This window comes from Sparus aurata, chromosome 21 (assembly GCF_900880675.1).
Source record: "Sparus aurata chromosome 21, fSpaAur1.1, whole genome shotgun sequence".
In the NCBI taxonomy this organism is placed as follows: Eukaryota; Metazoa; Chordata; class Actinopteri; order Spariformes; family Sparidae; genus Sparus; species Sparus aurata.
In genome coordinates this window covers 5,705,016-5,849,194 of record NC_044207.1, presented here as the reverse complement: position 1 = coordinate 5,849,194, position 144,179 = coordinate 5,705,016, and the positions used below count along the sequence as shown (strand labels likewise).

At 40.0% G+C, this 144,179-nt stretch overlaps 1 protein-coding gene and 2 long non-coding RNA genes across 8 annotated transcripts; 1 reads left to right on the top strand and 2 right to left on the bottom strand.

Annotated features, from left to right (window-relative positions):
- The first annotated feature begins 25,194 nt into the window (after positions 1-25,194).
- map4l (microtubule associated protein 4 like) lies at positions 25,195-129,102 on the top strand. 6 transcript variants are annotated; one of them, XM_030404182.1, is made up of 18 exons: positions 25,195-25,342; positions 36,808-37,036; positions 48,689-48,888; positions 63,926-64,012; positions 65,209-65,286; positions 66,563-66,802; positions 72,040-73,356; positions 101,558-101,928; positions 103,164-103,355; positions 104,873-104,984; positions 106,756-106,815; positions 107,396-107,652; positions 112,072-112,131; positions 116,456-116,548; positions 119,180-119,261; positions 119,343-119,452; positions 119,672-119,831; positions 122,400-129,102. In XM_030404182.1, the coding sequence occupies exons 3-18, from the start codon at positions 48,699-48,701 to the stop codon at positions 122,402-122,404; spliced, it is 3,414 nt and encodes a 1,137-aa protein (XP_030260042.1). In that variant the 5' UTR covers positions 25,195-25,342; positions 36,808-37,036; positions 48,689-48,698; the 3' UTR covers positions 122,405-129,102. The 6 variants fall into 6 exon arrangements, with proteins under 6 accessions (XP_030260042.1, XP_030260043.1, XP_030260041.1 ...); XM_030404183.1 differs by having other exon boundaries at positions 36,808-37,049; XM_030404181.1 differs by lacking the exon at positions 36,808-37,036 and having other exon boundaries at positions 25,196-25,342.
- LOC115573405 (uncharacterized) lies at positions 96,994-98,086 on the bottom strand. The gene is made up of 2 exons (XR_003982268.1): positions 97,340-98,086; positions 96,994-97,247 (listed from the first exon to the last, which is right to left on the bottom strand). It is a non-coding gene; the product is annotated as an uncharacterized LOC115573405 (long non-coding RNA).
- LOC115573404 (uncharacterized) lies at positions 113,081-139,335 on the bottom strand. The gene is made up of 3 exons (XR_003982267.1): positions 139,159-139,335; positions 137,943-138,050; positions 113,081-113,464 (listed from the first exon to the last, which is right to left on the bottom strand). It is a non-coding gene; the product is annotated as an uncharacterized LOC115573404 (long non-coding RNA).
- Positions 139,336-144,179: the final 4,844 nt, after the last annotated feature.

The following is a 144,179-nucleotide window of genomic DNA, read 5'->3' as shown; positions in this document are numbered from 1 at the left end:
AGATTCAGGTTGCGAGAATCTAGCCTTAAAGTAAAACTCTCGCCAAAATGCAACCTAGGGTTTTTTTGTGAATGTATATGAGTCAAACCTTCGTGTAAAAGCATAATTACCACGAGACAGGCACTTTTAACATTACCGTAAACTCATTTTCAATGGGAGTGCTACGGGCATTTTAGCGATAGCATCAAAATCTCTATTTTTAAAACGCTAAGAAGGCTCGACACAACATAAAACTTTGCTAGTAGTATCACCAGGGTCTCTACACATGAACATGAGCATTGAGAACATTGTTTGCGCACACAGAGTTTACTAAAAAGAACGTTTTTGAACAACTCACCTTAGCAGTAGCTTGTTCCGCTCCCCGCCGCCCTGCAAGTTGAGAAGTGTGCGACTTAACATGGAGGAGAGTTAAGTTGACAGACTGATTTCTGGGTTCTAGGACTCATTACTACAACACACTATATCCAGGGCACAGCAGAGGATATTATATTAGGTATTAGTATGAATGGAAGCTAATGGCACGACAAAAAGGAGACTGATCCAAGAAATAAATAAAGAGTCAGACTTCTTGCCTTGGAAATAAATCATACCTTGTTTATCGATCACAGATGGCAAAATAAAAGTTACATCAACCCCCCTGATTCAAAGAACATTACAGAATCACCCACTTTTAATATGATTGCTAGGGAGACTTGAAGGTTAATGTGAATTTTCATTACTGTGCACAATTAATGCACAAATCCAATGGATATTCGAAGGAAAGGCATTGTTTTATCTGGTCAATTGACGATACAAATGTTTTTTTCCAGATTTGCATTATTTAAACTGTCAAAAAACACAGACACAAATATAGGGTAAAAATAGATGCCTTCAGTCAGTCCCCTTCAAAAATTAAACTGACTAGGCGTGCAAGTAGTTGAGTGGTTAGAGCGCATGCCATAAACGCAGCCGACCCCGGTTTGATTCCTGCCAGAGGTCCTTTGCTGCATGTCACCTCCCCCTCTCGCTCCCATATTTCCTATCTGTCTACTGCTTAATAAAGGTGTCTATGCTGGAAAAAATCTTTAAAAAAAAATAAATGAAACTGACTGAATTAATATCCTCTCTCTGTGTGGAGGTGTTAGGCCAACTGGGACACACACTCACAAACAGAGAGAGAGGGAGAGGAAGTGTGTGAGGCCCTGCCTGTCTGGCAGAGTGGAAAACTATTCTCTGGATGGAATGAGACCTCTCAGTAAATTTATTGTAATTTATTCACTTTGTTGGCCAATACAAACCAACTCCTAAAATTACACTGTCTGATATATAGACATACATCAAGTCTGCTAGATCCCCATACACACACACCACACACACACTTGTTGATTTTTGAATATATTCAACCCCAAATCTGTGAATGATCATGAGTTATAAAGTGTTTGCAGAAAAAGAACATATTTATTTCAGTAATGTTGCTACAGTTTAGACCGAAAGTATGACCGACCCTGGTAAGTACAAGAAATAACGTTGAAGGCCACTTTACTCACAGCATGTAAAAATACCACGTCATACAGGAGAGTAACATTACGTTTGTGGTGAGGAAGCTTAAATAAGTTCTATTTGTACTGGTTACAGGACATTAAAGTTAAAACAACTTGTGCTGTTGTCAGACTGCTGCTGTCATGTTTTAAACCAAACCTAACCTTGGTCCAGAGTGTAAAGGAGACAAGGGGAGACTGAACCAAGGAGAACATGATACTGGGAAGAAGGAAGTAAGGAGAGACCCCTGCACCCTCTGTGAGTGTTTATATTATGATGGTAGGATATCCTGCTACATGATGAAATTATAACAGACCTGCAGAGTCTTGTTTGTCAGTTTGTGTGTGTCTGTGTGTGTGTGTGTGTGTGTGTGTGTGCGTGTGTGTGTGTGTGTGTGTGTGTGTGTGTGTGTGTGTGTGTGTGTGTGTGTGTGTGTGTGTTGAGTGATCATGCCAAGGGTCAGAACCCTTTGTTGTATCAATAGACTGAGACTGTGCTGGGTTAAGATGTGTGTTCTGATGTGAACAAAATATCCACTTGATCGGATTTTACACAATGTTTTTTTGGCTGCAAAAAATGAAAAAACATTTTATATGATATATGAAGCAAGCTAAAGACATGCACATATGTGTGGTAAAGCAGTGAACAGTTACAGGGTCAAATAATTGTGACCCTGTGACTGTGAGCCATTCACATTTTGATTTATCTTACTAAAAATGGATTTTTGAAAGAGGTTCTGTGCCCCAACAATGTGACTGGATGTGTTGGCAGAGACAGCTTTTGACAAAGGAGTCGTCACGTTTTTGTCGCAACTTAATACTTATAAAAATATTTGTTTAAAAAAGTTAATATAGACCCAAAGCACAGATCCTGTGGTGTCCTGGGGTGCAGGCATCGAAGTGAAGGACTCAAACCGACTGAACAAACTAATTTAGAATGCAGGGTCTGTTGTTGGCTCTGGGCTTGTCACCCTGGAGGAGGTGGTGGAGGACAGGTTGCTGGCGAAACTGCTGGAGATCATCGCCCCCTCCACAAAACTCTGGACAAGCTTAAGAGCAGCTTCAGCAACAGGCTAATTCAACCTGCTGCCTAAAGGAACGGCACAGGAAGTCATTCCTTCATGGTGCCATCAGACTGTACAACGCTCACATAACAAAACACACACATCATTTATTGTGCTTTGATTTATTATCCCTGTAAATAAAACTACACCTTAATCTCTTGCACCTTAAGTTCCACTTTGCTCAGCATTTTACTTTATTTACCTCAGCATTTTATCTTATTTTATAACTGCTCAAGCATTTTATTGTATATAGTACTTTATTGTCTCTTATTGTTTAACCTTATTTATTGATTGTACTTGCACTTCAGTGTACCTGCTGCTATGACAACCTAATTTCCTCTCTCAGATTAATAAAGCTATCTATCTATCTATCTATCTATCTATCTATCTATCTATCTAGATAGTGCAAATAGAAAAAAGGAGGTAATACAGTTTTTTAGGTAAGTTAAGCTTTTCAGCAGTTCAGAATATTGTACTACTCACTCTATTCTATATTAACTGGTTTGGGCTTGTATGCAAGTACAGTTAGTTAAATATTAAAGTTGTTGTGTAACCTCTAATCAGTTGGTAAAAAAAACTTACAAATACTTAACATAGTATTTTCTTAACTGTTAATTGTCCAGCACTGTAGGATACACACTTATAGTTTTAATCATCTGCTGCTGACACATGGAGAGTGTTGTTGTTTCTCAACACTTTCAGTAAAACCAGCAGCAAAATCTAAAAATCTTCAAATCCTGTAATAAGTGAATCAAAACAGATGTTAAACACAGGAAATGGCATTAGTTCCTATGGCTGCACTAATAGATTTGACACATATAAATGTGTGGACTATGTGTGCATTCATGTATGTCTGCCTGTCTGTGTGGTGAAACGAAACCCTGTGTGTGTGTGTGTGTGTGTGTGTGTGTGTGTGTGTGTGTGTGTGTGTGTGTGTGTGTGTGTATTTGAGTATTAGATATGATGCTGTAGAACATATGGGAGCCTATAATCCCTGATCTAGATTCAGATGATCATGAGGGAAAGTCAGCTATGGAGAATCAGGATGTGTAAGATGAGTGACAAAGATATATAATTATCGTCTTCATTCTATTAGTATCATAGGTTGGATGTTGCAGTCTAAAACCGACTACAGATGAAAACATTTTACCACTGTTGAAAGAAATTCGAAAAAATGTTTTAAAAAATTCAGTGGAAAGTGGTCAAGTGGGGTAAAGCTTTGCTTGGACCAGAGACTTTTTAAAAGTATGTTTGGGGGAATAACTTAACATTCAGCCCTGTCACCAAGAAATTTTAACATGTTAATATACAGCTAATTGTAAAAACATTTTGAGGGAAACAACATTCTGACGTCTTGTTTTCTATTAGCACATTGAGGAAATGCTGTCAATTAAATTACCTGGAAAGTTACACATGTATTGATATTGAGCGTATTAATGAACTGGAGCTCTGGTGAAAGTAGTTTATTCCTCGTGCCATTCTGTCTGTCACTCCCCTCACATATGTTTACAATTTTCTGCCTTTACATCTGGAGCTGGCAGTAGTTAGCTTAGCATAGCATTAACAGCCAACCTGGCTCTGTCCAAAGCAAACAATAGACCATTCCCATTGTTTCCAGTCCTTCTATAAGGCTAGGCTGATTAACTGCTACCATATTTACTGTACAGAGACCAAAATGATATCAATCTTATTATGTAACTCTTGACAATTACATTTTAACAATACTATGGTTAATAATACTGATGATTTTTTCTGTTTTTCTGCTTGTAATTTTTTTTTTTTTTTTTATTAGTAGCTCAGCGATTTATAACAACCTACACTGTTTTGCAGGAAACAAACTTTTCTGTGAAAATAGTTCCTTAGATTATTACTTCAACTGATGAATCCAGTAAATTAAGATTTAGCCAATTGTGGTGCTTTGGCGATTAAACCTAAGTTTTAGATTTTTTATAAAAGTTAAAGCTTAAATGAATACATTATGAATCAAAATTGAATATTTATATAGAGAATGATAAAGGAAAAGTGGAATATTACACAGCCTTCTGTATAATGTATTGATGAGTTTGTGGCAAGGCAGCGCAATTTACGAAGATACACTTAACACATGCTTCTGACGTGTACCTCCAGGTGAGCTTGCTGCCATCACATCATCTTGTCCACCCTCAGCAGCACTCTCTTTAAATCTTCAAATTCAAAAAAGGACAGATGGTTAAAAACATGTGATGGATTCATCAGTTGAAGTATTAATCCAAGCAACCATTTTCACAGAAAAGTTTGTTTCCTGCAAAACAGTGTAGGTTGTTATAAATCGCTAAGCTACTAATTTAAAACTGACAGGTTATTATTGCAGACATATAGGAGTCTGGTGTAATAACTCATTTCATCTACGAGCATTGTGCTTAAAGATTCATGTTATGTCTCATGAACGTTCAGCATGGTGTGCCTTTATACACAGGACCAGATGTTCACACACACAACTTAGAAGGGTTACAGTTTGTGTAATAGGCTGAATGTGTCTTCCTTATCAACCTTCACATACAGAAAAACAAAAGCATGATTTCCTGCGTCATTGTTTTTCTTTCATTTAGCCAGTGAGACCCTTTGAAGCTAGTCACGTTTGTTCGTCACATAATGACACACACTCATCAGCTTCCTTCTCCCAGAGGAAATCTGACATTTGTCAAACTTATGTCCACTTATGTACTTGTGTGTGTGTGTGTTGGCTTTATCTACTAAGTTACATTTCTAAAGAAACTGGTAGAAAGGTGCTGAAAAGCAGAGAGCAACATTCAACAATGTAACATGCTTCACCCGTAGACTTGCTCATACAAACATGGAGGTGAAAGAGGAAACCAGAATGAATGGAGCGATGAGAGAAAGAGAAAGTACCAGGCTGTGAAGGAAGGAATGTGTGAGTAACACTGTCCGGTGTGTCCCAGAGCCTCTGAAGGCATGACAGTGAAGAAAAAGGATTGTTTTCCATTCATAAATTATTTTCGAGTTGTAAAGTCAGTAACAAATACAGCCTGTAAGACGTTGGTGTATTGTTGTATCTGGTTCTGCATAGGTACTGGATATTGTCATCAATATCAATCTGTGATAAACAAGCAGCAGCTAGAGTCCTCCCTGATCTGCCAGTCTTTGGACTCCCATCTGAACAGAACATGTTTTAGTGCATGATGTTTTTATTTGAACTACTTTGATTATTGTCTTTAAAATATGGAACTTATTCTAAATGTGTCTTGTTCATGTCAACATTGAGAGAGCATTTTCTTGGTTGCTCATATTTGAGTGAATGCATTTTCAAACATTAGGCAGGGCAGAGATGATGTGTTATTGTGCAGCCATGCTTGCATGACTCAGCAGCATCAAGATGAATTATTGAGAGAAACCTTTTGACCCTGGTGGGATGTAACTGCAAAGTACATTTACTCAAGCACTGTGTTGATAACTGTAGGTCTAGTGTTGAGGTGTCAGACTTTACTCGAATATATCAATTTTCTGCTACGTTATACCTTATTAAGAGGAAAGTATTGTGCCTTTACTCCACTCAACTTAATACTTACTTTGCAGATGCAGATTTTATAAACAACATGAGACACTTTGGTAAAGACATTAAAACAGTGGTCCCCAGCTTTTTTGAGTTGTGGCCCCTTACAAAAAACTTTTAGATGTCTATGAGAGACACTTCCCTTTTAAACTTCTCGGATGGTGTCATGTCTGCAACTGATAATAAACTAAACAATAAATAAGTCATGTGTTATAGAGTATGATTATGACACCAATCTTGATTTCAAAATGTAATGTAATGACTGTAGAATAATGACACAATTGGATTTAGCTTTGTTTCCCATTAAATTCATCTCCACTGCAGTCCGGTGCAGGGGTCTGTTCACTGAATAGTTCAAACTAGCTATACCTCGACCAGCTACAAGAGTAAAAGGCTGCTAATGCAGAGATGCACCAGTGTTAATCATCTAATAATATTAGATATAATAATATTAGTCATCAGTCAACATCTTTTTACTGTTCCAGACTGTTTATGTTATGTCCTCTGTACTCAAAGTAGTATTTTTAAAATGCTGTAGTTGTAATGGTACTTTTACCTAACTAGAGGGTCTGAGTACTATACCTTATTTATGAAGTGCTCTGTTCCAGTGACAGAGAACTGTAATAATCACAGCAAAATAGGACATATTTTGATGAGTTGATCAGTGTTGTAAATCAACAGTGGTCAGCTAAAACAAACAGGCTAAACGCGTGTAGCAGTTCAATCAAGGGTTTTACCATTTGCAACGTGTCCTCAGTTTGCCCTAAGTCGTTTTATGAACATTTCTTTAATTGGTTTTGATTGTCAAATAGAAAATACAACTCAAAGCATTGATATTGTTGGTCCAGGGAATATACAGCATTTAGCTAATCCTCAGAGCACACATATATTGATCAGGGAGATACAGTATTTCCTCCCACTTTCTCACAAACAGATGCGTTCTCCCATGAATGCAGTGTCTCAGCTATTCTAAAGTAAGTATCAGATGGCAGAGATTTCCACAACTGAACAGGGGCGGTATCACTCTCAATCCACCAAATCATGATAGGGAGGCAAAGTCGCACCTTCTTTTCAACACGTTTTTTTGCAGTTTGTCATAGTACTAATAGGCGGAATAGAAGGACTAGGCTGCACACCCAACAGTCGCTATGTGACGTTGTCTTGTTTAATGCTCACTAGACCTCATAACTTTCATGTACATTAGCAAGCTCACAGAACAAACTAACTTTTTTTTTTAAAACGCCTTTCTTGTAACAGTTGTTTGATTTATTTATTTTTTTTTAGATTTTCATCTTTTTTTATAATATTTCTGTGCCAAGGTGACAGCCATGTTGGTGTTGGTGGCATGTATTGGATAAGGCTATGTAGTTCACAGTGTTACACAAAACTAAATGGTATTTTACTTTCTTTAGACCAAATTGAGACTTTCTATGGCTTCTATATAGCCTTTGTAGCCAACATTAAAAGAATTTGAAATAGGCATAAAGTGGGTTAAGGAGCAGCTGAATCACCGTACTTATTTGTTGACATATCACCTTCCAAATTAATTTAATTTCTTTACAGACAACGCAATCTGGTACTGATGTAACTTTTTCTCAAACTTTGTATCAGTGATCACATTCACAACTTAATCACTTTACGTTATGTGGAGTGACTGTGCAGCATTCTAAATGTCAGTTGCAATCTCAGCATGATGTACCATTTAAAAAGCAGAGGTGATCACAAGATTTAAATCATACTAAAGTTGCAGAAAAGCCTTTAGTCCACTAGGAGGTGCTGTGCACCTATACTATATCTGCACTATAAGGATCCATACTGCTGTCCCACACACTTGCTGTGTCTCAATTCAGGGTCTGCATCCTTCAGAGGCCGCATTTGAAGGCCAATTACATCACAACACTGTGCGAAGGTTGTCGCAATCCAAAGGCTCCTCCAAATGCGGCCTTCTTTTCCCTGTTTTTGGAGGATGCACCGCTACCATCCTTTCATGGCCTCACATATCCCAAGATTCTTTGCGTGCACGAAAAGAAGAAAGAAAGAGAGAAATGGCGACATCGCGTGGTGTAGATCGTCACTTTCGTGGGCCTGGGCGGCAGAAATCGTGACGTAAGGGTAAAACATGACGTGACGCAACCAGGAAATGCTCCAAAAGCCAGACCGTCCCATTTAACAATGGCTGATGCGGTTAACAACGTCTCTCCGAAGGACTCGCGCTCAAAGACCACAAAGACTGAGTCCTTCGAAGGATGCAGACCCTGAATTGAGACACAGCAACAGTCTTTGGTTTTCACAGGAGCAGCATGAAGCACACTTTCCTGTTTTTATCTGTGCTCACTCACAAATTGAGGAAATTAGATTTAAAATCAATACACTAATCTTCTGCCTAAAGATTTAAATTGAGGTTTGAAATTGATCGTGTTGAAAGCAGTGATTTGTATCAAGTGTGTAAGGCATCAGTTGAAAATGAAAAAATTGATAACTCAATATTTTAAAAAAGTTGATACCACCAGGTTGTACAGTGCCTTGCAAAAGTATTCACCCCCCTTGAACTTTTCCACATTTTGTCCCGTTTTAACCACAAATGTAAATGTATTTTATTGGGATTTTATGTGATAGTCCAACACAAAGTGATGCATAATTGTGAAGTGGAAGGAAATTGATACATGGTTTTAATTTTTTTTTACAAATAAAAAACAGAAAAGTGTGGTGTGCAAAAGTATTCACCCCCCTGAGTCAATACTTTGTAGAACCACCTTTTGCTGCAATGACAGCTGCAAGTCTTTTGGGGTAAGTCTCTACCAGCAATGCACATATGAGCAAACGGAAAATGTTAATTTAAGAAGGGTAGGCAAAATAAGCTGATGCTTCAGCCTACACCTTTTCGGTCAAAGTGTATTGTATTGCTTTTTGTGTTTTTGTTTTGATTTGTTTTTGTTTTTGATTTATTTTGTTTTTGTTTTGTTATGTTTTGTTTTGTTTTGTATTTATACTTTTATATTTGTCTATTGTATTTGTTTTTTTCTTACAAGACCGAAATAAACACACTAAACTAAACTAAACATATAGAGACTGAAATATTTGCCCATTCTTCCTTGAAAAATAGCTTAAGCTTAGTCTGATTGGATGGAGAGTGTCTGTGAACAGTAATTTTCAAGTCTTGCCAGAGATTCTCAATTGGATTTAGGTCTGGACTTTGACTGGGCCATTCTAATACATGAATATGCTTTGATCTAAACCATTCCATTGTAACTCTAACTGTATGTTTAGGCTCGTTGTCCTGCTGGAAGGTGAACCTCCGCCCCAGTCTCAAGTCTTTTGCAGACTCTAACAGGTTTCCTTCCAAGATTGTCCTGTATTTGGCTCCATTCATCTTCCCATCAACTCAGACCAGCTTCCCTGTCCCTGCTGAAGAAAAGCATCTCCACAGCATGATGCTGCCACCACCATGTTTCACAGTGGGGATGGTGTGTTCAGGGTGATGTGCAGTGTTAGTTTTCTGCCACACATAGTGTTTTGCTTTTAGGCCAAAAACTTCAATTTTGGTCTCATCTGACCAGAGCACCTTCCACATGTTTGTTGTACCCCCCACATGGCTTGTGGCAAACTGCATGGCTTTGTTTTAACAATGGCTCTCTTCTTGCCACTCTTCCATAAATGCCTGATTTGTGGAGTGCATGACTAATAGTTGTCCTGTGGACAGATTCTCCCACCTGAGCTGTGGATCTCAGCAGCTCCTCCAGATTTACCACGGGCCACTTGGTTGCTTCTCTGATCAATGCTCTCCTTGCCCGGCCTGTCAGTTAAGATGGATGGCCATGTCTTGGTAGTTTTGCAGTTGTGCCATACTCTTTCTGTTTTCAAGTGATGGATTGAACAGTGCTCTGTGAGATGTTCAAAGCTTGGGATATTTTTTCATATCCTAATCATGCTTTAAACTTCTCCACAACTTTATCCCTGACCTGTCTGGGTTGTTCCTTGGGCTTCATGATGCAGTTTGTTCACTAATGTTCTCTAACAAACCTCTGAGGCCTTCAAAGAACAGCTGTATTTACACTGAGAATAGATTACACACAGGTGGACTCCATTTACTAATTAGGTGACTTCTGAAGGCACTGGATTTTATTTAAGAATATCAGAGTGAAGGGGGGTGAATACTTTTGCACACCACACTTTCCTGTTTTTTATTTGTAAAAAAAAATTAAAACCATGTATAATTTTCCTTCCACTTCACAATTATGCACCACTTTGTGTTGGTCTATCACATAAAATCCCAATGAAATACATTTACATTTGTGGTTAAAATGTGACAAAATGTGGAAAAGTTCAAAGGGGTGAATACTTTTGCAAGGCACTGTATTTACTACTCGTGACTGGTTGCCTGCATAAACAGGTATAATCATGCTGTCTTTTCATCCTCCAGCTCCCTTCTGTTTCATTCTTCCTTTCTCATCTCGTCATGCTTTCTTATCCTTTACATGCTTTATTAAGATGGTAATGCCGACGGTCCAGGTTAATTCCAAATCAACTGCCACAATAGATATTAGCAAATTACCTTTTGGCAAAACCACAGATATGTTCAAACATTCAGTTTCTTTTTGTCGCAACTTTACAAAAAAATAATGTATAAAAAGATAATGCAGATTTATCGCGCTTTATGACACCCCTTGACCTTATCACTGAACCAGTTCCACAGCAGCTTTGTAAACATGATGGAGGCAGATAACTCAACGCTGCTGAGCTGACTGATTGGAAAAGTCCCACTCCAGCCAGCCACTGTCTCGACCTGTCAAACCTAACAGCAGTCTGCTCAGAGCTCAGACACTGACTGTTCTCCACTCAATTACCACAAACTGCACAAACTGTTCTTTAAAGGAGCTTCGTCACTCTGAAGACACCAGAAGCCAAGCTTGGTGGATGACATAAAAGTCCCATTTCTACTGTATTTTAGAGACAGTTTTTTAAGTATAAGCACAAAATTAGGTTATAAGTTGAACAATTATAAAACATTGTCAGGAGAGATCATAAAAATACCAAAATACACTGGAGGGGGTTAAAATATTCTCTCCTTTTAAAGTTTAGAATCTTCATTTCATTCATTCACTCATCTAGCAAAATCAATTTGCACTGAAATATTTTTGAATGCTTACAGCAAATACTCACATATGTGATCAATTTCAATTAATCACAAAGCTTATAATTAATCAGATGTTTAATTACTTCACAGCTCTAGTACAATGTCATCCTGGGACATATCTGTGGTGTGCAGAAACATTAACTGCTAACATTATATCCTGCTGACTAGGATGTTTGTACTGAGACATGCAGCAAAGGGCCACAGGCCAGAATGTAACCCTGGTTACAGTCAGACTTCGAAGAGCTGGTAGAGCATGCATCCCATACACTCTACCAGCTCAGCTATACAGGCACCCTAATGCATCATATTTCATGTTTAAGATCGACCGCATGTTCTGCTTTAGTCTAACTCTACTCTCCATCACCAGAGTGAAATTCCCACCGCCTGCCTCATCCCTTCCCCACCCATGCCCTGTTATCTTCATCTCCTCTCTCCCCACTTCCTACCCGTCTAACCCAGAAACCCCCTGTGCAGCCTCGGCCCAAATCCCCCTACAGCCTTAAAACTCTCTCTTCCAAATCTCCTCTCTCCAGCCCAGCCCTCTTTCTCCCCACCCCCAAACCCTTTCATGCTGCACCTCAAAAACCAAACTAGATACTTTGACTCATACTATAGCTGTTGGCACTGGCTCAGAAAGACAGCATCATTAATATTCTAATATGATTTTCATTAGTGCTCAGCAGAGGTGAGGGTGAATAACTGTGTGTGTTTGCCACTGCTTGCTCACATATTTCTAGTCTGAGTGAGTGTAAGGATGTGTGTTAATGTGTCTGTATGTGTGACGGAGAGTTGTTGACCAGCGTTAACATGCTATATCCAGTGTATCAGTGTGTCAATCCCTCAGTTAAGCCCCGGCTCTGCAGGGGTTCTCTCCTTATGTAGGTCATCAGATGGTTGAAGAGTTAACCCTTGTATTATGTTCGTTTCTCCCCCCTTACTTTGGTGTTCGCGGTCAAATTTGACCAGTCAGGTTTAACTGCTCTTATGTTACCACAAAAAAACATAATTAGAACATAATCATTTACCAAATGTTATTTAACACCCTTTAATGCTGTAAACAATGTTTCCAACTAGTTGTAAACATGCATAACTGCAGTGAATATACAAAGAATAGACACTGAAAATTATAATAATAATCAAAACGGAGACCAAATTCTCAGAACATCAGAAAAAATCATCATGAATAGTCATCTGTGTGTGTGTGTGTGGTGGTGTGTGTGTGTGTGTGTGTGCCACACAGGAGTGGCATTGTACAATCAGGTTGGAGTGTGCCTTGCAAACATAGGCATCACATTTGTAGCTAACTTGTTTTATTTATATTCTCTTGGAGGTCTACCTGGTCCAACTCTCTCCATGTGTCCCCAAACACACACTTCCCCCCCAGGTTTGTCATGTCCAGTATAATTTCCTCCATGGACTCTGGTAAAAAGAGTTGGAAGCTGGACTTGATGTCATCCAAATGAGATATTACGTATCGTGTTGGCCCTGGCATCATCCTTACAATGTTTTCCACTCTTGCTCTGCCTCCTCTGTCCTGGGAGGAAGAATACCAGAGCAAGTTGTTGCCCTTGGACTGGAATGTCACCTCAGGTGCCTCTTCTTCTCGTGCCTCTTCTGCATGTGCCTCTTCCTCTGGAATCTGTTGCATCCATCCATCTGTTGACTGGTCAGTCTCATAAAGGTCTGGATCAAAATCAGGATGGATGTCGTCTTCCATTACTGACACATCTTCCTCTATCTCCAGTTAAACTTGGATCTCGTCTTCATCTGATTCAAAAAATCGGTCCAGAGCCTCTTTGACAGTAAATTTCCTACTCATTGTGGTCACAGAGTCAAATGACAGAAAGGCACAAATAAAGTTTTATATAGGTTGTCTGGGAGAAGATAATCTATTTTGTAAAGTGTGGTTCACGTGTAGGGATGGGCACATAAGCATGGGAAAGAGATCAGTTCCTATAACAAACACCTAATTGTTGAGTTTGAAATGTGTAAGTCTGTATATATTGGACCTTTGAACAGGTTTGATACATTGTTAGGTCTGGAGAGTGTGTGTGGCTCCCAGGTGGGCATATAAGCGAGAGAAAGAGACAGTTTCCCATAAATGACATCTAATTCTTCAGTCAGGAATGTGTGGTACACGTGGGGGAATATATACTGTATATGTGCGTGTGTGGGTGTGTATGTGAGGGTGGGACGATGTTTGTGGTTGTGGATGTAGAAGTGTGTGTGTACATGGGGATGTTTTCCATCTAAGGAATTAACATAATCTAGTATTACCCATTCATTTCATATGCCGGTCAATTTTGACCGGGAACACCACAGGTGTTACAAAATTGATTAGATGACTCAAAATTCATTGAAAGTGCTGATCAGAAATTTTATATGTTCAAATGCCTAGTGTGGAGGATATCATAAAGCCTCGAGACAATCAGAAGAAAAATAAAATGTTTAGGATCTTATGAAGTTGTAAATCGGTCAGATTTGACCCGAACATCATAGGAGGGTTAAACTCCTCTCGGTTGGTGTGTATGGAAAAAGAATAGTTTCAACACCAACAACTGCTCTGTGTGGCCTAAATCCTGACACTTGCATACAGAGGTGGTGAACATCACAGACACTGTGTCTTTGTAAGGGGGGGTTAGGACAGCACAGCATAAATAATTATGTAATTATTTCATTTAGAGCGTGTCGCTAAAAATGACTCAAATACAACACAATTTTGGCTTACTTTATGCGTCTACACTAAAACATTTCAGAAGAAAACATTGTACTTTTTACTCAACATAATGTAACAGCTGTAGTTACTTGTTACCTTTCAGATTACATTTTCTGTGAAATTACACTGATCCAGTGGTTCACACACAGTATCCAGTTTAGCTTTTGGTCATGTTTCAGGTCTCTTTTACCAAAGAGTGAATGCCTCTATAAACTTCTCAGTTGGCTTGACCCCTCAGATTTATCTTCTGACGATTTGGAGGGGCCCAACTCGCAAGCTGGTAATGAGTGGGCTGAACTATTCAACTGTATTTAAAGAAATTCAAACTAGCTCCACCACAAGCAGCTACAACAGTAAATAATGTTCCTCAAAGGTATGTTGTACTGTGCAGAATTATCCTAAAATCCCAACAAACAAGTAAACAATTCCTCTCAATCAATACGTTTGGCCCACAAGACATGTGTGGCATGGCTTTCTCTAAAATACCCCGCTCCCTGCTGCTATTTTCTTAGTATGTTATGTTTTCTGTGTTCTGGACATTTCTGGGTGTCAGCCTGTGGTCTGTGCTGTGTAGGCCCCAGCCAATGACAGCAGAGGCTGACATGTGAGATCAGGACCCTGTAAAAGCACTGCTGTCTCTCTCTGTCTTGCCTGTTGAACCAGGGAGGAACTTCCAACTTTGAATGATGTGAGGACCAACAGAATATGCCGAATCTTGCATAGTATGCCTTTAACAGCTTATACTGTAATAATATTATTAATAATAATATTAGCAATAATAATCATAATAACAATAATAATGACGCATCAGTCACCTGGGCCTATGCATAATGAGTATTAGTGCAGGATATTAACTTTTAATGAATTATTTTCACTGGGTATGAATACTTCTTCCAGCACTATCCATAACTGCCAGATGTGCTTATGAGCAACTGTTTTGCTGACAGGTTTGCTGGGTCTATTTAAAAGGCTGTCACATATTGAAAATGGACAACAAGATCATGTCAACATAGGTTATGTCAAAACACACTTAAGCAGGCAGTAGCAACACATTGAGGCAACTAAAACAACTGTTAAACATCATAAACTACTGGACTTAACAAAACAATATCATACAGCTGATTTATGAAATAATATTCATTCTGATATGAGCCATCAAAATACAGCAACCTGCAACTATCTCTTTAAAATAAGTTTGATTGGATTAATTTTTCTAAAGTTGTATAGCAGTCTGTCTATTTAAATCTAAAACCGACTTTCACTTTCTTTAGGGTCAATTTCTTTTTCTTTTGTCATAACACTGCACTAATGGACTGGTGGCTTACAATACCTGTTTTGTCGCCACAAACACGGTTGGAAGTATCTCCATACAAAATACAGCCAGATAAAGCCTTCGTCTTCAGTGCTGCAGTCATTGTTTGCAGCTCGAATAGCCACATGAAAGATAGTTTTTAGGTCCAGATGACATTGTTGCTAATCTCTATGATCAGTTATACTCACACGAATGCAGATATTATTTTAAGCTTATAAAAACATAAGTCATAGTCATATGATTGCTGATGGGTTCTAAGATTACATTTTGGTCGATGCATTTGGCCTCTTTAGCACTCACCATGGACTGTTTACCTTGATGCAACCAGAGCATGTTACTAACGTGCACATTCACACTTTCATGAAAGAGGGAGGATCTCTGGCTGCAATGGCAAGAGGAAAAGAGAAGAGTGATACAGCAGAAAGGGAGTGAGAAAGAGGAGAGTTAGTGGATGGTGTAACAGATTGAGCTGAGACAGGTCAAAGATGCTGATGATAGAGAAAGTGAGAGAGAGATCATGCAGACAGGCAGGCAGGCACAATATTACATAACCTGAAGAGAAGAGGGGAGGAACAGGAAGTGACACAGTCTGTGAATGAAGAGAAGCCACCCCTGACTCCTCCTCTGCATGAACCTATGAAGATGACTAACAGCCACGCCCTCCATTTTTAGTCATTGCGAGCTGCTGCTGCTGCAGAAGATGTTGAAAAGGAAATCAGACACAACTCAGTTTATACTGTTCCCCAGTCCAGAGACTAGATTAAAATTTTTATTGACTTTTTAATTACCTGAAAGTTTCCTAAATTAAATTAGAACTTTAAAGGAGAAATGATGAGGTCTATTCAAAATTGAAAAATCGTTCAATACTTAATTACAAGAAACATTCTTCATTAATTTCAACTCTAGGAATGAAACTTAGCAGATCAAAAGTCTAAATCAATCATTCGCATTTAACATGAATCATGTTAATGTGACAGGTAGCGGGCTGCAGCACCCATACACAGCAGTATACAGTATGTCCTACAATACAGTATGTCCTGAAAAACAAGAGAGGAAGAATGACACAGGGAGACATGGCTTTCTTTGTCTGAGACTTCTGTAGTCATATCAATTCACATTATATTTTCAGTTTACTGTCAACATTGTCCATTTTTTTTACTTAACCAGCATTTACTGTTTATGTACATCCTACATACTACTCCAGACAGTTGTTGCAATCTTTGAAAGAGCCTTGGTTGTGATATAGTTTTGATGGATATCCAAATCGGGGTATGAAGTCACTGAAAATGAGCTCCGCAGCTGTTTTTCCACTCTTATTCTTTGTGGGACATGCCTGAGCAAATCTAGAGAAACGATCAACCACCACCAGGATATATTCATAACCTTGACAACAGTCTTCCAGATGCAAATAGTCAATGCAAACAAGCTCTAAAGGGGAGCTGGATATGATGCTACCCATGGGAGCAGGGAAATGTGATGCAGGCTTCTTGGATTTAATGCACGGACATTTTCGTGTGACATAGTCCTCAATTTCTTTTGCCATAAAAGGCCAGTTGAATAATTCCCTAGCCAAGTAGAGTACTCTTTCTGTGCCTACCTGGCCCTTCTCATTGTGTAGGTATTTTAGGGCTGGTGCCCTGTATTTAACAGGGAGAACTACGTGCTTGTGTTTGTGGGTAAAGGACATCATCTTCAGGAGATAACATACTCCACTCATGAAGATGTTTTTGGGTGGCTCCATTTACAGTTTTGCATATTTCATCTGTCACTTTGGTGTGTTTACTTCTTAAACTCAATATTGGGCTTATGGCTTGATCCTCTCTCTGTGCCCTCATAAGATCATCATGACTGATAATTGGCAGGTGAGAACGTGGTTCTGGTTGAGGGTCTGAGGAAGAGTTGTTGGGTGCTGCAACCCAGGCCACATCTTTCCGTTCCGCTGCCTGACTTCCATCCCAAGTCGCACACACTTGCCTCACCTAAGAGCCCCTCCGTACAAGCCATCTCATAAGTCTCCATGACCAAGGGGAGGCGGGAAAATGTGTCTGTGTCAATGTTTGACTTTTTCTCAAACCCACTGATGACCTAGAGTATTTAACTTTGCTGTACTCATGACATAAGCCACCGGGTTGTTATCTTTGTAAACGGTTAAGTGTGGTGAGTAGTATAGTCCAAAAGGGTCCTTGATCCATATCCACAACTCTCATTCTTCCATTCTAGCGCTGATATAGGACAGCTCCTAGGCCTTGGTCTGATGTGTCAGTATGTAGTGTGAAATTAAAGTCAGGAAACGCCAAGATAGCTGGATTTGTCAGTAGGGTGACCAGTCGTTCAAGGGCTTCCTGATGCTCGGTAGTCCAGTCAACAGGCTCTACGGGAGACAACTGTGGGCATTTGGCATTACTGACTCGTGCTGAAATCCGGGCTATCCCTGGCTTCGATTGGAGCAACTCGTAGATGGGTTTTTGCAATCCAGGAAAAATCCTGAATGTATGAGCAGTCATAGCCCAGAAACACAGTCAGTTTCCTCACTTCACCAACTGTTTGTGTCTATTTTAACTCCTTCAGTTGACACAAGGCAACTCACATACCTGACTTTTACTCTGAAAATTTAGCATTTCTCAGGCCTCAGTTTCACTCCATGGTGCTTCAGACCCTGGAGGACTTTGCGGAGGACCTCAATAGGTTAAAATTGGATGCAAACCCATTCATAGAGAGCCCATGGAGAAATGAAGGCGGTGAAGTGTCTCAAACCCTCGGTGACAAAGCCCTGATGGTAGGCTTTCCCTTGATCCAGGATACTAAACCAGGCATAACCACCAAAACTGTCTGTCAGGTCCTGTATCCTGGGCTGCCATCTTTCTTCCTGATGCACACAATTGGAACTGCAAATAGAGACTTGGATTTAACTATCCATCCTCTTGTGGCAGCACGAGGAGCGTTCTCTGGGCAGCACTTGAAGAAAGAATTTCACGCCAAACAACACCATCCTGGGTGTTTCACCCAGGGACCCTTTATCTTTTAAAGGACTGCTTCTCAATTAAAGAAGGCACTCAGGTCCATTTTACAATGGAGGCAGAGACAGCATTTCTGGGTACCAAAATATCATTTATTAAGTTTCAATTTTAAGATCTTTTAAAACTCTAACATTCAGTCACTCACTGGGGGCAAAAAGGGGAGCCAATCAGGGCTGAGATTTACTGGCGGATGGTTGGGTCCAAAACAAAGTGGATCCCAGGAACGACACACGTGAAGTAGATAAAAGTGAAACAAAATCAACCCAAAATTGCAAACACAAGAGAAACATCGCCACCGGGACACCAATCCGCCACCCTTGGCTCAGCACCTGAATTGGGGGAGTCAGAGGACAGCAGGTGAGAAAACAAACAAAATTACACGCAACTAATCACAAAAACACAAGAAATCAATAGCTACGAGGCAAAACAGCTAGCAGTGAGGCAAAGCAGTAGTGATTTCGTGCAGATGGGTTAGCAGTTGCTATGCCGCTACACAGGTGTCTTTACCCGGTCGGGCAATCAAAGTCGGCACGGCATGGAGCGAAGCAATCGGCTACACGGTGACCATCAGCGGACAGCGAGTGGCACACAGCGAGCAGTGTGCAGCCATCAGCAACACCCAAGTGAGCCTCTGCCATCAAGCAGAAGTGGAAGTGGAGGGCACCAGGAAGTTACGTGACCCAGGCTCGAACAGGCAAGAGGACAACCAGGTGCCTTCTGCCTGCCTTTATTAGGTGCTTCCCCACAGCGATTGGCTGGTTAGAGCCACACAGTTGAAAGCCATCATACACTACTTCATATTGCTACACTCTCAGCAACAGTTCTTGTACGTACCCTTTCACCTCCTTCAACAGTGGGTTTGGGACTGCAGAGTAAGTTCTCTGCACAGGGATCTTGTCCTGGAGGGTGAACAACATTTGCAGGCTTGGTATGTTTTGAGGTGAGTCTGTGAGGATCACTTTTTCAACACAGCGGATGCTGCCAAAAGCTGTGCTTCATGGTAGGGTCTGCTTTGACTCTTTGTGGGTGACTGACCTGTCCAACATTGTGTGTATGTGTTGACTGCAGCATGAGCTCAATAAGATTTGGAAGATTTTCAACTTTCTCTGTTACCTGCTGGATCATATTGGCTTTCGGTTTCTTATAGGGTTAGGGTTAGGTTAATAAGTTTTCCTCCTTGACACTGGGGGATTGAGCTGCACACATTTCGAGCTGAGCACTGTGCACATTTGTAAGTCTTTGGCGGCTTGCTGGACCTAGATACTAGTGTCTTTCACTTTCATCAGTCATTATTCTCTTTATCTGTTTTAGGATTGCCTCATCAGTTACACTAGTGTTCACTAGCAATGGCTTGAGCTGTCTGTGAACATCATCATGCTTGTGCCCTAGGCCCCGATACACAGTGTGGAGAAAAAACATCCTGAACTGTGCTCACACTGTACTTAACATCTGCGTTGGCATGTTTTGAGGCCAGCACGATCTTTTGTTAAAGCCCTATGACTCCATTCAGGAATTGTTGAGGTGTCTCATTGTCATTGTCTGCACATAAGCTCTTGGAAAAGCTCTGTGTGACTTTGCACACCCAAGTGTGAGTGGAGAAAGCCTTTAAGTTCTTCTACACTCAGATCGTCCTTATTCATTAACATGTCTTTGAAATTTCCAGGTTTGATAGCTCTGAGAACTGCTCTTACAATCTTTGCATCGCTGAATTTAAAGCCTGAAACACACCGGCCCAACCGTTGGCCATCTGAAGCATTTGGGGAGACTCGGACTAGTTCGGGAACAAATCTGCTCGGTATGTTCAGCTGCGTTGGAAGCTTTTGGGACCACGTGGACAGTGTCTGCTCCAATTCAACTTGCGAAGTCTGAGAACGTTTGCTGTTGGCCGTCTAAGCCATTGGATTCTGTGATTGGTTGTGTGCTAGCTGTATGACCATTCTGATTGGTGGTGTGCTAGCGAATCAGCGGTGTGTGTGTGAGGGGCGGAATTCTGTGTGCGCTGCTGAACTCTATGGTGTGCACTTTGTTTTTCTATGCACTCTGTTCCATCATTTCTTGTTTTCATGTTTTGGATTAATGGCACGAGACTAGCACCACCCGATCTTGTGCAAGCGCAGAACGTACATGCTACTGTGTAATTGGCAGCCATTGAGGCGGTATGTTTCAATGCAACTTTTCTGCCTAACAGGGCAGACAAGAGGCAATGGAGTGGTCGGATAAAGGCAGTTGGCTGTTGGTTTGAATCTGGGTGGTGTGTGGGGGCCTTAAACTTTCTTCAATTGAGCGGTAAACATTGTCGTAGCTAATGTCTGACCCCTGCTCTCCGATCTAAGCCCCTTGAATCTTGAACTCTCTGCGATGGAGGTTAGAAAGCTCTCCTTACAAGACCACTTTATCATTAGTCACCAGTGTAGAGTGTTCATTTAAATATCTGGTACCTGCTACCTTCCTACTCTGTGACATTGGGCTGCATTTTTGCAGGTGACTGAGGTGTAGACTGCAGAATGGATGTTGGTATGTTCAGCATGAAGTTTCTCATAACTTAAAAGTATTTTTTGTATTTCTGTGTCATTTGTTGTCATAGCTGTAGCTGCTAGAAGGTGGTTTGCATTAGCAGTACAGACTTCTGTAGCTTCAATATCAATAGTCATAACTGGGTTAAAATCAACATTAGTGTGATTTTCCTCAACACTTGCAACATCAGCTTGAGGGTTTAGAAATGAGCCATGTGAAACATCATCACCTATTACATGCATTTTTGAATCAGAAACATAACCTTGAATGGCTAAATCAGCTACATCTTTCATCTCTAACAGGTGTGCCATATCTGAATCCTCTGATTCTAGTAAGGGTTTACTGTACATGAAACTGCTGATGTACTCAAAACAAGCCTCGTCATCACTTGGCTTGAGACAAGATTGGTCCATTCCTAGCATTGGACCCAGCAACTTGGCAATCTGGAACAGTTCATCTGCAGAGAGAGTGAGCAAGTCTCTCTTGGTGGCCCACACCAACTTTTTCCTCTCACTGTCCGCCATTCCTTGCACTTAGTTAGACAGTCCAGGGAACCTATTCAGTCTCAATACTTGATGGGTGGTGGTTTCTGTGCAGCACAGTCTTTACCTTTCATCCATTACAAGTAAAACCGAGACATCTTACTGTCAATTAAAACAAGAAAGCTCTGTCTGTCTGTGTGTGTGTGTGTGTGTGTGTGTGTGGCTAAAATATCTCTGCAGATCAGGATCACTGACCTGAGATTTTCAACATGGCTGCTGCGTGATTGAAGGGTGTGCAACCTCAAATTTGTTTGGACTACAAAGATACCATTAATAAATGATTTGATAAATGATTTACGAATTCCACCAACCATAGCCACCATAGCCACGCCCCCTGAATTTGTGCGCACCAGAGCCAATCACTGCAGAGCCAACCCCCATGCCCCACCTCCTGTGTGCCGAGTCTCAAATGACACGCTTGTCCACAGGACACACTATCATTTGAGATATGTGAGAAACACATTAAGAAACAAGCTACTTTGGGTGGAGATATATGCGAGAAACACAACAAACGTGAATTTGAATAGGATACTTGCACACTCTTGATGTAGGCTATCCATAAAATCTTCACTCCCTTAGCCCTACACATTCTGGATGTCTGGATTCTCTGTACTCATCTGTAAGTTACACTCTTCTGTCTCAAAGTGTTTCTCTAGGCTTAACTTCACGCTGGTACGTTTACTATTTGCTTACATTATTAATCCATTGCCAATGGAAAACATGGCCATATGTTTCAAGTTCCTATCTTGCTAGCATGTTAGGCTTATATTTGTTTATTTTGGTGTTTTTAACGTGCGTTTTTTCATATTAGTTGCACGATTGTATTTTGCTTGGTTTATCTTCTTGCTAGCATAAAATACATGTTAGCATTGATCCAATTTGAGCCAAATGATTCTGAATTTGGTACTACTAAACGTAAAGCTGTAACCAGGTTTAGCCTTCAAAACACTTTCAAACATCATGCTGTTGCATTAATGTTTTTGCTTTTTCCCAATGGCTTAAAAAGCAAAAGGCATCGGTAGTGGTTTCACATTAGTGGAATGGGGTGCAAGTCCCAACAGTGACCTTGTTAAAAGCGAAAATATATAAAAACACAATAGTTATCAATCAATCTACACATTTCACAAGAAACCTAAATATCCCTGACGTCCCACCTTCAAACACAGCCTCATTTGGCCATCCATGAAAAAGCTACTTAACCTCCGACTTTTCTATAGGAATACATACTTCTTATGGGCAATGTGCTAGTAATATCAAATTATGAAACACAATATAAATAAAAATTCAGATTCACAAATGTGAGCACACATTAGTGTCCAACAATGGATAAAGTAACCGATAGAAATAGGATGTCCCAAATGGTCCCTAGCTGGTCAAATTAGTGGAGAAATGCTGTATAAACAAGGAAATACATAAATGTGATGTCATTCAGTGATTTGCGCTGGAGCCTATTTCAAGTCTAGATCTACAGTTTACAATCTGTGCCATGTTTTCTGCAGGGGACTAGGACCTTTCAAATAAAGAGTGTAGGGTATTACCTTTCACACACTAGGAACAGGCCCACTACCTCATACTGGCTCCAAGGCTTACTTACTAAATACACAACAGTGCATATTTATGGAAACTGTTTTTGTTGGAGACCCACCCTACCATAGGAGACTAGAAAAGTGGTGAAGTTCAATTCAAAAGCTCCTTTTGCCTATCAAAATAAATACCACAACGGGCTACTGGTGCAGGGTTTGCCCCGCCACTCAGTCTGGCAGTGAAGAACTGTTCTGCAGAATGAAAGGCAGCAGACCAGGCAGAGAAAGAGGTTGGTGTGTTTACCAGGCAAACTACAACTCATTAACCAACATCACGGCAAAAAGCAGACACGGGCGAAGCTTCACACATGACAGCCTCTACACTTGGCTTGACTCAGCATTTGACTTACAGTTATAACAATGAAACCAATGAAGCAACCAATTAGATTTGAAGTTTGGTGGGTCCTGCAAGAAAAATGGTGGGATCCTTAACAACACGTCAATAGGATGACTGCTGGCTCCCTGAGCTTCTCTCCATAAAAGTTGAGATGTGATAAACTGTGTTAACAGTTAACATCTTATTTTATAATTTGAATTGACAACCACAGAACACACCAGTAATACATTATGTAATCTACATCCAGAGGTCTGGGGTTTAGGTGACTGCTACATCTAGCTTTGAGCAGCGGACACCAAAACCCAACCTCAGGAAAAGAGCATCCATTAGCACAGACAGGTTAAACTTGTTGGTCGCTTTTACAATACTAAGTTAATGAAAAATGTAACACACAGTCTAACCATCTAGTCAACTGCCTTGGAGTCCTGCTCTTGTCTGTGCAACTGAGCTCTGTAAGCACTGAGAACTGATCAGTTTAACTGATATGAAGAATCAAATTCAGATGAGGCTTGAAGATGGGGGAGACTACAGATAAGGTAGAGAGGAGAACTGTCAGATTTAGGGTGTACACTGTGATGAACCTATTCATAGAGAACAGAGACATCAACGGGTGCTAACAAATCCTGGCAAGAGGATCAGAGCTGTTGTTAATGTGAGTGTTGAAATCACGACTGATCAAATAAGATTGGAGTCAGTTAATACTGTAAGGACTGATTTAATAGTATAATAATTAAAAATAATATCAGCTGCTGCATGTGTGGAGATGAAGCATTTTCTGGATGTGTGAACAAATTTGTCATTTTGATGTGTGTTTTGTTGACACTCATTTCGTGCTTGTGTACTATGGACAGTTGTATGTGATATTTGGGGGATTACAAACAAACTCACCAAATCAAATGGGAGCCATAATCCCAGATAATCCTATAGAAACCTCTGCATCTCCAAAAACCAGTCAGTCATCTGGCTAGCTAGCTTCATCAGCCTGCAGCTCTGACAGCCTTACAGTCAGTCAGTCAACCAGCCAGCCGGGCTGTCCTTCACTTTGTGCCCTTAATACACTATAGAGCAACAAACCGACTATTAAGAGAGGTATAACTATCAGATTAGTAAGTAAAGAAAAAGTATCCATAGAATGTCCAATATTGAGCTCCTTTTACCATTTAGCCATTTAGCTCAGGTCATACATTCTGTGGAATGAGGTATTTGTGAATGCTTTATATTATCTATTTCTGACTACTGTATATGCACCTTGCTACTAATATGCACTATACTGTACTATATCCCATTCCATGTACTGATTCCTACTGTGCTTAATGACAATAAAGTTTAACCTAAACTAAGTAGGCTGAGATCACGAGATGTTAATATAGTTGCGTGGAAATTGGAGACAATTTATCCAAACGCTAAATCTTTATGCTGAAGAATAATAAGGTTCACAGGTAACTGAATAAAAAAAATAAAACTAAAAACAGGGCCAAAGTGAATTTATGTAAAATGCCAGTGAAAAATGCAGCTGTTGATGTGACTCTTTACTGCTGTCTGACAAAGGGGGGTCAGGTCATGGCTTATTCATGGTGCAGGGTGTCAAGTTGAGGATGATTGTTTAATTTATATATCAATTACATCTTTCACTTTTTAATTTGAAAGGGATATCCATTTATGTGTTAGATTGTGCTGACCGGACATGGATGGATGGATGGATGGATGGAGGGATGGATGGATACCTGTTCTCATTTTAACATGACGTTCCGTGGATTTACTGTAATATGCTTTACAAATCCGATCAATAAATCAAGAGAACGTTTCATATTTCCGACAGCACGTGAAGGCAGCTGCAGCCCTGCTGCCTGCAGATTCAGGGAGAAAAGGCTCTTTTTTGTGCTCTTGGCTCCTGATTGGCTAAGCGTGCTGGAGAAGGGGGCGGGGCTTGTGTGTGAGTCCTGGCACCAGTCTGCTCTGTAAGCAGTGAAAGGTGGAGAGATTTTCACCATCACACACTGTGACTGTCACACGCGCACACACGCACGCAGCTTCAGACCCGGGACACATCGAGACGGTGAGTAGACTAACCTATCTGAACATTTACATCCGAGAGACGAGGTGTCATCGCGTGATTAGCGTTGTTTACTGTGTCCTCGCGCTACGCCATCCTCTCGTGCCTCACTGAATGAATGATGAAATTCATGTCATATTTATAGCGTTATTTAGGTCTCGCGCTGCAGTGGCATGGATATGGGCCTATAATTAGCTTTTTATATGGCGGACCTGCAGACTGTCATTGTGGTGCGCGGTGCTCCCCATCACAATGGCAGAAGGGAGTGGGCGTGTGAAGGGGATCACTGTGTCTCATGCGGAGCTCTGTGGATTCGTGTCTCTTTGTTATGGTGGTGCCGCAGTCGGGATGGTACACCCCTCCTGCTGAAAAACCACCAGGCTGTAGTACTACTCCAAAGATACTCCCGTTATCATCCTGCATGAGCTCAGTGCTCCTCAATATTCATTAATAAGTGTGCAGTTTGCTCATTCCATATCATGTACTTTAGACTTTATCTCTTTTACTTAATATTCCAATAAGGGACTGCTGTTTGTCTCTGTGATATTTAGGACAGGAGCATATTTCCCCCACAGCAGTCAGGTGCAGCTCCACAGGCCTTGTTATATAAAGGCTTTTTTCTGATGTTACTGAGCCCATACGCCAGTTTTGGTAAGAGTCTGCGATGTTCTATAGGGACTAAGCCTGTCGTTATACAATAAACCCCCCACCCCCCGCAACACACATATCCACACATGCTGTATCCTGTGTCTCTATGTGGATTAGTACACATTGTTCCATCTCTGCTCATGTATTTCTCTCTCTGGCTGCTTCTTCGCTTTGATCTTCGGTCCGTTTGTCGTTGGAAATGGAACATGTGTCGTTTGAGGATGATAATTGCATTGTAAACTCATTAATACACGTGCACAGACGGACTGCAGGATTACTCTCAGAGTGGTAACATCTTCATTGTCCGTTTGAAGAAGAAGTGGCTCTGAAGTTGGAGTGAACATCACAGTGTCTGTTCTGCATCTGCTTATAAAATCCAACACACATGGGTGCAGGGCGTCAAGTTAAGGATGACTGTTTAATTTATAGTTTGCGCTGACGTGACATGGGTTTTCAGATTGTATTTTTCTTTTTATTACTATGTCATGTGATTTGGTCATGACCCTCCAAAGAGGATGGATGGATGGATGGATGGATAGATATCTGTTGTCATTTTGCTTCCATTGAAGGGTAACACCATCAGTTTTACAAATTATAGTGTGTTTACGGTTCTGAGTGAGGCTTTATATGACTTTTTTTTTGTTTTCATAAGCAATTTACTCCATAAGACCTGGAAACACACTTTAATGTGGAAAATTGGTGGAGTTACCCTTTTATGGATAAGTTGTTAACTATTAAATTAATCAACTATTTTGAAAATCAATGAATTTTTTTTTTTGACAAAATGTCTAAATTCTCTTGTTCCAGCTTCTTACATATGAAAATGACCTGGTTTGTCCTTTGAATTTCTGAATATCTTTGGTTTGTGGACCAAAAACATTTTGGGATGTCATCTTGGGCTCTGGGAATCACTGATCTGTATTTCATAGACCAGACGATTAGTCGAGAAAGTAATCAACAGATTTATCAACATTGAAAGTTATTGCTAGTTGCAACCCTATTCTGGAGTCTTCATCTTATGCAATAATGCAATCTGACATATTATCTTTGGACGATTTAGGGTCTAGTCAAGAATTTAAAATCATTTCTGTGGGTCAGGGGACAATGCTTTGTGCTGATGGACTTGCTGCTGGCTCCTGCAGGGGTGAAGAGATCATTTTTCTGACACTGTGTTTGAGTAGGATTGTTTGTCTGTCCAGCTCTGCCTACTTGTTGCCTTGTTACAGCCTGACCCTGTCTCTGTCACTCATCTGTCACTCTGTATTTAATTTAAACATCCTCTTGAGTTTGCATTATTCATTTTTGTGGCATAACTGCTAGGCATAACTAAAATGTCTCAATATGTGATGATAGACCAAAACATTATTTTCATATGTGTATGAATAGATAAACATTATGGTAGAGAGCAATTCATATTTTGATATTATGTTATGTTTTATTATTATGTATGTGGACATTTTCTGTAGAGCTGTGATGATCAGTTGATTGATTGATTGATTAGTTGAATGAAAGAAAATGATTTGCCAAATATGATTATAATTCAATCCTTTCAGTCCTTTACGAAAAATAATGACTGTAATGTTTGGACAAATTGAAAGTGGAAGCTGTGACCATTAGGCGATTTGAGGGGGATACCATCCCTGCTGAAAAATGGCCAAAATGCATCTCCCTTGTTAACCCTCTCCATTAGCAGTTGAAAGAGTGCAGGGACGGAGGGGTTGTTTAATTGAATATATTTGTTTAGTGTGCCTGATTTACTGATCCTCCTCACACCTCCTCCTTACAAAGGTTAGAATCTATTGTACCGATCATGGTTCTGAAACCGAAAGAACCACATTTAATTCGCTATTCGCGCGTGAATGACAGAAATAAAACGAACAACAAATTACTTCAGGCCATGACTATTATTTTCATTATCAAATCAATGAAAATCAGAAAATAGAAAAAAAAATGCTATTTTTTATTTTATTTTTTATAACCAAAGAAGTACAAACTTACTATAATGTGAATGCATGAAACGCAGCAACTCCCACATTTTTCCCATCTCGGTACCACAGCCCAATGATTCTGTACATGTCTTTGGCCACCTCCAGTTTTCTTGTCTTTTCTTTTTGTGCCAGTGCCTGAGCGTCTCTCCCGTCCATCTGACTGGTGACCTAATGTCAAAAATATAACATAATCCAGCTGCAAAATTTGTTTTTGAATTATTTTATTTTGCTTTTTTTCACACTAATTTAAACTATGCTTTCATATGCAAGTGGAATAAAAACACAATTCTGTAGAAAAACAACACAAGTTGACTTTTATTTTGAAGTAGACTAGTCACAGGAAATACAATTTCTTCAGTTTGCAACACTGATACTGCATCTACAGAGCAAAACATTAGTCATTTTCAGAATTTGAGGACAGCATATCGATTTTATATGTCTGGGAGTAGTTTTATTCAGTTTGTGGGAGTCATGGACAAGAAGGAGCTGTTTGATGAAGCGCTACAGGAATTCATTATCAAGTTACCTGTTATGAGCTGAAATCCAACATATTGCCAAACAGGCGCATTTGCTTTTCGCTTAGAAAACGAATCCTCTGCCATCATCTTATCAGTTAGCGGTCTCCAAGCTAAAAATTTAAACGTGACGCCTGTTGTGCTGCAGCTCTGTTTCTGAGTAGACATCTCTGGTCAGATGTGTCTGTCATTCGACGGTAATTAATAAATTAATAGTCCTTTTTAATAAAAAAGCAAAATGCAGTTGGAGCGGTGGCCAAGTAATGTAATCGGTTTAAGTCCAACAACAGTGTAACACCGGGTTAACTACCACGCCAAGCCTAGTGCAAGGTTTAGATAAGTTAATTATTAAAAAAGAAGAAGATTTGCACTGTTAAAAACTACTGTGCATAAAGATTCTGTTGGCATTTTTATTGTATAATATGTAGAAAATATGCTGCTATGTGCTGGCAAGAAGTACAGAAGTACTGTACAAATACAAACAAATACTATAAAAGTACGTCATTTGTTAGTTCAGTGCAAGGTTTCAAACAGTCATTTAAGATTAAGAACTAGCTCTGCTAGTAGTTGCCAGGGGCAGCAAAGCCCACTTCCTGTGATGGCTTTTAGAGAAGCGAAGAATAATTGAATTCCAGTGTGTATTGTTAAGCAGAGCTAACAGAGCTAACTGGGAAGTAGCAGGGTCCCGTTTCTAAATTACTTGGTATCTGATCAGTGCATAGACTCATGTACTCGCCGATTTCGATACCTGCATTTTTGGCAGTCTCATTGCCATTTCTGCTACTGGTATTGGAATTTGAACAACTCTACAAACAAGTGACTGTTTTTTTTGCTTGTTTTGAAAAGTTCACAGAACCACCGTTTGAATTGTGCCTCTGCAAAATCTCCATTTGGTTGGCTGTGTAGCCCTAACACTTCGCACTTGATGTGTATTAGGATTCGTCTCTCTTCCAATGTCCAAGGCCTTGAACCCAAGCTTTTAAAACCACTGCTCCAACCCTGCCTAAGACTACAAGCAGGAAGTCAGATGGATTATCAGAGATGTTCTAATGCATGGCTGTTGTGATGCTGATGCCATAATTTCACTTTTGGGGATTGGTGGGATTACAAGCAATCCCTCCCAGATTAACAGTCAGGCAAGCAAGAAGTCCGGCAAGCAGATCTATCCAGGTATACCCCACATTTTCACTCGATTCTTTATGCGGTCAGGCCTTCAGTGTCACATAGGTTCCGATGAAACAGAAAGTAAAGTAGTCATCCAGCTGGTCAACAATTAACTGTTTAAGTAATTTTGCATCATAACACTTTACGTCACAATTAACTACTTTAAGAGGAAATGTGCCGGCTCTTCGGTCAACAAGTCAGCCAGGCAGAGGCAGTACAGTAGATATATGATCTAATAGTGGTGAAGCCCCCTCAGGCAATCTACGTCCTGATAGTAGTTTGTAAGATTATGTAACACTGGGGTCAAAACATGAAGTTATCTCTTCAGGTTTCTGCTTTATATCCACCAAGGGCTGTATGAATGAGCTACATGCCTCTGATAGAATCCTCCTACTGTATGGAAGTCTTCCTGAGATAGTGAAAAGGAGGAATGGAATGAAAAGATGATGAATGTGTAGATTGACTGGCAGTTTGAACTGAGGCAGTGAATTAAGATGTCACGGCCCAATGGTAACGGAGAACATTAAACCCTTACGTGCAGTATTTGAACATTCATTCAGACTGCTTTGCTTTGGATTAATGATTGCCTTATGACTGCACTAAAATACATTGTTCGATTTAGTGGGTTAAATTATTAGGTTTAATGTGGTTGTTGTCTCAAGGGACACTCAAAATTGTCAAACACTTACCATAAATCAGGCTTTACTCAAACATTAAAGACAAGTATCTTCACTTGACAGCCCTTTATTGTTCAATTATTGGGTCCATTACCCTTAAACCATTTTTATTACTAATAGATAATCACATCATGACCTTGATGCATTGGAAAGGATAGCATAAGATTTTTAGCTAGTGTTGTGACATATATTCAATATGTTAGTGAGTGCTGGATAGTAGCAATGTTACTGCCAAGGACAGAGAAGATAAACTGAGGCAAACTGCAGATAACCAGTGCCAAGGTAACAGTCTCACCCATACATGCTAGTGAAGACACAGTGAAGTTGGCCTAATGCTGTGCTGATGAGAATATGAGTGCAATCTGGTGCATCAGTTACTGTTGACAATGTGTCGGAAGACTTTCAGTACACTTAATTTGCAATAGTAATTTTGATTTATTATTGATGACCTCAGAAAATTACGTTCTGTTGGGAGCCATTTCTATTGCCACAGTGGAAACCCCTGCAAACATTGATTTGTCAGAGCATCATTGTGCAAACAGATCCTTCCTTTCATCAACTCTAGAGATGGTGATGAGGTTGCTATGTTTCTCATGCAGTTTGAACCTACTTTAGTTGTGGTTTCCATGGTAATCTTGCCTAGTTAACATTAAATCACCTTTGAAAATGAAAGGCTTGAAAGTTGATGAAAGTTCACTCCCTACACACTAATGTTGCTTTGTGACAGAGGCCCTGGCATTAACAGGAACCTCAGTGACTTAAGCCAAACGACAAAGCAGTGTGCCAATTAGGGCTGTGGACTTTAAATAGGCACATTAACCAGACACACACTTGGGATTTCAGAGGTTGGTGTTGGATGGGCCAGATACAACAGAAATCATTTAGTGCAACCATAACCGGCTAAAACTAGGTTAGAAATTAGTCTTTAGTCTTTAGTGTTTTATCATGTTATTTAGATTTTACATTTCAACCATCAGGTTTTGGTGTAAACTGGAACAAAATAGGGAAAGAATAAACCTGACTAGGGACCACAGGATTTCCTCAGACATTCTGAATGATTAAACTGCAGTTTTTCCATGTGCATGGCAAAAAACAAGGTCCTGTCTCACAGTCCATCTTGCGATGCAGCGACCCGGTTGGGAAACACCTTGAATCAGGATGCATCAGCAGACTTGTTATAAAAATGTGAACCTTTTGTGGTTTTGCTAAAGTTAAACAACAGTTTATTTGAACAATTTATAAAGTTTCCTCTAAACCTCGGGAGCGGTCTGAAAAAACAGTCGTGGCTCCAAGAGCCGCATACTATGCACTGTTTTGTTTCTTATAATCACGTCACGCAAGCAAAAGTCATTCACTGATCAAGGCCGTAAGAAGCGGTTGAGAGTTCATGAAGCTATAACTATTTTGTCAAAACAAATTGTTTGCTCCCAAATTTCTACAGCTCTCGTGACGCTTTACTAACACATCAGTGGGCATACTATACATGTTATACAAATTCTTGTTTATTCAGCTTTTTATGCATCTTGCTATATTGGAATGAGAAGCATCTAACTGTAAGTTAATAATGGCATCTATTACTGATATGCTTGCTCTATTGAGAAGCAGTTTCAGCAATAAATACCAAACAATTAAAGTGCACTACTATAATGACTGTCCCCCTGACTGACCTGAATGTATGTTAGAGATGCAGTAAACAGATCAGAGAGTTCAGAGGAAACAACAAAGGTCGTTCTCTCCTGCTGAGGGAAGAGGCAGAGATTCAGATCAGACCTGACATCATACGGTACAGTAGAGCCATAGAGGATGGGATGAGCGTGTGTCTTTTTCATTCTCATCATCCTCTCCCAGCGACCTTCCATCAGTGTGTGTTTGTGATTTGAATCAAGCAAAGGTCTTTTCTGTCCTGCTGATCACAGAGGCTGACATTCAGATCAGACCTGACATTGGATGATAAAACAGAGTAAAGGACAAAATGTACAAAATGTCCCCTACTATCAATTGTCTAAGAAACACTAAATGATAGCCCGTTTGCACAGGACAATAGCAGAAGCTCATGATTTAAGCTCAGAATTCAGAACAAGAAGTAACAAATCAGAGTTCACCTTATTTCTTTAAAAAGCCACATGGTCATCAAAAAATAAATAAAGGATGTGAATGGTAAATGCTATTTCTGACATTTACATATCAAATAAGTCCTGTATAATTTCCTGTGTTATTAGTACACTAACGTTGTTTTCGTTGATACTTCCATAACTTATGTTTATTTCGATCGATTTTTATTGTTCTAGGATTTTTAAGGAAATGATTTAATGCAAAATAAATAGAATAAAAATAGTTTTATCAGGGCTCAGGAGCAATGATGTCCCATTGACCCAGGAGCAAAAGACTTTGTATTTGGGGCGAACCGAGATCGTCCACAGGACCCCTCTTGGACAAATGGATTGTATATGTACAACTATCTCCAAGCAAATGACAACTGAACTCAGCACTGACTACAACTGTCTTCTTCAAGAAGTTACTGTGGTTATAATATCGCATAGGCACATATGTTCACACTGCTTTGTCGATGCTTAGCACTGACATGCTAATCAGCACAAGAGCTATGAAAGATATGACCCGCTCAAATTGGCAAGGAAGCAGTAGAACTCTTTCAAAAGTGCTACATTGTGAAACAACAAATCTGTGTTGAAAATCAGCAGGAAGGCTGGTTAGCTGTCAGCAGCAGGTGGGCAGCAGATGAGTCCTGCGTTGTGTTTGGCTACTGAAGCTGACAACTACAAAACCTTATAGCCTACAGATAATAGAGCTAAAAGTGACAACAGAGGGAACAGCTAACAGAGCTAAATGAGCTAACAGTAGTAGTAACTACAAAAAATAACACAGGTCTGCAAATGTTGATGTGTTTGCTCTCGTCCAGTCACATTATTCAGGGTTTCTTGGGCTACATTATGTCAGGACGAGTGTGTACGATGGTCGCTGAATGTGCAGCAGAGGCAGAACCACATATGACTGTGTTAGCAAAGTCAGAAATAAAAACTGTGTTGCCTTCCTCCCACACTCCAATGAAGAGATCACAGTGGGACTCTTGGAGCTGTAGTATAACCAGTCAGAGGAAGTAGAGAAATGAAATATGAGAAGATGCAATCTCATTCATTGTACTAAACTGTTCTCATTTCTCTTGCATCCCCTCATTCACTGACTCTCCTCCTCTGCGCTCTCTTAATTACCTTTATTATTATTGCTCACTTTGAAAAATAAACACGCCGAATATTTTTTGTTGTGAGTCAGCGGGCCGGTGGAATAAGCTGACTATCTGTACCTTCCTGTCATATACTGATGCTATGTGTATGTATGTATGTGTGTATGTGTGTGAGCTGTGCGTGTGTGCATCCGGAGAGGTTGGCACAGTGTGTCATCAGCAGTAATCTAAACTGCTGCTCATCGCAGACGCACTACGTGTGTGTGTGTGTGTGTGTTTGCGTGAGATTGTATTTGTGTGTCAGAGCTTGTGCCTGTCAAGAAGGAGACAGAGAGGAGCTGCTGAGTCACCATGGCGACTGGCTGGGCAGCCATGACAGGATTTTTTTAACTTGTTGCATGCTGTGAGTCTGAAAAAAAATGCTCTTAATGTCTAAATTACAGCCTTAGTGATGCATTTCTGTTTATTTTCACTTTGTCCTTAATATTTAATCACAGAAAAGGACTGATTCTCTAGTCACCATCCATGTTGTTGTTGCAGGTTTTATTAGCAGCATAAAAAAAGCCCAGAGGGAAGCCTTCCAGCATGCCTGACATGTCCATAAGTTTCAAAGTTGACATTTCTGAGCTAGCTAATAGAGTCCCAGACACATTGCAGCTGTCTAGATTGTAAACTCGCAACTAAATTAGGATACCCATTTATCCCCTGCGTTTGCTGTGCCTGTCATCTTAGACATCAGCTAACACAGGAGCAGTCCCACATCTTGGTATTCCTCTTGATTGTCATCTAACCATAGGCCTACAGATGAAATGAATATCCATCCTGACATATGAATGTAGCTGGTTTTAGACTGACGCAGTTTACATTTTCACAACCAGTGCCCACGTTGTGTAAATAGCAAATGTTCTTGTGCACCCCTGGGCGTGTTGGTCTTAAAGTCAGGTGTGGTCAGGTGCACTTCCTGCTATTTATAGGATGCATTATTCAGATAGTAAGATGCCCCGACAGGGGGACGTTCACACCACTCGTACAAGCGTTTCCACGAGCAGTCGTGTCACTGTTACAAATATTGTGACACATTTAAGTGGCAAAACTGAAAGCTGAAGCTCAACTTACAATTCAAAATAGATATCCCAGGATTTATTACAGAGACAGCTGCTTCATGACAAACCATTTTACTGTGAATCTGGACTGTGTGTGACCTTTTAATGCGTAGAAAAACACAGAACGTAGATTAAAGTTAAATACTAACTGATCCTGTCAGGAGTTTCAGACAGTCAAAATTATTTATCAGCTGTTCCTCATGCGCAAATGTACATATTCTATACCTGTAGGGATAAACATAATGGTTTCTGCTGCTGGGGGATCACTGCAGGCAGTGTCACTCATATTCTCCTCATTTAAGATGTACTTCACCCACCTGATCAATGGACTGAGAGCCACGCACACACAGAGGGATGCTCAGCAGCGCTCCTCCTCCTCCCCATTTAAATATCAGCTTATTTTCATACATTCAGTCAAATTGAGTTGTTGTTGATTGTAAGACAGCAGACGCAGAGGGTCCAGCAGGAGAGGACCACATACTCGTCCCTCAGTGATGAAGAGTGCCACAGTTTAATCGTAATTGAGAATGAGAGAGAGAGATTTGAGAGATTTAACTTTTTCCCATGGTTCCCTTACCATTGGGTACCTTTCTCAACTTTCAGGCACTGGTGTTGGGGGTATCAGGTGTGAACAGTACCCAACCCTATTAGAGTCAAGATTGACATGTTTTTTATGTTTTAATTCTAGTTTAGTTATATTATGTCAGTGCGGTGACTTAACACAGTTATTAGAACCCAAAGTATCTTTTTCTAAACCGAACCAAACTGCGACCAGTGGAAGCTGAAGGCCAGTGACCCAGCTGCTGAATCGGTAGTTTCCCTCATATTGACTGATTTGTGGCAGTGCGCCACAGAATCAACATTTTTGCGTTCCGTTTATACATTTTTTTAACGCTACTTAAAAGGGCAGCATTATCTTAAGCTGCTTAATACTCCACTTTGTTCACCAGCTCATCTTTACATTTGTTGGTCTTATTTCTTGTACCGTACAGGAAGTGTACATTGAGTTTACCATAGCTATTCTCACTCACAAGTTTGATTAGAGCAAAAAAACTGCAAAGTTGCAGGATACAGATACAATGTGCTGAAAGACGATCAAACACTCTTTAGAAAGCTGAGGGGAACAGGTGATATTTCTCTGTGAGTTCATCACTGTATGTGATATCTCAAGCCAAAATTATACTTTTTACATCCCCCAGTGATCAAGGAACCCAAGAAATGTAGCTTTCATCATGTAATATTTGTAATAAGGACAATTCAAATAAAGTTATCACAACTCTTGGTAGTTTTCCTTGTGTTTTCAATCCAACAATTGGATTGTTTGACAACAATTTTGACCAGGATAGTCCAGAATAAGTTTCACATGAAATAACTCATGCTCTTTAAATGTGAAGATCAGCTAGTTATAGCGGTGAATGGGTAGTTTTCTATCTTATAATGTGTCTTACAGCTGAAAACCCACTAGGTTATTGTTCCAGGTCACATACACTGAGGTCCAGCATTTGTTGTTACGACAAACGTCTTCGTTCTCCAGTGGTACACAATGTCAGGAAGTTTTGAGACAGAACCATGCATGTGCATTGTGCAGCATTTTTCCTACATTGAGGTAGCCATCCCTTCAACTGTTGCTGCTTAATGTCCCGATTCATTTTTGGATGACAAAAGCACAAACAGCCCCTGTTATTCTCTCGCACCCTCGCTCTCTCTCTCTCTCACACACACAGACACACACACACACACAGACACACACACACACGCTCTGTTCTCTTGTCTCGGTGTGTCTCTGTCTCTTAACCTGTGTGTGAACCCTGCAGCAGGCTGGACAACAAAATTGAAAATGCTGAGAGACTGGGTGCTCTTGTCTGCACTGTTTTCACATTTACTTATCGTGTACGCTGAGCTGAAAAAGGTCAGAGACACTTTACATAATGCAATCCTCGTGAAATGTATCGATAAACAACTGACACCAGCATATGTAGAGCGAAAGATATCGTTGATATAAACACGAATTGACGATAAAAATCACATGTTGTGGGTACATGTTTTTTACGGTTCAGAGCGATGGAGATGATTCTTTATTGTGCTTTCAATGGGCAACAAGCTCTTGAATGCAGGAAGAAACAGCTCCCCGGGGTAATTCACTTTTTCATTCACTGTTGTTACATCATTTGCAGATTGTACTGTGACGTATCACTGAGCTGGACTGACCTGCGCCAAGGCTGTAAAGCTAAGTCGTCTCACACTGTTGTGTAAAAAGAGCTGTGCTCTGCTGTGGGGCTGAATGATAATGACTTGTGCCATATTTTAGTGTGTATGTGTTTTTGGCTTAATTTAATCACTGATGTCTATCTTCAAACAGATCAGTCGGGCTATCGACAAGTTGAGATTGCTGTTGTTTTGAGAGTAATTGATAGTGGTAAGGAAGACTTGTCTCAAGCCCATTCCTCTAAACTGTGAGCATCCACTTCTTTGATTATCCAGAAGGCAGCGTTGAGCAGACAATAATCCCATCATCATATTGGACCTCATGCAAGAAGCACCCATACTAACAGATTAATTTTTATATATATCTAATGTCTTCAGTGTTTCCCCTAGAATTTTTTTCAGGCCCGGTGGTACCCAACGAAAAAACCCTAAACAGACGAGACACGAAATACAGCAATTACAAACATTTACATAAAAAATCATTGTAGGCCTATATTGCTGAATGATATCACTTAAATGAAATCATTAGGCTTAATCTAACCTTTAATCAAAGTTGCATGGGCCTGAAAGGCTGCAGCGTGGTGGTCTGAACCCATATGGGCATCAAGCACATCTTTTCTGTACATTGCAGAAGGGATCTCAATGAAAACCCTCTGGGATGGTCCTCTTTTAACGGGCTGCTTATGCTGACGGCATAAGTGACAAAACTTCCCTGCACATAATTTAGATTCTATCAGTTATAAATATATTTTTTAACAAACACGTACGTTTTTTATTCATTTTATTATAACAGAGTTACATACTTTTGACAATGCCTGGGAAAACTAGCCTATTGTCTGGGTTAGTTTCATCATTATTGCTTACCAAAAAAAAAAAAGAGAGAGGGAGAAGCTCCTCAATCAGAACAAAAATATAAGCTAAACAACAAATTGTAAACTCACCATGGGGAGTGTGGTACAACCAAGGGCTGTAGTTATGGTCATTAAGCCATTCGGGATCCCAGCCAGATGTTCTGTGTTTAGCTGTATTTTTTTTTTTGCTGGGTCAACGTTACCAGTTGGTCCGGGCCCGCGGTCACCCTTCGGACAGGGGTCGGCAGTCGGACCGGTGTCAGGGGCAGTAATGCTCCTCGAGCAGCCCCCCTCTCCACTGCAATCTGCCCCCCTTTCTTCCATCTCACCTGCACCTGTCATTTTTTCTGGAGTTGCCTCTGTTACTCTCCCTTCATCTATTTTCCTTGGCTCCGGAGTCCGGCAGAAGAATTTCTTTATATTAAGTTGTCTGTCACCCGCGATATTTTTTTCTTTTCTTCGGCAGCGCCATAGTTGGTTAGCTAACAAACCTTAAACATCCCAGAATATATGCCCGCACTCTCAGCAGTGGTACTCGCATCGTTACTAGGCAACGAAGCAGGTTGACTCACCTTGCGCTGCAGAGAGGCGCTCCTAATGTAAATGATTATTGATTTATGAATGAATTGATAGGTGGCTTATTTTTGGCGTATTGATTTTTTTTTGGCCTGGCGGCAGGTCTTCCTACTGTACAATGGTAGGGGAAACACTGGTCTTCCTCGTTCAACTTTATTAATTACAAGTTGGAACAGGGGAAAGTTGGGACAGGGGAAACCGAAGACTGGGAAAGTTGTGGAATGTTTCAAAAACGCCTGTTTGGAACATTCCACAGATCAACAGGTTTATTGGTAACAGGTGATAGAATCATAACTGAGTTTCATAGGAGCATCCTCGAAAAGCTCGGTTGTTCACAAGCAGGGATGGCCCGATGGTAGCCTACCACTTTGTTAAACACATGATTGTATGAAGTATATTACTGATTGGGCTCAGACACACTTAGGACACTGTAGGACTGTTGTTGAAAAACACAGTTTACAAACAACTGTATTCTCATCCATATACAGAAAATATTTATGCACAGAATCCCAATTTTTTTTGACTAAAAATTCAACAGAACGTGTCATCATGCCAATTTACAGAAAGTTTGTTTTGCATGTTGATTGCACATATTTTTTGCAAAATGCATTTGAATGCTTTTTCAATCACAATAATGTAGGATCACATTAAGTGGGAAAAGTTGGAAGTTTGGAAAAAGCACTTAATGACAACCAGTATGATTGATTAATACGTTCAATGATATTTCTTGCCTCAGCTGCCTGGGTGTTTCATTCGTCCGTTTTTTAAAATAAGCAAATATGATTAATGCCTTTGATGCATGAAGCATACATTTTTACATCTTGTATCTGTTGTTTTAGAATATTTTGAAATACTAAAGAAAACATGTACAGTTGTAAATTCCTGCTACATTATTTTGCTTTGTCCAACTATGTTTACTACTTTTTAGCAGCTACACTGTTGGCTAGTAACAGGTTAGGAAGTTGTTGTAGTTTTCTGCGAAGACGAGCTCTTTGTCACTGTGCTGGGTATGTAAGTGGCAGAACCAACTCAACAGCAATTTTTCTGCATAATCAGACTTAGTTGCACATGTTATGTTTGTATCAGTCACCACTAGGGACGTAATGATATACAGTCTTACCGTCATGGGACACTGACAACGTCTACCTACATTTCATGCACTCATTCATTCATGGTTTTGTTTTGTTTGAAAAGCAGAGGGTGCAAATATACTGTTTAAGAAGACTTGTGTTAGTATGGGTCCCACCATCCCACTTCTCATAAGACCCTCGAGGCTTGTTAGGTGAAGAAAACTGGCCTTCTCTTTTTATCATTATTATTCAAGGCCACTGTTTAAGTCATCTTTTTTCTGCGTAATATCATGATAGACATGGTATTTATCACATGTGCCCTGTATAAAAGTGCTTTAAAAGTGCTTTACTTTGTATATTTTATTTTTCGGCTGTGTATATTTCTTTATTACACTGTTGGCATTCTGTGGACAGCAAAGGAAGAATTTCATTGCATAATTGAACATGTTTCTTTACTGTGCATATGACGATAAACACTTTGAATCTTGAATCTTGAGTCGTATTGAGGACTATTCATGATGATATTGTACCCTGAGTTTTTGGTATCTTTGCATCCCTAGTTTTTATGGTACAGTCATATGTTTGATTTCCTGCCAATCTGTAGCATTTGCGTGTTTTTATATGTGTGTGCAATTTGTGTGTGTGTATATGTGCATGTGTGTATGTGTGTATGCTTGCATGAGAGATGTCAGTGTTCTGGAGGATCAGATGATTATGTAGCAGACGGTTGGGTTCAGTGAGGGAGAGGTGCAGGATGCTGCAGCGGGGGATTGTGGGTACAGGGATAGTTTTTAATCTCTCAGAGTGCAACAGCTGTTTCGCCCAACCCCTCATCATCATCATCGTCATCATCATCATCATCTCTCTCTCTCTCACACTCTCTCTTCTCTCTCTCTCTCTCTCTCTCTCTGTCACTCACTCACTCACTCACTCAGACACTCACACACACACACACACACATACATACATACATACATACACACACACACACACAGAGCTTTGTACTGACTACCAGTTACATCATAAGACCTGTGTTATCTTGATATAATACATTTCTCCTGTCAAGGTTGACCAAACATGTGTGAACGTACTGTACCAATGCTTAATAGCATATGCTTGGCTGTGTTGGTCAGACCAATTTTATTGGATGATTATCATGACCTAAAGAAGTAGTTCGACATATATAGACATTTTTAAAATAAAAATGCTCTTAATCAAATTCATCTCAACTTTGTTTATAGTGTGTTATATCAGTTTTTTTGACAAAACATCCGTTATATAAGTGGAGGGAGGTGAGTAAGTGTCTTTGTAAACATAAATATCTGTCGTTTCAATATGATTACTGCAACCTACTATGAGAAAGCGAGAACAGAAAGAAACACAATTATTTGTGCACACACGTTATTTATATGATATTATCATGTCAATATTTAATTTTTTAAAATATCATGACCATCTTTATAATACCAGTTATCGATGACACCCCTAACTGAAATTGACTTGTAAATGGCCTTGCATTTATATAGCGCTTTTCCATTCTACTGACCAGCCAAAGCACTTTACAATATTTGCCATTCATCCATTCACACACACACATTCATACACTGATGACAGAGGCCGCCATGCAAGGTGCTAACTGCACATCAGGAGTAGAGTTCTCAACGGGCCTGAAAATTATGACCTGAGCCGACCCGACCCGGCCCGCAGGTTTTTAAGCCCGAACGCAACGCAGCCCGACACACCAGCATGAATTGTCTGCCCGAACCGGGCCCGAACCCGACCCCCCGCACGCCTGCATTGTTTTCCTCATACACTTGTTATCGTGTCAGGTCTGCGTCTGCCCCTCCCCATGAAACAGGCAGCCAGACTTACTCTTCATCACACGTGAACAGCGATGATTCACAGAACAAACAATATATAATTTACAACCTGCAAGAATGTGTTTTATGAAATGTGTTTTATAAAAAAGGAAGCCCGAGGCCCTACCTGACCCGGCTCATTTGCGTATTTTTTCGGCCCGACCCGTTGAGAGCTCTAATCAGGAGCAATTTGGGGTTCAGTATCTTGCTCAAGGACACTTAGACATGCAGCTCAGGATTGACCTTCCGATCACTTGACAACCCGCTCTACCCGAGCTACAGCTGCCCCGCCCCCTGAAACACCAACTAAAGCAACAGCAACCAGTTTGTATTGCAAATATTCTTGTACAAATATATCTTTTACAAATTTCATTCTGGTGCACATATGAAGTATGTTGGTTGTACTGACAGATTATTAAGGTTTCAGCTAACTTTGTCATGGTGTGGATATTACTAATTTATGTTGTAATGTAGTCTCATATGTAACTCTTACCCCTCGATTCCACCAGATATGTGTCCAGTCCAGCTCCGGTAAGTCATGGCTCCACCACGGCAGTGGAGGTGATAGGATTTGCTCTAGACTATGTGTTAACTTCCACCGGGTCTGCAGTGCTGCGTATCTGCTTCATCCCAGCTGAACGGAGCACGATGCAGCAATTCAGCACAGAGCAGAAAAGTCATGCACTAAAACAACAACATGACATCCGGTTAATTTTCATAATAAAACACTCCATGTTAACGCCAGTTCAAATATCACAAAAAAGAGACAAATATAAGCACTCATTCAAATCCTTCGGTTAGGAACGCTTCATGTTGTTGTGTTTATTACACATACCTATAACTGCAGTGGTGTGTGATTATGTGACTATATGATTATCGTGGAAACTCCTTGGTCTTGCAACTCCAGCTGTCCGCAGTGCTGCACTGTGCCGGACTCAAAACGCAGCTGGTGGAGGCTGCTGGATGAAGGAGGACGGAGCTGGAATGCAGCGGACATGTATTCAGTGGAATCTTTAGGTTAGTCATATCTGCTCTGCTTTCATTGATGTTTTTGGTTTTTTTGGCAACTTGAGGACAGCGATCAGACTGAAAAAAACACGACACTTGCATATTATCACCCTATCAAGTTGTTAAACAGGTAAATAAGTCACATTTACCTTTTAACGTATATACACCATTAGCCACAACATTTAACCCACTGGTGGACAGGTGATATGAGTAACATCTCTTTACAATGCAATGTTCCCCTGGGTCCTTGCATACGCGCGACTGCCTTGATACACATCAAACCCTCAGTGCAACAGTTCTCCTTGATGGCAGTGGTCCCCCCAGCCCGACAGTGCGCCCTGACTTACCACAAAAACTGCTCAGGAAGGGAAATACATGAGGAGCCTCTAGATTCCCAAGATCCCAATCAGATCGAACATCTTTGGGACCCGCTAGAACATGTCCTATCCATGGAGGCCCTGCCCACCAACATACATCGACAAACGTCCCGGTGCCAGACACCACAGGACACCTGCACAAGTCTTATGTGTTGACAGGTTAGAGCTGTTAAGTTGCACAAGGGGAACATGCACAATATTAGGTATGTGTTGTTAGTGTTGTGGCTAAGCAGTCTATGAACCTCCATAGTCACATACATGTTACATTTTGTCTAGGGGAAGAACACTGCATGTTATATTGTTGTTGGTAAGTCAGAAAGTAATTGTAGATCCACTGTTTAGTTATCTGTGTGTAGGATTAGTTGAAATACTTAATATTGTCTAGATACCTTTTGTGTAAACTATTGTGGAACTGTTAGTGCTGAGTGGCCATTAGCCAGTTTCGGCCAACTCAGTTGTGGTGAATAGGCTTGATTGTAAGGAGGAGCTAAACCTGCATGAGGTAAATCTAGCACTTTAGTCACTACAGCATCAGCTGCAGCATCAGGACAGCTGAATGAAGACGAACAAAGACTTAGGGAGTCTCCCTGCGGAAGTCCAAATAACTGTCCACCACCCAATCGCAGCCATAAGTCCTACCCAGTCCAAGCCAGGACATCAAACCGGAGAATATTTCACTGGAGACCCATTGCTTGAGGCTTTAACCCAGCCAATCTCTGTTACCCAACATTCTCCATCAACGCTGAACTTGAAGTACTAGGGAGGCTATGGAACTGCAAGTCTGCAGTCAAGTAGGCAGACACCATTTCAGCCTATGCCTTCCTGCAGACTGTCTTCTTCCTGGCCCTTACGGAGACCTGGATCACCCCAGAAAACACTGCCACTCCAGTTGCCCTCTCAACTGCCTACTCATTTTCACACTCCCCAAGACAAACAGGTCGAGGAGGAGGAACTGGACCCCTCATCTCACCCATGTGTGCCTGCCAGCTCCTTCCCCTGGACCACCTACCAATATCTACTTTTGAATTCCACCCTGTCTATGTCACCCTTCCTTTCAAGCTCAACATTGTGGTGATCTATTGCCCTCCTGGTCGCCTCTGTGACTTCTTTGATGAGACAGACGCCCTACAAGGCTGCTCCCCTGATGATGGCACACCACTTGTTGTCCTGGGTGACTTCAACATCCACCCAGAGAAGCTACACTCGTCTGAATTCATTGACTTCTTCTCCACATTTGACCTCACACTCTCCCCCTCCTCACCCTCCATCCCACTTTGTCCCTTTCTCTCTCCCCTTGAAGTCCACCACCTCCTTCGCCCCTGCACCTCACATAGTCACCACCTGCCGCAACCTGAAATCCCTCTCTCCCTACACTCTCTACTCAACTGTTCTTTCCTCACTGCCATCCACAGAACAGTTCTCTCTAATGTCTACCTAGGAATCCTCCTCCACTCTGTTATCTTTCCTCCCCTCCTCTTTAGATACTTTCTGTGCCCTCACCTCCCGACCAGCGCAATCATCCTGTCCCCTGAAGATGTTATCACCCTAGTTACATCTAGATATGCCACCGCCCTTGACTCGATTCCCTCCTCCCTTCTCGATGACTTCTCACAAGACACCTTGCCATTCCTCACCACCCTGATCAACTCCTCCCTCACTTCAGGCCTTATTACAGCTGCCTTCAAGACAGCTACAGTAAAGCCACTCCTGAAGAAACCAACCCTAGACTCAGCTGACATCTGAAACTACAGACCTGTATCTCCTATTTTATTCCTCTCTAAAACCCTGGAACCAGATGTCCTCCTATATCTTTCACAAAACAAAACTCCTTGACCCCAATCAGTCAGGCTTCAGGACACAGTCAAACACCACATCCTCCTCTCCACTTCGGCTGAACTAGCATCACTGACTCTGCTTAAACCTGGTTTATATCATACCTGACAAATCACATCTTTCAGGTCATATGGAGTGACTCCTTGTCCAAACCCTGCTTTCTGGAAACTGGTGTCCCTCAAGGCTCCGTATTATGACCACTTCTATTTTCACTATACACTAGATCACTAGGCACATCCATGCTGCAGCATGCATCTCGGAATGTCTGGCGGACCTCTCCACTTGGAGAACTGCGCATCACCTCTAGCTCAACCTTTATAAAACTGAACGCCTTCACAGTATCGCCATCATTGACTGTGAGGAACCTTGGCGTAATCCTTGATGACAGACTGGAATAACATGATTTAAAAAAAAAAACCCTTCCTCACTGTCATCGAACCGACAAGTCAGATGTTGCTAATGGGTAGCCTTATGGAAGACTGTTTCCCACACATTGACTCATTTGTGGCGGTGTGCCACAGAATCAAGACCGACCATATTGCATTTCCTTGTTTTATTTACGCTACTTAAAAACGCATCGTATCCGTTCAGCAGCATTTCCTTTCCCTGCTCTCCCTCCGTCTCTCTGTCACTCACACATCTCACATACATCCCCTCCCCTCTGTGCACACCGCGTGTTTCTCCATGAAAACGACATCATCCATTGAATTAATAACGTGGAAGCTTGATATTTGGTGTAGGCGGCTGGCGGCTTTCATATCTCCACGCGCACAGAATCCGTAAAGATATTGATTGGTGCAGCTTTAGGATAATACAAAGCTATAGCCTATGTATGGAATACAATTCCAGTTTCCCAGAGAAGGGAAATGATCCTTGTAAATGTCTTCTGCATACAAAGCTCCTCCTGATCTTTTCTGTACACTGTAGTGAGGGCCTTGCTGAATGCTTCTTTATTCCTTTTTTGTAGGACTGAAGATTATCACGCTGTCTGAAAGGACTGAAAGTACAAGTAAAAATATCTGATTAATTACGTTTTAAACAAGTTTCTTCACTTAAATTGCCTTGATAAGTAAAAAATATACATTCATATTTAGAACAAAATAATCAGCTGTTGTGAGGAATGAGGGGCAGAATGAGTGAGAGAAAACAGAAGAGCAGCTCCAGTCCACTGAAAGTTCTAGCTTATGAAATCACTCCAATGGAGCGATAAAAATGGCAGAACAATAAGCTAAGAGGGGAATAGAGGTTAGAAAACCTCTATTTGGGATTGGTTAATTTTTGTATTGAAGTGATGGTATTATCAAGTGCATCGTGAGTGTGTGTGTGTGTGTGTGAGAGAGAGTGCTGTGTGGTTATGAGCCAAAATATGTGTGTTAAAGCACTTCAGTAACACAACTTCATAGGGAAATGTGTGTTTTAAGAGAAACATGAGACAAACTCAGGGGCAATAATAGAAAAATAAATTAATTCATTTGTGCAATTGAGTTGAAGCGAGAAATGAAGAGTGAAAACAGAGAACAAGACTGTTAAAGAGGTAAATAAGTGAAAGTGTGTGTGTTGTGTGTGAGGTATCTGCTGTTCTGTGTCCTTCTGAAACAATGGCCTACAGTTCCACTCACGGCCTGCTAACACTCTACTGTATGTCCTCATACTGGCTACTAGCCATATAGTGTGTGTGTGTTTGTGTGTGTATGTGTGTGTGTGTGTGTGTGTGTGTGTGCGTGTGTGTTTGTTCGGCTACAGTTGCAAGACAATGACAGCTTGTTTACTGGGGGGCTGGACTGAGGGATAAACAGAAACAGAGGGCAAAAAGAAAGAAGAGTTTGTTCAGTGGCTATGCTGTCACCATTTATGATTTATGTTTGTGGCGTTTAGCAGGTGGAGTGAAGAGTACATCCAACCCAAACTCAGTCTACAAGGTTGAGTTTAAGTTTTATTTTGAAATACTTGAACTCAAATTATTTGAGTTCAGTATAGAAGTTTGTTTTTAAAGTTTGTATTCTGTGTCAGTCTTTATTGTAATTTTCACAAATGTGGGACTGATACTGTGATCTCTTTCTTTTTTTCAGTTGTTGTAGATGGTATTAAGTTGATGTTGATATGGCTATCCAGCTCTTCCTATGTTTATTTCCATCTAGGAAACACAAAGTAAAACACCTCTTACAGATACTGTGTCTTTAGAACAACAAATGTCATACACTGTGTAACTTTGAGAAGTTTTTTTTTTCACTGTTGTGTTGCAGTCAGTGACAAAGAGGGAAATGATTGACATTCTCACAGCAGATGTTCCATATAAACATTTGCAACTCATCCAGTCTGCATCAGCATCAGCACTCCAGAAATGCAGCAATTCAATATAATTGACTACCTTGATCAACACATACTGGCAAGAGTCAGACTATCATGTTTTGGTGGATTATTTTGAAATCAGAATTCACTTATTTCCATGACAGGTTATGAATATTGACGTAGGGAAATGTTTTTAGATCCTGAGGGGATTTATGTTTGCTTCATTTCATTACTTATTTAGAGGTCACTGTTTATTCAACCCTGTATTTACTGCTGCATCAGGAGAAGTACCTGATTCATGATAAAGAGCTGCTTTAACATCAGGTGGAGTGCAAAGACAGTAGAGAAAGAAAAAGTCAGTCTTTTCATTTTTTTTTGTTTTTTCAGCCGTGATGCTATATACTATACAAAAAAGCATATATGTGACTGAGTTGTGTTTATCCAAAAAATAATGTAACCTCCACAGATTTCTACACATTCACACACTTTGACTTTTTGTTGAATTTTAAAGGAGTCATATTATGCAAATTTTCAAGTTCATTAATTTATTCTCGGTCACTACTTGAATAGGTTTACATGCCCTAACGTTCAAATAACATATGTATTTTCTCATATTGTCCAGTGCAGCAGCATTGTATTCCCCCTCTGTCTGAGTTGCTCTGCTTTAGCTCCTGTGGCTGAAAGGCCCCATTCCTGAATACTTGGTTTGGATACCTGACTAGGTACTTTCAGGGTGACGGCTGAATTGCGTCTGTACTACCGGTACCACTACATATTAAATCAACCATACCAAATTTCGGTACCTGAGAGCACATCTTTAGAGTAACATTATAGAGGGAAAGAGAGAGAGAAAGCAAAACATAGCCATTGATTATGTCTGAAATTCTTCACTAACTTTCTGTTTAGTTCACAAAAACAGTATGTTTTTATCATGTCTGAAACCTTTAGATTCTGCATTCTTTGATTCCCAAATCAATTTTATATAAGTTTATAAACTTAAACTTAGCCTGCTAGCTTGATGCTAACATATGATAAGAATTCCCCTTAACACGGTAACGGAGGTTAGCATTGCATCTGCAAAAAAAGAGAAATTTACAAAATGATCTGTTTTACCTCGCATACTCAACATACAATAAAACAATATATGTACTTATATTAACAGTCATATACAGTATTTAATATGCTGTGGAAACGAACCTCTACCAGCTGACTTGACACTATTAACTCAATCTGCTTCTATGGAACTTCAACACTGACCAGCTATAGCAAGCTGAAGGGCTAAAACTCAACTTTCTCAATCAGTGTTAATACAGGTGGAGACTTTACGAACCAGGAGAGGGCAGCATATACAGTACACATATATGTTTTATATCATATTTATTTTCATTCCACTAGTTTAGTGAGCAGGAACAGCTACATGTAGCATCTTATTTCATGAATTATACATTGTATTAGTTCTATTATTTATTTTATTTTCCAACTTAGAAAGACTGACTGACATGTGATTCGCATTACTTGAAATATGACTCATTAATGTTGTATAAATACAAGTAAATGATTTACCTGGTTAGAACTGAAATTACATTTTTGGTTTTGCAGAGAGACTATAGTATGGAAAATAAGGTACCGCTGGGTGCCAGTAACGAATTCCAGGTATAGGTACTGGAACAAGTATCAGTTCGAATGTGAATGGTACCCAATCCTACCGAATACAAACATATCATACAGTGCAACATGTGCCAGTGACTTTATCCATCTTTGTGATTTTTATTATAATCTGTGATCACACCTCTGCTCACCTGATTTGATGGGCTTGTAAAAGTTTTGAGATGGTAAGTCGCGTACAAATAATAAGTGTGATGGTCACTGGAAGGAAGAAGTGATGTGAAGTTTTATTCATGACACACAGGAAACTGTCAGAGTGGGTAAAGGAGAAAAACAACAAAAAGCAAAGGATAATAAAATAAACCTTTGCTTTTCTCTCCAGTAACAGGACTATGGACCTGAGCCTACGCGATGCACTGGGTGGGGGTGGAGGTGGGGTTCCAGGTGGGGCCCCTGCTGAAGCCCTGCTCAAAAGAGACTTTGTAGCCACGCTGGAGAAAGAAAGCTATGATGACAAAGTGGGAGAATCTGTCTCCAAGAGCGACTACCGACCTTTACTGGATGGAAAGGACACCAAGAGTGGTGAGTGTTTATGCGAAAATGTGAGGGGGGAGTTTGTTTTTCCAATGTTATGTTGATCCCTATAAGGAAGTTCTCTTTACTGGAGGATGCCAGAGGTCAGTTGGCTGATAGGCATTTAGAGAAATCAGCTGTTTGGATAATATGAATAATCACTTGGCTTAAATCGGAGTAGTAACTGACTTCTAGTTTCAGGTATTTGACTGCAGCATTTGTGTTCACTGCACTCTATAAGGACCATACCAGTGTTTTTCTATGTTTAAGCCAAATAAGTACACTTCGCTGAAACCTACTATCAGTGCTGGTCATTTCCCAAAGCATTCAGCCATATTTTTAGCTTTTGCAATATTTTAGCTTAATTTAAAAAGAAAAATCAGAAATGTTAGCAGATACCCCCACCTTAAAATTTAAAGCAATAACACACATGTTATGTGGCAGCAGCAGAATGGAGAAGCTCTGTTGTTGGATCTTTGGTTCATCACGTGAGTGCACCATCAGAAAAGATTCGCAGATCACTCCATCATTCTAACCCTATGCAACTTCTAAAATTAAGTAACTTATTAAGTAACAAAAAACAATATGGACATGTTTATCTATTGTTTTGAGCAAGTTCAAGTTAGTGTACTTAAATGACGTGAAACAAATATGGCTCATGGAAGGAAGCTAAAATACATTTAAAAAATTCAAGCACCACTTTTTATACACACACAGTGTTTACTGTGCAAAAACGCAGGTCCTTAAATGGAATATTCCATTTACACTAGTCTGCATGTTCACAATACTGATTTGTTATGAATATTCAACCTATTATAAATTCTAAAGTTAAACTTTGCTATAACAGGTATGAATACAATGCTGATGACATACTCTATTGGTTGTGAAAGATATTAAGGTCACTGTAAAGTCACAAAACCTACAACTAATCCCAAGTCCAAATAGAGTGCTGCATCCCTGAGAGTGATGAATTCTTGTATTCTCGCTCTGATTCCCTCAACTAAAAGCCTGAGGGACTTTTCCATTGGATTTTGGATCATTGTAGAAAATAATCTCTGTGACTAACAGAATGTTTATGATACTTTTACGTTTCGTTCACCAGATAATCTTCACAAATTAATGAAGATTGATGATTTAATGATTTAGTAATTTTGATAGCATTTGCCACCTGCTTATGTTGTATAAGTCTTGCTGAATTATATAACACAACTCCTGCAGCTTTCATCAGAAATATAATAGAATGAATACATAATAAATGTCACATTTTGGGTAGATGTTTGTATGCACACATATATGGCATTGGTTGGGTAATACACTTAAAGAGGTACACCATAGATTAGTGGTTTATCAACATATAAATGTGGCACACCTGCAAGACACAAGATTAAGAGAGATGTAATATAGATATAGAGCAAACTGGAGAGTCTGAAGAAGAGAGTGAAGGAAGTAGAAGTCCTGACAGAAGAGTTAAATAGAGCACACACAAAAGCCCTGTGACCCACTGAGACATAGATTATTATATGGAAGGGGTTTGTTCAATACTCAAGGGGAGAGGAATAGTTTTTGTGAGCAAGAGACTGTAGTAGTTTCTATTCTGATTAGACAATGTCCACGTGTTGGTGCTTTATTCCTCTGTTGACCATTACAATTGAGGAAAGACCATCGGTATGTTGATGTCCATGATGCAGCCAATGTCAGTGACCACAACTGACTTAATATAAATAGCATTTGAAAATGTCGCAGAGCAAATTTTTTTTAAGTGGTTTTGAACTTTGTAAAATTACTGTCTCAAGTGCAAACATTGTGTATATGAGGGCTTCTATCTGTAGCGTCTACCTGTGGTATTGTTGGAACTGGTGATAATTTCAGTAAATCCAGTCATGTTGGATTGCTAAAATGGCTTTCACCACTTTATGTCTACTTTTCTGATCAATGCTGAAATTGTTGATTTAAATTAAATTGTTGTTGCTGTTTTGGTGATATACACAGTTTTCAAGGAGATCATTACAGATGTCTTTTTTCTACCATTTTATTTAGAAGAAATTATTATTTGCTGCTGAATGGATTTTACATACATTGACATTTTTGTTCATTTACTTTTACTTTTCTTTCTTTGGTTAGTCACATCTAAAAATGTAAGTAGTTTCTGATATGTGACTGTCAACTGTAGCTGATTTAGCTAACTCAACTTTGCATACTGACAGGACAAAAGCAGGTCCTAATGTCAGACTTTAAATTCTATAAGATTAAAAGATGATATAACATGCTTTGAAGTTAAACTTTAGGATTCCAACAATTTTTCACTGTCTACCAGTTTAACTTATGAACACGTAAACTGGACTAACTGCTAGCTCCTTCTGAAAATGATATAGCCTAGTGCAATCAGTTTATCTAGAGAGCTAGAGAGAAAGCACTACTGAGTGGAGTTTCATTTTGGAGCTCATTGTATCAACTTGTATCAATTAGCTGCAGCTGGCTAAAATAGCTGGGGCTGTTGTCTCTACAACTGCAGTAAAAATATTCTGCTTTGTCAGCTTAAACTTAAATGTTGCTGTTTCAAATCATAATTTGATATAAGGTAAAATATTCAGCTCAACTATCCAGGAATGCCAATTTCTCACTGAAGCTATTTATATCATCACTACATTATAAACAATTACAACGCAGTGATAATTTATTCCTGGTGAATTTAACATGCACTGCTTTAATGAGGCTCTTTCTCTGCTTGTTACAGTGACATGATGTGTTAATATTTAATGTTGTTTTCAACAATATGGGGAGCAGCATACTGAAAGATGTTTTGCATTCTTGTAGGTCCTTTGGCTAAGAATGAAAATGGTTGAAATTAAAGAGGTCATGTGATTTACATTTCTCCAGCAGTCCAAAGATGATCCTGGATGTCTTCTTTTGTTAGTATCATTGCACAAAATACGCACACTAGCTCCTCAGATTCCATTCTGTGTTTCAGGGCCATCAGGGATCCCCTAGGAGTGTGTGTATGTGTGTAAGCTTTGAACATTAAGTGTAATTGCTTTGACACTTTGGCCAGCCCTGTCTAGACTTAAATTAGCTGTAAAACTGCCTTTATCTTTCAGGCTTGCTGTTTATATTATTCTAATCATCTTTGTTCATTCTAGCCATTTTTCTATCCCACATTACATTCTATATATTACATCTGATTTACTTTCAGTGTCTGGTACACCCATCCTCTCGGTCCTTCTCTCTTCCTGTCATTGTTCTGCTGTGTCAGCCTGGAGACAGTGCTGTATTAGCGTCATTACCATCACCATACACACACACTCACACGCACACACACAGAATTAGCTGCCAGCCAGTGGCACAGTCTGGTCCAATGAATTGAATGTTAACCTGTCTAGCTGTCAGTTTGTGACACGTAACCGTGGCTGTTGGGAACCAGAGTTTGTCAGCCCACCATGTTTGGCTCATGGGACTCACAAGAGACAGAATAAAAAAGAAATCAAATCAACCAAGGCTGAGATATCCTGACTTTTAGTGCCTAAGGTCAAAATCCAAGCTGTATCCTACATTTCCCATAATGCAGCTTGATAGCAAGACAGAAACAGCATCAGTTTTTCAGAAATATTTTTTAAAAATGTACACATTGAGTAACAGACCCTTTTCAGGGCAGTCATTTTGACCTGTCAAAGCAGGACAAGCACTGGTGTGACCTTTTTGGTTAACAATGACTCCATTCTCATAAGAGTTCAAGCCATGTCAGTGAGTGACCATGCACAATATCAGAAAGCTGCATCTAGCGCACCTAAATGGAACGCAGCCATCATTAATGTTTTAACTCCAACTGAGCAAAAAATCCTACCACACCCAATATTTTATGAATTATGTTTATATACGTTCTGTAATACAGCCTCATAACCAACTCCACATTCTTCATTCCAGTGGGATGGCAAAAAGGTTATGCACTGAGAACAGATAACGACATAGATCCTGAGGTAGATAAGATCTTGTTGATTGGTTTGATATTCATGATGCTAAACACGGATGGCATATTTAAACATAACTGCCTGTATGTGTGTTTAATCCTTTATGATAAACCGTCAGTCTGTCGTGTCATCTCACTGAGTCTTTGACATGCCCATGCAAATCTGGTGTGATCATGATGCCAAAAGGAGACACACGTCCTCCGGCTGTGAGTGAGTGTGTGTGTGTGTGTGTGTGGTAGACTATTTAAAACACTGGTGACTTTATAGGCCTGTAGGCTACATTCTGTATGTTCCATATGGGTGTTCGTGCATAATATAGAGGAGGATGTTTTCCTAGTTCTACAATCAAACTGCATACTATACTCACGACTCCCATTTGATATGATTTTTAATTCAGGAATCAATGTGGGACTCCACAAGGATCAGTTCTTGCCCACTTTCTTTTTTTTCTACGCAGATTGCTTTATTTGTTGCTCACTTACCACAAAGCAAGTTAAATTTTCACTAAACTTTATAATTTAACGAGAAATAGAAAATGTTTTATTGTTTGACACAATAATCCAAGGTTCACTTAGCTTCTACCAGTACCAGCTTTTCAGGGCCTTTAATGGCATCCCACAGTCAGCTTTGGCGACATGATAACAGGTAACCTTTTTACTAGATGGTAACCTTTGTCTCGCTTTATAGATGGTCCCTGATGTCCTTGATCTTTCTCTTGCAGTCTTATGAGTCCCGGATGATGACTTCGAACCTGTCTGGTTTGATGCAATTTGGACTTTTCTTCTAGTGTCCATGGACAACTGTTTCTGGAGCTTATGTTCAGTATACACAACTACATTTTTTGTCTTAAAATGAAGTCACTTGAGTCTGACTCAGTTAGGGCAGAAGATGACAAGTTTGAAAAAAAAAATAAAAATCCTTTAGAGTTACAAGGACGTGAGCTGACCAGACCTCCGTAGCCCGCTACTAATCTCTGATTTAAGCTAGCAGCTGTAGGCTACATTTGTTGCATTGTGGGTGATGAATATGCCCATTTTTGACAAGACAAGAAAGACCAATGCATTGGGAGAATAAAGTCAATATCTCAGTAAACAGTTTGGATCATTTTTGAAAATTGTCCGTCATAAGTTTGACAGTATTAAGGGAGTGCAATGCTAAATCTGTTGAGCACTCTAATAAGTCACCGCAGGATTCTTATCAACCATTCCTTGTAGTTGTTGGTCCTGAGTGCCAGAGTTTTTCCTGCCAAATGAAGGTAAATTTAATTCAAAGCCCTTAAGTGGGTGGTCTGTTAGCAGTTAAGATTCACTGAGTAGACCCAGCTGTTTATTCTGACTCTGTAAGGGTCAGATAAAATCTTATTCATCTTATTGGCAAACTCAAGAATGTGTTAACCACAGCCTATTGTCACACTTCTATTCTATATTGATATTTCTGAGATAGTAGCTTGGCAGACTGGCATATTTGCAAATCTAGTTGGATGTTCAGAGTACATGTCTGAATCACTACTGATCAATGAGATCTATAGTCAGAGACAAGGGGGTGTCTCACCATCTCTCAGTGTCTTTTATTTTATATCTGTCCCTGATTCTCTTTCATTTTCTTCATTCTCTGCACTTCCTCTTGTGTTTGCTGTCTTCTACTCATTCCTTCTCTCTCCTTCTGTCTTATTTCGTATATTCATTCCTCTCTTGTCATCCACCTTGTTTATCTTCGTCTCTTCAATTTCTGTAGTTGGCAGTGTTGTGCCTTCCCTTTTGATTTCAGTGTTAATAATTTGGAAGCTATGAAGTCATTTGAGGACTCAGCTGTAATGAACTTGGCTCCTGCTGTGTGAACTGAATGGAAAACCAAATGCTCATCTGAGCTTATTGTTGGTAAAAGCAAACCTTTAGTTCTGCTTATTTTTTCTTCCATGACATGAGTTTTTAAAGCACCTACAGTGTTTCTTGAAACAATACTTTTTTTGTTGTGGGTTAACTTCTAAAGTGCATAAGTTCTTTTTCATCTGGTGTCTTTGATAGTTCCTAAAGAGCTTCAATAGCAATAACACCTCCTTCTGGAATAGAACGTGACCTATACATCTATCCCAGAAAAGAGGAACACAGTCAGATTTATGCTATGGCTCTGATTGATTCAATTAAAGTTTTTTGAATTGCATCTTGATTTTATCCAGACACAGACCTGCCAACCTTAAAGAAAGTTTTGAGTACCACCTTCTGCCGAAAAATATTTCTTTTAGCTCATGTATATGTGCAAGCAGCTAGAAACCACATCTAATCGGGTTGTTAAAAAAGTAATATCTTAACTTTGCCAACCTTTTAATTTTAGTTTGGAAAAACTACATTTCTACAAAAATTCAGGGTTCCTGATAGTAGTACTCAGGCCAGACACTTACCAGATGCCCGATGCTTGTCAGCACGATAGCATTATAACTGCAAGATACAGTCGTGAAACACTGACATGGTATAGTTGAGATGAAAATGAAGGCCGAGTTTGAAGTGAAGAGAGAGCGAGAGAGCGAGAGAGAGAGAGAGAGAGAGAGAGAGAGAGAGAGAGAGAGAGAGAGAGAGAGCGAGAGAGAGAAGGGAGGGACGTCTGCATTATCAAGTGCTGTATTGCGGCGTGTGTTACAGTACACGCAGTACACTGCACATGACATGTGACTGCAGTATGCTGGAGCATCAATGCCAGCGGCTTCACACAGATGCAGTTCTGGTGAGGTCATCACACACACACCTATTGGCTGTCACTGCCAATAATAAGGACGTGTGAGTGAGTGTGCAGAGTTCAGCAGATATGTTGTGAGTGAGACATAAATGAAGCTTTTCAGCACTTCTCGAGTCCAACACTGACTGACTGACTGACTGAAGGACGGACAGACAGACAGACAGACAGACAGATGATCTGAGCTGTGTAACATTTAAGCCTCCATCGTGTAAGCTTTGAACTTCTCACTTGTAGTATCAGTTATAATGTGACAGTTTGAGGGTAATAAATAAGACTGAAAAGATTAAGAAAGGGAAATGCTATTCATTTAACACTTATCATTTTATCAGAGTAAAATTGTAGTTTTGGTAGGGAATATCTCTACAGCAAAGTCTGACTGAGCTAAAAACACAAGTCATCTGTAATCTGTAATGATTCTCTACACAGCAAACTGAGTTTGCAAAGTTGTTTTAATGAACCTGTCTCGTTGACAGATTGCTTGTGTTTCTTGCCCTGTTGGCCTTCCTGGTGATCTCGCCAAATTCCTAGGTGGCAGCAAGTAACTTGGTAGGAACAATGTAATCATTACTGATGACCGAGGAATGATGAGCAAATCTTAAAAAATGATACAAATCTGTAAGTGTGCTTAAAGACAAACATATTTACATGAACGGCATTTGACAGTTTTTTGGTCGAAAGCGACTTCGAGTTATTCATACATACAAACACTGATGGTGGTGGCTGCCATGCAAGAAGTCAACCAGCACATCAGGAGCAGTTTTGGGCTCAGTATCTTGCCTTAGGACACTTCGACATGCAGACCAGGGGAATTGAACCAGTGACCTTCCCATAACAAGACGTTGGCTCTACCCGTGAGCCACAGCCACCCATACAGTTCAGCTTTTCATCTGATTTCAGTGTTTACATAATGTTGCTTTAAGGTCTGAATGCCATTATTTTTTTTTAGACTTCTGCTGTAATGATACAGTCTTACATCTGCTTTCAGCCTTTTGAGAGCTGCCATAAAGCTGATGTGGAACAGGATGAAATTGAGTTTGACAACCCTGACACCCTAAATTGGTTGATTTGCACTGCACACATAATCCTTTAGGTCCCTCTTGCTTAATGTTAATGTTAATAAAATGAATAAAATGTGATTCTCTCTGCTTGGCCTTGAAAGTTTGGATCAGCTAAATTCAGTCTGTCCCTTTGAGGTGTTCTTGAAAGTGCTGGGGAAGAGAGTGGTGAAAACACAAAATGTTGTAGTAATATGAATCACAAACCGAGCCTGTATGTCTAGTTGAGAAGCAATTCCACCAGAGGTACCACCAGTTCCTCAGTCTGTCAGTCACAGTAACAAGATTTACATCATGTGTTCGATAGTCATGGGATTGGACTCCAGAGCATCTGGAGTGTGTTGTAATGCTGTTAATGGTTGTCAGGAGCACAGCACCATCCAAAACACCCAGGGGACGGAGTGATTTACCTGAACATCTTCTGGTTTCTTTGTCTCACTTGTGTACCATGTGTTTACTTACCTTTTATTTACTTATGATCTGATTCATTTGTTTCTCTCTTTTGTTCTCTGCTGTAGATGATCGTTAGTCTGCTCTGTGTTTAAGTAAAAGGTTCTCACCTTCAGGGAAATCCCACCATCCATCATCGAAACAAAAATGAAATGTATCTTCTACCTTTGTATCTTCATCATCCCTTACGCCCATGTGTATTATGACTGATATCACTGTCACAGTATGTATAAGTACTATTTAGGCTGAAAAACGTTTTATTGTTACACTGGTGGAGACAAAGACCAGTATTAATTTCTGGCTTTGACTGAGCACCTTATAACACAGTATATCTGTGTACCTGCAAAATGGCCAATGCCCAAAGTCTGGTGATGGACTGACTCGCAGGGCTAGTTGAATTCGGGATAGACTGATTATCAGCCTGGCCATTCTCAAAGTAACTAAATTCATCAAATAAATGCAGAGGAATGGAGGTATAAAGTAGCAGAACATGGAAATACTTCAGTTAAGTACGTCAAAATTGCATTGAAGTAGAGTACCTGAGTAAGTTATACCAACGTACATTCCATCACTGGCTATCCTAAATTTTGAAACTAAGATCTTTATTTTTACTGCAAATGCATAACGTTTCTAAATATGTATTAGTTGAAGGCCTCCTTTATTATTAGGAATTGGCGCAAGCTACAGTTATTGTAACTACGTGGAAGTGGTGGGGTTCGTCTGTCAACATTATGGTCACAAGAGCTTACTAACTTACAACAATTGATTTGCCGTGAAATGTTGCCATTTTCAATGTTGGCATGACTGAACAAAACTGCTGATATTCTTAGTTTTTCTTTCAGTGTCATCCGAGCACATTAGAAGACCAAACAAAGATTTGATTCTGTGTATCAGTGCCTCATATGTAGTATATTATTTCCCCTTTCCTGTCTAAATCTATGAAACACACATCAGTGAGCAACACTGTTTCCCTGATTGACTTGTCCCGATCGCCAGCATGCCCTAACACAATGGAGTTTATTTTGACTAATACATGACTTCCACGTACACCATCCTGCTGCCCCAAATACTAAAAATGTCTTCCTGTTTAAGTGACATTTGTTGAATCTACAGTGATCAACTATTCCGCATTTAAAATAATGAACCTGTAATAAAACTGAAACTGTGTTTGTGACCCATTTTTTGAAGATGTGCATCTTCAGTATAATGAGGCTAACAGTCGTCTCCACTCTAATTGTAATTATTTACACCAGATTCCAGTCTACCAGAATCAAACGCTAAATATGAAAATAATTATGTTTAAAAATTGTTGCATAAAGAAGGTCCTTTAATTGAAAAAATATCGCTTATATTTCTGTCTTTTCTCCCCCTCCTCCATCCAAATCCACTGTCTCCTTATCTGTCCCTCACTTCTCACCCTTCCCCTGTTTCCTTCTCTCTAAGTGCTTGTCTCTCTCCAGAGATGGTGACAGCTGTGACTAAGGATAGAATGCTGTAGTTTGACACTAACCTCCCCTGTCCTTGACTTAGAGAGAAGACAGAGAGAAACCTTAGCGTTTGCAATATACACACGGAAATATTAGCCGGATGAAAGTGGGAGGAGGGGACATGGACAGGTCAAGGAGAAATATAGGATCATATACTATTTTTTAATAGTTTTAAAAAAAATATTTTTTCACATTACACACAGGTAGTGTAGAGGAGATGAGCGAAGGGGCAGCCACACATGCCACGACGCCCAATGAGCAGTGTTAGGGGTTGGTGCCTTGCTCAAGGGCACCTCGGCAATGCCCAGGATGTGAACCAGCACTCTCCAACTGCCAGTCCACATCATTTTTTTTTTTTTGGTCCGGGTGGGACTTGAACCGGCCCCCCCATCATCATGTCTTTTTAACGTATGTTAAAGGAAAATGTCTAAACATCCATTAAACAGAAAGAAGAGGTAAAAAAACAGGCATTCACAGATGATGACAAACTTCTAATTATGGTAGTCATGAATAAAAAGCTAAAAAAATGATGTGCTTTATTGCAAAACATAAAGCATGAACCTCAAATCGGACAGGGGCACAACATTGAAATTAAAGTATTTCATATTGACCTTGTTGCCCAACTGTAACTGACCCATAAGATGTTTCTCTAAATATAGAGTCAGCAGGTTTGCCCAGAGGCTGACTTCCTTCAACTGGCATCTGTACTCTTGCTGTGAGCTTAAGTGCAGCTGGGTTCAGTCAGGGTACCCCTATAGTGTATGGGCCATCATCGCCAAGTGCACATCAGCCTCCAATCCCTTTAGAGGCCCTGCACAGCAGACAGTCCTGCATTCTGACCTCTGTGAAGAAATAGATGAGCTGTAGGCCATGTAAGCATCCTTAAAGGTATATTGCAACAATTAAGTGTTTCCATTTCATTCGGAGCACGTTTTAGAGACAGATATGACAAATTGAGGAAGCGAAAGACCACATATAAGGACTTAGTTTAATGCTGCCTCCCCCTTAGCCTCTGATAACAGGTACATTATCACACCCTCCTCCACTGTCACCATGTTTGTTGTCCTTTACCATAAACCCTGAGATGCCCTCTACTGGATGTATTGCTTAACATCCATAGCAATGTAAAGAACACATGGAAGTGGTTGGGCAGTCATGGTCACATCGTTTGATATTGGCGCCTTTATCGGTTCCCTTGTAAACTTGCTTACATTTACTTCTCAAGTTCCCGTATTGAAAATCTGTCTTCTTTACTCATTCCCAATGGTTGCCATTTTAATAAGGTTGGGCAAGAATATTCTATATTCTTGTTATTATCAATGAATCCCATAAAACCAAAACCTACAATGTTAGTCTGTCTTTCAATACTTGGCTCACAAATATATGGCTCTGAAAAAAGCTCATTAATTTCCTCTAACAGGAAGAACTGATGTATCTGTTAGGGACTGTTTTTTTTTAGAGATTAATCCACATTTCGTGCTCTAATGAATATTTAGGCTAGGACAATGAATGTGAGATTGAGGAAAACTAAATGACTAATGAGTGTGTGTGTGTAGGTGTGTGTGTGTGTGTGTGTGTGTGTGTGTGTGTGTGTGTGTGTGTGTTTTCATGATAATGAATTAACCTGTCACCTAGTGCAACAGTGTGATGTGATGTTTAAATATGTACAATCAAGTTAATACTTGTCAGTAGGATGGTACAAGCAGTCCGTCTCCAGCACAGGGATGAGCCTGTCAAAGTGTATTTGTTCAAACTACGCAATGAAAGCTATTTTTGTGGTGGTTCCCCACTTGTATCCCTTAGCTGTGTTTCTAAGAGCTTCCAGTCAAGTGATGCAGAAACTCCATAAAAAGCACCTTTGAAAAAAAGGTGTTTGACCTTGAGGCTTGATACTGGCTGCTGTCCTCAATGTACTGTCTGGATTCAGACTGTTCTTGCACGCACATGCTGTATGTGTCTGTGAGTGTGTGTCTGTAATGTTGATGTCTGAGAGAAAAAAACTATAGCTATAATTATATATATATTTAATGTGTATGTTTGTATGTAGTTTCTATGAAACATTAGTACCAGTGTCTTTTAAGTTTAACACTACATTTTCCATAAACTACAGCTAAATGATTAAGTAAAATATGTGATTGAAGGTTACAGTCTAAAATTGTGATTTTGACTAAAATGTTGATAAGTTTTGAGTAGATTTTTAAGGAAATTTAAGGCCTTTTTTCCTGATTACAAAGTATCCAACAAGAAAGTTTGAACCCATCATGGTCAACATATTTCTAAGTAAGAAGTAAGAGAAGGAAGCAAGCAACCACGCAGCTTTTTAGAGAAAAGACAAGTATCAGAGTGAGCAAAGTAGATACTTCCATACTATTAGTGATAGTCATAGCTTTCAGAAATAGTTGTGACATTCAGATTGCGCTTACATGTATTGTTAAGAGCCCCTTTTTGCAGCTCGTTAGCTCGTCATAAGGATAGGACAGGATGCTACAGTATCAATATCAGATGTCTGACTTTCACTCATCAAGACAGTTAGCCTAACAGCTAGCCCTGACTCAACAGTGAAAGACTCTCCACTCTCACCAAGAACCAGACTGTCACTTTTTAAAGAGGACACAGCAGACAGACACAGCAGTGTGTGTCTAAAGTCTGTCTAACGCAAACTTTGTTGTTACACTGTTTTAGCACAAGATGCAGGAGTTTCAGCACAAACATGATTTATTCACAGATATTATATGAAAACAAAGTTTATTCAACGAAGAACAAGCACCTTCAAGGGAAAATGTCATCGTCCTACAAAAAAAGGAAAGATAAGCAATGTCACCAGAGGCTTTTTCAAGAACACTAGGCAACTCTGCTGTTAACGGTTGAATCACTAACACCTTGTTAGCACCTTACCAATCGTACACTAGCTCATACGAAACATCACAGCCTCTCTGGCCCACTGGCACCTGTTGCAAGCCACACAGAGCATTTAAAACAAAATGAAAGTGAATGGAATCAGGTGTGCACCTTCCAAGGAGGAAGAAGGGAAGAGGGAGGCACCTGAAGGAAAACAAACACAACACACACAGCAGCAACTCTAGGGTCATAACTGTAACCTTAAACAGTCTGTTAAGACACTTAAGGGGCACTGTGGAACTTCTGTGTTGTGCTAGAAGCCTGTCATTACTTTATGTTATGTTCAGTTTATGTTTCTAAACTAACATCAGCTACTGTAGCTCTCTGTTAGCAGAGCGGGGACAGGCACAGAGAAGAGGCACTAGACTTTGTACACAAAGTCACTATACTTTGAACAAGGAAAATCTGACCCCTGTCCCTCAAAAAGGAATCCCCTAACCCTAACCCAAACAAAGAAAAGACAGATAACAGCTAACGATCAAACTCTGCAAAAGTGTAAAGCCGCTTACGGAAAACTTTGAGATTATGTTATTTTAAGGCTCTTTTAGATACTGTATCATTTTGCAGGCTTAAGTAGAGAAAGCAAAACAAGGTATCCAAAGTGATTTATGTGAAGAGTGGCACTGTTTTGGGAAAACAGACATGACACAGAAAGAGATCCACAAGACAGAAAAAAGAATCCTGTGGCATTTGTCTACAATGACTCTGCAGTTATTTGTGTGTGTATGTGTGTGTGTGTGTGTGTGGGTGTGTGTGTTTGTGTGTGTCAGCTGAATGTAAACTCAGCGATACATGGATGTCTCACCTTTACAGACCAAAAATAGATACGTCCATGAAGAAACACTTGCGCTCACAGACTCTCTCTACACTCTCCATCCAGTGAGTGTAGACTCTATTATTCATGATCACCATCATTATACTGATATTGGCCTTCTGCCAAAAATATGATTCCTTGTATCCCCTGAATGCTCATTGACGTATTTTTAGGAGTCACGTGATATATCTTAATCTGTAGCTGCTCCGTGTTGTTGGCCATGCGGTCTGTGTTTCAGATACAGAAACAGACTTTATTAAAGGTGCCATGCCGCAGCAGGCTAATGCATGCGAAAGAAACAGGGATCACATTGGGCGGCTGTAGCTCCGGAGGTAGAGCATGTCAAAGTGTCCTTGAGCAAGATACTGGATCCTGAATTGCTTCTAATGAACAATTGGCACCTTGCATGGCAACTGCTTTGTGCAGGCAGTAGACTGGAAAAGCGCTATAGAAATGCAGGTCTATTTGAACTCGCTCCAGCTGTTTTTATACAACATGAATTACACAGATCAAGATAATACTCATTTATAAGAATTCCAACTGGAAATATCTGAGAATTGTCAACAAATATTTGTGTCTAGTGGAAAGGGAAGGTTAATGCTGGAAAAAAGGGGCATTTATACAGTACTTAGAAGAATTTGTACTTGATTATTTTTATTTTAGATATATTTTTTGAATGCAGTGTTACTTATGTTTTTTAACGTTGATCAATGATACTAATAACCTAACAGCACCTATAATAAAAAACTGAGATATTAACAACAGTAAAAGTATACTCAGATTAGATTTTCCATCACAGGAGGTGCACACTATAACACCACTTGCAATTAACAGCACATTTGTGAAGGTCATACTGTTTAGCTTTTTTACCTTTGTTGACAGGTGTTCATTGAATTCTATGATGTTTTTTGCATAAAAAGATGTATTCGTACAACTTATCTATGTAGTTTTATTTAAATGGAATCAGCAGTGTAAATCTTCTCTTTGTGTGTCCTTTTGATTTCTGTTGTACAGTAGTACTTAACTTCACTCCTACTGATTTGCCCTACCACTAATAGTGATGTTGAATAGCATTTTATTCACAGTATGTATCAATAGTGTACGTGAGTTTGTGAGTGTTGTTATGCTTGTCTTGGTATGTGTGCCTCAGCTGGTGGTGCATCGATCCTTTAAGACACATCTGACAACACCAAGCGTTGCCTTGGGTACCGCACATGCTGTCATCATTTTCTTGCATAACCATGGTGATAGTCACTTCAGCAATGTGTGGCTGACATGCCCCTTCACTGTCAAAAGATGCACACAGCATGACACGCACACACACACACACACACACACACACACACACACACACACACACAAACACACACACAGTCTGGAGAGGCTGGTTTTGGGAAGCATGACCTGTTTGGTGGTTAAACAGCTGACTGAGCAGAGTGACACACAGCTTTGGGTCTGTCTCACTACTTGGAGAGTTTTAAAAGGAAACCTGCCGAATGCATGTGACGATCTTAAATAGTTAATATTATAAATATTTGAATATATAATATATGTCACAACTGTAAATGTGTTATTATGAGTAATCTTGGAAAGTGATGTTTCTGTTTGTTGATCGGCGATAATGGTGATAATGCCCTTAAAATTCTTTAGGTCCAGGGATGATGTCATCAATGATGTCATCAGGGGGACGCCAAGACCCACCAGGACAGCCTGCCTTCAGCTCCGACTACATGTCTGGTGAGGATGGAGGGAGAGCCAGTCACTCACATCAGACGGTTTTCCCCTCTAGTATAGTTTGCACAGAAGTTTGAGTCATCTTTTCTTTCTCTTTGCTATTTTGAGGGGGCTGTGGGGCCCCTGTAGATCAATCCTGAAATGATACTCATGGTAATGCTTTATAATAACCATTGTTAATAAATGGTAGGTATAGAGTTAATTAAACTGGTAACATTATGCAATAAAGGTACATGAATTAATATAAGTCAATGTAGTAATAATCAATAAATAACTGTCATTGAATAGTTAACAAATGTGTTGTATAATTAACTATTGTGTTCATGTTAAGGTGTTAATTAATACATTATTTCATAAACCATTTATTAAACAATTATTAGCTATTATAAAGTTACAACTGATGTTCATAATCCTTTATAACTGCTTGATAAATTATTTATGAAGCATTTTATTGTTAGTCAACAATAAAATAACTTTTAACAAAAGTTGAATTTACTATAAATTTACCATTAATGGATAATGATCAAGTGTTACTATACTTACATTTCATGACACTTTTGGGCAAAACTGTCCATGGCTTTAATGAATATTAAAAGCTTGAAATGTAATTTTTTTTCGTACTGGCCACACACCTTTGTGAAACTATTCAAGTGTTCTACATTTACATGTGAATGGTAAATCAAGCACTGTTCTTTTACATACTCCTCAAATGCATGTCACCATCAACATTAACTCAAAAGTTGTTTTTCTATAAGTCTTCATTGTGTTTTCTCTTTGCTGCAAAAACATTAATGATGGCTCTGGCCTATTGAAGGCAGTGAGCCTAAAACTCAACAGCATCATCCATTTTGTTATGAACACCTGTGGTATCCCAACTGTAACATGTCATAATATCAAAAAAGTGTTGTTAGATGTCTATCTATTTTTGGTATTTCTAAACTTTACATTGTAAACATTAAGGTCCTGTTGAATTCTTCCATAGTCTAACATTCTCTTGGGTTCATTTCATTCCGCTCCTCATCTCTCCTCATCGTTCACATCTTTTTCTTTCTCCTTCCTCTCATTTAACTCTTTCCCTGTCTGGCTGTCTGCCCTCTCTATCCTCTCTGATTCTCAATTTTTTCCTCCCTCTGTCACTCTCCCATCTGTCTGTCTGTCTGTCTGTCTGTCTTTTTTCTCTCTTTCTCTCTCTCTCTCAGGTCCTATCATGGGTGGAAGGGCAGATCAGTGGAGCATGAACAAGACAAAGGACAGCAGCATGCCTGACTCATTTCTAGGTCCACTTTACTTTTTCACCTACCATGTCCTTTTAACCTCTAACTAAAAACTCTGAAGAAAGGCTATATCATCCCTCCTCTCCATTTGTATCTGGAGATACTGAATGTGTAAAAACTAACAATTAATTTGGCTGAAATTGGTCATTCAAATTTGGCTCAAAGATTAATTTGAAATGATGTGGTCATGCTATGAATTTGGCTCTGGCTTTATGAAATATTTGTTGTAATTATTTAGCTGAAGATGTTTTGTTTTCTTGGCAGTTCATTCGATAACAGTTCATTATCTCATGACAAGCTGGTATTTTGTGCAAAAATGTATCAACAGTGGTATACAAGACTGTGATAAAGAGTGATTTTCTGACATCAATATATATAACAATATGGGAAATCTATGGAAAATCTAAACATTTCGAATTTTCTTTTGCAATTCAACATTTCCTTGAGTCTTTGAGTAAGAGGCGGGATATGGTAAATGATGAAGGTAGAGAGAGAGCAGAAACCAAACCATAATGACTGTGTGCTCATGAAGAGACGAACATGGAAAGTGTTTTTTTCAGTGTGCAATTTTCTGATGTGAGAGTCTGGTTGGCTGCATCACATTATTTCACTTGTTAGGTGTCACCAAAGTCATTTTATGAGTTTTTGCACTCATGTGACACATCTGGTATATATTCAGTGTCTGATATAGTTTTCATAAAATACCAAAATTGTCTGGCTATTTTCTACAATTCCTACAATCTTCATTATTAATGTAATATCTGGAATGAGGGTAGTTTTGAAGGCACACAGCAGGATTTCCATGCAGTGTATGCTAATGTTACTTAGTCTAGGTTTGGTGAAAAACAGGGCCTAGTTCAGTGCTTACTTTGTGTGTAGTCTCAGTTAGTATTATTGTTACTACTAGCTGCCACTTCTCTGAGGAATTCCATGTGTTATGTTAACTAGCCACTGCTTACAGGCTAAGCTAGGCAGGTGGGAGTTTTTAAAATGCAAAAAGGTACTATTTATGAGTGTTTTGACTTGTTTCCAGCAAATAGCTGAAAAGAAAGAAAGAAAAAGAAATATATATCCTGAGATGCAACAAATTGCTGAGGTACAGTTTTGTAGGATATGGCCTGAATTTTAGTTTAAAACATTAAAAAATGAAGTAACATTATCAGCAGCCTGTGAAGCTGTGACTGTCAATTGTAATTATTCATGTTCAATATATTGCACATACCTAATAAGTTATATGTAAATGTTGTTGATGTATCTCTATGTTCTGTGTCTCCATCAGGCTTCTCTCAGTCTGGGATGGGAGGGACCATGGGGTCCAGCATGCCGCCATTCCAGACAAGTATGAGCTCCACTCTGGGCCAGACTGGGATTGTGTCAGCTATGGACACTCAGAAGAGTTCAGGCTTGTTTGGCATGGAAAACAAAACCACCAGTAACACCAGTGGCAGCAGTCCATTTAAAACCGGTGATATGTTTTCTTCTGGTGGCCCAGGAATCCACTCTTTGGATCATTCTACAGGTATTAGAAATAGGGTTGGTTGCATGTTTCACTGTATGCTGGGGGCAGTAGGGGAGGGTGGAGTCAGTCAGGAGAAAGAGGAGGAAGTAAGGATATATATAGTGTGGTTTTAGGTTTCATAACCCTCTTTAGAGCATATCTGGATGATTTAGTTCACCCAGCACTTAGATCTAAATCCTGGTCGTATCTTAAATGTATTCAAATCTAAGATTACATCCTAATCTTATTTATAGCCCACAGTACTGCCTACCAAACAGTTGGTGCAGGCTTCTGTAGTACGCCAGCTGGGGCAGGTGGTGACTGAGGTATACAACCTGATCCCACAGGACAGCTTTCAGCAGCAGAGGGCAGCCTTTTCTAGTTGTTTTCACTATAGATGGAGCAGCTCCAGCTCGCTGGCTGCCTCATGGCTTTATGCTCTGAGCATGCTGCTCTCTTTATCTACTGATATCAACAGACGGATGGGACATTGCAATGATCCTTTTCAATAACAAACACAGGGCAACCCATAGTTATGTGTCTTAAGGAGTCACTGGAGTCTGATGAGAAGAAAACAGCGTGTAGGCCGCTCACAGCTCATGCCTTCTGCTGTTTTCCTGTGTAATTGTGACAAAACGCTGCATTTCAGATTCTGTAATAGAGATGGTGCCGCAAAAAATATTTCAACATGTGAACATCTTTTTAGATTCAGTCAGACCGTTAGTTCTTCTAACTAACTAACTAACTAACAGAAAAGCTTCATGTGAACGAAAAGGTCAACAACTAAAGATTTTAACAACAGTACACCAAAGCCCTCAGCTGAACTTAAAAAATGACTCAGCATCTGAGTTAGCCTAAACAGCCACCACTCATGTTCAGGGTTTGATTTTTTTTCTCATCTCTTTTCTGTTTTGTTGATGTACTAAAGATAGCCCCACTAGCTTAAAGCCAGCTAGCAGAACAGGCTGGTTGTTATGCAACAGTTACTAGTCTAGTTTAGTCGCTGTTAAGAAGCGATACGATGCATTAGTGACACAGATGACAGTGCACTTAAGGACATTTCAACAGACTTCCTCTAGAAACCAGGGATGAATTGAGAAAAGACTGTCTGTTACCAGAAATGAATTGCTGCACAACAATAGAATTAATTGGTCTCACGATGGCTGTCACACATTTCACTAAGTCTTTAGAATGAAAATTGTAGTTGTATTTGTATGACCATAAAAATAACCACCATCACTGTAGTGATGTAACCATGTGCTGCTATTTTGAAAATCTGTCTCAGGCCAACCGCTCCGACATGCAAAATATCTGTGGACAGTATGTGAAAGGGCCAATCCTGTTACATAGTTTAGATGAAAACAATTTAATGTAAGCTAAAATGTAAGCTTTCAAAAATCAAAACCGAATCTTTGATTTTGTTATTGCAAGTCTTACTTATTTGTTATATTTTCTTGTGAAATATGCAACCTGTGGCCTGATACCACTACAAGCTGTCTATAGTAGTGAATTCTTTCATGTAAAAACGGGTTTCTGCTTACTCACAAGAGCAGGGTTCTCCCCAGAAATTTTTAGTGTTGCGGCGCACCGTCTGCAAGAGGGGTAGAAAACTAACCAAAATGACTGAGATCTCGCATAGATCAGCATGAAATGTTGTTCAGGTGTCTTAAACTGCACAACTCGCTAAAGTAAAACGTGTTTTGAAGGCTACCTCCTATTTAGCACAACATAGCAATTAGGGCCACATATGTGCCAGGGCCCCTGAATTTATATGGTGCAAAGTACTGAACGATTATTTTTGACAGAACCTGTTGAATATGTTATAATATAAATGTTATAACATAGTATGCAGAATCGGGAAGTACCAATGACAGTAAAGGGTTTCTCCACAGATTTTCCAATTTTGAGGAGTACTAGTATAAAGTAATCCGATAAACTGCCTCCAATTATGTCACTGAGTGGTTAAAAACAAAAAAACAAGGTTTTCTAGAGCTACATGACTTCTGCAGGACACAGACAGCACATTACCAAACTACCCTGCTGCTCTGTCTGTGTTGCCTGATCTGGAAGTCCTCTTCACACCCATTCATCTGTCTGTACAGGTACCAGCGAGTTTCAGTGAGATCGAACCCCTTAGCACAACATTTCAGATTCCCAATCTCACACACCACACTTTTGCATATAAGCAATGTGTTTGAGGCAGCCAGCGCTCTAACATTAACATTTCTCATGGCCATTTGCCAGACTCGAGATTAAGATGTACTTACTCCCATTAAATACCTTATCACATTAAATATAAATGATAAAGCCCTGGCCTCATCTCCTCATCACACTATTTATAGCTGGGGATGCATCTGAGGTGAAGGGGGAAAAAAGCAACTGAGATTTATTTAGAAATAGAGGGAAAGTGCCAGATTTAGAGAGGAATGCCCCTTTTACTGGCTTCACATTATGTCCAGGGATGTAAGACAGATTGAGAGGAAAAGAGGAGATGGGAGGAATGATAATTTAAACCTGAACAGGACATGATGAGCAGAATGAAAGGGGTGTGTTTGTCAGACAGTTTTATTTATAGGCTTTTTTCCCTCTGTCTGTCTGCTTGTATTTATCTGTTCATCTTTCTGTGCCTTGTTTGCTCTGAGCTTATCGAAAATAATTGAGAGATATGGCTTCACAGGAAAAAGCCAAACCCAACTGTGATGTCTTCAGCCCCAAACAGGACAACATAGTGGGAACAGACAAATGAGGGGATAATTTCACTGCAAACAGAATTTATACTGTTGTTTGTCAAAGCTTGCATGTGCACAGTTTGTTATTGTTTTGTGATATTGCAACACATTCCACATCCGTATTGTTTGATGTGCCCTATGCTCATTCAAGTGTTTCTGCATGTGTGACAATGACCCATGTATTATCACCATTGTTTGGACATGCATACATTTAGTTTTCATCATGCACCTGATTCATTTACTTTGTTACCAGCATTTGTTTTTTTCTCTGTTGTGAGTGCCTGCTTCCTATACAAGACCTGGTCTGCCCTTCTGGATGAGATGATGATGATGATGATGATGTCGATGATGATGATGATGATGTCGATGATGATGATGATGATGATGTGTAAAAGAAAGAGAGAATCACACAAGTTTTTTCTTTAACTGAAAAGAGCTTTTTTTATGTCCATATGAGAGCCATATGCAGCTTAACATTTACATGATATGACCAGATTTCAACTTTACTGTATTCATTGGAATTAATATAGATTGAGTTTGTAATGACCACAAGCCAGGGTCTTAAAACAGTGTAAGGCCTCTTTTAAAGATGACAAATGTAGATGTACAGTAGACCTCCAGCAATAGTCAGCTTTGTCCAACAATTTGGGAAATTCGAATAAAACCACTGTTTTACATCACATGTAAATGTAACTCATCCTGCTAGAGATGAGACACAGCCATGCAAATCAATCAGAGCAAAGTCTTGTCACCCAATGCCCAGTGCTAAACCATTTTTTTGCTGTTAAACAGCACCTGTAAATATCAGTTTTAATATAAATTGATCATGCCCACTCAATCAAATGAAGGCTTTATAGAACCATAGAAAATCTGTGACAGGTAAGTACAGTTGAATGTATTTATAAAAGCAGGTACCATCACATACAACATATTTTGAGAAGAGTTCAAAAGGTTGTGTCAAAGAAGCTTAAAAGCTGTCCGACTATGGTTACTATGGCTGGAATCAGCAGCATATGCAGAGTCATTGCTAATTTATTTATTTATTTACAGGTGTATCTCAAAGGATTAGAATACCATTGAAAAGTTATTTTTTCTCAAATTTTTAGAGATGCACCTTTAAATGCATCATCCGATGTTTACTACTGTAGCACCCGATTTGACTGGTGATGCAGCCTTATCTCATCGGGTCTCAGTGTACACTACAATGAAAGTAATGGAAATGCCTCTCTTCCTCCAAGTTCCACAATGACACTAACAAAGATTATCTTTCATTCTTGAGCATAAGCGACATTCTGTAGTATATTTTATGTAAGAGCTCTAGGTAGTCACATAATGGGCTTGTCTTTCAGGATCAAAGTCGGATATTTTATGAGATAGGAATATTCTTTTTTATTGGAGGCTTTGCAATACGAAACAGATAGGCTCATATATATTAAACACACACATATTCTATAATAATATGATCATGTGCAGTGTGGATGGGCTGTTAAAAAAAAAAAAAAAATGCTTCATTTCAATCAGTTACGTCAGTTGTAATGCCTGACATAACTGTAGTAAGTCATTACTGAAATAATATTCGTAATGCGTTGTATTATTCCGTTACTGCTAAAAAAAAATATATTACTGTAACGCATTACAAAAGCAGCGTGTTACCCCCAACACTGGTGAGCATGGCTCAGCTGTCAAGCTCATCTGAGATGCTTTTTTATTGGATCAAATATGTATTAGATATAAAGGATCACATAACTAATTAAAACTCATAAAAATGAACATTTGAAAAACATACAACAGCATGACATGACCAACGTAAAAACACTGAAACCTTCTTTCTGTAATTTAAGTTCTGAGTTTGGTCTTTGTCCCAAGCTCTAACAATGTTTTTGCTTCAAGCTACTGTGCCCTTGAGCCAGAGGCCTTAAGCAGGAATGAGAAATGTGCAGGCTTACCTCTGTTGAGCTAAGTTTTGCAACTTTTCTTTTATAAACATGCAGTAGAACTACACAAAACTTGTGAACAGACATTGGTGTGTTAAGTCTCTCTAAAATTACTCTTTGAAAATAGGGTAATCTCAACAATTCAACTACTGTTTATATGTGCAAACAGCCTCTGAGTAAGTACACCTTGACTCTTTACAAATATATTGGCATGTTCACTGGAGTGGTTTAGTCACAGCTACCCTTATCCCAACTATTGTCCTAACAATCTATTTAACAGACCATCAACCCACATGCAAAATAATTTTAAAAATGGTATCCATTAGTTTGTCTGACTCTATCTAAGAAGACACTAATTCTGTGATAGCTACTACAGCTCCCCATTCAAAACATCACTTCAACTGGTATGGACTATACAGTTTTGATGAGACCAGTCATTATAATCATTTTCTATCTTAAAACAGTAAACAATGTAGACATAAAGCTTTGAAAACCCCCTATGGTAACCACAATCTGATGGCTTTTTGGCAGGTGATTCTCTGACACAGTATGTGATTGGTTCCTCCTCTTATAAAACCCTCCCCCCCCTCGGCAGCTGCCATCCTCTCTCCCAGCGGCTCAATGGATGACAGCAGTCCCACTTCCTCCAACTCCGAATCTCTCAGCCCTGAGAGAGTGGGGCTGGGGGGCGAGGCTGGAAAGCAGCAGCAGAGACGGAAGAGGAAGAAGAGGAAGGGCCACAAGGAGGTCTACAACTTCTTGGATAGCCAGGAGTGTAACATCGGCCAATCAGACAAGCATGGGGTGCTGGATAAGGGCGGACAGGAGGCCGAGGATGACGAGGATGAGGAGGAGAACTGGGAGTGGGAGATCAGAGAGAGTGGAGGAGGGGGTAGAGTGAAAGGAAAGAAGACTAAGAGTAGGGCAAGACTTCCGGAGGAGTGGGGAGCGCCCCAACTGCCCATCTCTACAGTCGCCCTTACCGGCATTACAGTGACCAAGTCTGGCCCCTCTGACTCTAAAGCTCCATATTCCAGCCCTAACCCTGTTTTGCCCTCTGCCCCTGAACAAATACCCACAAGTTTCACCAACCATTCCCATGCTAGTCTTGTAACAGATTCATCTCCACGCTCCTACGAACCAATGTGTGTAGATGAATTCCCTATGTCTGCTAAAGATGGCCCAAAAGCAAACATTGAGAAAGTTTCAACATGCAAACCTGAACCTAACTCTAGTTCAGCAACCAGCCCTGCCTGCAAGACTAGTGTCGCAGGGGATGTTAGCGGTAGTCTAGCATTGATGACAGGGGACAATCTGAGCCCAGTCTCCCAGACCTTCTCTTTCCTGGATTCAGTCCTCCAGACCCCTCCAGGCTCCACTCCTGACTCACAGACCACCACCCCTATCACCAACACCCCCTCCCTTGCTACTTCTGCCCTGACAAAGTCCACCCCTACAGAAACCATCATACCTGCCTCACAAGCCAGTTCTGTTTACAACCCCTTCAAGAGCACTCCAGACCTTCCTCCTAGTTCTGCTTTGTCCACCATGCCATCACCCCTAGCTGCCACAGTCACTCACCCTCCAACATTTGCAGTTGGATCAGCCCTCAACGTTGATGCCAAGCCTTTCGTCCCCTCAGCTACACTCATGTCCTCTTTAGCCTTCACAGGAACCACTGCTGCTGTGCCCACTATCCCCTCAGCCATACCTTTTAGTTCCTCAGTTCCTCCCTGTAAGAATGAAGCCAGTCCCACATCACCACAAGTCACTCCCCCTAAAAGTGTAGCCCCGCCTGTTAGCCAAGCCACAGCCAACCCCCTTCCCTCCATCACCCCCGCAGCCCTACCCTCTCTCCCTGCACACTCAGAGCACCAGGAGTCCTCGTCGTCACAGCTCTCCCCACTGGAAGGTTGGTGAACTACAGGGAAGATTATGAATAACATGGGACTAATTTCAACACATTGATTGTAGGTTAAGATAGCAGGAAGTAGCTACTATTTTAGCCCTGTATGCATGGCTCTTGTCTGTCGATTGAGCACCAGGTCTTCTTGATCCTATTCTCTCTGTTTTTGTGTTAACCAGGGCCCGACAGATAAACATAGAAGAGCTTATGTCAATCAGTTTTTAAGCTATTTATACCAACAATACATCAACACACAAATGAGCTCTTCATTACCATTTGAGAAATTCTCAAGAAATAGTTTAATCTTAAAAAAAAATAAAAAAGTAAAATATAAGATTTGTGTCCAGATACAAAACTCTACCCAACTGTTGGGATGAGTATGAGAGACAAATGTACAGTGCTGGTCAGGCATTACCAAACTGCAAAGGTACCGTGATGTTGCCTGATTTGATTTTCCTCTGCCTGCCTGTGTGTATCTGTAACCATGATCATAACAGTTGTATTACTTGCTGCTGATAGCTACTATCTATGCTTGCTCAAATGTCCAAACTTTCATCTGATCGTCAGCTTCCTGTGTTATCTTCCACTATCTCCTTTTTGTCTGTAACACAAACATAACCTGGGTCCTTGCATGCCATTTAAATTCATAATGTCAATCCTCTTACAGCTGTCAATTTATTTAACTTGTGTCCAAAACACTCTAGTCATATGAATTACACTTATCTGCAACAAAACTTCAAAGACTAACAGATGACGCAAATAACATTGATGATCTTGTTATAAGGCCATGTTCAGTTGGGAAGCCTTGGCTCTTGGTACTCAAGTGGGTGCCACTTGACATACCCAAATGCTGGCAGTTTGTCATGTTCCTCAGACCCCTCCTGAGTAGTTTATGCAGCGTGGCAGAAAGCATTGTCCCGTTTGGGGGGGACCACTGCTGTAGGGGTTTGCTGTTGCCATCAGGGGGTCTGCAGTGTTGTTGGGGTGGGTGATGTGTGTCAACTGGCATCCATATGAATGCCAGGAATAAAGGTTTCCTAGCAGATCATTGCATTGTAACAAGACGATCAATGCTATGTTAGATAAACAGTAACTGAACCCACTACAGCTACTACTTGTTAAACTACTGCACTCTGTGGCTGCTTTATTATGTACACTTGTGCAACCTTTTGCAATTCAATACAACAGCTTTGCTATAGGTTCTACTTTATGTATTTTTCTTAAATGCACAACACCATCACTAACTATGACCTGGCAAATCTGCAAAACAGTTGTATTTGATGCAATAGATTGTACAGGAGCACCTTGTGTTGTCAGAGGGTGTTTTTTCAAAGAGTTACAGATTGATTTTTAGCCATTTGTCACTTTGTGCAATTCAAAGACCCACTGCAGTTTATAGGTTTAAAAAGTCTATTCTTGTCCAGGTTAGTCCAGGTTAAAATCTGTTTGTCTGGTATGTTATCCTAAATAGTAAATAAGTTCACCTTCAGATATCATGGTTTCCCCAGTCACTACAACAGGATAACAGAGCTGCAGACCCTCAGCATTGTGCAAGTCTAAAAAAGGTTATGTATCTGACATAACTTTGACAGATAGATTTGACCACCCCCATAAGCGTGACAACCGTGTAGTGCCAAAGCCAGCTGCCCTTTTGGCCTGCCTGACCTCTTATACACTGGGGAAACCCTGATATGACCTCAGTCTAATGCTTCCTCCTCCTGATAACGCTGGGTTTCTTGAGCACTTTATCTCTGGCTGCATCCCACAGTCTGCTGAATGAAGCTTTATTTTCCAGTGTGATTCTCTCTATGCTTCTCCTCAGCACCTTCTCACTACTGAAGTCTGACCCAGTACTTGACATTATGTGTGAAATGTGTGTTAACAGCTCTTGATCAATTAATTGAATCTGACTCTGTAGCTCTAGCCTCAAAATTTCTGATACTGTAGGTCTTACTTCTGACATTATCTCATTCATTAACACAGTATTTTTGATCACACTGACTTTTTAGCTGTAATAATGACAAATCTCTAAAATGTCCTGTAACTTCCACAAGTTCTTACTGGAGTATTGAAGCATGTTCATGATTGATTATTATGATATAAGCTCTAACGCTGACATATTGTTTTGGTTTGATACTGGAGAACTTTGATAATTGCATTGAAGTTGATTGTGACTGACTGAACATCTTTCCTTTCTCTCCCCTTCCCTTTTTTTCTGATTCGTAATGCCACAATCTTGTGACCTTGAACAAAAGGTAAGACATGTTTCTCTTTATCCAGTTTGCATTTTTCACTTTGTTAGGGAGCTAATTAAGTTTTTCTACACCCCTGACTCCACAGTGGTTTTACTGTGGCTGCGTGGTACACAGTTCTTTCATTTATCTGCACAGTCATGGTCAGTTTGGAAAAATAAGCAAGTGAAGGATTTGCTTATAAAAATAGAGTAAAATGGACTACAAGACAAAGAAATCAAACTTAAAATTTTGATACAAACGGCATCCTAACTGTAGGTTTATCTCTAACCTGTCTCAGTAGGGCAGATCTGCTTACATTAGAGATGTATCCTGGGCTCCAGGCTGTAACTTCAGGTGTACTGACATGTGGCGATCAGGAGGCAACAAGCATTTGTCATTTCTGAACAATGTGTTGGCCCATGCTGCCTTTTAGGATATCACACCATGTAATTACGCTGTGTTAGGGGACAAGAACAACACATGCCAAACACGCTAAAGAAACATGACATAACATTTATAGAGAAGGACAACTGGATATTCCAAATTTGATGTCATTTGAACAAACTAAGGACAATAGGAACAATGTATTACAGTGGCATCTGTTGTGGATTTGTACACATTTTGGCATCATAAATCTTGAGCATTTCTAGGGTTGTGAAACGCTTTTCATGCTTTCACAGTTTTGTCAAAGTAGGAAAAATACAGGTGGAACTTTTTAAGTGAGCCAGTTCCTGTGTCATTGTTACTTGGTACATTTAATAGATTGGACCCATTATTATTACTGTGTTGGTATTATTTAAATGTCTTATATTTTACACCTGCTTTGACAAGTGAAAAATGTCTGCTCAACCAGTCAGTAGTAGTCAAGGTAGCCATTTTATCACTTTGTTACCTTCCAGCCAGTGAAAGCTGTACCTGAATGAAATGGAATGGAATCATTTTAGTGGTGTTACTGAGTTGTTTTTACCATTAGACTATTGTCGGTTTTGTTCAGTTCATGTGAGAGATTGTAAACTCAACAAATGAGCACAATGTCCCAATGGCACAGCTGTCAAAAAGGGCATTCTATCTCATCCATCGCAGTATGAAGGAATCACTGTGCATCCTTAGATAACATTTGCCACTCTTCATCCATCACTTAGATTTAAGCATATGCCTTTGTGTTTGTCAAAATGCTCTGCTGCAGAGTGAAGCTTCAACCAGGTTGTTTACTGTGTTTACCCAGTCAACAAGCTTCATGGGAGTTGAAAAATGTAGGATATTAAGACAAGACTGTGATCATAACCGTGTTTTATTTCTTGAAAAGAGCCACTCCTCCAGTATAAATGAGAGATATCATTAAATCTGTCGATGTCAATGATATCTACCCTGTTCTTCTGTTCATCACAAATATGCCACAAACATCGAACACATCATTCAGTTTTTGTATGGCATTTTGAATCTGTTGCAGATGTGTGGCTTTTGAGATGTTAACATAGAGATTTATACTTTCAGTTGGTAAATTATTCTAGAAGCATTTTGGTTATATTTGTAGAAAATCTCTTTAAAATCCGGACAGCAATACATAAATCAAATGCTCTGACAAATAAAATCAATAATCCAGTATTTGTTGTCTCAGGCCTCTAACAATCCCGGTTACTTACATACCTGCCTGTCTGCATGCAGTCTGCCCATGCACTCATTGTGCATGACTGGAGTCCTCCCCTAAGGCTCTAAAGCTATTAGTGTGCTAGTTGCACTAGAATTGAAGAGAAAGTTCAGCCAAAATGTCCTAACACTGACCTGCTGGCTGGAGTGATACTACCAATAGCCATAATTGTTGTTTATGTTCATTAAGATAATCTTAGATGTTTTGTTGCTTATGAGTGAGACATGACTTTATTTAAGTTTGATACAGTTAGCCATGACAATGATGCGCTGCACTCACAGTGCAGAGCCCCTGAGCCTGTCGTGCAGAAGCTAGCTAACTCAGTTAGCACAAAGCACACGGGCACAGGTGCGCGGTCACCTTTTTGAACTGAGTTACGTTGGTGACGGTTATTTTGCCATATCAGTTTTTTTTATTTATGTATTTATTAACCAAAAAATGGTTCAGCTCAGTTGCCAACATGTTGCTTGCTCTTGCTGGTTTCTACAGTCTCACCAACCCACCCATTTTGAAAATGTTAGTCTTTGTAGCATTGCATGTGAGAGATGAGAGTTAGAGGGAGACAGAGAAAGGCAAAGAAAAGCATTTAGTACCTTTTGCTAGCAGGTGAGATTTAAAATCTAACCACACACACACGCACAGATGCAGCGACCTGCTTTTGTCCTTGACAGAAAGCCAGCGAGACTGAATCAAGGTGAATACTATAAATTGACGTAGTCGCTGGAGATCTGTGTGTGTTTTGGTTGGCAGTCTAACAGTGCAGATGGATCATCATGTTGCAGTGTGTTGTAAAGCATCGGGGCGTTATTGACTCTGAGCCCTGCTCGTCAACGCCACCAGGTGTGTGCTGGGAGGACTGCAGCTCTGACTGCAAACTGCTGCAGCTGAAGCTCATCACAGACAAATGGCTTCTGGTGGCAATGACACATCACCGACTGGCTACTGCGTTAGGAATTGAGTGAAATGAGTCCAGTATTCTGAGACCAAGGTACAAATAAATATTAGTATTATATTATGAGATAAAGCATTATAATGCATTATATAATGATAATAATAGATCATTTTATTTCCAGTGAGGCTTTGTGTTCTATTGTGAGTTTCACAATTTCCTGGTGCCCAAGATAATTTCTTCCAGTTTTATTTTTGTCGAAGCAACTGTACCTTATCATCGTGTTGTAATGCTGTCAGAGACGGTCTCCCTAGGAAATCTTTTTCTACAGTATGGTGTGGTAATGTGTTGTCAGAGGTTTTGGAGTGTCAAATATGATGACAGCTACCACGCAGCATCGGATTCTTCAGCTATAATGTCAGAAAAACAAACCCAGAAGACATGAGACGACATCAGTCAGTCACAAGGTAGTCTTGCACTAAAAACAACACTATTTTATAGCCAGCTGTAGAGATGGAACGTTGCAAACACCTTTTGTTGGTGGTAACTGAGTTTTAACTGATATAGGTAGAGTAAATAATGATTTATTTAATTTGTTCCTTTGAGGTGCAATCAGGACATGTGACAGGAGTATCCATCAGTGCATCATATTTTACAATTTGTTTCTCTCGAGTGAGCCCAGCAATAGCACTGTACACTAAAGAATCTCATTTAGAAGACCTTCATGACCTTTTCTTATCTTTTATTTACATCACCCCGTCTTGCAGGTCTGTCTGTTTTCTCTAATGCATATTTGTAGTGAATTTTTGCCTCCACATCTGCTGTCGCCAGAACGCCTGAAAGTTCTTCTTCATTCCTCCAGTCTTCCTGCCAAATCTGACTCATTGACACACAATATATCTTGCAGTGTATATGCTATCAGAGGAGCTGCCAATCTTCTCTTTAAGTTTGAAGTAATTGTTAGAATTGACGTTTTCTTTGATTTCGGCAACATTAGGTCAACTTCACCTCAATTCTTTTAGTCCAGACGGACCAGATATAATTTTAGTGGGCTCACAGAGAGTCTCTGGAAATTTCATGTCCTCCTTTTCTTGCTCCTTTACCCCCAGTCTCTATCTTTATCTCTACTTCTGCTTGCCTGTCTGGTTGTCTCTGACTCTCTGTATTTACTTGATTTAATCTCCCTTTGCCCCCCCACCCTGTTTTTTTCCTTTCTCCTTTCTTCCTTCCTCCGTTAATATTACCTTCATCTGTTGCCCTTCCTCATCTCTTCGCTCATCTCTCTTTATCTATTCCTGGGTTCCTCTGTCTTCCTCAGTCCTTTTGTATACCCTCTTATACCTCTCTCTGCCTTTGCCCTTTCCTTCTCCCCCTCCATCCTCTGTCTCTTTGCCCTTTCTTTCTCCTCCATCCACGTCACATCTTCCCCCTCTCCTGCCCAGACTCCCTGTATGGCTGCGGCACCGTCATTATCACTGCATTGGCGATTGGGGGTGCAGGGTGCGGGGGGCTGTCGGGTGTTGGTGTGTGTGTGGGGGGGGGGGGGCGTTGTCAGGGAGACATAGGAGGTGGTTGCCGTGGAAACAAAGAGACTCTGTGACTGAGGGATGGAAAGATAGAGAAGGGGTGGACTGGGTGTGACAGTCAGTGAGGTCGAAGTGTAAAAATAGAAACGCTCTGACAAGATCCTCCACCCCTCCTTCTATTCCTCCCCTCCCTACACTTCCAACCCTCAATCCCCCTCACCGCTCTCTCTCTCTCTCTCTCTCTCTCTCTCTCTCTCTCTCTCCCTCTCTCTCTCTCTCTCTCTCTGCCCAGTGCCATGGGCAACCAGCTGAAGCCTCCCCACTCTCTGTTTCCTCCATCTCCAGCTGATGTTCAGCAATCTGTGCCCTTCATAAGGACGACTAACAGTGACCTCTGTGATTGTTGCCTGTGCAGAAAGCTGCAAGAGTTTTAAATTTAATTTGAACCTTCAGCTGCTTATTCTAAATATATGATTTGTGATAGAAGTGTGTCTATGGCAGCTTGTTAGTTGCCAAACTTTTTTGTGTCAGAGATTTTTACAGTTTCACTCGGAGAGCCATATTTTCCAGCCTCAAATTTATGATCATTAAACTTTACCAACATGACTTGTATTAGACTTGCATCATTTGCATACTAATGAAAAGAAGGAATAAAAGCTGGACCAAGGACACAAATACATGGCGTGTATAAATCAGGTTTTTTTAAAATCTTCTTATCAACTATAGATATTGAAAATACAACAAAATAGCTCATATATAACCAGTCACATAAAACATACAAAGAGATTAAATCAATAGTCAAATCATATTGGCAGACAAACATACACTGTTAAAAGCAAGTGACAGAGCTCATATCAGAGCAAAACGGAGAGCTGCAATACATGTGTACATGTACTGTTTGTGTGTTAAAAATGGCAATGTGTTTAATAAAGGAATAGATTTATTTATTTATTTTATCACTGTATTGTCATCTATAGTTGTCAGTTATTAGTGGCATAGTAAAATCATCACTACAATATTGAGGAAATTAATAACTATAACTAATTTATTTTATACTGATTAAAAAAAACTGTTCAAAACAAAATGAAATGTTACAAGGATCTCTTAACTGAATTTAGAAAAAAGTAAATACAGAATTTAGGAATTTTAGGAATGAAAAATTCTGTCAGTTGTCTCACTCTTTGTACTGAGATACGCTGCTTGTACTGTACCTACATACTTGAGATTGATCACATGTACACAGATGCAAAGCACTTTCAAACTGTTTCCAGCTACTTCAGTATTCAGTAGTATTTAGTGCAAATGTGTTGTGTTGTCACATTAACTGCAGTTCACAGTCAACACTTCATATTCTTCTGAACAGTTCCGCTGTGTTTAGCTCCGCTGTCAGCTCTCAGCTCTCATGCTGCAGGGCTCGAAACAAGACCACTGAAGGTGATACAGAGAAAAAAAAAACATGATAACAGAACTAGTTAACTGATGTGTTAAAACATATTTTTCTTAGAAGCATTGAGCTTTGTGAGGTTGTTTAGTTTGGGGCCATTTTCAGATATGGAGCAATTGTAAAAATGTCATGCGGCAGCCATTTAACGTTCCGGCATTACGAAATTGTGTATTTTGCATCATATGTCTTGAACTGAACATGAGAGTACATTAAAGGTGATGTCTATTTTTGGTGGTCAAGGATTACAGTGATACCATAGACTACATCATTAATTGTTCAGGTGAAGAGGTAATGGTGAATTCTGTTATACTGTGAGGAGGAAACTGGAGAGCATCTTGCAATAGGAAAAACTACAGTCATGCTGCACATTAACATGTTGACATGCTGAGTACTCAATAGTCATTATAACATTATTACATGATTACTCAGTAATCGTTGGTTAGACCACACCCATCATGTTATCTGTATGTATCTGAGAACTTGGGGGGACTTTCTAATAATAGTGAAACGCAGCAAGGTGAGCCGCCAACGTGACATGACCATACAACAGTAATGTGGTAACTGGTAGTGTCTTTCGCAACTTATGAAGAAAAATATACCGCAGTTATACGTGGAAAAGTTGCCTGCGGCTCCTGCAGTTGGATGGCAGTTATGTGATGTGATTCAGAGCAAAAATCTATAACTGACTGTATCTTTGTTGCCTTCTACTATTGTGTTGTCTAGTATAGTAACTGTCTCTGGAAACTTGTATTGAAAAACTTGTAGTGACTGTCAGCGTTCTGACCGAGACTTGATTGAACTTTCCCCCAGAAAACAGCCTCCTCCCCCGTAAGTGAAAGTTTACTGTTTACTGATGGTGATTATGTAATTATGTCATTTAGAGCGAAAAAACCCACAACTTTTACGCTTTACACAATGCAGTGTGAACAGACAAGAAATGCGAGCCTTTGCTGCAGAAAAGGCTAATATTTCATTGATCAAGGCCCATGACATCTTTGGGGGGGCTCAACAGTAGAACCAATGACTCGGTAAGCAAACCTACTGTCCTCCACTCAATGATGTTGTTGATATGTTCATATTACATGTAAGCCTATACCTAACAGATTGGGTTGCTCAGCATTAGTCATTTTGTTGAGAAAGCTGAAGTATTCAGCATTCCTGATATCATACTTGTCTTGTCTAGCTTTCACAAACAACTAGGGACCATCATGTGATGGGATCTCTCCCGAATAAGGAGTGTACAACAATAAACATGGTGTAGTAGTTGAGACTGACACAGCTGTATGGGCTGTTCATAGTCGGGGGTGATGTGTTTCTCAAGGTGAAGATGAGAGAGAAGTGCATGCCAGTGTTCTTAGAATAATGGGAAGTAGTTATTGTAAATTGGTCGTTCATTTGGCAACTCATCAACTCGGTCAGCTGCTGCATTGGTGGCTGTTAATAACAGCTCATAGTACCTCACAACCCTTGGCTCAAAATAGTACTCCTCCCAGAGTCAAAAAGTGGTGAGTGATAACTGTCTGTATATTGATGGATATGCTACCAACAGGATATGCTAATAGTTAGTTAGGCATGCTTCAGTGGGTACCAAATGTTCTTGCCTGAATGTAGACCAATAGGCCAAACATATGGGACTAAAGTTGTAGCCCAGAAAGCAACTTAAGATACATTTTTAGCATGTAAAAATCTATTCATTTAAATTTTTTTCATGAAGCACTTTAAATTACATTACAGGTATGTACAAGTATGAAAAACGCTAGCTTCAGAATGTGTATATCAATGTTGAAAGTAAAGGATAGAGGCAGGACAGATATATCAGTGGTACCTGGTCAGGGCAAAATAACTTCCCCCACTTCTCCCCCAAACAGAAAAAGGCTAACATGACAACAATGTAAATTAAACAAAATTGGAATTGAGTGTGATCGTGCTAGAACTATCTTTTAAGTCATTTTAGTCTTAGTCACAGACCTCAATATGATTAAACTTACATATTCCACAAGTAATATGAATCACTATTCAAACTAATTCATGGTTGTACATGGTTTTCTGGGATATCACTGGGGAAAAATAAGTTAAACTTGTGCTAGCTGAGCAAACATCTCCACAGCAGTGTGAACTAGACAGAGAAATGGCATCTCTCACTGCAACTGCAGTAGAACTTACATCAGCGGGAGTATAAGCCAAAGGTCGCTGTCACAGGCTTTCTGACATGACAGTCCAACAAAGACCTAATGAACATACATACACCTGTTTCTCACAGAAAAGTGACATTATAGAAGGAGAGAGTTGAATGCAGTGGGGTCAGTCCTCTGTGTCCTCCAAGTTTCAGACTTGTCTTGAAAATGCCAGAACTACAGCTGTCAAAGCCACAAATGTCTCTGCTTTAGCCAGAGAGCACGCATGAATATTAGCACATAACACCTCTGAGGCTCACCCAAAGTTAAACAGAAGCATCGACTGGATTTCTTGCATAATGCCCACCCTGTCCAAGTCTATTGAATGTATGAACAACGCTCTAATCTCTTCCTGTTCCTCTCTCTTTCTGCCTCTCCCTCTTCAGTTACAGTAGACAGATTGTTTATGAAGGATTATGTAATATACTCATTCATCTTCAGTCATGCCTGAGAAGATGCTTTTGTATTTGGCACAGGCCTTGGGTGAGTGGGGTGAGGGGTTGGTTGGTAGGAGACAGTCAGCTGTCATGTGCAGTGAAAAACTCATCGGGCATGAAATACCGTTTCAGAGGGGCCGAGACCCTGACATGGATCACTGACAGTTCATTCCCAGATATCTAGAGATATTTAACACCGTCTACGCATGTACTAAATATCAGTGCTTTCTACATCTGTTTTGCTCCTTTTGTCTTCTGAGAGCACTGCACAATTTCTCATCTCGTCACTTTTAACAGCAGTGCTCTTTAGCTGACGATGCTTTTGTTGGCAAAGGACTCAAAGGAAAAGAATAATGAAAATCCCTTCATTATCTGCTCACCCTCATTGAAAGTCAGGTGAAGTTTTGTTGTCCACAAAACATTTCTGGAGTTTCACAGCAAAACAGCGTGGCAGCATTCTCCTGAACAACTGAACATTAAAAAAGAGTAAAACCAAAACAAAACAACCTAAAACAAAATAAAAAATGTCTCCCCACAGCTCATTGGATGTAATAAAAGTCTCTGGGAACCATTAAATTCCAAATTGATTTGAAAATGTATTATCTGCACCTTTTTGTAGCTGAAATTTTCACTGTAGCTGCTAAGTTACCGCTGCCGCGTCTGATTAGCGTCTTTTACAATGATTTGGGGATCTCTGGCCTTCCTGAGACTTGGATTACACTGGACAAGCTGTATAGAGCAGATTTTATATTAAATGCCCCTCCCCAGCCATGTCAGTTGTTTTGGAGAATGCTGCAGCGCTGTTTTGCTGTGAAGGTCTGAAAATGTTTTGTGGATTACAAAACTTAAAAACCCATTGTCAGGGTGTTGAGTAGATAATGACTGAATTTTCATTTTTGGGTGAACTGTTCCTTTAAACAACAGAATACTACCATACTAAACAAGAGTTATATGCAGGGCGAAACATATGTAAACACCATTGCCTTACCCAACTCTCCAATTCTGAAATATCTGTAACACAGCCCCAGTGTTTCACTCTTTTTTTGCTAAATCAAGGATTGTTTCCTGATCATCTTCTTAACCTGATAAACCTCTCTTTCCATCATGGACACCACTGACTGATACTAGAGTTGCTGAGGTAAAGTAGGGTTTGCCTACCTTTGATTTTTATCTCTCATAACCCCCTCTGAACATGACCTTGGTCTTTGAGAAAAATAGCTCAATGCTTTACACAGCCAGAAGAATTATCAATACCTGTAGCGATTCTGTCAAAAGAGAATACTGAATTCCAGATGGTTGCACTCCTTGAGGTCAATTTATGCTTTCTGCATCGCACATGGAGTTGATGATATGGCTGCTGCTCAGCAAGTCGTGAGGTCATTCTAGAAATTAGCATCAGTTTGATACCTAGAATGTAACTGTGAATTTCATCTTGTATTTCTTAAGCCTCAAATTTTAGGTATGCAATGTAATACTCATAGTTAGCTCCGACACACGATTTCTCATTAAGTCAAGAGAGTCTGTGCCAGGCAAAAATGTTGAGACAGTAAATGCAGGGTGGAAGATGAGATCCTTTGCCGTCAGAACAGTTTTAATCCTCCTTGCAAAGCTGTAGTACAAATCCTAAGCGGAGTATGGTGGGATATTGCACCAAGGGGAAAGTTTCCAGCATATATATATATATATATATATATATATGTATGTGTATGTGTATGTGTATATATATATATATATATATATATATATATATATATATATATATATATATGTATATGTATATGTATATATATATATGTATATGTGTATATATATATATATATATATATATATATATATATATATATATATATGTATATATATGTGTATATATATATATATGTATATATATGTGTATATATATATATACATATATATAAGACAATGTCTCAACAAAAATGTAACCAAATGTGTTCGTCTTTGTCATGTGGTCATTTTAAGATGTTTTACAATGTTAAATACAGTTTACATTGTTGAACAAATGTTAAACACTGAAAAAATAGCATCTTTTCAGAGGAGTATAAAAAGAGCAGAAGTGTTATAGTCATTCTCAATTTCTGGTCATCATGGTCAAGAAGAAGGAGCTCAGTAAGGACCTACGTCAACATCTTGTGCGTGCCCACAGTGAAGGAAAGGGTTACAAGGCCATTTCAAAGCAGTATGATGTCCCTGTGGCAACCGTCCAGAGCATCATCAATAAGCACAAGAGGTTCCATACTGTTAAAAACCTCAGCGGGCGTGGCAGGAAGCGTAAGGTGTCCCCCAAACTTGCCAGGAAAATCTGCCGAGAGGTCAACAACAACCCCCAGACCACAACCAAGGCCCTAATTGAAACACTTTACCAGGCAGGGATAAAGGTTTCACGGTCCACCATTGAGCGAGTCTTGCACAGAGGAGGTCTCCATGGACGCAGGCCTCGGAAGACACCACTGCTCAGGAAGAAACATGTGGAGGCTCGTCTGGCCTTTGCTAAAGGTCATTTGAAGCAAGATCCCAGCTTTTGGTCGACCATCCTGTGGTCTGATGAGACCAAGTTGGAGTTATTTGGCCATATGGATGCTCAATATGTCTGGAGGAAGAAAGGAGAAGCATACAAACCAAAGAACACTGTGCCCACAGTCAAGTACGGTGGTGGAAGCATAATGCTGTGGGGATGCTTCTCTTCCGGTGGCACAGGGAACCTCGTCAAGGTCCAAGGACTCATGAAAAAGGAGGATTACATCAGGATCCTTGACGAAAATGTGAAGGAATCTGCTCAGAAACTCCAGCTTGGTCTCAACTGGACATACCAGCAAGACAATGATCCTAAACACACTGCCAAAGTAGTGAAGAAATGGTTCAAGGTCAATGATGTCAACGTACTAGAATGGCCAAGTCAGAGTCCTGACCTGAATCCCATCGAGAATTTATGGCATCACTTGAAGACCAGGGTGATGGCGAGGAAACTGACCAACCTGACCCAGCTTGAGGCTTTCGCAAAGGAAGAGTGGGCAAACATCCCACAGGAGACATGCAAGAAGCTTGTGGACACATACAAAAATCGTCTGGAAGCAGTCATAAAAAACAAAGGCTATGCTATCGACTATTAAGAAAGACATTGGATTAGGATATGAATAATTTTGAACATGGCATTTTTTGAGAATCCATGAATAAAGTACCCCTGAAATGAAGAATTTCTTGAATTGAGAATTGTTGTCATTCTTTCACTCATTGGTCACATATAACTCATAAACAAACTTGAAAAACTGCAGTCATTTCGTCACAAAAATAAAAAATCACAACAATTAGCAAGGGTATGAATAATTTTGAGGACGACTGTATATGTGTGTGTGTATATATGTATATATATACACTACTCACAATAAGTTAGGGATATTGTTATTTACATGAGTGCTTTTCCTATTTGGTCTGAATTTTAATGAAATAAGTAAAAGTTCCCTTTGATATTACTAATAATGAATGAGAAGAAACACCATTTTCATTAGTTTAATATTTATTACCCCAAAAATTTAGACAATAACAAGGATAGCCCCAAATAACAAAAATTGACAATGTCAGTAGCGGGTGTTTCCACCATTTGCTGAAATGACAGCTTGACAGCGACGTCTCATGCTTCTCACTAGCCTCATGATGTTGTCCTGAGGCAATGCGTTCCACTCCTCCACAAGTGCTACATGCAGTTCTGCCAGGTCAAGTGGGGGTGGGGTACGATCATCCAGTCTCTGCTTCAGCTGGTCCCAGACGTGCTCTATGGGGTTCAGGTCAGGGGACATCGCTGGCCATATCATATGAGGCACTCCGACTTCCTGAAGTCGAGCTGTGACAATTCTGGCACGATGTGGTGCAGCATTATCATCCATGAACGGAAAGTTGGGGGTGTGCTGGCGGAATTGGGGGATGATTATGGGTTCTATGATGTCTCTGAGGTAAGAACGTGCAGTGACTGAGCCATCTACAATAACCAAATCTGTTTTGCGCTGACTGGTGATGCCTGCCCAGACTGTTGCACCTCCTCCACCAAAGGGAACCCTGGGGACCATGTTGACCTCGGCGTATCGCTCACCTCGCCTTCTCCAGCAACGCTGACGACCATCATTTCTGTGCAAGGTGACCCGACACTCATCAGTGAACAGGACGGTAGACCACTGCTGCATTGTCCAGGTCACCTGGTCTTGTGCCCACTGCAAACGTTCACGGCGGTGTCTTGGTGTCAGTGGAGTCACCTGCAACGGTCGTCTGGCATTCAAGCCAAAGCGGTGGAGTCGGTTTCGAATGGTTTGTCTGGAAACCCTAGTACCCCTCACATCTCGTAACTGGGCCTGCAGCTGTGTGGCAGTTGCATAACGATGTCATAGGTCCTTAGGTACTGGTCATCGTTGCAGTCTGTCACTCGTGGGGCTCCACTCCTGGGTCTGTCAGGAACTCTGCCAGTAGTTCTGTGTCTTGATGCAAGTCTGCTGATGACACTTTGAGACACACCAAGTTCACGAGCAACATCTGACTGCCTGCCATCGACCCGAAGGCACGCTATGGCCAGGTGGCGCTGCTCGTCCGTTAAGTGACGTCGTGTGTTAATGGCTGTTTGAATGATGAACTTGGAATGACTTACTGACAATACCATCTTTTTATACCCACAGAATGTTGAAATTGATGCCACATTGAAAAGGGTTGTCTTTTAGTTTTTTGGTAATGGCCCCAATATGTAAGGCACACTGTACACAGTGAGACCATTACGTGGAAAACACAAAATGAGGTGTGTCTATCACCCCAATACAATTGCCTCCCTATCCCAAAACTCTCTGAAGTGATACAAACACCGTATGTATGAAATCCACTCAGTCTCTCACAATATCCCTAACCTTATTGTAAGTAGTGTGTATATATATATATAATATATATATATATATATATATATATATATATATATATATATATATATATATATATATATATATATATATAATTTATAATGTATAACTATATGGAAACTTATACATATATGAGATGATTCCTCTTTTGAGTTACAATGTACCGGTATGCGCACTGCCTTCGTGGGTCTCATACTGCAGAGCATGTAAAACAGGCAATCGAGGAGATGCTGAACATGTGTGAAATAGACAAGCAACGCATCCACGTCATTTTACGTGTCAACATAAGGAATATGAAAAAAGCAGTGGATGATATGGAGGTACCGAGCGTGGGCTGCGTCTCACACACACTTCAGCTGGCTGTACACGAGGGTCTGCTGTCACAGTGCAGCGTCACTGACTCACCTGCTAACACAAGGAAGGTGGAGGCCAATGTTGCAATAGCATATACAGAATAAGGAAGAGCCATATGAAAGTATATACCTTGTTTCAACAAAATAAAAAAACCTATTATGGAACAGCTTGGATGCAGGTACTTTTTTTCTTAATGCAGCTGTAATTTTTTATAAGAAATAGCACTTAGCATCACAAAAATCTGAGTGTAAGATCACTGAGCCCAGTGGTTCTCTGTTTCTTTGTCACTTAATGCTTTGAACTACAAGTCTCTGCAACTTTTTAGCAGGTTAAGTTTCACCTCATTCCAGATTTTTTTCACCAAAAGATGTGATGTGAGAATGTGAACCACACAACATAATTTCAGTGAAGGCACAAATGAATGAAGACAAGAGCACAGGATGAAGGGCGCACAGTTCGCTGATACGCACACAAAATTACCTTTTGACGTCATAGTGGTAAATTATAGCCCCAACGTGTACATTGTCCTTTTTTTTTCTTTATTTCTGTGACTGATATTAGAAGGAGTCCAATGAGAATCTAGTCAGGATAATTACAATCCTCAGTCTCTGTCTCACTAATCCGTCCTTGTGTCTCTCACTCTGTATCAACATGTGAACAGTGGCTGTCATATGGCAGCTGAGTTCCTGTGACAGCCATCGCTCTGTTTGTCTGTGTCCGTGCATGCATGTTTGCCACAACACATGTGTTTGTGTGATCCTGTGTCTTCATGTGTGTACTCTTGTGCACGCTTGTCGCTAGGGCTGGATGCTGAAATTTTGCTCTAACGAATGAGGGAATATTCCGGGCTGTCATGTGACTTTGTGATGTCACAGAGAGCGAGAGAGATAGAGAGAGACAGAGAGAGAGAGAGAGAGAGAGAGAGAGAGAGAGAGAGAGAGAAAACAGATATACAGATAGAGAGAAAGAGAGAGAGAGAGAGAGAGAGAGCAAGGTGCAATTTAGCCCCACAGCTGATCTGTGCAGTGCTCAGAGAGAAGCCGAGACGACCAGACACACACACGCTCACTCTCACTCTCACACTCCTTTTGCCTTGCCTTGTAAACACACATGCGCTTCACACACATCAGCTCAGTTACACACACGCACAACTCTGAGGCATCACTTTACAAAAAGCAAGGATGCATTGCTTCCTTTACTTTCTAAGCTCATAACACTTTGGACACTGAGGACGTTACTGCTTCCTGGACAAGAGTAAAACGACACTGCCTGGAGACAGAAAAAGAGCAGGAGACAGGAGGACAAACAGCTGACAGAGAGGAAGATCAACAACTAGAACAAGAGACAAAGAAGGTGCAAAGAACAGAGAAAAAGAGAGAGAAAAAGAGCAAGACAAGAAGACCTGACAACAGACCGGGACAATGTCTTTCCTGTCTGGCTCACCCTGGCAGCAGCCTGGCATTATTAGTGGTGGCAGCGGGTATGGACAACCTTCCAGTAGCCATCAACAACAGCAGCAGCAGCAGCATCAACAGCAACACAAACCTTCAACTACCCTCTCTGGTTCCAGCATCCCTGCGGCCCTGGCCTCCTCTCCACCATTACCCTACAGCCCGGCCTCTGACCAGCACAGGGACTGCCAGGGCCAGATGGCACCAGGGGGGCAGGTTGTTGGTGCCACACAGGGGGGATCCAAAATAACTTTGACGGAAGAGGATGTGAAATTAGGGCGAGGCAGGACTCAGGAGACATTGTCTGGCTCATCGGCTGAGGCACCAGGATCCCTGAGCTTCAGGATGCCAATGCTAAAGATAGAGGATGAGGGGCCAAGGGTGGGAAGTGCAGGTAGGTTATTAGGGAGTGAGGGACAAAGTCCAAGCAGCCCTATGTCTCCCAACTCTTCTCCCTCCTCTTCAGTACCTTCCCCTTCTATCTCACCTGGGAGATCCTTTCCGACTTCTGTGCCAGACTGTATGCCCACATCAAACCCTAACTTCAGACAAAACAATTTGCAACAAAATTATACGGGCAGCAAAGATGAATTATACATCCAGGGATCTCAAGTTTCTGGCCCAGTGTTGCAGGGTCGGGAGAGAAACACATTGAGCCCTTGCTTCAATGGAAGTAGCAGATCAAGTCCAGTAAATGAAGAGGACAAGAAGAAATCTGTTTCATCACCTACACCTGGAGGCCTACTTGGAAGTCTGAAGGAAAATTCAGATACAGTTCCAACTGGAAATCAAACTCTCAAGCCATCTTTAGCAAAGCAGGGTGTTGCACAATCTACTGGTATTGCTCCTCCTTCTGCTGACCTTACAGGCAGTAAAGCTGTTTTAAACTTAGGGCCTACAGCAAGCCTACCTTCAGCCCCAGCAAACACCGCTAACACTAGTGTTGCTGTAAGTGAAGTAGCGGAGACTAGGGTGGAAAGAGATTACTTAAGCCATACTGAAAAGGGGAACACTGGTCCACGAACTCCAATTGGCAGAGGTGAGGCTGCAATTCATGGCCTGTCACAAGATTTAGGTCAAGTTGAGGATGAGAAAATGGGATCGTGTGCTACCATAAACAGAGAGACAAAAAACAGCCAAAGAAGTGAATTACCACAGCGGACTGCAGTCAGACGGGCAATGTCTGACTGTTCACATCTGTCTGTTCCCATGGTGATGGACGCAACATACCCCACTGGCATGGGAGGCTTGCCAATGATGGTACCTAATGTACCAAATTTTACCATGATGGGAACAGCATGCCCACCTCGAGTGCCCTACCCGCATGCAGCTGTCCGACGCTCACTCACTGTATCAGACGGCACAGGAACTGCAGCTGCAATGGCAACATTTATGTCCTCCCCGTTAATGACTTCACCTGTAATGCCATCTTCCCCACCTCCTAAGAGGCATCAAGGGACTTGCGAGACCAATTTTTTACTTGCGGTTCCACCCCATGCAGGAGCATCCAATAAGAGTACCCAAGATAATAAAGTAAACACAACAGGTAAGAGCCCCTTCTTGTATGCCTATGTGTCTGTTAGCTTGGTTCCAGGTGGATTGGTTGGTGTTTGAGTCTGTTGAGGGGATTGATGTGCGGCATAATTTGTGAGGTATGGTTTTATGGTCCATCTCAGACTTTTCATACCCAAACCACATCCATGTGACAGATGTAGACCCCTCTTTTAGGCCCAAGCTTCTTGTCCTTCGCCTGTTCGGAATTACACTGTTCTGTTATGTTCACTCACCTCCTTGCTTATTTGTGTTGCCTTCATGCAAATTTCTTGCTTTCATCCATGCCACGCAGAAGAATGCAAAGTGTCAGCCAAATGACACGGAAATATTGCCATCAAGTTTGTGATTTGTGACACAACCAATTAACGGATAGAGCAAAATATGAAAAAATATATGTAAGTTGACATTTTTATTTCAGCATGCTTGTTGTTGTCTTCATTATCATGAGTGGCCACCAGCGTCAGAGCAGCCAAAGCTAACCAATCACAGATCTTGTTTTCTCTATAAGTGGTATTTATATAGCCAATATAACCCCAGTGTATTTTTGAGAATGTGTTTATCTTTGCATTACCATTGTAACCTAAAGTACTATCAATTAACTTAAATTCCAGCCACTTGCTTACAACTTAACCAAAGAATTTAAAGTGCCTACACTGGCTTGTTTTTTGTTATTCATACCGAGTTGTGATAATAGAGAAATATCACATCTCCTACAGATTGGACCATAAAGACTGTTGCAGCATTATGCTTATCTGTCTTAATCTTCACAAGGGGTTGTTTAGCGTGTCAATGGCATCATTGTACAGCCAGGCTCATGAGTCCCTTTAAGTTCTTTCATTGTTCCTCCTATCACTTCACCTCACCTGAGCACATGTTGCAATCAGTGGCATTACAGCTCAATTGCTTTTGATATAGTGGTAGGCCTGTTGGCACTATGCTTGCAACATGCTGTGGCTGAGTACTGAATGGGCTTTTTGTGCATCCTCAAGCTACTTCTGCTGCTGCTCACCATCATGATCAACCTGTGGATTTTGGTCTGTTTTTTTGTGTTTCTATTTGGCAGGGTCACATCTCCCAGCCCTCAGTTATGTTAGCTTTACATTTAATATACAGGGAGATCTAATGGTCCATTTAAAGATATACACATGTAATTTTTCTAACAACAGTGTAGTTAATTAGCTGAGTTGAAAGGAGTATATGGGTGTGTTGCACATGTCAATACATGGAGTATTGCTCAGTATAATAACGGTATATAAGGTGCATCTCACCTTGAAATCAATGCCACCATCTGCAGCCCTCTAAAGCTAATTGAAGTTTATTTGATTGAGGATGCAAACCAGCAGAGCTGTTAGATGCTCTACTGAGTGTGAATTTGCATGAGCTTTGACTAATGAATATAGTTTTTCTTCTGTAAAACTTTGGCCTGTCACTTTTCAAGAAATCAATGTTTCCATTTTAAGTATTTAAATAATTAAGAACCCAATCCAATCTTACCAATAATTAGTTAATTAATATTCAAACTGAAACATTGTAGTGATACAAACCCAGTTGAAAATTCCAGTATTGGTAGTTTATGCAACTGAACAACATACAGAGGCCCCAAAAATCCTCCAAATGACGCAAAATGTGTCATCTGGTGGCTCTAGGACTGTTGTAACGAGACAGACTGTTGTTCCACTTTTGTAACCACGCATCCACAGACACAAAGAGCTTAGTCTAGATAGGGTCGATCAGACTGTCTAAACTAGGCAGTGTTGATAAAACAACAAATCAAGATTCTGTTATACTGCCTATTTCTCACCTAAAAACAAAGTTTAGCATACTATTTAGCTGCAACATAGATAGATTTTGAACCAGAAGTGGATGGGATATTGTTTCTGTGTTACGAAAACAGAGGCTTAAACAAACTTGTGTGTTAATTTTGAGCAACAGGGAATACATCAGCCCCTCTCCCCTATTTTCACTGGTCATCTTTCTGCTGCATAGACAGCCCAGTTTTATGCCAAGGGCAATCTTTATATCCGCAAAATTCTTCTTAAAAACATCAGTAAGTATGGCTCCTCTTAATGAGCCTCAACTGCTGCCCACAAACCCACAACAGCTTTTTTGGCTATTGTTTATTATTAGACTGAGTAAGCGTTGCTGTGTCAGACAGATGAGTTCCAGAAAGTTCAGATGGTTTTATTGGGATATGGTGAATGCTGTGGTCTGAGTGAGTATTCTCAAAGGTTCAAAGGTTAATGCTCTTTTAATCATCATCTCTTCCTCTTACAGGGGTTTAAATAAGAAAAATCGATGTGAGAAAATGGGTTTTGTGAGGTTCCACATCATCACAGTATCTCATTTAATTGTATTAATGTCACGCAGACATTATCACATCTTTGTATTTTATCAGATTCTTTGAAGTGACCGTTTGATGATTTCGAGGACAAATTCAGAGGACATTCAGACAAGCTGAGTTTGATGGTGATGAAACAGAGAAGAAACAGGGAAAACTGTGTGAAGAGAGCTGGCAGGGGATTAAGAGAGGACCAACCCTGGGCTTAGAATTTCAAATATCTACTGATTTGGAATATCGACGTTTCTTATATGGCTCCATATAACAGAGTTAATGAAAGAGGGGCCATGGATGTATTTCCGACTGCCATCCTTTAATATTCAGTGTGTAGTGTTTCTCTGTCTATGTTATTTATTCACCCGGCCATGTGTTCTATTTTTCAGACTGCAGTAGACAGTGGAAAGCTGGGACATTGATTAGACATTGACTCTGACTGTACTCATTCAAATATAGAGCAGCTATTTCTAGCATCGTGTGTGTGTGTGTGTTTGCGTGTGTGCGTGCGTGTGTGACGAGCGTCCACTGACAAGAATCTTACAGATTTTAAAGGCACACGCCCCCACAGACACACTAACATCTGACAGCGAGTCTCCAACATCAGGTGTTTTTTTTTTTCCATTCAGCACAAAAATAGATCACAGCTGCACATCAACACAAACACACATGCACAACGAAGCACACAACTGCAAGGGAGGGGAAGGCAAGCAAGTCTTGAAGCTTGAGCTAAGGGATACTCAAACAGTGATGATGAACATCCAGTTCATTTAACTATCTGCAGTCCTAGTCCCAATTTAATTTATGCTTTGAAAGTGGCATTCATCTGTGAATAATAATCCATAATCCAATTCAGCTATCCCATAGGCTCTTGTCAAGGGAGCCAGGACGATGGTTGTTTCGATGTTGGCCTACAAAAATTCTTGATCCCTACACCACTCTATTGGATCCATGTGTGCAAGGGATAAACAACGACATGTCCAACAACGCTGACATGGTTTACAGTGCACCATCCAGTCTAAAGTTTGGTATTTAGATTCTAAAAGAAGGAAAAAACATTGGACAAAAGTGTGGCTGTTCATGAGGTCTGTAGAACAGTGAATAAATTCACAATGGTAGCAATCAGCTGGGTAGACGGTGGGGTGAAATGTATGCGGGCAAAGAGGAGTAATTATGTGGATGCAAGAACAGGCAAGACAAACACACAGATATCAAACAGTGTCTCCTGCTAAAACTCTGCAAGGTCTAAAGTAATCATCAGGTAATCAGTTCATATTTCTCCCCCCTAACTGCTGTAGTTAGACACATTGGCCGGACGGTTTATATTCATAATTTTGCCTGCGTCTATTGCAAAAATCATAATCACAATCTTGATTGACAGCAGCCAGTCAGTAGAAGAAACCGCCACTTTTATAGAAATAGCTTATTATAATTTAAAATGGAAAATGAATGACTACATGATACAAATGTATATAACTGTATTAGATTGCATCGCGTCACATCAAATAGCACTGAATCGCGCCAAATTGTGCTTCATCATGCTGTATTAAAAATGTATCATCGTATTGGAGCCCCTGTATCTAGACGCTTAGCCGGTCATCTTAAAAGGGAGAGATGCACACCCCTAATAAAAAGTGAAAAAACAATGTGTGTGTGTGTGTGTGTGTGTGTGTCTGTCTGTCTGTCTGTCTGTCTATCAATGTGCCTATTGATTGTCTGGTCTGTCAGTGCGGTAGCTGGCTAGCTATCATGCTAGCGTGTGGGAGCTATAGCGGTCAATACTCAAAGTGGGTTTATATGTGCATGTGTAACAGTCAGGGAGAGATCGAATGTGTGTGCGCCTGTGCACACATGAGTTGAGAAGGCTACCTCCACTAAAATACACTTGCACCAGCTCCATGTCTGTGCATTTTAGTCATGCCCTGATTTACACGGCACAGTACTCTTATCTCTCTCTCTCTCTCTCTCTCTCTCTCTCTCTCTCTCTCTCTCTGTCTCTCTCTCTCGCTCTCTCCTCTCTCTCTCTCTCTCTCTGTCTCTCTCTCGCATTCTCTCCCTCTCTCTCGCTCTCTCTGTCTCTTGCTCGGTTTTTCTCTCTGTCACATACACACCAGCACACACACAGCTGTTCCCCAGCAGCTGTGTATTGTGGCGCGGCATTAGATGGATCCTCTGTGTTCTCAGCCAGCAGTTTCATGTTGAATGAGTCATATTGCTGGTGTTGCAGTGTGAAGTGATACAGTGTTGAAAACCAGTGTTGCATGAGCAAATAAAGCCACCAGCGTGTGTTGAAGCTGCAGTAATAGAGTTGGGTAATAGTAAAGTCCCACATCCACATCCACACTATGGATGCAACGATACCAAAAACTCATCCTGATAAATAGCCCACAATAGGATATTTATCATAATAATAACAAAAAAAAGATTACGTTAACAGTGTCCTGATCTGATGTGTACAGCAGAGAAAATGTTCATGCTGACCAGTTGGACAATTGAATCGGCCTGCAACAACCACAGATACTGGACTTTTTCTTAAATTTGTCTGATCATTTGATGGAATGTTCAGAGATTTTCTACAGATATAACAAAACATGCTTCTAGGAAAACTTACCAAAACTATAGCTTTAAATGGCTTATATTGATGCCTATTGTCTTTGTTAAACACCAGGACTAAAACTCTGCAAGGAATCTTGAAATCAAGGACATTTTGAATTTAATGAAACATATGGGCAATCACTTCGTAATGATTGGAGTGAGTGTTACTGGTCTGTAACATTCAGATGGGTGGGCTCTTCTTGGGGAGGGGGACGATGGTTGTGGGGGAATGGTGCTGTGGCTGAGGGAAAGGTTGAAGATGGAGGTGAGAACATCAGCCAGCTCGTTGGCAAATGCTCTGAGATCCCACCCAGGGATGTTGTCTGGTCCAGCTGCCTTCTTTGACTTCTTATAGCTTGAAAAAGAATGACCAAACAGTAGTGTTAGACAAATGCAGGAGGATAACCGAACTCAAAACGAAGGACTCTGAATGAACTGTAGCTTTACCTGCAGCCTCCATGACAACACGTCGTATGTGTGAGAATCCTCTATGTTGAAGCTCACAGCCTGCGTCTGGATCCAGACTGAGCTAGTTGGCAGACACACTTTCTTGTTTGATGGCAGCTATAGTTCCAGAGGAACCCACTCCGTGTCATTGGCTTGATTGCTGGAGAAAACAAATTTGCACTGTTTCAAAGAAGGCAGAGCATAGAGTTATCACGCTGCAAACGTGAACACAGAGGAGAATGAGGGGCAGAGTCAGGCCTGTCCACTGTCTCTATTATGTAAGAGATGTCTTGGTGGCAATCCAATCAACACACACACACACACACACACACACACACACACACAAACCTTAGGACTAATAGGCCATCTGCCCTTAAACCTATCAACCCACAGAACCCCTCCTGTCTCTGACTCCTTCTGCTTACATTTCCTTGTCATACTTTCTCTTGCTTTCACTTTATCTTCATTCTGTGCTCATCCTATGAATCAGCTGCTGGCAAGGTTTGTGCTGTAACCCAGTTTGACCTAGCCTTTTGTCTGGGGAGGATGGATGTCACTGAATGTTTCTTTCGTAATCCTGGCACATAGATGAAGTACACTGAACACTGAAATGACACATACTTTTCAGTTTCTGAGCTTAAATATCATTTAAAAAAAAACCTGAAGTTGTACTAAAATGATGATGTTTTGTAATCATATCCTTTATTCTTATATAACCTGCATACGTAAATTGAATATAACTTAACATATCTATAATGGGAATTACTATAAATATAATGGGCCACCCTACAAATTTTACACATGAGTTAAGTTTGCTCATCACAAAGACTCTTTACTCAGCCTGTAAAACCAGTTGCATGACGTTTGCAGCTGAAGACAAGTTATAAGACATTGAGGTTAGTCAGGATTAGGCTTTTGTACAAATTTTAAAAAGAAAGCCCATATACAAACAGAAGGTATGGAGTATGAAAGACAGGGAAAGGCACAGAGTCTAAGTAAAGATGTTGATTAAATGCATAATGGGAGTTGTAGGACACAGCCTTTTTGGATTTTTGGTCCATTTTAGGGACTAATAGTAGGGGTATCTCAGCCTCTGCAATCTCAACCATTTTGACAACTCTTTTGTTTTTATTACTGTTTTTTATTTAATTGTTGCCTCACAAGTTCACCGACATTTTGAATGTTTAGTATTAAATCACCTGAGTACCTTTTTAATAAGTTATTTTTTAATAATAAGTAACATTATTTGAATTGGAAAGGACAACATTTATATAGTTTTTCAATTCATGAAAAAGTAGACTTTAAATACTGTCTGGATGGTGCCCTCTAAAACTCCAGGGGATGATTGGTTAGGACAAACTAAACCAGAAACAGCTAACAAGAGTAAAATGTTAAACAGAGTAGTTTGAAGCAAGCTGGCACTTCAGTTTCATTATTGGGCTAAAGTTATATCATATACACATAAAGACAATCACAAATGTGTACAAAGACATTCCAACCACTGCTGTTCTCAAGCGTCTAAGGAGTGTCTTGTGTAGAACAAACTGTGAGGCCTTTTTTCAGGCTAATTCATTCTTGCTGTTGAACTAACTGGAGTTGTCCAGAGACAGGCAAAGGTTAGGTCAGTCAGTTACTCTAAATTGTCTGTGGGTGTGAATGTGAGCATAAATGGTTGTTTGTCCATATATGTCAGCCCTGTGATGAACTGGCGACTTATCCACATTGTACCCCGCTGATCGCTCAATGTCAGCTGGATCCTCAGCTCCATCTCCATCCCCCCTGTGACCCTGAAAAAAGGATAAGCAGTTACAGACATTGGATGGATGGATGGATGGATGGATGGATACATTGAGCTGATGCACCTGATACAATCTATTGGACTGTATCGGAATCTATTGGATTGTATCAGGTGCTGATCCACGTCCAACATCCCAATGTCAGTCACCACAGGACAACCCCATAGGTTTTGTGTCCTTGCCATGATGGATCGGAGGTGCTCTGGTAGCACAAGAGGTACTTAGGAATATATAGCAGGTGGTACTAATGTTGTGGCGGGATATACAATAGTAGTAGTTGAAAGTCTGAAATTACAAACAGTCCACTAAGTACAGGAAAGAGAAAAGAGAAATAGAATTGACAGAAGTGACACATCAGCATTATCATTAACACTAAGATATACTCAGGCAGCCTAATAAAACTGTATATTCATCTCCTCTATCTGGCTGAGATGTGACCTCACTAACAAAGAAACGACGACGCTTGCAGAGTGCAGAGCAATGGAGTCACTGGACTTGTCCTGTTTACCAGTCAGGTCCATCAGACCCATCATCAGCTGGTGTGACCTACATTGACTAACCTACATGGATATCTAAAAATAACGAAAGGGCAGTTACAATTAGCAAATTACTTGGTGTGATTGATCATGTCTTTGAAAACATTGTTTCACATTAGAGCTCCACAGTGTCCACACAGGTGCCAGACAGTGTCTCATAACTAAAATGCCTGACTGTGCATACATTTGTCAGGTTTTCTAAAGCTGTGTCTTATGTCACCATATGCGACCTTGCGCAGTGCTTAAAATCTAATCTTTAACAGCATGTAAAAAATTCAAATGTTTAACAAACAGCATTTGTTCAAATACCAACAATGATATGTTTACCTGGAAAGGGTGTCTTTTGACCATGTAAATAATTATGTTGTTTCTCAAAGAAAAATTTGTTAGCAAGACGTTCAATAAATTCTAATGGAGTAGGTTCAGATTGGATGGATGGATCAATTAGACAGATAGATAGCTATATTAATCCTCAAGGGGAAATTAGGTCGGGCAATTATAGAAGCAATAAGAAACAATAGTACAACAAAAGTACTATAAAAAATATGATACAAAAACAATAGAATACAACATTTTTAAGAATATGATACTACATACAATAAAATGCTTGAGTAGTTATAATAAAATAAAAATATTGAGATAAATGAAATTAAATGTTGAGGTAAGTAAAACATAAGGTGCAAGAGAATAAGGTGCAGGTTTATGTACAGGTAATAATATAAAGTGCAGTAATGTGTATGTGTTGTGTTTTGTTATGTGAGTCAGTCTGATGGCACCAGGTAGGAATGATTTCCTGTGCCGTTCCTTTAGGCAGCAGGTTGAATGAGTCTGTTGCAGAAGCTGCTCTTAAGCTTGTCCAGAGTTTGTTGTATCCTGAAGTGGTTGCTCACAGAAGCAGCAGAGGAGCAGCTGGTGGAGCTGGAGTCAAACCTGTTGAAAAACGGGTTGAACTCGTTTGCTCATTGTACTTTTCCCTCAGCTATTCCTCCACCGTTCCTGTGGAAGCCGGTGATCTCTCTCATCCCTCTCCATATGTCCCTGGTGTTCTTATTCTCCAGGTGGTACTTCAGTTTCCTCCTGTAGTTGTCCTTACCCTCCCTGGTGCTGTCCCTAACCCATGCTCGAGCTCTGCTCGGTCCCCTGAACTAAAGGCCTCATTGAGTAGGGCCTTTAGCTCGCTGGTAACCCAGGGTTTGTTGTTTGGGTTGTCCATGCAGTTGTCAATTAAGTTGTTGGCATTCCGTCTCCTACCAACATTTAAAGCTTGTTCCTCTGAACCATGACCACATCTTTCCTGAGCCTCACCCATGTAGCATTTCTGCCGCAAACTAAACCTAGAAACAAAGCCTCGACTGCTTTCAGATTAGAAAAAAGTCAAATCATTGACTCAAAGACTCTCCTACAGTAACAGTAATACTTAGTCATAAAGTTAAAAAAAACCTGGTTCTTATAAAGATTTGACCTGTTTAATTGTGACTTATTTGCTTGAAATAACTTCTTTTTCACTTATTAATACTGTAAACATGTTATTTTCACTAAATTTGCTATTTAGGTGGTGCAATTTGTAAGATATTCCGTTACCATTACCTCCACAGCTAACTGTGCTAACAAGCCAAAAGATAGTTACAGCAAAGAGTGAAGTGAGCAGCAGTTGGGAGTTACCCTGGTTATATACTGCCCTCCATATTTACCTGTGCTTAAATATATATTGTTTACACGTTTTCTACTTATACCACATGGTAAGATTTGAGCACGAAAAAAGAAAAATACGTTCATTGCACGATAGCATCCAGTCTCTTACAAAAACTTTTTTGACACATTTTTCATTGAAAATGTTTGTTCAGATAAGCTTTGATGCTGACAAAGACATTCTTTCTCTCTCACAGTGAAATCTGACAACAAGGACAAGCAGGAGAAGACAGATAGCATGTCCATGAAGGTGGATAAGAGCGACACCTTTGACAAGAAAGAGAAAGAAGAGCAGCAGAAGAAGGACAACGGCCAGGACAAGAACCAGAAGTCTGAGAAGATCGTCAAAGATGATGAAAAGATTGAGAAGATGAACGCGGAGAAAAACAACAAGGCCAACGAGAAGGCAGAAAAGGTGGACAAGCCAGAGAAGACCAACAAAGACGAGAAGAAGGAAGAGGAGAAGAAGCCAGCTGAGAAGAAGGAGGATAAGGGAGGGAAAGGGACAGCCAAGTCTCCAACAGGCAATAGCAACAAGACTCTGCCAAGCCCTGACAGCAAGAGCAAGGTGGGTCTCAACCCCCCCCCCCCCCACACACACACACACACAGACACTGCTGTCCGCACACATTTCCTGCATACAGATTAACATACCTAAAGTGGCAGAGTGTCCAGAAACAGCCCTGTCACCAAAAAGTCAGGGCTTTGAACTGTTTCCAAAAAACAGCCTGCGAAAGTGTCCTTGAGCAAGACATGCAAACCCCTGTCTGCTGACACACACACACACACACACACAGATGGTTACGCTTATTGCAGAAATTACACCGAGATCCTACACCTCTGTTAGTGCGCTGCTTTTGAGAGGCTACAATGTAGATTTGAACGATATAACGCTAATCAAAATTATTTCAGGGTTACAGAATAAGTTACAGTACGGGGTTGGAGGGTAAACGTCTCTGAATAAACTTTATTAACTTATTGTCTTTTTAGTGACCAAGCTAACAGACTTGCTAATTGACAGTTAGATTTGGTTAGCAAGCTAGCCAGCTGGCAGAACATTTTCCCCCACTTCAATATCTCTTGATTGAATTAAATGATGTACAATCCTCAGAACAGAACAGTGCTGAGTACCTTTACCCTTTAGCAGGTAGCTTGTCAGCTACAGGAGCTTACCAACTAGAATTGAGTTGTCGCTTAAAGTTCTTTATGTTGACATGTAAAACAATTATAGCAAAGCAGTCGTTTGCATTGGAACTCATGGACTCCCTCCAACAGTGGTCATAAAGATGAGTATAAAAAGGTATTTGTGAGTTAAATCTAATTTGAATGTAACCTAATCTACATCACTAAACTTTCAGCACCATCTGTTTGGGGAAGGAGCACAGATACATTTTGTTGTGGTTTATGGGCCTGCAGTATGTGTGCGAAACAAGTGCGAATAGTATGACCATCATTGTGTCACTGTGGATGTGGATTGTGTGTGTGCTGATTCTCAGTGTTTGTGTATGAATGTGTGCAATATCTGAGACCTGATTTCCATGTCATGTGCTTCTTTTTGACTGCTGCTCATTTCATCAGATTGTAGGCTGATTTTATGATTTACTGCTCACAAGCTCTCTAAAGTGGCTTCTTAAGTTTTAGAATTTATTTCACTATTGCCGTATGGTTGCTGGCTGTGCTGCCATATCACGCTGTCATTGCAATCAGTGATTTCTATCTCTATCTGTCTCCCTTTCTCCTTTCTTTCATCCCCCCTCTCTCTTTTTACTGTTATTGTGGCTTTTTTATTTCCATAAACACCAGCCTGATATGGGTTCAACTAAACCAAACTCAGCCAAATCCCGCCCATCCACCCTCTCCACCAATGGGGAGGCCACCTCAGCCAAACGCCCCTCCCCCACTACAGCCAATAAAAAAAGCCCTGTACCCAAGGCGACCACACCCACTGCCGCCAAGCGGCCACCAATGGCAACTGGCTCAGCCAAGGCTGCCAGGGTAAGTATAATCCACATGGGTAGATACATTACTCATGCATGTCTTTACATGTGCTCTCATGGACTTGAGACGTCATCAGTCACATCCAAATTCAATGTCTACATGTATCTGAGTCCAATTAAGTTCCCTGAAACTCTTCATACTACATCTTTTTAATCAAGAATACTTTGTGAGCCGTGAGTGTGTGTACATCTGTATCCCTGCATGCTTTTCTGGTTTCAAATCTACCCGAGGCAATGCTGAATGTCGTGAGCCAAGCTGAGAGGTGTTTTTATTATTTTTAAAAAATATTTTTATCCCATCAACTGCGTGTTATTTGTCTATAACCAAATAATATTGTTGTATATTAAATATGTTGTCAAGTAATGCTTACTTAAATAATTGCTGTGATGTGACACCCAACTAGCTGGGCTACCTTGTCATCCCATTAAAAAGCTTGTCTCAACAGCCCTTTTGGTAATTTACCAGTGACATCCCTTTAAATATAACATATAATACACTGATCAGCCACAACATTAAAAACACTGCCAACTGATGTGAATAGCATTGGTCATCTCATTACAATGCACCTTTCTGCTGGGTAACCTCAGGTCCTAGCATAAATGGGTGGATGACACTTGACACACATAACCAGTCCAAACACCGTCGTGAACCAAGTACACCTTCTCTTGACCACGGCACTTCCTGATGGCAGAAGCCTACCCAGCAGGACAGTGTGCCCTGACACACAACAAAACCTGCTCAGGAACGGCACTGATCTCCCCAGATCCTAATCCAGTTGAGCATCTGTGGGATGTGCTAAAACAAGTCTGATCCATGAAGCTCCCACGCCCCAGCATGCAGGACCCAAAGGATCCACTGCCAGTGTCTTAGTGTCAGACACCAAAGGAATCCCCCAAAGTCTTCCAGACAGGTCAGAGCTGCTTTGGCTGCTAAAAGAGATGTTGGTCAGGGGGGGTTTGCCAGTACTCCAAAAAATCTCCCTATTTTGCACAGCCTAATGTTGGCAGGTATGCCTGTGTAGTTCCTGCTTCAATATCTATGATGCCATGATGATACACACACACACACACACACTGGTTTGACCCATAGAAGGCTTATATTTTAATCACACATTTTGCCTGCTGTGGTTTTAGAAGCTTTTATACGTGCGTGGTTCTGTATGACCTCCGATATTAGTGACCCAGATGTCCTCACTGCGATGCCTGTATCTTTACTTTGTATTTATTTTAATCTGACCATAGACCTTAGTCCTCCTTCCCTGCATCACTCCTGTTTTTTCAGAAGTCTGCCTTAACCTTCTTTCCACTCTGCTTTCATTTTCTGCTTATGTCATGGTTGCGTCATTTGGCCTCTCATAAGACAAGAAAGTAGGATAACATAGCCTTTATACGCACAGCATCAACAGTACACACAAGCCTATGGCATCCCGCAGACATGTGCATACACATCCATGCTCAGAAAACTGTCAAAAAACACACACCCATACCTTATCTCTGCTCGGGTGTGATTTCCAGACTCCAGAAAATGGGACAGCTGAGAAACGCCCTGTGCCAAAGGCCACGCCCACGCCCCGTGCTCCTGCCAATAAGAACGGCTCCTCTGCGACTGCTGCTAACAAAACTGCAGGTATTTGTGCACACACACGCACACAAAGCTTGTACACTTTCATCATTCTGTTATATCTACAGTGTCATTCTGCTCTCTGTGCCCGACTGTGTGATATCAACACTATTGTCTGAGAAAATGTCTCCAAGCTGCTTTGGCTAGTTCATTGTGTTGCTAGTGCAACATGACCTCTACAACAGGGTCTGAACTCGCTACAGTAGCATGAAAAATGACTCACTGGCACCTCTCCAGGCAACAGGCTAACCGAATTGCTACCATATGTTACACTTAATCGGATTCAAGTGCTGACTTTTGAAGACAGCAGACTGGTATTTTTATCTGCTCATCACAAACAGTATCTCACCTCTCTAAGCGAGGGAGCTGTGACTCAGCCTGAGCCATGATAGTCAAACAGGCTCTTTGTGCACTTCAGCGCAGCACCCTCAGAGGATATGATTCATTCATCCAGTTAACAGTGATAGGTGTTATGTAGTGCAAGGTGCATATTTCATTTTAGTTGTTTGACTGAACTTCATCACTTTTGTGACTGTTGCACTATTGGCAGCAATTTAGTCAGATTCCAATATACTTCTGCCACTTGATGGCACCAGTGTGTAGAGCTAAGCGTCATCAACATGATGGACATGCTGTCACACCTCCACAAACATTGAAATGACTCACGGCACTGGAAGCCTCTGCTGTATAGTTGACCAATCAAGAACACTTGCTGCCAGCGGCAGGACTTTGTTGGACAGGAAATCTTAAATGTGACTTTGCGATTATTGAAAGCCATTCGCTTTCTTCTTTCCTTTGGATTGCTATAGAAGATGGATGACCAGCTGTTCAATGATTTTTTGATTTTCCACAGTTTCCGTGATACATCTTAAAGTTGTCCAAGTATTTGCATTCATGCATGGTCACATGGGGCACAAGAAATGCACAACAAGCTGAAAGTCATAATGTATTGTCACATATAAAGTTGTTATGGCTCACGTGTTAGTTCTGCTACTGCTTTGGTCTCTACCAGTTCTTAAGGAAAAAATGCCCAGCTCTATCGCTGCTAAATATGTTTCTTCACCAGCTAGTTGTTAACTTTGACTGTTGATTGTGTCTGTCTGTGTTTGTGTGCTGGTTTGTCCTGTGCAGGTAGTGGACAGTGGGTTAAGTTTTAGTGTGCTGCCCCAAGAAACAAGATGGATGAGAGTGCTGAGAAATAACCAAAAAGTATTGTGCTTTAAAATGAATGCTAGCTTAAAATAGCCGAAAAGATACTAAAACCTGTATCATAATGTAAGTTGAAACACTTGGAGTTATGGAATGTAGCCAACCTTTACCCAGAAGAAGAGCAGGTGTACTTCCGCTCCACCATGAATAAAGATACCACCAGCGGAGTGAAGACCCCCTTTTTATTTTATTTTATTTTGTAATGTGTTCGTCTGTGCATGTATGCACATAATAACTAGTGCTGTAGGGACCTGGCATGGTATGGTCTGTATAAAAGTGTCTTTGAGCTAACCGGAGCTACCAGCACTAAAGCCAACCATAACCTTCCCCCTCACCACGTGACAAAGTATAGCATTACTGATCAGTGTAGCTTTAGCATGTTTGGTCTAAATGCTATCAAAGTTAATTAAGCAATGCTGTAGCAGTTAGATAAATCTTATCTAAAAAATCTGACAGTGACCCATCAACCACTTTGTTTACAGTCTAAACATATTGTGCTGAATTTCAGACTGCTATACGACTTTTGCAACACATAACACTGCTTGTGTGCTATGTTTCTTGCTTTCAGCAACCAAGAATGACAAGACTGAGAACAAGACAGGAGAGCCCAAAAAACCCAAGACTACAGGTAACTCACTGAGGGAAAAGATTAAGAGTTGACATTACATCAGTATTGTTCTCCTGGAATTCTAGGGGTGTATTTACATCTGTAATTCAGCTTATTTGGTCAGGAACAAAGAAAAAAATATATATTGTTGCACTATAGTTTCGGTCTGGTTCCTGTGCACATGGACTTTTTCACAAACGTACCAAGAGGGAAACACCAGACCGTCTGGCTCCCAAGGAAGCCAAATTCTCAGATGTCTAACTCTACCCCAAGATGAAGATGGAGCTCAGTGGTCATCATTTTACATTTTATTACAGTTTATGACGTTATCATATGATCGTGTCCAACACACTGACACACAGGAACCGTATGCTGCATAACCACAGGTCTACATGAGTGAATGTAGGAAGGGACTATGTTGAAAAATTAATCTGCTAGGTGTTCTGAACCTAAGGTGGAGTCTGAAGGACTCCACCTTAGGTCATGAACTCATCACTCCCCCCTCTCAATACTCACTTCACAAGCAAAACATAAGCTGTTATGCTTTCAGCTTTCAGATGTCACACAAATGATGAATTCATTATTGCTTTGTTTTCTGCAGCCCGCCCTCGCCCGGCCTCTACTATCATTCCTGCTACTCCGACTGCATCCACCAATGGTGAAGCCACCTCCAGTCACCGCCGCCGGGTCATCACCAAACCCCCAGTGCCCAAGCAAACCCCAATGGAGAAGAAGCCGCCGGTGCCCCGTGCTCCTCGAACCCCCCGGCCCATCAATGCCCCAACACCTGACCTTAAGAACGTCCGCTCCAAGATTGGATCCATTGACAACATAAAGTACCAGCCTGGTGGAGGAAAGGTAGGAAATACCACACAGTACAAGAAAGGCCTATGAGGGGCGCCGTTTAGCTCAGTTGGTAGAGCAGGCGTCCCATGTACTGTGCTGCACGTCACTCCCCCTCTCTCTCATCTTGTTTCCTGTCATATCTCAATCTGTCCTGTCAGTAAAGCCAGGTACAGGCCAAAAAAATTATAAAGAAAAAAAGAAAGGCCTATGAAAAATTCAGAACAGTGATGTCAAGATTCAGGCAATCCTACAGATTGATTTTCTTTTTTTTCTTCATTTGCTGATAGAAGAAAATCATTCTGTAGCATTACCTGAATTGGCACTGGTTGGTTTGTAATCCTGTCCTGCTGTACATAATAACATGTTTTGCTTTAAGGGGTACTGTACACTGGGACCAGACAGGCTGTCAGAATAAATACCAATCAATCTGTCTTTGAGCGTTAACCCTGCTTTGAACCTGAGCTTAGCCTGCTAGTTTTATTTTTTGTGCCACTGCACTTATCATAATAATATAATTATTATATGTGATTATTTATCAGAATAATCATAAATACAGATTTATGACCCCAGCTCTACTGTGAGGTTGGCTGTGACATACAAAGTAATGATTACTAATATCGATGCTGCTGTCAGAAAGATGTCTCAACTGCCACACTTGCCCCAGCCTTTCTATGGAGGTCTCTATGAAGTCAAAGGAAAATAATGAAGTACAACATATGTATTTCCTCACTGTGTATGACAAACACATGTTAAAATTACTATTTTTAAAAAAAAAAATTTAATGTCCTTTTCAGTAAGTTTTTCACTTTATTATGACTTTAAATACGAACATGACAAGGAAATAAATAAGAATGTGCAATGCATTTCATTATATTTTGTATTTCATGCTCTTGTGAATTTAGTGCTCTATCGCTTTCCAAAACATGTGTTTTCACTACAAACACAAAAATTTGAGGCCAGCTTTCCAGATTTATCCAGAGTTTTAAAAAAGCTCATTGTTTAGTTGTGAAAAACAACAGCATGGAGTAGACAGGAAACCGAAAAGAGGTGAGAACAACAGATAATTCTGCCAGTCTTGTGACTTTGCGTTCATTTTGCCAGGATCCGCACGCACAAGATGCTTTCTCAAAATTTATTTAAATGATGTCATTAGTTTTACCTTTAAATCTAACAATATATTATGTCCTGGCAGATCCTCTAAAAATAAAGTGATTTTTATTTCAAAGGAGATTATTGTCTTGATGCAGTGCTGACTGATGTAAAAGTAGATCTCATTAAGCATTGTGGATGTGGTCCGTGCTCTGTCATGTAGTTTGTACTGAATGCACTGGATACTGTTACTCTTATACTTACTTCTGTGCTTTCATCTCCCTATGTCTGTCAGTTCAGTTCAACATGCAGTATTGTCATTGCTCAGACTCTTGATGTGTTTGTGTCCCTTCTGTGTTTGTGACAGTGTGTCTTGGGGAAGGCTTGGTGCTGTTATTTTGAATCACAAACATCATCTATCCTCTATCTGCCCTGTTAATTTAATATGATGTGTCTGTCAGCTTCATCCTGTTTTCATCTCTGCTGTGATCTATTTCATCAGGCCACAGTTGTTTAACATTAAACTATACCTACCAGCACCTATAATGTTAACTAACATACTCATTATTGTATCAAGTGTTGGATGTATTTCTGAATGTTGGAGTGAGACAAGCAGGGTTTGAGTTATGACCCAGCAGTTCACACCTGGCATTAAATGCGTCTAGAGTAAATGTATATTATTTCTGGCTGTTCATGCAAATATTTTTACATAAAAAAAAAAAATATAGTCATGAATAACATTTGCCAAATGAACAAGAAGGCCTGAATAGCGAAGAATATATACGACAACAGTTATTTAATTGAATATGAAAAAGTATGACAGCGCGCTGAGGATATAGTGCATAGGTCCCCTGGAAAACATGTTTCTTTTAACCTATTTATATCATTAACGTAAAGAACACTCAATTACTTTGAAAAATGTATTATTTGTGATTTAAACAATTGTTGTTGGTTATGTATTAGTGAACCCCTACAGATGTATGATTTGTCTGCTTCAAAGGGAGATCAGACCCTACCTTATGGGAGTTAAGCTCCCAATGGCAAACACATAACTTGAACCCTGGGGACAAGGTTGTTGTTTCCCCATGCTTCTAGTCTTTATGCAATTACATCTAACCTATTCTCCTGCCTCTAGCTGAATACGCAGCGTACAAATAAGATTGCCATTCATCTCAACATCTAAAAATTCATATAAAAAAAGACACAAATAAATGACACAAAACTTTTTATTGAAAAGCAATAGTGTGCTTCGGAGTGCTAGTTTGTTTATTGTCATTTAAATGTTGGAGTTTTTACCCCATGGAAGTTTTTACCCCATGGAATAAACAACACAAAATCTTTTTTAAGAAATGCAATATATATAAAAATAAAAAAAAATTCACAAGATGCAATGTATTAGTACACTTTAGAGTGCCAGAATGTGTATTTAGCCAACGTTAGAATGTTGAAGGGGGGTTTCCCCGGTTATCAGTCTTAATGCAAGGCATATGTGATCATTGCCCAGTTCTCGCATAATATTTAGTGTGCAAACGTTAGCACTATTTATTTTGTCATCTCAAAATCATATCAAGAATTACAGGAATGAATCACACAAAAAGAACTGGCAATATATAATGTATTCGTTTGCTTCGGGTTACTTAGGCCTATGTATATTTACATTTGAATGCTGGAAGTGTTACCCTTTAATGTCTTTATGTTATTCTAAGCTAACTATCTCTTCTAACTTCATATTTAGCATTCACATCTTGGCAAGAAAAAGCATTTTCCAAAATACCCTTTTGCATTCCTTTTACTGTTTTTTTGCGGTGAATTATCCTGTCTACATTAACATGCATAGCATGTATATTTTTGCGTTTCATACTTGAAGTTACTTTAACTTCAAACGTTACTACATTTTTTGGCACTGGTCATTTCAGGCTGTAAGTCTGGAACTGCCTCATTTCAGTGATACTTTCCAATGCTGATGTAAACATTTGCTAGAGGTGCTGATGAAAGATATACATTCCAGTGCTCTCAGGTGCATTTCATCTCCTTCACTTCAATATATTTTTGCCATATCTGTCCATATCCCATCAACCCTCTGCTGGTCATACTGTAGAGCAGACATACCATGAATCAGTAACTGGCTGGGTGAACAGGGTATGCAAAACATTTTAGATTTGTCATACCCAGCGCGTCTCCCCCTCTATTTATCCAGGGAAACAGCATGCATGCTCCTTTTTTAGCAACACCCTGTTTCATATTCACCATGCCCCCTCACTTCCTCAACCTGTACCCTTTAGACATGATCACATAGCCAATTAGGTTAGATCAGTGTAGAAAAGGAGCTGTGGTTACCTCTCCAAATGGTGTTGTGAAATTGGCATAACCTCATATTTCCTGTACACAACAAAAGAGGCTACATGTTGCAGTTGAGTCTCTGGTTGTCAACATCGACCTGTAGCGTATGGCCACTATTCACTCTTGCAGGCAGGCACTGTGTTTTGCAGTAGCAGGTCTGTTCCTGCGGTGCCATCTCCCTTCCGTTTCAAAGACATGCTCTTGCGCTTTTTGTCAGTCTATCAGAGTAAAGCCACACAAAAACATATCCCTGCCCTGCATCTCAATAAGTAGCACTGACTCATTCGGCCCACAGTGACATGCATATTTGGTTTGTCTATTGTGTAATATCTTTCATTCAACAGGAGCTTATTGGTCCAATAACTTTTCCGTCCGCTAATTTAGGAAATGGAACTGGAATTGTATACGCTCCAGTACTATGACAATAAATCTGTTGTTTTCTGGTTGTTGTTTCAATTGTTGTTGTTTTGTGATATTTAATTGGTTCTCACTAACGCAGGACAAACTGTACTTTATTGGTGCTAATCTTCTATAATTCCTTCACATGTTTTGAAAAATGCTTCATCTGCTCCAGCTCACTGGAATGAATGGTTTGCCGTTATCCATCTGATATAGTATCTGATTGACATATGAACATTATGTACACATAATTATTACCCTCCCATTTGACTGGCCCATAATTAGATCTTATTAATTAGATCTAATTTATACTACTGCTATTCATTATTTAAAATTATTTATACACCCACACATTTATTTCATATGGTTCAATAAATGTGCTCCCATTTAATCCATGCTCTCATTTTTCACACATACTTTCAATTGGCTGCAAAGACACTTACAATCATCAAATTGTTCAAGCTGCTAACCCACACGTTCAGCCTGCCCTCCACTTAAACTGTTCTCATGTCCCCACCCTTCCACCTGTTCTCCCACCCCGTTGTGTTGTGGTGTGTGCTTAGTTCGAGGTTGTATTGACCAGGGGATGCTTGTCTCTCCCAGGTCTCCTCCACCCCGAACAACAAGGCATCAGACCCCTCCACCCATGCTGCCAAGGCCAGAGTGAGTCCCTACCATCTACACCCTCACACACAAAAATATCCTCCCACCTTTTCTCTGCATTCACCACACACACACACCGCATATTATACATCCACCCAGCACACACCTCACCCTTGTTGTTCATACCAGTTGACACTATATTTTGAAATAAGTAATATAAAATAAAATATTGGTACACACTGCAGTAGCCACTTTATTTCAGTGTGTCTATAAACACAAACTGAACTGAACTCCAAATGTAAAAAAGAAAATCCGATTTCTTTGACATGCGTAAATGAAAGTGAACCAGTGTATCCTCATTGCATGTATAAATGAAATGGAGGAGGAAACGGACTCCATCATATGTTTTCTTTTCTGGCACTTTTATACTTGAAAATATTTCAAAATATTCCTTTTCACTAGTTTAATACAAATGCCATCTTCTGCAAATACACCCTGCTCCCTCCCCATGGGTGCTGCCATTGTTGAGGAACGAAAGGCAACTGCTCCCTCGTGAAGTCAGGTAGATGAATTTACCACAAGATTACAAGTAAAAATTCCAGCACTAAGTGGTGTTCAACTACAGTAGTAAGAAGTTCAGAGTCGGGTTGGAAGGCCGCTTTAGAGGAATCTGTAAGGTAGCCGTTTCAGTGGGCGACTGCAGTACTGCAACAAACAGACATTGACTCATAGACACCTATCATAAATGTGATGTCTATTAAACTGTCAACAGGATGTCTCAAACTGTAAAAGAGGTAAATCATTACTTTAAAGTCAGTCACTTTTCAAGCCAGACACACAAGTGGGACTGACATTTTCTTATATCACTGGTTTAAAAGTTATTACCAAAACTCATAAGATAGCAGTGTTGTATCCTGTAAATGAGCAGATTTTGAAGCATTTTTAGAGTTAGAGTTTCAGAATATCAAAATTATTGACCATTACAAATAAAGTCAGCTGCTCAGACGAGTGATGCACACACAGTTGTTTATTATGTACATTTATTCCAGCCATATTATTTTTTTAATGCAATTCTGTTGAGGAACAAAGAGCCGAAGCATATTATTTATGAACTTGTAGCCTATGGCAGCCTTATAATCATCAATGATCGTCAATACGCTCTGTGTTGGAAGCACACACCCTCATACACATCAAATACCATAGGACTATAATACAGTACGAACAGCTGTTTTTAGACACCTGTGCTGCAGCTGCAGCTGCAGCGAGGACCAAGCCTCTGTACATGGGACGCCTGCTCTAACAAATGAGCAAATGGGCTACCCTGTTACTTTCCTTCGTCCTTCATCCTTAAGGTCAGGGTTCATTGGATCTGTGTGTGATTCTGTGCACTCCGCTACACAAGGGGAGAAAGAATGTTGCATACAGTTAAAATATATAAATATTTTGATTATAAAAAAACATCTGATGTTATTTTACAGCATAGCCTGGTATAGTCAATCGAAACCCCACATTTTATTTCAATAACACCTCAATATTTGTATGCACTGAGCTATATATGCTGGTCAACACATCAACCTAACTACAACCTTTTTGTCCTTGCACAAAATACAATTTAAGGGGCAGCTATTTGAACCTATGTTCTCCTTGGTTTGATCCATTAACATTGATTTTAGTGCAACTAAAAACTGCACCCAGTTATGTCATTGTCTAACACATAAATGGCCTCTACATGCCTTTCGCGTTGGTCTACAGTATGTTCTCTTGCACCACCACAGTAAACCCCTACCGTCCTGTTGTGTCTGGCGTCACACACATTTTTTCTACTCATTCTTCCAAAAAAAAGGAAGCTGGCTTACTGTAGAAATTGGAAGCAAGTGCAAAATGCCATTGGTTGAAATAAAAGAGGAGCCTTTCTTGGTTTTGTTCACTTGTTGTTTGCTAGTTGCAGGTTTGTCCACAGCACCCATGACAGTAGGGTGACAGTGCTGCTGTATGTGCACAGCAATGGTTGGAAACAGTGTGCACGCAGCTGCAGGGTGCATGCACAGAAGAGGAATGGACGAGGCACATAGATGAAAAAAGAATCCTCGGAAGAGCTAACCAGTGAAATGAACTAATAATAATAGTGTGTCACTTACTTCTTCACTTGCAATAATATAGGGACTTTTTTTTTTATTGTCATGCAGTGTTCCTTAAGCCTGATAGCATGAGGACCATTCCTCACAGAATTTAACAAGCAAGAATAATCACAAGCTAGCAGCTACTACAGGTGTACTGAAATCAATTAGGATGTTTACAATGAGGAACTAGACAGGAAAACTCGGGTTAGGCTACTGCTCTCTCTTGTCTGTGTGTGTGCGTGTGTGTTTGTGTGTGTGTGTGTGCTCGCACATTGAGCGTGTGCTAACTGCTCAGTGAGTCATCCTTTGCTGGTGCCACCTGCGTCATCATGCCATTTTCATCCTGGACAAAGAGGCAGAGGGAATGGGAAGGTGTCTTGTGTCTGCTGCAAGGCTTTTTACAATACAACCACAGTGGCTACGTGTGTGTGTGTGTGTGTGTGCATGTGTGGATCGGTTCAATGCTGCATGCTGACTTTTCATCATGCATTACAATAAGCTAATAGCATTATTTTAAGTTAGTTGCGTAGTAAATGCTTAATGAAGTAAGAAAGTATAGGAGGGGTGTAGGACATAAAACTCCAGACTGATAGGACACAGTAATGCTGTCAGGCTCAATATCTTGTTATTGGCAAATTTAAAAAAATTGTTGAAAAAAGGCATCATTGCTGAGTCCTCTGTTAGTCTGCCTAATGTCCAGTTTTGGCAATAAACACCCGCTAACATCTTGACTTCAGAGATGCATGCTTTGTGAGGTGTCTGAGATGTGGACTTGAAACTGAATACAGGTTACTTCCAGGTTCAAGCTTAATGGTCCCATATTGTGCTCAGTTTCATACTTCAATGTTGGGTGTGTACTAAAGAATGTTTACATGCTTTAAGGGAAAAAAAAAAAAGAAAGAAAAACACATTATTTTTCACATTAGTAATATCGTAGTATCTATTGGTGCAAGCACATCTGTTGACCCTCTGTCTGGATGCTCGCTTTAGTGCTTCTGACGCAGCCGTGCCTCATGGCGGTCAATGTATAGATGTGAAGGCATATTTTGTGAATATAGGCTTTGTGCATTTCTAAAAGGAGTGAGTGTTTTTTTCACAGTATTTAAATAGATAGATTGGGTTGGATGAGTCTAATGGATTGGATTTATTTAGTACAGAGACCTTGCTTTCCTGCTTTTAAAACAACACTACACAAATTCACATGTATGTCCAGTCTAATGGCACTGCTGAACTGCAAGTCATTTACACCCTACTTGATCTCAATTAATTTCTACTTTTTGTATAAATTGTATTTTTGGTGCCCCTTTTAGACCCAATTTGATATAATTTTTTAATCCAGTCATTTTTCTTATGTTGGGTTAGTGTTAATGCTTTTGGTGTCTTTGCGGGTGAAGCCTTTGCTACAAAATAATTTTCCCTGCTCACAGGCAAATTTGAAAGTTGAAATATCAAAGGGATCAATTCAAGAAATGCCACAAATGATTTTGCTCATCATCATTGAACACTAAGTTTGACCAGTTGGCAAAACTCTTCAAATCTCTGAGTAATGCTTTAAGAAAATTCAGGCATCCTGGCCAACCAATCCATGCAACATTTACTCAGATGTTGTGCTTCAGACATTTTTCATGAAACCGTCGGACTGTCTGCAGGGTAAAACAACCGGCTGATAAAACCTAAAAGAAGCATCCATACTCCTTTATTAGTCGCTTGCAGTTGCTTTTTTGCTTAGAACAGCATGTGTTAACACACAATCCCTGTCTTTGTTTGATATTGTGTTGCATGTGCTCACCTATTCCAGTGTTTGTCCTGTGCTAGATCAGTTTTGGTTAATGCAGTTTATGGAAGCGCTATGTTGTTATTCAGTCAGTATCCTCAGCCTTTGATACTCTGGCATTTATTTTTGTTGGTAACTTTTCCAATAAGAAATGTGTCCGATAAGTGACACCCTCAGTATAAATGGCAGTGATATTGCTGATTAATTTCCCAATACTAGTTTTACAGTGCCATGCTCTGATTATTTTATTACATAATGCAGACTGAACAAATGCAATGTATAGGAGGAGCCATCTGATTTGAATGACAGAATCTCTTCCATACTTACAGAGCAAAGGGTACTCTGTTTCCTGTTAACTAAAGCCGCCAGCTGATCTGCTCTTCTCTGTTGCTTTTGTCTGTCTGTCATGCCTTTCTTTTTTCTTTCTTTCTTTTCCCTCTCTATCTCCTCACTCCCTCGCTTGTCTGTGTGTCTGCCTGCCTGTCTTTAGGTTCAGATAGTGCACAAAAAGCTGGACTTCAGCCATGTCACGTCTCGCTGTGGCTCCAAGGACAATATCAAACATGTCCCTGGAGGTGGCAATGTAAGTACTGCTGGAGCTGGAGGCAGACTCTGGTCAGAGTGGATGCATATCATTGTCCAGCTAATTTAGCCTCTTTCTGGCTGTCTTGCTCAAAATCATGATCAATTGGAGATCGCATTTGTAACCTATCCACAAAACGATCTGATTTGTCACGAAGGGATTAGAGAGGAATTTGGATGCATATTATATCTTACATCTGACTGGGCTCTACACAGAAACAGACAGTTCTTAAGCCATTATCACTTGACCTTACTGGGCTGTTAAAATACTCTTAATCAACCCATCATTCTTATTCTTTACTCTTGTTTAAATGATCATGTGAGATCTGATACTTATTGTAAAGAAATTAAATCAGTCTGACTCCTCAATCAGTATACTGTGTCCATAAATCTTGAATTATACTTAATTGACATGCTGCACATAAATTTAGATTCAGATTTGAGTGTTTTCTTCTTCTTTTGTTTTGCTGGAAGCAGTTGGTAGTTCAACTACAGCAACATTTTCTTAATATCAAACATTTACATAAAAGGATTATCAAATAACTGTGAATGAAAGTGACAAGCACATTCATGGCTAGCTCTATTTGCTTTTGGGATTGAAATCACTTAAGTGAAGTGACCACAGGTCCTCCTGCCCACCCTTCCAGATGTTGCTCCCATCTGCTCCAAACACCAGCTGCACGATTATATTCCATCTCTGGGCTGCTCACACAATCACCACTCTGCTGTGTCAGATCAAATAACCAAAGTGCAAAAGGTATCGTGGAAATGGTTGATGTCCAAGTATTGGCATCAAATAAAGTCAAACCTGGACTGATCACGGATTTCACAATATCAGCAACCTGGACTGATCACAGATTTCACAATATCAGCAACCAATCAGTTATGTGGACCCTAACATAAGCCCCTCTGGGTCACTCCCATCAATTTAAACCGTAGTCACGACATAATATGTTACGCGTACAGAAATCTTAGTCATTGCAAAAACCTTTCATACAAAAAAATTACATTATATAATATGAAATGATCTTATGAAAGGCATTCCTCTGTAAATCTAATATCATCATGTAGTTATGTCCAGTCATGCTACAGTATAAAAGGTCACACCAATACCTCTGCACCATTCTACTACTATTATTAAGATATTTATTTCAATCTTGTCTTAGCCTCATCCACTTTATGCCTGCCTTAATTACATTAGGCACAATACTTTTATGTATTGTTGTTTTACACGTAAGACTAAATGTAAAACAACACATGTACAAGCAACATATTCTCACTCTTAACTCGTTAAACAATACAGCAGTTTGGTTAGAGGCTTAAAGCTTGAAGGGCTCTGCAGATGAGTTAGCAGTTATATGTAATATGCAATGTCCAGTTAGACCTTTAAAATGAATTTTGCTGACAGTTCATATTTTATGACTTTTAGTCTGTCGTTAACAATGCCAAACAGTTGTGGTTGACACACTCCAGAACTACTTGGTAAGGTTTTGGAAAAGACCATACTTTTGGCTAAATGTTAAATAACTATGTAGTCTCGTGTGATGTAACCGTAACCACGTCACGTAACGCAAGTCATATACATGTAATGTAAGTTATGTCATTTACATACCTTAACTTACCTACCATCCCCCAGACCTGGATTTTTCTCATCCCTTATACTACTGCACTAGAGGAATGCTTCAAGAAGTGACTCTAGAGGGGTACCTACAGTGTCAAGCTTTACAGCCTGGGGCCACTGACCAGGCTGCTGTATTGACGAGTTGAGAGTGAGAGCAGGCTGTTACAACATATGGTAAAAGTGTGTTTCAAAGCGTGGTTCACATAAAGTATGCAAATACCAACCAATACAGTCCTATAGACATGATGACTATGGTACAAGTTTATAAATGTCATGTGAATGTACTGCAGTAGGATTAACACATTTTAAAGCTGCATTTATTGATAGCTTTTTAAAGCTACATTAATATAAAAAGAATTGAACTGAAGATATTGGTGTTCATCCGTTTAAAATGGCAAATGAGTATTTCAGTTGGCATGTTAAGAATTTAAAATATTTTGTATATATTATAGAATTAGGTTACTAATATGTTACCCTGTCGAACAGCCTCTAATGAGGCCGAACTGTAATATAAATAAAAGTTTAACACCACTGAGGGTCACTGTCTATCATCAGATTTGTAAGTATGATTGATCTTATTGCACACTGTCAGGCGGTTTTCCAGGTCCTAAAAGCCATCAGTGCCAGCTGCTGTCAGACTAATCAGGATTACTCATTAAACACACACTCTCACGACTCTCAACAATCCAATAACAGCCTTCCACCATCCTCCAATTACAGCCTTTTCTGATTTATCTGCATAAATGGAGTATCATTTACCAGTCTAACAAAATAAGAAGGCACTTTCAGTTACAATAAAACAGGTCAAAGTACGTAGTGAAGTATGGCTATGGAGCCCAGCATTTGGTACTCCAAATACCATCCTCTCTGTAAATGCAGCAGGTGCATCATATTGGATGACATTCATTTTCTAAAGTGGATAAAATCGATACTGAAAACAATTGTACTGGATGTGACATCTTTCTTAGCTTGTATAAGGAGGCAACATTATATTTATCTCCTCGTCCCCAGGTGCAGATCCTGAATAAGAAGGTCGATGTTAGCAAGGTCACGTCCAAATGTGGTTCCAAGGACAACATCAAATATAAGCCAGGTAAGTTTCAAAACTTCTATCCTCCTGTTTTTTCCTGTCTTTAGTCCAAGCATGGTCCCATACTTCCTTTGTTCTTTTTAGGTGGGGGTGATGTGAAGATTGACTCCAATAAACCGAACATTAAAGCTAAGTCTAAGGTTGGTTCCATGGACAACGTTGGGCAAGGCAACGGACAAGCCAATGGACACAAGGTTAAAATTAAAAACAGACATTGGTATTATCAGTAAACAGACAGTTAACTGGTTCTGCTTAGTCATTGTGCTTTACTGGCTGGCACCACTAGATGGTGTGGTAGCATGATGTACACTGCCAAAAAAGTGTGTGTGTGTGTGTGTGTGTGTGTGTGCGTGCGTGTGTGTGTGCATTCGTGCGTGTGTGTCTGCCTGCTCGGTGTCTATATCTGGCTACAGGAGGAGAAAACAGAGGAGAAGGTGTCTTTACTCCCAGGAGGAACAACAGCACCAGGAGGTGTTGCTAAGGAGAATGGGGTAAAGGAGCCCACAACTACTCCTTTTGGAGGAGACGGACTCAGGGAGCCCCTGAGCATAGACAAACGCATCACTGAGACAAGTGGGTAAACACAACACAAATAGATCCATCAGATTTAAAGCATTGAAGTCTGTTATTGTCGTCAACTGACCATTAGCTAAGCCCCATTCCTCCCATTATTTCCTTATGTACATTAACTATACTTCCCAAGCTTACAATTGGTACATTTGCAGGACAGATTGACAATGGTGGCAGATTTACCACCATAATCTCTTATAAAAAATGGTATTTAGCTGGAACTCAGGCAGGCTGACAGTGATGGATTTTGTCATCTGAGATGACAACTGGTTCTGGCAGCAGTATCAGCTATACCTAGCTAGTGTTAGGTAATGCTAACACTAAAATTCCATGGGGTGATTTAAAACTGTCTCCAGCAGATTTTTTAATGTTTCCAGCTAACTTGCCAATAAACAACAAGGCTGTCAAAAGTTCTCAAAGATTAGCACAGTGATACACAAATTATATTATGCTCAAAGATGGAGGCTAAAGAAAGGTCTACATGTCTAAGAGTCAGCATTCTCACCACCTGTTGATCAAAGCCAATGTAAAATAAATGGAAATTGAAGAGAAGCATTGTTCTTGTGTTTATCGTGTAGTAATAATATAAATGTACTTGAAATGTTATTTGTTCAAACATAATCTTTGGATGAAAAGGACTTGAGACTTGACTTGGACTTTTTTTTATTTGGGACCCGTGAACAATCCTTCCCTCTGTCCTTCCCTCCCATTTCACAAGCAGACAGCCACAAATGATGACGTATGCTGCAGCAACAGCAAAGCTCAAAGCAACACAATGGCGAGCGTGTCGGCAGCTGCTGTGCTGTTCGATTTGCCAAATGCAAAGTGTATGGAATCAAAATAAAGGACGCTTGATCGACCATGCCAAACTTTATCAGGCATCTGAAAACATACCCAGATAGGTCAGGGAGTCAGTTGTGAAAGTTAACGTTAGTACCTATGGAAGGTTACCAACATGTTTAGCTTAGCATAATAAGATTTCTGAAGTTAGCTTGCTGGTGGTTGAATATTTTGAAAAAGGAGTGTTTGCCATATCTGTTCACGTTCATGACTGTAAAAATGGTCAGATAATTTGATAGTCCATGATCTGCTGCCACCATCTGCTGGCTAAATAGGTGAGTCTATATTGTAGCTGTATGTTCATGTTACAAGGCAAAATACTGCTCTACTCTGAAGGAAAGCGTTCTTTGTGTGCTTTTTCATATTGAAATGCAATACACCTGTTTACTGATCATTTACCAAAAACTGATCAATGCTAGTATTGTATGCTTATAGATAAAAGAGTCATTATAAACCAGTATATGCTTTGAATTCCTTAGCCAAAGTTATGCAGTTTCGCACTGTTGTTCTATCATGAATCTCCAGCTATCTCCCGTTACCACCTTCAATCATCCCTGTGCCAGGTTCTTGTCTCCACACCACATGTTCATAACTTAGCCCTGTTCAGCCTCATATGCAAAAAATAATGTTGGCCAACTAGCCAAGGGAGCTGAGTTAAGAAAACTGTGTATAAAAAGAATGGTACGACAAATCTCAATAACTCTTGAGGGGACACGCCACTTAATTGTGCTGTCCGTGAACCACGTCCTCTCTCTGGACGACCGTTCTAGTGTCCAACGATGTTCCCTGAGAGGCTTCTGAGCCTAGATGTGCTAGCCAAGTTGCCTGTTGTGACTCTCCCTGCAACTGAGTTAATTAGCTAGCTACAGCCAAGGATAGCTAGCAAATAGTTGTTAGTTAATCTGCTGATGTGCTGCCTTCTATAGTTTTGGAGCCACCTTTGAATTAAGGCAATATTTTCAAAATACCCCATTATGTAGTTGGCTAATTTGGAAAGAATGGTGAAGCTTATTTTAGAGACGACAAACACACTCTTTAATTGATTCCTTACGCTTTTTCTCGCTTTTTCGCTTTTTTGATTTTCGAAATATGAGAAAAAAAGACACTGCCTTCCAAACTCTTCAGACACGAAGTATTGCTCTTGATGTGGCCTAATGTATACCACTTCAGCATACATAGAAATCCAAAGCATGACAGGCCTGACTTGCCTGTTTGGTCTGCTAAGCATTGGAAAAAAAAAATGTTCAGGTCAATTACTATGACAAATGGCAATAAATAAGTGGAGATCTCTGGAATGTCTGTTCGGGCGTCTGGTGGAGTAGAGTGGTATAAATATTGTAGACTCTATGCTTCAAAATGAAATTATACAGAGATCTACAGAGTGAAGATTAGCCAGTCTTAATAGATAATTTCATCTCTTGTGCTGCAGCTGGCCTTCGCACTTCAGAGGGACAACAGACTACTGCCACCTGATGCTGCTGCCAATCTCAGCCTAATTGATGGATAGTTGTGGTGCTAATACAATAAAAGACAAGGATGTTTTATAATTTGTCCCATAATTTCAATGAACCAAACCCAGACAGTATCAGGTTGACACCACCTGGCAAAATTTTAACTCTGAAATTTTCCATCCTAGTCTCAGCATCACTTTTATCTCCTTTTCACCTTCCTTACTCTTTTTTTTTGGTTGTTAGTTTTACTTTCTTTAATCCAGTATATTCCCCTCCACAGATTGAGTCCCAATGACCTGTAGATTGTGGTGGGAGACATGTGGCACCTGCCGACCCGCCAATCAACCAACCAACCGACCTACCACGGCGCAGTCACCTCCCTCTGGCCCCGCCCTTCATCCTGCCCACCGCAGCACCGGACTGACCAATTGCCTCTCAGTATTTCTCTGGGGTCCGCCAGCCAGCTTCCTGCTACCAACCCTGACCTTTGACCTGTCAATGCCCTTGGGTTGACCTTTGGCCCTGCCTACCACAGAGAAGACAAGTATACTGAGCATAGCCAGTTTTTTTAGAATATGCACAATAGAATATTTCCACAGTTGAGTCTAATTACTGTTTCTAACATATGTCCTTATAGTTCAAAGATCCTGTCCCAAAATCCCCTTTCACATACCTACAATTCAAATCCACGTAGATCTTCCAACCTTGTTCGCAGACCTTTGCTAAGACTACTATTTCCTTCTGATCCATCCCTGGTCCATGCCCACTTAGCCTCAGACCACACTAGCCAGCTGAGGCCTAGCCTCCCAGTTGCCAGCAATTCCTTCCAAATCTGCAGTATCTACAACACTGCATGTTCTCTCATTGTATAGGTAATTCTACAGCTCACTCATTAAACAATATCTCCTACGACATCTCTTGGTGTCAATGCACCAGTTCGTCTCCCCCTAATATTAAAATGAAGCTTCTTTATCATGGACTATTAATGTCATGATGCTCACAAGTGAAGGCTCATGTACAGTTAAGAGGAAACATTTGGAGAGATCAGTAAAGACAACTAAAGATAGAGTTCAAAATCATTGGATTCTGGAAGGAATGAGGAATAGGAAAGCATGAGTCCAGAATGTCTGAAGCTGTCGTAGCTAAATAGCTGCAATTCATAATTTATTCTTATTTACCCATCTTTGTTGGAGCAAAAAAAGAATGGTTGCAGAAAGTTATGAGACAGGAATTATGTGAACATATTCTCCAATTAGCAACTGTGCTAGCAATGTTGCGAACTGTCAAATAGCAGGCTATCCTAAAGCGGTATGACACCTTTTTATTTAGTGAATGAAATAATGTACAATCCTAAGAGCAAAATGCCAGGGGAAGTGAACAGCATTGTGAAGACAATATGGAAAAATCCTCAGAGCTTTTTAGGGTCTGAGCAGTTAGCTACAGTAGTTTACCAGTGAGCTCTGCTATTAGTCCTTATGTCCGAGCTACATAGAAAGTAGCATAGTTCTGGAAGACGCACAAATGAAATTCATCATGCCACTCTGGTGTGAGTGGGCCTTAATTCACTACAATACAATATTCTTCATCCTTCATTTGGATCCCCATTAGTTTTCACAAAGTAGTCGGTACTTTCTGCAACACGATAGCTTGAATCTTTCTTAGTACATCAGGGTATGCACTCAAGTCTGTAGAATATATTACCCAACACTGGAGATATTGAGTGTAACAGCACTGTTTAACGTTACTTGTTGAACCTGTAACACACTGGTTTGGATCACATGGTCTTAGCGCAAGTTCACAAACCACTATGAATGCAGCCCCATTCAGGTTGGGTTGATGAAAGTATTCTAAAAAATGACAAAAAAAGCTTCTAAACAACCAAGCTATTTCAGTGTGGCACTTACAAACCCTTGACCTTCATCTCTGGATAAACCTACATACTCATATCTCAGTATTGCATGAAGTTTGGGGTCAGTAGACCCTTTAGTCTTTTTCAATAAGACTATTTCCATCGCAAAACATTCAACCTGGTTCTCTTGCACCATAATTCTTTGGTTCCTACACTGTCTAATGGCTTAATCCCAAACCTCCCACCATTCCCACAATGCCACTCAATCGTCATAGACTCTTGACCTGAGCAGTCATCCTGAGCCGTGTCTAGCATTTACAGTTCACATGTGGCTATTAGAGACAGATAGACACAAAGCACCTTCCTCCTCTTGGAATCCTCTCTGTGAGACCTGTCAACTTTCTTCACACACAAACACACTTGCACAGAAGCACAGATATTAACAGGAATGCACACACATGCTTGTTGGTGTGCATGAATCCATACACACACAGACAAACACACACATAAACAAATGAGCACCCTAAAATAAAAACTAAATGCTGTTCATAGCCGCATTTCTCTGTTCTAGAATGAAATCAACTCTTTGCTGTGTTTTGGTGGTCTCTGCTGATATTTCTAAAAACAGTGATGTTGGTGTGTTGTTCCTATCATAGTCATTGTCGGACATTTTCACCATAGGCTGACCTCATCCTGCCTCTGTCTTGTCTTGTTTCCTTGACTTGTGTGTCCCCCCAACTCTCTGGCAGCAATACAGTGATCTTAGCTGGGTATACTACCTGTTACCCATGCATTTACATGACGTACAGACAGAGAGGGATGGACAGAGACAGGGGGCAACCAATGGTTAACAGGTAGTTAAGAGAGGAACAAGTTCGCTTGCTGGAACAATTTTCAATCAAAGGGAATAATGTTACATTCATGGCAAGTCTGAAGTAGGCAAATTCTTTGTAACTTATTAGTGATTTTGAACTACGTAGCGAGCTGCTTCAGTTGACGACTGCAGAGTAGCAGATGGTCTGTTCGAGCTATCTATATCTCTGGCATATATTTACTCAACATCTGTAATGTAAATAGATGGAAGTAAATTGCTTTTTAATGCTTTTTCCACATTTTTGTTCAGCATTTTTCTTGTTGTTTTTCTGTTTTATCGAGGTTATCACTGGCTATGTCAAAAAACAAAAAAAATTAAAGGAAAACATTTTTAGCTATTATTTTACTACACTGGACAGCAGGAACTGCCCAGTTCCAAAATACCATGAATGCAGCAGTATTTCAGCAAAGCAGAACCAAGAAGGGCCTGCAGATACTCTGGTCAGGATCATCTTCTGGGGCTAGAGGTTGTAGTTCTAGTGAGCAAAACTGTTTTTGTAAAATAGAGATCCTCATTTTAAGCGATAAAAACAATTTTATTTTATTTTATTTTATTAAAATGTAGTTCACTCAGAAATGTTAAATCAGTGGTTGACGAGTGAAAGGCCAGTTCGTATTATTTTAGGAAATCACCTAAATTCAGTTTTGGCACTTTTGTTAAAACAACACTGTGATGTGACTTTGATTTACAGACCAAAAGCATTGTTATGTGTCACACCAGTAAAATTAGTTGAAGCCGCCATCTTATCATAGAAAGCTCTGTCTTCTCACTGTAATTCTATGCATTGTGCATTTAAGAATGCTTGGTTGGTCTCTGCTGAAACTATGAAGGATTACTGACGTGTTTGTGGGTTTTTGCCGTAGTTGTCAGATGTGTGAAGTGTTGCTACTGCATCCATCCTGTAGAGAGTGCTGCTTAGCCTCTGGAACACTGAGAGTCTGGCTCTGAGATTTAACAAAGGCTTACTGAGAAACCTTACATCACCAGACGCTTCAGTAGATTTACATACAGTTCACATTTAAACCAGCTTTGTTGGCCACACTATATTATTGTCTCTGGAATACTAAATACATTCAAAATCATATTAATGATGTGTAGTTCCCCATAAAACTCAAAAGTCTTGTGCACTTCGAACACAGTCTTGTTCATTCATTGATGCACTGAAGTGATATTAAAGTTGCTTTACTGTATATTGGTAAAACATTGTCAACTGTGTACTGTACATGTGTGCTTTGGGAGCAAAACAGTCTTGGTAGTTAGATAATAATGATAATCAAAGAGCAAGTGATCAACAATAAAGTCTATCCAACTCAAAGTAACATATTTAATATTGTACTGTTCCCTCCAAATCATCCACATGAGTTGCCTCAAAGCGAAACACGATACATGACATATGTGTGGGTCATATGTGAAGACGATAATGTGAATCTTTCTTCAAGAGTAGAAGAGTGAAGGTATGAAAGCACTTTGATAGGTGTAGACAGTGGTTTGTGTATATAAAATAGGAACAAGTTGTAGTCTTAATTTGTATGTTACCATATGACAGGATGACCTGATGTTGTGACACAGCGTTGCCCATTGATCTTGGTCAGATTCGAGGATTGGAGTGGATTTTAGTGGTCATCAGTGTTGTACTGTTGGCTGTGATGGTTTAACACTCAACTCTCCAGTTTGCACTCATGTTGTACCTGTCAACATTCACTGGTTATTACTGTCTGATCAAGCTACAAAGTCACATTTCCCTAGTGGGCAAGGACCATTCTGAGCTTTGAGGAGCCTTATTTGGCACTTTTTAAGAGGACCATCAAAACTGCTTGTTGAATTTCACCCCTTTTGCATACAGTATTTTAAATAATTATAAATGATTTTCATTATCCTAAAACAGTAAAAACTTGAGGTTCTGTATCGTTAATTCATTTCAGTGGGAAGTATCCAAACCTGTGAAGTTTATTATGCAACCTGTAAAATAGACAAGATGATGCACTTTGCATGCAACAATTCTGAAAGATTAAAAGCATGGCTTTTATTTAGACAGCATGTGAATGACGTTAACCAGAAAAGCTAACATGTTTTGAAAAGGATATTCATGATGATTATGATTTATGAATTTACAGGCAACACAGTTAGTTACATTTGTATAACTATATACAATACATGTGATTTAAGACACATCATGATGAAAGAAAATAAAAACAAAAAGTTTTGACTGATATCTTTTATATAGTCCTGAATAACCCAAATTAATGGTTAATTTTGAAAAAAAATTCAAATTAATATTGGCCAAAGTGACATGTTATCACGTTTTCAAAAGTCAATATTTGTATCGGCTTTAAAAATCAGATATCTGTCATTCCAAAGCCTACTTAGCGTACTTTATAGCATACAGTATGCCAAGTAGTGTGAAAAAGCATACAGTGTATGCTAAAGAAATAGCACGGGGAGCTATCTAGTAAAGGGAATTATGTTTCCAGTATACCCTTAGAATATTCAGTAAGGACCACTGACCTCTTAAAGTTAAGATGCAATTTAACAACAGAGGGCATGTCTAGGTTTCTGACTATATTCATGCTTTTAGTACTCGTAGTTAACGTTGTAGCTGTGCAGCTTGGACAAATGGTAATAACCAGATTTACTCGGATGCCCATTCACAACCGTTTGATTCCCCAGTTATTGTGCTTGAATGCCACCCTTCCACTAGTGTCTCACACTGTCCCTTGTATATAGTTTCCACCATGTTTTTATCACTCCAAAAGTAACTCAAATAAATAAGAATCTAAACAAAAAAAGACCAAAAAAATCTTACTTCATAGCAGGGTGTTGTGGATGTTGACAGATGAGCTTTCATGTTCATAAACCTCTTACCTTAAAGGTTAATAATGGTATTATAATTATAAGATTGAAAGCATAAGAAGGAAAGGTGTACTTTTCCTTCCCAGTGTCTGCCTTTTTCTTCAAAGAAAAGGGCTGCTGAAGTTTCAAGAATGTTTTTAAAATGTATTAAAGATGCAAGATGATGAATACATGTATGAGGTTTGTTTCTGTTCCATTTGGGAAGATAGATCATATATGGAAACACTGTTTACCGCATTCAAACTGACGGGCAGGAAGGGAGGCAGTGTGTGTCAGATTTTGTATGGTCCAGTACAGTATATGACTGTACAGAGGCATTACAGAAGGAAAACCTGATATCAGAAAAATATAGTGACATCCCTCTGAATGTTTTGGCAAACCTGAGTTTATTTAAACAGAGAGAAACAATCTGACTGGTTTCCACCTTGGTTTGAAATGCACTACAGTGCATGTGACATCTGACACACACTGGTCTGCCCTTTCTCCTGCCCTCCACCACCCCCCTCTTCGATTAACCAGACTTAGTCTTTTGGCATGTGGTAGAAAGTAATGTTCTGTATTAGACAGCTCCTATATAGACACCTTGACATACCTACCAACACTGGGCTGAATTTAGGAAAGTCTTGGACCAAATTATCTTCTCAGTGTCAATACCAAAGGCTGAGAATAATGGAAACATTTGGCCTAAGTTGCACTATAAAAAAAGAATAGGATACATCAATGAACGTTAAGTTCAAAAATAAATTAAGTTTGAATTTAAACTTTTCCTGAAAGAGAGGTGGCTAATTGCCTGAAATGTAACTGGGAAAAAAAGGTAAATCCAGGATAAAAGGGAGTGTTGGTAGATATGCACCTGGAGCCCCTAGCTGTGTCTCCCACCTACAGAGGCTCTTCAGCACCACAGCACTTGAAAGTAGCGAGTTCTCCTTAACCACATATAAACAGCAACTGCCAGATGCTTGTCTAGTAAAACTAATAACCATTAACCGTGTTAATTATTCACAGAAAGCACAACATAATGACTATGTGCTGTTTTGTACACATGAAATATTGTATTAGTTCAACTTATTAGAGAGTTTCTGTTTATATGAATCAATTATGTGTTCGTATCTTCTGTAATGTGCAATTCTGTCATTACAAATTGAAAGGAAACAAGCAAAATAATCTACTCTCCAGTACTGTGGCGTTGATCCACTGTAGTGTGTGCTGTATTATTCTTTAGGGCACAACACCATTGCAAGAGCATGCAGAAGACAATAAACTCCTGGTTGTTAGAGGCATCAGTCCTGTTAGATAGAGCTCATCTCCCCCTCCAACTCTGAATATTTGGTATGAAAGAGATGTTCATTGTGATTAATTGTTAACCAGTGATGTGAATAATAATCATTCAATAAAAAGATGAGCAAAGTACAGTGTCACAGGTGTGTCATTTCCTCTGCTTTCATTTTTATTTTATGTGTGTTTTTATGTACTAATGTAGTGTATTTTTGCTGACCTATTCTGCTAACAAGACATAAACAACAACCTAAACTATACTATACTATACGGTACTATACCAAAATGAACATTCCTGAGTACTTTCACATTTGGTACTTTCAGTACATTTTGATGCTATTTCTTTTTACAACCATGTCTACCATCATGAATATGTTGCTCACTATTTAATTTGCACTGAATGCTTGAGCACTGATCTCAGTGATTAACGCAGCACAAATACAATTCATTGAATAATATATATTAATTCATGCCTTAAAACCACTTAACAGCATGTACCTCAAAGGTTTGGGCGGTCTGCATAGAAAATATACAAATGAGACACTGATAGCTCATTCATGAACATAAAAGGGAAAGCTGCAAATTCCTGAACAGATTTATCATATTTACACATATAGAGGTGCAACTGTAAAAACAATAATGGAATGAAGAAGGATGTTGGGATCCACTTTTTGGGGCCATGAGTAATTAATCAGCAACACATGCATCATCATCACTAGGGCACAAAATCGATTGAGCAGGTAGCAAAAACAATTTGGATTGAGTCAGAATTATAAATCAGGACCTTGTCGTTAAAGGCACACATCAATCCAAGTGATGGTCACCACTGCTGGCTCTACCATGGATTTCATGTAAAATGATTTTCAAACATGTTTATATTAAAGATTGTATAGTATAGTATAGTATAGTATAGTATAGTAGTTTAGTATGCTAACAGTATTATTGTATTTGAATTATCAATGCATTAATATGTACATCAATAATGTTGCAGCTAGTAAAGGTGGGGCTTTAATTAATTTTAGGGCTTTCAAAATAACTTGTTGATTTCGATTGATGACAACAACATTGATAACTCAACGCTGCTGAGCAGAGGTGATTTCATCGTTCGATGTCGAGATTCAGTTCCTGTTGGTCAGTTCGGCAGGAAGAATCATTCGTATTGTTCATTCGTTAAGTCGTGTTTATGGTACAACGTTGTTTAGCGGTGAATCATGTAATGCACAGTTCATAGCTCCTCGTTCTCAAACAATCGTGCTAACGGTCAACATAACACAGTAGTTCAAGGCAAATACATAGCTGTAACTTCATGATTATGTGTACTTTAAGACAACACAACAGTGGATAATGTGTATATACACCTTGACATTAAATTGACATGTATTGGAGATAAAGCCAAGGGTGACTGACTGACTGAACGAGAACGATGAGCTATGAACGAAGTGAAATGTTTTTTTTTCTTGGAAATGGTTGCTTTGCTTTCCTGTTTCTCATTGGCTAAAATTCGATGACTGTGTCCTAGACTTAGCATTCAATTGGCTGGCCCTCAGTCCTCTTCACCACTCTGATAACTACACAGTGAACAACACAGCGACCAGTCTGTGAGAACGAAAGAACGAGTGAGAGGGAAGTGAAACGTGGAATCAGGTCAGTTCATTTGTGTTAAAGAGTTGTCCTTCGAACTGATTCGTTCGCAAACGAGTCATCTTTACTGCTGAGCAGACTGAATGGAAAAGTCCCAGCAGAATTCTGAACCGATCATTGCTGTCCGTTCACCCACTACAAACTTCCGTGTTCTTAACGGACCCACACACCTCTTAAGACACCAGAAGCCACGCTTGGTGGATGACATAACATTGTTTTGTTTTTTTCACACCGGTTTGTGCATCCTATGCAGCAAGGAATCTTAACCGTCACAGAAATATCATCTACCATTGAAATTTAGAATGTCCATTTATTAATGTATTTTATATATCTATATCTATCTATCTATCTATCTATCTATCTATCTATCTATATATATATATATATATATATATATATATATATATGTATATATATATATATGTATATATATATGTATATGTATATGTGTGTATATATACATATATATGTATATATACACTGATTATGGACACCTCGAAGGGCATTATCCTGCTTATACCATGGTCACTTACTAAGAAAAGAAATTCAGATCATTCATTTATATTTTCATGCGTTTTACAATCAAAATATAAAGTTTTTCACAAGCCATAACTATGTTTCCCTGGTAACACCTGAGGGTTTGACTAATACCTGGAACAATCGTTACTCTCCCGTAAGGTTCTTATGCAACGGAGATGTTGTTCACTCCTCCAGCAAATAGGATGGACCATAGATACGACTTGGCAACGGGAGATATTCTAGTCCGCTTAGCAATGAGCCAGAAAGCTAACGCTATGCTAGCAAGATTCAAAGTCAATAACATTGCGTACGGTTGAGAAACAGTTAATATCATTTGACAGTATGCTAGCTAACAAGACCAGCTAGCTAACCAGTCATGTCACTGCCCCCAAATCAATATCACGAACAAATGACCAGCCGTGTGTTACGTTACTATGGCCGCAGCCTGAAGTAGAGAGTTGAACAGCGAACGGGATGTAAGATTATTCGCGTATCAGTAAGTTTAGAGGGGGAGTGTACTTTCTGCAGCTTGTGTGTTACAGTCGCCACCCTGTGGTGTTCAGAGGATAAGGCACTGAAGGACTGAAGGACTGCACTCAGTGTTGGAAATAACATATTCAGATTTGATACACCAGCTAGCGCATTGATTTAGAGCGGTGAACAGACAATTTGACTGGAACTACTTAGTAGGTGTCAATATATCAGGGGTTAATGGACACCCTGCAGCCAATCAGAATCGAGTATTCCCCCAGACCATGTCTAATCTAAATATTCTACATATATTCAAATCACTATATTTTAAATCGCTTTTTATTTTATAGCGCTTATTACTTTATATAGCCAACTGCTGGATAGTTTGCCAGTATCTCCCAGGGGATCAATTAAATCTTATGTTATACAGTGTACTACAATATATTACTATTGCTTATTACAGTGCCAGGACCCATTGTTTCTTTAAGTTCAAATTGTTCGTCTCTGACAAGAAGTGCATGTTTGGCAGAATAAACATACCCCAAAACTCACCAAACTCTGCACACGCGTCACATCTGGTGAAAATATTCATGATTCAACATGATTGGGTGTTGAATCATAAATGTCACCAAATTTCATGTACATACATGCATGAAATTTAGTATGCATATGTACCATTACCAGATGCATAAAAAACCCTCAGGACCCATACCCTCAGTCCAACAGGAAGTCTGCCGAACTTCACCTACAGATTTAACACAACAGATTTCACATTCAGTCAGCATCATCCTCAGACCTTGAAGATGAAAAGTTTAAAATGTTTGCTTCCGTTATCCCTGGTGGGCAGGACAGCGCAGTCGATTTTGATGCTTTACCATAAAGCAGAAGGTCACTATAAGTCCAACATACACTTTCCCATCTACACCAAATTGGTCACACATGTAGAGGGTTTTGCTTTGAATAAGTCTATGCATCAATACTGTGTCATATCCATAGCGCCACCCACTGGACACAGGATGTCAGCCTCATCTCAACCAATCTGACTTTATTTATGTAGCACTTTTCACACAAATAACATGTAGTACGAAGTGCTTTACACAAAAAATGCAAGCAAAACAAAGCAGAAGTAAAACCATAAGCCAAACACACACACATACACACACACTCACACACACACACACCTTCTCTGGCACATAACTGAAAAAAGGCAACTGAAGCGCTATCTTACTGTCAGCCATTAGCAGTATGGACAAACATCATCTGATTGACATGACATTTACAGGTTGTTTTCTCCACATCATACACTACAGAGTGACATATATTGATGGGTGATCTCTAGCGCCACATAGAGGTCCACAGTAGGGCTGAACGATATGGACAAAATTTCATATCTCGATATTCATGCCAGATATCTCGATATCGATACGATATGACTACAGGTTCGGTGAAAACCAAGCATTTTTCAGAAAAATAAAGAGATTATTTTAAGCCATATACAAATGGTTGATAGAGAAATCTTTACCAAATAATCACAAACTCACTACAGAGACAAATATATTTGAAGTAACAACAGTAAAGGGAGGGAGAAGATTAAACGAACTATGTGCATTTTTACAAGATGAACGATGACATCCTAATCTGGAGAGAAAGAGTGAGAGTGAAGATCGAGACTCAGCAGATTCAGGTTATCGCTGGTAAAGTACCAGTGGAATTTAGAAAGACTAAGAAGTCAGAGAATTAAGGGATCAAAACAGAGTAGACGGCAGCTATACGGTCTCAAATTCACAGAGCGAGCGGCCGCAGCATCCGCTCCTGCTGCCCCAGCCAGCCCCCACACATACACACCTGCCACCTGCAGCCGTGTGAGAGGACAGAGAGCCGGCGCTGCTGCAGGGGAGCCACAGACTGCAATGACTCTGAGCAGCAGGAGAATTACAATATAATGTATTTCTCACCTTTCCCCTGATGATCTGAATAAGTCGCTAAATTTGTTGCTAGTCGCTTTTTAGAAAAAAAAGTCGCTAGAGGGTCTGAAAAGTCGCTAAACTAGCTAGAAAGTCGCCAAGTTGTGTGTGCGTCTCAGTCTCCCTCACTCCCACCCTCGTATGTTTGTCATTGGTTGGCTTCAGCTGTCGATCCACCGCAAGCATGAAATAAGGTTTGTCGTTGGCTGGCCTTAGCGGTGCATTCAAGGGCAATCGTAAAAAGGATGATTGTTGTTGTTGTTGTTTGGCGAGCGGGGTAATCTATATCGTTTATATCATTGCTTTTTCAATATGAATATCTTGAATGTTCATATCTAGATATAGATACGATAACGATATATCGTTCAGCCCTAGTCCACAGGCAGTGTATTTCACCCATTCTCGGCTGCCATGATGGCGGCTAGCAGAATAAGCTACTGCTAAGGTGAGTTGTTCAAAGTTTTCTTTTTAGCAAACTCTGTGTACACAAACAATGTTCTCAATTCTCGTGTTCATGTGTAGAGACCCTGGTGATACTACGAGCAAAGTTTCATGTTGTGTCAAGCCTTCTTAGTGTTTTAAAAATAGTGATTTTGATGCTATCGCTAATTTGCCCCAAGCACTCCCATTGAAAATGAGTTTGACCCGAAGACGAAAATACGGTAAATCTTAAGAGTGTCTCTTTCGTCGTAATTATGCTTTTACATGAAGGTTTGACTCATATAAATTCACAAAAAAACCTAAGTTGCATTTTGGCGCGAGTTTCACTTTAATCAACAGGTCCCATCGGTCTTTCAATGGCAAGACCATCGACATATACATAGATGCATCATTGAGCGGGTTGGCCCATTGCTACGATACGTCAACGTCACCGCCATATTGGATGAGGCAGCTCTGCCCTGTGAAGTAATACAAGTCAGTGGTGTGAACTTAATAAAGCGCCCTTCTACAAAGTGCTGTAAGTTAATGCCTCTCATTTACCTATTCACACACGTACATGTGACATCTGTGGCAATAAAAAACATTATAAAAGATGATAATGTATACAATAACATTTAAAGGTCCCATAAAGACGTTTTCTTTGGTGTCTACATATATAAACTGGTCCTCCCTGAGCCTACCAACTCCTAGAATGAGGAAAGCAAACGATTCCTGTATGGTCTCTGCAGTCCACCCACTGGTAAACAGGCGCTCCTACAGGCTGTTCAGATTCATCTCCTGTCGTTACGTAACGAAGGGAGTCATTTAAATAGGCCGGCCTCCTCTGCACGGTGATAGGAGATATCCGAGAGGGGGGCGTTCATCCCTGAGGTGAAGTTCGGTGTGTCCAGTAGTAAGAGAGCAATGTTTCGCAATGTCGTCGCTCAGAGTTAGACACGCAAATTGCTCTGTTGTTGGTTGTATAAATCAACACAAGTGCGTATATCCTGTTCAAGCTACAGAACAACAGAAGAGACAGTAGTTGTGTTTCATTTTTAATGACAAGGTGCCAGCTGCGGGTCGTGTAAGTCTGTGTGCTGGTATGTCACGCTGTTACTGTGATGATAAATGACGCTTGAATATTGTTGAATCTGTGTCTATAATAACCACACCCTGACATGTAAATGTGACATCTGTCTTGGTTCATTTAATTTAACTTAAAATATGGACAACTGACTGCATAATATATGAATCAGAAACAGAAATGATTTACAGCAGCTCCCATTCAAAGTCAAGAATATGCAGAAAAATTGTAGTTGTAATAAAAATGACAATAATAATAATAATAATAATAATAATAAACTATATATATGCTGCATATTTATAATAGAAGTCTACTGCAACTGTACTGTTTTCTTTTTACCATTAAATGTTATTTTATACATTATCATATTTTATAATGGTCTGTCATGGAGTACATCACTTCACTGCTAACAGAAAAGAAAGCAGCTCACTGCTAGTTGCAGCTTCTTATCGTGACCTGCAGTCTTTGTTAATTTTTTGTCATGATTGCTATTATTAGTATTTAGATTATCAAGAATCACAGTTACATGTCAGGATGTGATTATTATAGACAGATTCAATGTTTAACTGTCATGTGTCATCACAGTAAAGGCGTTACATACATTAGCAGCTGTAAACACATAAAAACATTATAAAACACATCATGTGGTCCCCTTTAAATGCTGGGTGCAGATGTATATTTTGGTAAATAACCTCCGTGTCACACCGCGGTGAGGACTGTCCTGTCTTGGGTTTTCTGTCTTGTGAATTTCATGTTTTATTTTGAAAAGTAACTCTCCTCTCGTTCCAGGTTACTTGCCCTTCCTCTTGTGTCACCGGTCTGACGTCTCCCCTGATCCATGATTGTTTCCACCTGTGTTCCCTTCCCTCATGTGTATATAGTCTGTGTCTTCCCCTGTCTCGTTGCCAGAGTATTTCGTTCGTCTCGTCGAATACGTCCAGCCTCGATCCATAGCCTTGTCACAGCCTTTGCATCAAAGTATTGCCACGCTTTTGATTTCTGCATTTCTGTTTTCCTCTGTCGAAGAGTGATTTTGATTTTGATTACATTTTTGGTCAGCTTTGTTTTTTTTGAGAAGTTAATTTCATAGTGCTTTTGTTTTCCTCCAGTTCGGAGTGACTTTGTGTTGTTGTTTTCTTAGCTCAGCGCAGCATAATTTTGGTTCTCAGCCTTTTGCTTTTTCCCTTCTTGAGAGTGGTTTTCTTTTGCAAATAATTTTCATAGCATTATCCCTCGCAGCATAGAGTAGACATTTTTGTTTCCTCCCTTGTGGGAGTGATTTTTGGTTTCTTGTTTGTGAGTGTGTCGTTGTTCTTTGTTCTGTCTAGCTCAGAGTTTCGTAGCCTGTTGAGTTAGCACTCATTCTAAAGTCGAGGACAGAAGTTTCAGAATAAAAGCCTGTCTAAACCGTTCACCTTCCGCATCTGAGTCCTCATTTCTGCCCAGGCCTGACACTCCGGTTCCAAATTAATGCCGAGTCTAATTTATTTAAAAAAAAAAAAAACATCAAGGAAGAAGACGTGACCACTGACACTGCACGATTTTTTTCTTCGCCTTTTTCACGTATCGTGCTGCTTTCCGTCAGTCATCACACTGATGATCGCCATGGCTCTGGTGCAGCAAACTTTCTGTCTTAAAATATGCAGAGGAAAACAGAGGAAAGAGGGAGAAGCAGCCACTAGACGTTTCTCTGTCGACCCCAAGAGAGTGAGAGATTGGCGAAAAAATAAAATGCCACAACATGCCACAGAATGCCAGAGCCTGCCACAGAATGCCAGAGCCTGCCACAGAATGCCACAACATGCCACAGAATGCCAGAGCCTGCCACAGAATGCCAGAGCCTGCCACAAGGTGTCTTTGTAAAAGCTGGACTTCCTCCAACCTACATAACGTACTGTTGAATACCATGTTGTCTCAAGTGCAATTTTCCTCTTTATGTTCATTGGATATCTATAATAACTCTCTCACCTCTGCCTGACTGAGAACTCTGGTCTCTCTACTGTTTTGTTGTATATATTATTATTGTTATAGTATATTTTGCATATTTTGTTTTGTTGTATATATTATTATTGTTTATAGCACACTGTGCACTGTATATATACACTATGTATATATTGGATTCTATTTATGTGTTTTAAGTGTTTTATTTGCTGACCCACTACTGCTGTAACAAAATAATTTCCCAGTCTGGGATCATTAAAGTAATTCTATTCTATTCTATATCGTCTGTATTATCATTAATAATACTATTAAATGCAAAACTTGTATTAATCTTGTTTATCAGCTTCTCCTTAGTATGGGTATGATGAGTGTAATTAGCCTAGTTGTTTATTGTAGGTGTTAAGAGATTCCTTGCATCAGAGTATTACTAAATGTAAATGACATTCAGCGTTAACATGGCTTTTAACTTAATGTATTTGCTCATATTTTTTCAAATGTAGCTACATTTTGTGAATCCACACTCTCACTCTCATTTGCCCAATTTATATAACAACAGCATTTGATCCAAAGGGTAACTATAAATATACATTCACACGCACTTAAAGTTCAATATAACACCACAGGAACATGTTACATCCAGGCTTGAAATTGAAGTACCACTCATGCTACAGTGAACAGAGGCTTTTCATCACCAACACATTTACCAAAAAGATTTGGTTTACTCTATAACACTGACAACCTATTACTGTTTGGATTTTGCATATTGATTTTCTGTTTCATTTTTTATTAAAGTTAGGTTATTTAGTTCATGTTTAATAAGTTGTAATTCACAGTGTTAACTTCACAATTACGTGTACTTAAAATGAATGAAGTTTTGTGCTAATGCTGCTTTTCTTCTAATACAGGAAGACAAAGTAGACATAAGACTCACACACATTTTGTTGGCAGCCCAGTGGTGCCGACGAAACGTCTAAAGGGGAAAAGTCACTGAGCCTGGGGCATTGCAAATGGACAGTGAAGAGCAGTGCAGAGCCATGGAAGACCTAAAAAACGATGAAGAAAGTGTAAACTTTTCCTATTCAATTTTGAATACCAGAGCGACTTTGAGATTTTTTGCGGGGAGTTTGTCGACAAGGGCTACAGGGTGGATGCATCTTTTGAGGAGGGTGATTAGATTTGTTATGAATGTTGTCATATGTGTAAATAAAGTTTCTTGTGTTTGTTTCATTTTCATGTTCTTATGTAAATTATAAACTTTTCTTCTACCCATACTTTATCAATATCATTGACCTGATGACCATCACATATAAATACTGGATCAATGTTTGGTGACCCTCTTGACTTCATTTAGTGCCACCATCACTGCTACCACAACCGTCATTGCATTTAGTGTTTTGCATTTGGAGCTGGTATTTTGTTTAGTCACTGTCAGTAAATTCTACACATACACAATCCCACTGAAGCAGAAAACAAGAGTTTTGAGATGTTGATTATCATTATTATTATTATTATTATTATTATTATTACTTTTTTTCTGCATATGCTTGACTTTGAATGGAGCGGCTGTAAGGCAAGCAATTAAACTTAATGGATCAATAAAGTTTTTCTGATTCTGATTCATATATTATGAAGTCAGTTGTCCATATTTAAAGTTAAATTAAATTAAACAAGTTGAAAGTATGGTGGACAGATGTCACATTTACATGTCATGATCTGGTTATTATAGACACAGATTCAATATTTAACTGTCATCACAGCAACAGTATTACATATATTGGTAGTGCAAACGCTCATAAAAACATTGTTAAAATACATACGTGGGTTTGGTGCTGATCTGTATACTAAACATGTAAGGAGTAGTTAACATTTATAATCATCAGAGAACGTTACAGACAGTGACAAAAAACGGCCCTGGCGGTTTCACCCACCAGCGGCCCACCAACAGCGGGGGGGGGGGTTCCGTGCAACTTTTGACGCACGTAAATAACACGCACTTTTGAGAGCCCCAGTGATGGTGAACGTAAATTCCCATGCTATAAACAACTCAATAATAATAATAATAATAATAATAATAATAATGATAATAATAATAATAAAACAGATCAATAAATCATCAGAGCCAGCCGCTCCATAATAAAAAACGTGTCTTACCGTCACGCAATTATCCATGTCTACCTCTTCATCCTCCTCCTGCTCATATACCTGTCCTGTCTTGCTCCCTGGTGTGTGCTGGCTCAGCTGTGTCGCTAACATTAGTGCCAGCAGTATTAGCGCGAGTGCTAGTTGAAGCTGCACTTGATTTTAAAAACAAATAAGTCAGTTTGATGCATTTTTCACCGTCAGCCAACAGTGCCCTCTGAGATTTCTCTCTTTTTCTCTGCTCCCCCCTTGTGTCGCTTGTTATCTCAATTAATTTTTTTGCTAGCTTAATCTCAGTCAACTTCCAACTTCCAACAACCACGCAGACGGTCAGCTCGATTCAGTCTTGAAATTCCCAGAAGACATTGCTTCATTTTAACTTTTGCAAACAAATAATCAAATTAAAAAATACAGGTAGATTTTAAACCATGCATGTTTTTGAACATCTGAATAAGACATTTTGCTACAAAACAATGCAGACTGATATAAAAGTTTGTGAATGTAGAAGGTAACCATGACTGTGATATAGAGTCGTATGTGTCATATAAATGTTGATTAAATACCTATTTTGTAATGAGAGAAAAAGCGGTTTAATTTGGTTGTCATTTAAGCATATGAACTTTATTGATGCATGGAAGGGTTCAAAAGAAACGATTTTGGGTCCGCTCTTTGATAGGTTGGCTGGCCGGTACAAGAGGACCGGCGACCCCTCTGGCATCTCTCCAAATGCCAGATTACCAGTCCGTCACTGGTTACAGACGTTGTTTTTGATTTCCTATCTGTTTCTCATATTTATCGGAATATGCCTCTGAGGATGACGGGATAACTGCAGGTAGAGGCGGGAATGCGGTAATGACAGGGTCAACTGCAGGTTTGAAAAGGAGAGGTGAGCGACAAATACATATCCTTATGTTAACTCAGAAATGTAATAAATTGTATGTACAGTACTAAATGGTGTAAAACGTTAGTAGGCAACTTTAAATGAAATGCTAGCTAGCTAACTAGTTGTTAAATAACGCTAACTTGTTTATAGCCAGGAAGGTAGCTAACAAACTACTTAGCTAATTGTTAACCAACTAGCTAGGATGCTATTGTTGCTGTAGTTGCTGTAGTTGACGTTTTTATTCGAAGATGATATTTTGATTAAATAACACAGAGGCAGCTGTTTGCTTGTATTTCACATGGATACTATGCATTGTGATGAAGACAGCGAGTAATATAAATTAACAATAAGGTTAAAGGTGGAATATGGAATATGAGCTGAATGGCCCCATCTAGTGTCTCAAGATCGTAGTCGCGAGTCGCGACAACAAAAAGGTAATTCCAGCGGTCGGGTTGCCAGGTTTGGACAGGTTTGGACCATCAGTATTCTCATATCTAGGATCAACGTGATATAATCAAAATAAGTATAGCAAAGGAGTTTGACCGACAGGTAACGTTAGCTTTAGCAAGCGAGTTAGCTTACCGTGTGTTTTGATGCCGTGGAAATCCTTTACCTGAGTCCATTGAGCATATGCTTCACCTATATTTACTCAGGTTTTTGCTCTTCTCCGGTCACTCAGCTGCTGGGACAGATAACGCACCGTTCGCTGGGGCTCTGAAGAGCTTGCAGACTCCGCCATTTTACCCAGTGTCAGCCTAGCTGTGCCGAGCTTTGCCGAGGTTGCGAAATTGGCAACCCGCAATGCCGGCCGCTATTTGGCTGGTACGATGTAAACAGGAAGTCATTGTCGAACCCGTCAAAATTTCTTAAATTATTTATTTCAGACTAAATATAATTTTTTAAAGGAAACGCATTACTTTTAATCTGCGCCCCTATAAACGCCCCATGGATGTATTATTTTTGAAAAAATATAGCTTTTAATAAGCATATTACATATTCAACCTTTAAATCTTAATGCAATATTTTTTTTCATACTTTTTACAGGAACTTTTCTATTCCGAATATAGGACAGTGTAAAGTTAAATTTCATTCGTTAAAAAAGTGAGGGTAAGGTTAATCTCGACTTGATGGAGCACCGTTTAGCTAAGGTATCCCTAAATACTGAATGATTTTCAAAAGAATTTGTGAATGAGCAAATAATGAACACAATAAGCGACTCTTGAGATAAGTTGAAGACTGAGAAGTAGAGTGAGAGTTACAGAATCCTCAATGCAAACTGTAACTGCTTTTTCAGATTGTTCAGATGTTACCTTTTGTTTAAGTATAAGTATTAGGGCTACTGTAATATCTTCCCAGAAGGACATTACACTTGGAGCACACTTGGTGGTAAGGCCTTTTTTCTTAATTTCGGGGTAAATCCATGTTTTGTCAAACCATACGTTAGCTGCATTGATTTTCTGGTGTAATTTTAGATGCTGTCTCTGAAATTTCTCTGATAGCCATCCATAACAAAAGCTATTCCCATATGTAGCCTATTGTGAGCATGTGGTGGTATAGCTACTGAAAATGTTATTCTGCCACAAGCTATGGAAATGTTAAATGTTTGAATTACATGTTGGATATGGTTGGGGATGTTGCATTTTTCTTAATATGAGATACATGAGAACTTCCTCTAATATAAATGATAATAGTTGCTAAACATACAATACAATTAGACTAGCAAATGTTACAGCTGGCCTAAGGTCTGCAACTATTTTTTTGTTATTTTTGCTAAAATTGTCATCATGATCTGACAGTAGAATAAGATACAGATCAACAACCAATCAGAGCCAAGGGGAGTGTCTGAGAAGTATCATCATTCTCTTCCATGCTCCTGGCAGCCCCCCTCCCCCACGCAGGCGCAGTGTCTGCTCTTACCTGGTCAGATACTTTAAAGCCCAAACTGTAAACAATGGCTGAGAATAGAAGTCAAAAATAGAGCCGAAAAATGCCCCACCATTGCCCATGTAAAGGAGAAGAAATAATAAGACTGACGAAGAAAAGCAGTGTTAAAAGAAAGAATTGGACCGAGCCAGAGAGAAAACAAGGATAAATATCGGAGCCTCATTTCAGAGGTGGAGGGAGCTGCAGGATTTGTAAGGACTCAAGAGTGACTCAGAGTTAGCTGCTTTTCTACTGGACAAGTAAGGAGCCCTGCTTGATATATGTGTCATTCTATGTTTTAACCAAAAGGCTATGGTGGCGGCGGTTACAGTAGTACTTGCAAAAGCGCATATCGCTGATGTTGCAGTCGAGCTACGTAGCTTGTTGGTAAATCTGTATGCTAACTCCGGTGTTAATTCTGTCTTTATGGCTACTGGTCAGCAAAAGTGTCTTTCGAGTGACCGGGCAGTTATAAAATAAGTTTGTGTTCAGTACGCTCTGAAGTGGTTGATTTGGTTTAGCAAAATAACGTTACTCATGCTTGAGAAAGCATGGCAAAAATGTTGCAATGATTAGCTGGTAACTCCGTCTACCGCGATGTGAGGAATATTGTTTGTTCTTCTGGATATCTACAGTGATCGGCATGAGGCACTTGTCATTGTAATGTAGTTGTATTGATCAGAAATGAGCTTATTTTGTTGTTGCTTTTTTGAATGCGTCATCTTACCGTGGTTACAAGCCTGCTTGTGCACAGCAGGCTGCTCTGTAGGGAGGGGCTTTGAAGACAGAACTGCAGAGAGGAAGACGGAGGGACCTGGGAGCTGTGTACATTAAAGATTTCTGGCAAAATCCACTTTTTTCTCAAAACTCCAGACTGCAGCTTTAAGATGTAATTTGGTGGACAGTATTACCCTATGTGATTTGATTCAAGCTTTCTAACACCATCTAGTCACATGCTACATTCTCTACCCGATTCTTTATTTGCTGAAATTCACTGCGATAATCCTCTTTTAGTCCCACAATGGGGAAATCTTTACATTGTTACAGCAGCAAAGGAGATAGCAAAAATAGAAAATATCAATTGAAAACAGTCATAACAATATGTAGATTTTTTTTTAAATGTTAGTAGAAAAAGCAGTAAGCCATTGCACATTTAGGTCCTGAAATTGCCCATTGGCATATCGAGCTAGCAGTTAAAATTCCATTTTGTTGTGTGAATGGGGTCTACTGGGAGCAGTGCTAATTATACAGTCTGATGACAGTGGGAAGGAAGGGCCTGTGACCTCCTTCACACACTTAGGGAGAAGCAGCCTGTCACTAAGGGAGCTCTCCAGCACTCTCAGAGTGCCCTGCATACAGTGGAAGTCATTCTTCAGTAGGGAATGACTACAGTAGCTCACCTGTGTTTGTCAAATACAGGGATATCAAAGTAAATGTTAAATGTATGTCCAGGGGTAGACAATAAGGGAAATTTGCCACTGGCCCTCTGGCCCCACCATTCTAACCACTGGCCCAGGACAATGTCAGGTATCGATCCCCATAAAAACGAAAAAGAACATATCCCAGCCAATTGACCTATGGCCCCGCCCCCTCCACTCACTCGGACAAACTGTCAACATTCGGTAACAGGCGCTATGGCAGCTGTCACAGTAGGAGATATTTCACAGGAGGCAATTGATGATTTTTGGAGACAGAAAGATTATCATCTCGTAGTCACCAAAAGGGCCTTAACTATGCGTTGGAGGGTTATATCAATAATTTTATTGTTGAGAAGGTTGATGAAAAGCTTCAGCTCCAGGCAAAAATGTGCAGGTCACAGTGTAAACGTGATAAACCGCGGCTCATTGCCATCACCATCTCAGACAACAAGACAGAGGATCAGCATTGTTCATGCACTGCAGGGTAAGAAGTGTGATTAACTTTCAATTTATTAATTTATTATTATTTATAATTACTTTCAACTTATTAATCTAACTTGACGTGACTTGTAAAATATGCTATGGTAATTGCTACTATCTTATTTTTTCATCTAAACCTAGCTTAAAGCTCTGTATTAGCATAGCTAGATTTTTCTTCTGCTAGAGCAGCGTTTGTAATATACTAGGCTTTGCTAAACATCTGTTAATATACACTAACACACTAACAGTAACAAGTTCCATGTCATTGATCTGACACATCATTGGCATTGAATCCATAGGGAACCGGGTTACTGCTCCCATATTATTGG

Bases quoted from the DNA above. Each gene is read 5' to 3' on its own strand.
- map4l (XM_030404182.1), top strand. From the start codon at position 48,699: ATGGACCTGAGCCTACGCGATGCACTGGGTGGGGGTGGAGGTGGGGTT. The intron at 48,889-63,925 runs GTGAGTGTTTAT...AAAATTCTTTAG, and splicing joins TGGAAAGGACACCAAGAGTG to GTCCAGGGATGATGTCATCA. The intron at 106,816-107,395 runs GTAACTCACTGA...TGTTTTCTGCAG, and splicing joins CAAAAAACCCAAGACTACAG to CCCGCCCTCGCCCGGCCTCT.